General features: G+C 41.2%; 3 protein-coding genes across 4 annotated transcripts; all 3 read left to right on the top strand.

Annotated features, from left to right (window-relative positions):
• The first annotated feature begins 29,771 nt into the window (after positions 1–29,771).
• On the top strand, positions 29,772–56,770 carry pclob (piccolo presynaptic cytomatrix protein b). Its single transcript, XM_029522429.1, has 31 exons — positions 29,772–29,870; positions 30,330–32,170; positions 32,302–32,406; positions 32,464–32,549; positions 35,752–37,062; positions 37,527–38,336; positions 38,454–39,094; positions 39,254–39,519; positions 39,886–40,714; positions 40,990–42,040; positions 43,557–43,625; positions 45,517–45,605; positions 45,800–45,875; positions 45,960–46,085; positions 47,206–47,314; positions 47,505–47,572; positions 47,675–47,752; positions 47,807–47,913; positions 48,598–48,645; positions 48,731–48,861; positions 49,825–49,851; positions 50,252–50,345; positions 51,192–51,263; positions 51,557–51,701; positions 51,738–51,875; positions 52,188–52,382; positions 54,471–54,612; positions 54,760–54,818; positions 55,548–55,685; positions 55,789–55,934; positions 56,627–56,770. The coding sequence occupies exons 1-31, from the start codon at positions 29,772–29,774 to the stop codon at positions 56,768–56,770; spliced, it is 9,240 nt and encodes a 3,079-aa protein (XP_029378289.1).
• A 6,299-nt stretch (positions 56,771–63,069) lies between these two features.
• Positions 63,070–116,927, top strand: LOC115057055 (voltage-dependent calcium channel subunit alpha-2/delta-1). 2 transcript variants are annotated; one of them, XM_029523945.1, is made up of 38 exons: positions 63,070–63,278; positions 71,098–71,179; positions 71,786–71,902; positions 83,715–83,774; positions 84,363–84,398; positions 85,255–85,384; positions 90,340–90,471; positions 91,348–91,417; positions 91,681–91,731; positions 91,928–92,027; positions 95,363–95,521; positions 96,297–96,401; positions 96,930–97,008; positions 97,199–97,248; positions 97,345–97,434; positions 97,540–97,614; positions 97,719–97,799; positions 98,100–98,174; positions 101,201–101,272; positions 101,553–101,624; positions 102,239–102,300; positions 102,742–102,818; positions 105,657–105,717; positions 105,796–105,887; positions 106,704–106,785; positions 107,282–107,344; positions 107,924–108,027; positions 108,553–108,639; positions 108,719–108,786; positions 108,891–108,929; positions 109,122–109,193; positions 110,240–110,392; positions 110,716–110,768; positions 111,142–111,197; positions 111,301–111,430; positions 112,161–112,273; positions 113,036–113,118; positions 115,014–116,927. In XM_029523945.1, the coding sequence occupies exons 1-38, from the start codon at positions 63,190–63,192 to the stop codon at positions 115,119–115,121; spliced, it is 3,228 nt and encodes a 1,075-aa protein (XP_029379805.1). In that variant the 5' UTR covers positions 63,070–63,189; the 3' UTR covers positions 115,122–116,927. The 2 variants fall into 2 exon arrangements, with proteins under 2 accessions (XP_029379805.1, XP_029379806.1); XM_029523946.1 differs by having other exon boundaries at positions 108,550–108,639.
• A 9,344-nt stretch (positions 116,928–126,271) lies between these two features.
• hgfb (hepatocyte growth factor b) lies at positions 126,272–142,748 on the top strand. The gene is made up of 18 exons (XM_029522969.1): positions 126,272–126,409; positions 127,378–127,534; positions 127,819–127,931; positions 128,678–128,792; positions 130,401–130,549; positions 131,961–132,081; positions 133,061–133,179; positions 135,154–135,319; positions 135,426–135,559; positions 136,342–136,435; positions 137,608–137,738; positions 138,393–138,422; positions 138,903–139,008; positions 139,464–139,538; positions 139,790–139,939; positions 140,038–140,144; positions 141,054–141,196; positions 141,703–142,748. The coding sequence occupies exons 1-18, from the start codon at positions 126,361–126,363 to the stop codon at positions 141,880–141,882; spliced, it is 2,139 nt and encodes a 712-aa protein (XP_029378829.1). The 5' UTR covers positions 126,272–126,360; the 3' UTR covers positions 141,883–142,748.
• Positions 142,749–144,179: the final 1,431 nt, after the last annotated feature.

Here is a 144,179-nt window from a genome sequence, read left to right as displayed (position 1 = left end):
CAGCTCTATCCAGGTTCATGTGTATGGCAGTTAGGCTTCAAGTTGAGCTGTATTAAACTGAAAAATTGTCCTCAAAATGAACCCCTGCAACATTTTACGAGGCACTTCTTTTTTTAGTGAATGCATAAGGCACCGATAACGCAGTGATGTGTGTGCATTATAGCAGCAGGCAGCTGGGAGCCTCTGGTTGCTGGTGAATATTTGATGAGCGAATGGATCCCTATCCCTAGGCAGGCCGAGTACAGTGTGCACACTCAATCGCACACGCGAGCATACACATATGTGCACACAGTGCAGGTGGTGCAGTTTCTCTGCTGTTCCAGTCTTACGCCAAGCAGGTGCCAGTGAAGGTGATATCAGAGTATGCTGCGCAGCTCCCTGATGAAAGGCACACCACAAAATGATGCTTCGCATTCTCCATCTTTAAAACGTTTGGGACATGCACACATGCAAGGTCGTGTCCTCTTCATACAGTAGGTTCCAAGTGGCAGGAAAGGAATACAAAGAAAGTAATGAACAATTACAGATACCATAGAACATACATCTGCAGTTGTCAATATACGCAGCATGTCATGCTTAGATTATGTATTTTTGAGTGTTTTATCACATTTACAGCAAACCCTTTAAGAGATGATTGATTGACTAATTTATTGCTGTGAAGCACTAAAGTGGAGAGTTAATGTGACTTAATTAATGTGAACTCCATTAGCATAATAATTTAGCATGGGTAACATCTCATACATACAAAACAGTCACAACGTTAATATTAGCTTGAAGCAAGTTCAAAGTCTCCGTCTTTCATTGCTGAACTGAACGGAAATCCCCCCAGAGGTGGGAAACACAGTCAAACACAGTTAAACAGTTTGCAGTAAAAATATTTGAGGCTTCAGAGGTGTTGACCATTTCAGATATTATGCAAAGCTTAAATTAACTGATTCATGAATCACACATTTTTACTGAAACTGAGCGAAATTATAGCGTTTGAATAGGCAATAGCATTATTCATTTAAAATATGTATGTGTGGTTTGTCAGTGAGATGAATATTGTTCACCTCTCACACTGTACACCGGCAAAGCTGAAGTCCCGAGGTAGTCTAAAACCCCATCTTCTTTTTCACCTCTTCAATTATATACCACCGGCAGTCTAGACCTTCTCACTGCACCTCTGCAAACACGTTGCTGTCCATCGACCTGCTGATCAGCAATTTCAACAAGCACCAATATAGCTCCCTGTGGTGGGGTGAACACATTGTGTCTGTCCCATCGTCTTTAGTTTGAGGCACACTGCACTACAGTACACCGTCCAAAGACATCACACCACAAAAAGGTTAATGGCAACACAATACAGAATCTGTAATTTACCACTGACAATGAAAGACAAAACTACATTTGCATCAAATGTAGTTTTGATGCAGCTCTACTCCCATAATCTTGCATTTCCTGATGATAATGGGACTGCATTGTTGTCCTCACATCTGCTTTCAACTTACTCCTCTTATCTTTACAACTCTCATCAACTGAGCGTCATCATTTCCATTATCAGAGCAGATATGTTTTTTATCCTATCCCCTAATTTTTATTCTCCCCCAGTCCTCTCTCCTTTGCCACTCTGATTCCGATCAGCGGTGATTTCCTGCTCGTCGATTTGTAGGATTTGGGGGCGTGAACTGTGTTACCCTTCGAATCCTCCCGTAACATGGCAGCTGAGGGAGGGGTTGGTGGGAAAAGTAAGATAAGAATTAGGGAAGTAGCGATAAGGGTGCCTCGTGGCCACTATTTCTTTAAGAGTATTTTTAGTATGGCAGATGGCAGTGGTCACTCGTCATGAAAAAAGATGGGGTGGCTTAAGAGACATGTGCAGTGGCCTAGCACAAGGCTGAGAGAGACAGAGAGGGAGAAGGCAAAGCACAAACCATTCCCCCTAGTGACATACAGGAGACTGCCAAGGCCTGGTAACTCTACCTTCCTATCAGGCTCATTCTAATACAATCGAGTTACCACTCAATTACATCGTGGGGACGTTTATAATGTGTGAGCAACTACAAGCTTGACTCAGTCCATGAATAACCAAGTCTTTTAGAGGAAAGAGGATCCACAGTGAACACTAACTTCAGTTTTTTCGGACCAATTTTTATTTCAGAGCCAATCACTCAGACTATGAGTCAATACATCCTCACACTTCATATGACGCATACAATACAACGTAAATGCCACACTCCACATAAACTGGTAACTTAAATTTACTACTTGTTGTTTTAGTGAATTCCAGCTCTCTTTTGGGTTTCATGTCGGGACTTGTGCTTATGTAAATTTAATGATACTGGCAAAGTGTGTGTGATCAGGTTACTGTATAGATTACATGGTGACCCTGCCAAACACACAGGCACAGAGACCTAGAGACCTAGTGAGGACGGCAATACACCTAAATGCAGGCCGCTGCTCATCACTGCTCCGGCTCCAGTCCAGAGAAAACCATGCCGGGGAAAAACTGTTTTGCCTTTCTCAAGGGTCAGCGTCAGAGGTGTGTGTTTTTGCTCAATAATTCCTTAAACTAAATATTTTTGGAAAATGGCATTTGTAAGTGAATGTTTGGCCGTTGTTGTTGTAAGAGCTGCACTCTCATCTACGAGCATTACAGCTGTGGGAGTTAGGGAGTGCTAGGCCACATTATGCTCCAGTGTGCCAGCTTAATTAAAATGACAGCAAGATAAGTACTGCTTCTGAGCTCTGTTTGTTTGAGTTTGTTTGTGTATGAGCGAGCCTGCGAGGGAAAGAGAGAGAAAGGAAGAGGGAGGGATGGGTGTGTGGATTGTTGGGGATCAGGAATGAGTGTTCAGGGAAGAATGCAAATGATGATGTCTGTCTAATTGTGGGTGCCTGAGTGAGAAGAAAGCAAATGTGGCAGAAAAGAGAAGCACAGTAGACATCTGGCCAGCCGTGAGACAAGATGTCTGCTCTTGTCTATATTTTTGTTTGGAAAATGATATCAGGGTTAAGCACATTATCAGGTAACATTAATGGTGGATAGATACTTCACACTGCTGCCTCCTGGCCGGTGTTGTCTTGTCTCAGTTTCAGGTACACTGAAAACTCAACTACCAAAGGGCCTATATGGTATTTGTCTGAATGTGCACTGTTGAAAGCTTGTGACATATCTTGGATGGATTGAAGCTCTCCCCCTTGGGCCCCGAAACCACCCTAAGCATACGTTCTTCCTGTGGAGGTCAGCTTTCAATGTAAAGGATGACTTTGCTCAGCTGTGTGATTCATTTAGATGTAAACTGGAAGCACTAACATTTCTGCACACATCTCAAGCCGTGTTATTCAATAGATACATTTCCCTATTTCCCTGTATCAAATAATAGCCCAGACTTTTCCAAAGGAATATATGCCAACTGAAAGGAGAATTTAACATGAGAAGGCGACAGAAATATTTCAACATGCCTCTGGTAATCTAATATCCCGACCCGAACTGTTAAAATGAGAAGAGAAAGAAGCATTGGGGATTGTGTAATTTTTCTTCAGGAATCTGACTTTGAAAGGGGACTTTCAAAGAAATGCCAGGTCTGTGTTGTTAAATACACAGTAAAGGAGACAAAGAGGCTCACATGTGAAATATGTTTCCAACAACTCAAATTCTTTCCATTCCGAAACACACACAAGAGCAAAAAACCTTTTGGGGTCTGAATTTATCAAATCAAAATCAAATCAAATCAGATTTATTTGTATAGCGCCAAATCATAACAAAGTTACATCAAGGCACTTAAAATATAGAGCAGGTCTAGACCAAACTCTTTATAAATTTATGGGTACGTATGAAGCAGTTCAAGTCAATGATGCTTTAGTTAGGTTAGATACGTTTAGTTCTGTTCCGGTGATAGTGGTGTGAGTGTGTGGGAGAGAAAAGGGCTGCTGACAGAGGATATTGTTGTCATTGCATTTAAACTGACAAGCACGGAGAGATAAAAAGAAAAGAACGTGATGGAGCCGCATGTAGTGACTGCCTGCTGTCTTACACGCTTACGTAACAGTGTTGACTGACAAATGTTTATGGAGTGGGATGAAAACTGTTTAACATGCCAAAAAGGTTGATGTCAAAGTCAAATTTTTTGGACAGATGTTGGCTCACCAATGCGCTTCAAAATAAGAAAACCTGTAGTTAAGGCATTTCTCCCAAAATATTAAAATAGGCAGCGGTCCTTGGGATTGACATTAAAACATGGTCACATCTCTATAAGAAAAGGTGAGGACATTAGCCTACGGTGAGTGAAGTTCTATTGAGACACTCACTAAAAGAGGAAGGAGATCGTCACAAAGATTTCCTTGTACCAGATTGTGAGGATGAGGTAGCTGTAAGCAGTCAAAAAGTTCTTAAAGGATTTCCTGCCCATGTACGAGCCCACAGAAGAACTACTGTCCACAGATGGAGATCGTGCTAATGAAAGTTTCCTGTGTGTCTGCAGGCCAAATCTGGCGTTTTCCAATCCGAGACCATAGCTATTCTCTTGAATCATGCATGACACAGCTCTTCCACACACCCACACACCACTTGCTCTCCATTCTTCCCACAGAGCTCACTCACACTCACCACCTACTGAACGGTTAGGTTTCCGCTGTATGTCGTGTATAAACCTGACTGTGACTGTGTGTGTGAGCGGCGATCTGTCAAGATGAGAACCTCTTCCTAGTTTTTGTCGTGCACTCTGCTGTTGCTCTTTAGTTGTGTTGAGTGTAGAGAAGAAAGTCTTTTTTTTTTTTTCTTATTGGTTTCAGAAAGGTAGAAATTCCTCTCAAGAATTGTGGTCTGTGAGTGATTACACAGAAGTCTCTTTATAGTTTTGTCATCTGACCTGAGCTGGAAGGAGAAAAGAAAAAAATTTTTATTTTTTTTTCCCCCCATCGCTCTGACAGTGACAGGTCTCTTCAAATCACATCTACTATGCTGGGGGGGGAAAAAAAAAAAAAAAACTCTTGTGGGCAAAAGCAGTCCAGAGCGGGAAGAAGAGACTGGTTAAAGAGAATGAAGCCGGCCTACTACACAATGTTTTATAAGCCTAAATGCAACCAACAGCAATAACCCTTCGATGAGGCCCAATCAGACACATCCGCACACATCCAGGCACCAAAGAATGGGTTAACTAGTGTGTAGTATTTTCAGACAGTGTATACCAACATATAATTTCTTACATGTATTAACTATAAACAGCCATTATAATGATAATTCTGGGATGTATTGATTTCTGCTACAATGCATTGTCTCCATGTGTGCTTGCACTGAAAGACAAGCAGGGCGGAAAGACAGATGTTGTTTAGGGTGCCTGAAATAAAGACTGACGATCTGTCATTGGACTTCTGAAAATATGTTTTTGTTGCATCATTACACACAGACAAATAGCTTCCTAAAGCCAGAGGACACATGATCAGCTCAGTCTGAGTTATGAGCTGACCTGCAACTGCACTGAACTACATGTGAAGAAGGGGATTGATGTCTGGGATATCTACTGTGGCTAATATAAAAATATTAACCTGGTGTGTCTACAAGCAAATCACAAATGAAACACTATAGGCCTTGCTGGTCCTCTCTGTAACCAGTGTGGGTCGTAAAACAGGAGGAAAAGTGTATTCAGTGTATTCAGACCACATTTGCATATAAAATACAAATAGACTGAAAATGGAATTTAAAGATGTCGCAATATACTGTCTGGCATCTTTTTTATATGGCTCAACACCCTCAGAGCCAAAATCATTATCTCGCCACAGCATGATCATCACTGTGACATTTCAAATGTGTCAACAGTCGCTGGGAAAATGTGCAACACATGTCAGTGCTGGTGAAACCGTTCGTCCTGATCACACGTGACTACGGGGAAATAAATCGCCTAGTCCCCTTTAATTGCAATTTCCGTGCGTGATATATATTGTGATCACCTGTCAGGGGCGGCGCATGCGCACTGGCGCGGGAGGCGGAGTGGATGCTGATCGCCGTGGATCCGCTACCCTGCGCCCTCCATCCCTCTGCGTTCAGACAGACACGGTCTGTGGTGGGGGGACAGCCGCGGAGGATTTGGGGCGAGGATGGGGAAGCAGACTTGCCGCCGGTGAAGGTACGATTCCCCGTCGGTTTCACCGGAACACCAAGCTTCGGTGTTTGACATTGTGACCGTGGAGGGTGAAGGATGCTCGGCTGCGGGATGGGAGGAGATGAGCGGGGGAACACGGAGCGGATAACAGATGGTATTTGGGAAGATGCCTCCTATGACAGGGCTTTTGCTGGGTTTCCTTTCTGGATGTAGGCGGGTAGGATTGTATCCTTAAACAGGAGTCTCAACAGGCTCCTGGTCAAGGGCACACAAACGGATGATAACGTGTTCTTTTAAATCTCCTCTCACCCTTGCTCTCGGAGCTGTCACCACCTCATCCCCTCTACAGACTAATGTGCACAGGTTTAGAGTGGTGGGGTGAAATGAATGCTGCTTTTTGATTTATTTATTTATTTTCATTGCGATAAAACGTTTTTGGATGGATCAGTTCCACTACTTCTGAGATGGCTGAACGGGTTGCTGCTGTGCTTGTGGGTTGACCGTAGTAAATGTTAATCCAGCTGTTATTTATAGAACGACATTTGCTCATCAGAGCCATGTACTGCCCTTCATGCTGCTTTGATGGGCTGAAGTATTAACTTCCTATGTATTACCCGACTGGCCCTTACCCGGATGTGCCTGCGATTTCTCCAGTGAGAGCGCAAGATTTCCTGTGTTTACTCGTCTGCTTGCTGCTGTAAAACATGTCTTGCATGAGATTTCTCTCTGGCCGACCCTCAGTGCCATTTGCTTGACGCGAGACGCGTGGGAGACGTACCGATCAGATGTAGTGTAATTACGTCGATCCCACAAGTCCACCTTAAATGTCCAAAGGAGACGGTTTGACGGAGCCTGTGGTTTTAAGGCTGAGATCTGACTCTGTCCATGGTCCTGGAAACCTTCCGAGTCGATCAGAGTCAGGCACAATCTTGAATAGATTTCTACGACTGCCATACAAATAATAATCCCTTCAGTCCGCGACGGAAGACAGTTTTATTTATCAGACACCATGTTGTGTCACAGACGCAGATTCTTTACAGTGACAGTGTATTCAAATGGAAATTCCACTATTTGTAAAATATGCAATTTTGGGAGTTAGATAAAAGATGCACCCTTCAAATTGTAAAAGTAGACCACATGATATTATGTAACACACGGATGCCATCCTAAGTTAATCACGTCTCCATCTTCATGTGGATGAGGAAAATCAAAAACTTACCTCAGACAGTGATTCAGTAAATATATGTTTTTGACTTCAGCATTTATACTCTTTATGCTGTCTGTAACATCCTCGTTTGATTTTGTTTCCCAGACAGTATTGTAAATGTTGTGCACAGACTCCCTCCTGTCTGGTGCCTCGTCACCTCAGACTTATTTTCTTCTCTTTCTCTGTTTATCATGAATTCAGGAAGTCTGATGTTGGTGCTGAACCCAAGGGAAGTCCAGGGAGCAGCAGCAGCAGCAGCAGCACCACAGGGGCTGTAGATGCCCTCTCCACAGCTCCAGCCCCACCTCCCCCTCCAGCCTATGTTGGAGAGCCAGGACAGAGAGGAGATAGCTCCTGCTCTGACTCCGACAGTCCTGTAGAGTCCAGTTCCTGTGAGGAGGAGGAGGAGGAGGACGAGGAGGAGGACGAGGAGGAGGAGGAGGAGGAGGAGGACGAGGAGGACGAGGAGGACGAGGGTGAAGAACAAGAGGAAGAGGAAGACCCTACTATGTTCTCTTCAAAATTCCTCAGTGGGGCTAACCCCCTCAATGCTGTGTCTTCTGCTGTGAATAAGTTTGGTTTATTTGGAGATGAGGGGGAGGGGAACAAAAACCAGAAAGCTCCTTCCCAGCAGGGGGTGAAGCCACCTGGGGAACAGCAGCCAGGAGCAGGCCCTGGCAAAGGCCCTCAACAGCAGCAGGGACCCCAAAAACCAGGCAATGCCCCCTCTATGCAAAAGAGCATACCACCCACTAAACAAGGATCACCACAGCTGCATGGGAATGGACAGGCTGGACCCCCAAGCAAGCCTGGTGGGCAACAAGGTACTCCAAAGGCAGGGACAAAGCCTGAAGGACAGCTTAAAGGAGAGCCACAAAAACCTCAAGGGGCCCTCCAGCAAGGTTCACCTAAGCCTGGAGTTCAGCAACAGATTCTGTCCAAGAGTGGTGCACAGCCAGAAACTCCAAAGACATCAACTCAACAACAGGCTCCGCCGAAGACAGGGATGCAACAGCAAGGGCCTGCTGCAAAGCTTGGGCCACAAAAAACTGGTTCACAGCAAGGGTCACCTCAAGCAGGACAGCGACAGCAGGGGTCACCCAAAGTTGGACAGCAACAACAAGGTTCGCCTAAACTTGCACAGCAACAACAGGGCTCATTGAAGGTGGAGCAGCAGCATCAAGGTGTTAGGACTACAGTCCAGCAGCAATCCTCTGACAAGCCTGGGCCTCAGCAACAAGGCCCAAAGGGACCTGTTACACCAAGCCTGTCGCAGTCAGGGTCTTCCTCACCTGGAGTAACCAAAGCTGCATCTCAGTCAAAAGCTAGTTCCCTTTGTCCAGTGTGCAAAACAACAGAACTTAATATGCATACCAAGGACCTCCCTAATCATAAAACCTGCACACAGTGTAAGGTTGAGGTGTGCAGCTTGTGTGGCTTCAGCCCTCCAGACTCTGATGTAAGTAACAGTTTACAGTAGCATTTTGCTTTGATTGTTCTCACCATTCAATGAATTCCTTATCCAACACAAAGGTGCTCATACTGGGTGATTTTACTATTCTGCAAAGCAATATAACGAAATATAATCTTAATTCTTATACTAAATCCTCAACACCCTTCTTAGGCTATCAAAAAATAAAGCTAAATGAGCAGTTGTTATTTTATAGAGATTTTTTTATGTCACTTAACTTTCTTCATGAAATAATTAGAACCCTCACTTGAAAATGTTTACATCAATAAATGTGCAAATCTATTTTTTGTATAGGGCCGGGATTGGCTCTGTCTCACCTGCCAAATACAGAGAGCTCAAGGAACTTCTGTACCGCTGGGATCACCCATGAAAAACCCCACATCCAACAAAATGTCTTCTTCTCAGATCCAGACACCTGTCAAAAAAGAGATGTCAGCACCAGGTTCACCCCAGAAAATCCCTCCTGCTTCGGCCAAAGTGCCAGCAAAGAGTGAAGCTATTCAAGGAACAGAACATCAAAAACAGAGCAGCTCTGCTTCTGCTCAGAAAATGACACCTGACACACACAGATCATCGGGATCTCCAAAACCAGACCAGGCTAATCAAACTGGGGGCAAGCAAAGCAGTGCCACCGCAGCTCCTAAGCAGGAATCAGGCAGTTTGTTTGGCTCTGGTGGTGCTAAAACTGAAGCTGCAAAGCCACAAGAGTCAGTGACTGGGAAGATGTTTGGTTTTGGTTCCTCCATTTTCAGTTCTGCATCTACTCTGATTGCCTCAGCAGTTCAAGATGAGCCTAAAACCACACCGCCAGTTTCTCCCAAAATGCAAAATACGAAGGACACCAAATCCCCCTCCGCACAAAAGTCAGAACAAGTCAAGAAGCAAGAGCAACCCAAGCAGGCAAACTTAAATCCAGCAGGACAGGCCAAAGTGGATAAGGCTTCCTCTGAGACTCCAAAAACAGTGGCTGTTCCGAAAGCAGGCCAGTCCACGTGTCCACTCTGTAAGGTTGTGCTTAACATCGGCACAAAGGATCTTCCCAACTATAACACTTGCACTGAATGCAAAAGTACTGTCTGCAACCAATGTGGATTTAATCCCATGCCAAACGTTAAAGAGGTAAGATGTTGTATTTTTTTAAGTAACTCATGAATAATGAAAGACGGAGAAAGGGAGGAATTTGTAGTTTGTTTTCTAAAATGTTATTCATCACAATATAACTGAAGAATTTTGGTGGCTAATTTCTTTTGTTTTCTTGATGGTCTCTTAAGAATTTTTCAGATGATGCATTTGGGGTTGTTTCACTATATTCTTGGTTAAAGTGTTGGTGTGAATTAATCTCGCAGAATGTAATTGTAATTGGAGAACTTTTACTGAAGTAGGAGAATGCGCCTATATGAATTAATGGAATGGCAATGATCACTTCTGAACTAAAGCATTAAATTCCATCTTGTGTCAGAGGAATCATTTTTAAAGAGCATAATGGAAAGGCATGATAAGCTACACCACGCAATACAAACTACAACCTAATCTAAATTGAAAAGGTGCTTGGCTTTTACTTTTTCTTTTTAGAAATGATAAAAGTTTCATACCTTGTTGTGAGGCCATTTGAATTCCACAACCTACTCTCAGTGCCTCTTCTCTCAGAGTGTCAGACCGATTCACCAGACAAGAGCTACACTCATATATAAAACACTTTTGTGTGTCACAATCTTTCCCTGAAGCCCTTCAGCTATTAAAACAAAAAGAAAAACGGGCGAGACTTAAGAGATCATTCTTTTATTGTGTTAACAATATTAATGCTATTTATAGATTCATCTGCTTTGAAAATAGTTTATTTACTTATTTGTTCACTGATCACATTGTGTCAAACACTGTTGCTGGGGTTGACTTTACAAGCACACACACACACACACACAAACCATATACAGGGTACACGTGCACACACAGCACATGGAGATTAGCCAGTAGGGAACACCACATACAGGGTGAATGGACATGGCGTCTGCCAGGCTATGAGAGCCACAGCAGACTTGTCATTTGACTCTGTAATTCAATTCACAGTTCGTAGGCTACTTCAGCAAGGTCAGTGCAAGGCTACCTGATCTTGTGATAGTGCTCAGACTAATGGCTAAAACAGTGGTGAGCCAACACCAGGATGGAGATATCCTTCTGTGCATTTTGCAAGCACTGTGAAAGTGGAAGTTGTGCAGTCCAAACTACTCAAACGCTGTCATTACCGTCACTCTGCTTTATAATTTGTAAGTTAAACAAGCAACAGTCGGAGGGTGTTGAGTTTTTAATGACACTGTGTTTGCACTTTTGTGATTATATAATTAGTTTATTGGATTAAATTTGAGATGCACGCAGATGGTATGCAAAATGTGTAAAAATGGATGCTACCAAAAGCACAAGCAAGGACTAAGCTGGGTTCTGTCATTCTCTGATCATACATCTGATCAAGATTACATATGCCTCACCAGTCCCCATATTTAGAATAACTCAACCCTGCCTTCCTCCAAGTTTCTGTGCTCTACAATCTGCTCCCTGTCCTCCATATATGTGAAGCACTATTGCAAACTGATTAGTTTTCCTTTTGTAAATGGAGTTCTTCGCTTTGAATAAAAATGATCGGTGTGCATAATTACTTTATTTGTTCTGTTTTTGTTTGCTTTTCAGGGAAAGGAATGGCTTTGTCTAAACTGCCAAGTGAAACGAGCTACTGGAGCAATTGAACCTCAGAAGGATACATCTCGGGTCAACTCTTCAGTAAAGAAGACATTTCCAGCACAGCCGACAGGCTCTCCTCAAAGGAAAGGCTCAACATCAGCAGAAACAGCATCAGTGGCTGAAGCTGCTGAAGGAGGAGAGAGACCAAAACAGGCCAGTCCAGCTCATGGTCAGAAATCACCTCATGTGAACCAGAAAACTAGTCCTCAGAAACAACCGGACCAGACAAGACAAGCTTCACAAAAGCAGGGAAATGCGGCTACAGCTACACAACAAGATTCAGGGGGCTTCTTTGGCTTTGGTAGTCCTAAAAGTCAGACAGATACTACAAAGCCTACCGAGTCAGTGACTGGGAAGATGTTTGGTTTTGGTTCCTCTATCTTCAGTTCAGCATCCACTTTAATTTCATCTGCTGGTCAAGATGAACCTAAAACTACACCGCCAGTGTCTCCCAAAATGCCTGCCATGAAGGACTCAAAATCTCCTGTTGCCAAGAAACCAGATGAGGAAAAGAAACCACAACAAAGCCTACAAACCAAGCTCCCTACAGCCATCCAGCCGAAAGCAGAGAAAGCTCCATCAGAGCCACCAAAGCAAGCATCAGCTTGCCCAGTCATTTCCAAAGGAGGCCCGTCCACCTGTCCTCTCTGTAAACTAGAAATCAATGTGGGCTCTAAAGATCCACCAAATTATCACACCTGCACAGAATGCAAAAACACTGTCTGTAACCAGTGTGGATTCAATCCCATGCCAAATGTTAAGGAGGTAAGATGATAAGATGATTGTAAAATATAGAAACATTTCATGAACTCTGATCGTTGCATGTTTTTTTTTTTTTTTTTTTTTTCATTAATGATGTTATAATATACATTTTACTCCTTAATCTTTGCTCTGATGTAGGTGAAAGAGTGGTTATGTCTCAACTGCCAGATGCAGAGAGCATTAGGAGTGTCTGAGCCGCCAGGAACTCCCCAGATGAAACCGCAGTCCTCACCAAACAAAGTGACTACACCTGCTAATACACTAAAGAAGGAAACTCCCCCAACTGATAAAGCTCAAAAGAAAGAAACTCCAACACCTACTAAAATAAAGGAGGCCTCTGCACCAGGCTCTCCTCAGAGGAAAGCACAACAGCAAACAATGGGTGAAGTTATGAAAGGACCAGAAATTCAAAAACAGGTTAGTCCAGCTTTTGGTCAGAAAACTCCACGGGTGGACCAGAAGACAGGTCCTCAGAAGCCATCAGAAGAGACGGGTCAAGCTGGACGCAAGCAGAGTCACAGTGTCCCAAGTGCACAAGAGGAATCTGGGGGTTTTTTTGGATTTGGTGGTACAAAACATCAACCTGATGCTGCAAAGCCTGCTGAATCACTGGGTGGAAAAATGTTTGGCTTTGGCTCTTCCATCTTCAGTTCTGCTTCCACTCTAATAAACTCAGCTGTCCAAGATGAACCTAAACCACCAGTTTCTTCAAAGATACCCACTGCAAAGGAAGCCAGATCGCCTGTTTCTCAAAGAGGAGAGCAGGAGAAAAAACAAGAGAAAATTCAACAGCCCAAGGAGTCTCCTTTGTTACAAACCAAAGCAGAAAAAACTACTTCAGCGCCTCCAAAGGATGCAGCTGCATCACTTGTTGGTCCGAAGGCAGGGCTGCTTACATGTCCCCTATGCAAGGTGGAACTCAACTTTGGCTCTATGGACACTCCCAACTTCAACAACTGCACTGAATGCAAGAAAACTGTCTGTAACCAATGTGGTTTTAATCCAATGCCAAATGTTTCAGAGGTAACAAAAGCAAACATTTCCTAATTCACTTCTAACTTATCAGAAATGACTAAACTAGGAATTAGGGTAAACGTCAAATGTGCCAAATGATAATTGAGCAGCAATAATCTAGGATCTGCGTATTTTGATGTAGGCACACAGTTGTGTGCATGTGTTTTAAATGCTAAATATTAAAACTTGTCATATTTTGTTATTGCAGGTGAAAGAGTGGTTATGCCTGAATTGCCAGATGCAGAGAGCTCTTAGTTCATCTGAACTCACAGCTCCCACAATGAAAAGTCACAGTGCGGCTACGAAAATTTCTCCCCCTGCTCCAAATCAGAAAACAACAGCACCAAATCAAGTGGAAATTATTAAGAAGGAAATGGTGAAATCTGATACACATCAGAAGACAGTGACTCCATTAGCTGATAAAGATCAAAAGACAGACACCACAGCAGTAACACAGGTAGCTAAGGCTGCAGAAGGGACAAAAACTGACATACAGACGAGTAAAACTGCACATCAGAAAACTCCCCAGGATAACTCAGGAGCAACTGGTTCTCCGAAACCAGCTGATCAAGCAAGTCAGCCTGTGCAGAAACAAAGTAAAGTGACCCCGGACACACAGCAGAAGTCAGGAAGCCTATTTGGTTTGAGTAGTTCTAAACCAGGACCCGACAGTTCAAAAACAACAGAGTCCATGACAGGGAAGATGTTTGGCTTTGGTTCCTCTATATTCAGCTCAGCATCCACTTTGATATCATCTGCTGTTCAGGAAGAATCACGGACTACACCGCCAGGCTCTCGCAAGATGTCTGCACCAGCACAAGTCTCTCCCAAGCTGTCTGCTGTTCCCAAGAGTTCCCCAAAAACGACACCAAGCGTTTCTCCCAATATGTCGCCAGCAAGAGAGCCCAAAACTGTTGCACAGAAGCCAGAGCAGGAAAAGAAACCAGAAGAAATCCATCTGACTAAAGAGGATAAAACACCATCACAGCCACCAAAGACAGCAACAGTGTCCCAAAAGCTCCCTAATTCAGGCCAGTCCACCTGTCCGCTCTGTAAAGATGAGCTTAACATCGACCCCAAGGACCCTCCGAACTATAACACCTGCACTGAGTGCAAGACTACTGTATGTAACCAATGTGGCTTTACCCCCATGCCTATAGGAGAGGTAAGTGGAGGACATCAATGTCTTCAGGGACAAATGTTCTTTCCTTAAATACTGCACGCATTGAGACTATATTTAGTATTAACACATTTAAAATTGTATTTGTCTGTTGTATGATCTGTGATTGTTATACAATATGTTTATTCATATAATTACTTGGCTTCAAGTCCACACATAACTAGGTGTCTACTGTATTTTAGGTGAAGGAATGGCTATGTCTTACCTGTCAGATGAAAAGAGCTGCCAGTGCATCAGAGCCCTCACAACATCCCACAGTGAAATCTCAAGCCTCGCCAGGAAAGGTCGCCTCCCCTGCTCCAGCCCACTTGAAGGATTCCTCCAAACAGGCTGCACCTCAAAAGAATGAGAGTCCTGGTCCTGCTATACAAAAGAAGGACGCCCCAGAACCTGCCTCACCACAAAAAAAACAGCCTGCATCTGCAACTGCACCATTGAAAAAGGGCACAGGTCCAGAGAAGCCATCAAATCAGGCAAGTCAAGCTGGACGTAGGCAGAGCAATGCTGCAATAACACAGCAAGAGTCAGCAGGCTTTTTTGGCTTTGGTGCCCCTAAATCTCAACCTGATGCTGCAAAGCCTGCAGAGTCAGTGGGCGGGAAGATGTTTGGCTTCGGTTCTTCCCTCTTTAGTTCTGCTTCAACTATGATAAGCTCGGCTGTTCAGGACCAGCCCAAGACCACTCCACCGATTTCTCCCAAGATGTCTCCTGCAAAAGAGATCAAGCCCACTGCTGTGCAGAAGAAAGAAGACCAGAAGAAGCCAGAACACCCCCAGCAGGCCAAGACACCTCCATCAATACAAGCCAAAGTGGACAAAGCTCCATCAGAGCCTCCAAAAGCTGCACCAGCTCCCCAAGAATCTGTGAAACCAGGCCAATCTACCTGTCTACTCTGTAAGGCTGAACTAAATATTGGATCTAAGGATAAACCCAACTACAATACCTGTACTGAATGCAAGAATACCGTCTGCAACCAGTGTGGATTTAACCCGATGCCAAACGAAACAGGGGTAAGATAACAAATATACCAGATTTCCTCTTTTTTTTCCTCTCATTTGTTCTTCATTGGTGTCAATTAATTTAAAGTCTTTGTTCATTGTGTTCATTCATTTATTGGTCTCTGAAACATCAAAGTCCCAGTTTAGTGTATTATAGTCTATCCAGTTTGTAATAGCATGTGTAATAAACACTGGGTAACTTACACCTTACAAGGTATTACATAATGGAACTATTTTTTTATTTCATTTATTAAGGTGAAGCAGTGGTTGTGTCTCACCTGCCAAATGCAGAGGGCTCTGGGAGCAACGCAGCCTTCAGGAATTGCTTCTGTCAACTCTCAAATACTTCCAAAACCAGATCAGAAGGATATCATTAGCCCAACTGAACAAGAAAAGAAAGCGTCAACAGACTCACATGCACCTCAGAGGAAACCATCTGTAACAGAACCACCAGCAAAAGCTGAAGCCACAAAAACAATACAGGGTCAGAAACAGGCCAGCCCCATTCCTTCTCCAAAAACGCTACAGGAGCCCCAGAAAACATCCAGTCTCACCAAATCAGTAGAGCTCAAAAGCCAAAATGAACGTAAGCACAGTAATGCCGCTGCAGCACCACAGCAAGAGTCAGCAGGCTTATTTAACTTTGGTGGTCCCAAAACTCAACCTGATGCTGCAAAGCCTGCAGAGTCAGTGGGTGGGAAGATGTTTGGCTTCGGTTCTTCGCTCTTTAGTTCTGCTTCTACTATGATAAGCTCGGCTGTTCAGGACCAGCCCAAGACCACTCCGCCGATTTCTCCCAAGATGTCGCCTGCAAAAGAGATCAAGCCCACTACTGTGCAGAAGAAAGAAGACCAGAAGAAGCCAGAACACCCCCAGCAGGCCAAGACACCTCCATCAATACAAGCCAAAGTGGACAAAGCTCCATCAGAGCCTCCAAAAGCTGCACCAGCTCCCCAAGAATCTGTGAAACCAGGCCAATCTACCTGTCTACTCTGTAAGGCTGAACTAAATATTGGATCTAAGGATAAACCCAACTACAATACCTGTACTGAATGCAAGAATACCGTCTGCAACCAGTGTGGATTTAACCCGATGCCAAACGAAACAGGGGTAAGTGAGAGTCACTCACTTGTATATTCCATAGTTTGCATTGTTTTACCTTTACAATCAAATTTCTGCCTTTTGTTGGAGTGTAATGTAATTTTACAGTTACTAAAAATAATCTTGTTTCCCCGCAGATGAAGGAATGGCTATGTCTGACTTGCCAGATGCAAAGAGCTCTCGCAGCAGCTGACACAGTGCAGCCTCCATTGATGAAACCTCAGGCATTGCCTAACAAAGTGTCACCGAATGCCGCAACCCAAAAAGTCACTCCCACAGAAAAAGGAGAAGTGCCAGATAAGAAACAAAAAGACAGTCCAACACCAGGCGCGGCACTAAGGAAAGAAGAAAATAAAACCAAAATGGATATTACCCAAATATCAACCCCTGTTCCATCATCAGAAAAACAGATGCCAGGTATTGCAAAAGAGGACGAAATTGGTTCACCAATCACCACGGAGGTAACAACCTTAACTTCACCTCCCATAAAAGCGGCATCTGCCGGCACAGACACTGACACTTCTGTCCAGAAGAAGGATGTCACTCCACCAAGTTCTGTTGTTGTTAAAGAACAATTAGAAAAGAAAGAGGAGACAGCTAAAATAGTTCAGAAATCAGAAGCAGTCAAGTCCAGTGATGGCATAATGGCCAAACAAGCGCTAAACAAAGAACCAAACCTTGCTGAGACACCTCTTCCTAAATCTGCTCCTATAGCAGCACAGCAAGCAAATGAAGAATCAGGACAGAAAACACCTCATGTGAACCAGAAAACTGGTCCTCAGAAACAGCCTGACCAGACAAGTCAAACTGCACGCAAGCCGGGAAATGCCGCTACAGCTACAAAACAAGATTCAGGGGGCTTCTTTGGCTTCAGTAGTCCTAAATCTCAACGTGCTGCCTCACAAACTACTGAGGCAGTGACTGGGAAGATGTTGGGTTTTGGGTCGTCCCTTTTTAGCTCAGCATCTACTTTGATAACGTCTGCTGTTAAGGAGGAGTCCCACACAACACCCCCAAGTTCCCGAAAAATGTCTGCGCCAGCAGAGGTCTCCAGCCCCCCAGTGTCCCCAAGGATGGCTTCAGCAAAGGAAGCTAAACCTCCTGTTCAGAAACTACAGATGGAAGCAGCAACAGAGACGGCAGAGCAGGCCAAAGCTCCACCAGCAGAACAGACTGAAATGGACAAAGGTCTATCACAGCCAGAAAAACCAGAAGCCACCAAAACTTCTATTAAAGGGGTCCAGTCTTGCCCACTCTGTAAAGCAGAGCTTAACGTGGGCTCCAAGGATCTACCCAACTACAACACCTGCACTGAATGCAAAACCAAAGTCTGCAACAAATGTGGATTTAGTCCTATGCCAAATGTAACAGAGGTGTGTAAATGACCAAGTATTTCATTTTCTGTAGAATTGCTTGCCTCATGTAACTTTTTCTATTCCTTACTTTGGCTATTGAATCAGAGCTTTTATTTGTGGCTGTGATTTTGATGGAAATGATTGCATTCAGGTTAGCGTTAGGATGGTGCCATTTTGGATCATTATTATTCCCACCATAATAATTGTAATCTTGTCTAAATGCTGTTTTAAAGATGTGTTAACAAATTCAGTTTGTTTTTCAGGTAAAGGAATGGCTTTGCCTCAACTGCCAGATGCAGAGAGCACTTGGAGCTTCGGAACCACCAGGCCTTCCCATGATCAAACCCCATGTTTCACCAAGTAAAGATGCCGCTGTCACCACAGAGAAGAAAAAACCCCCAATTTCAGCCTCTCAGGAGGATATCCCTAAACCTACCACACCCAGTGATCTTACTAGAGAAGTTATAGTCAAGGAGGTCGAATCCCCAGCCACTGATATGCCAACAAAGAAAATGATCCCTACAGCTGCTGCATTGCCTGACACTGTGACAAAGGCTGAGGTTTCAACACCTTCACAAAAGCCTCCTGGAGAGACACCCAAAGGAGAACTTAGTATGCCCCAGCAGCAGCTTGCAAAATCTGTGATTTCTACTGATAAGTCTGTCCCTTCACCAGATTCAAAGGTGGGGAAGCCATCCACACAACAGCCTCCAAAAGCTGGAACTGCTCCAGCCAAAACTGCACCACCACCAGCTCAGCCTGCAAAACAGGAGTCCGGTGGTTTCTTTGGCTTTGGTGGGCCAAAGACACAGCCTGCAGCAGCAAAGCCTGCAGAGTCAGTGACAGGAAAGATGTTTGGATTTGGCTCATCTTTCTTAAGCTCTGCATCCACTCTGATAACCTCAGCTGTCCAGGATGAGCCTAAACCCACACCACCAACTACACGTAAGATGTCCACAGCCCATGTCTCTCCTAAAACTACACCACCGGCCTCTCCTAAAAAGTTACCGGCAAAGGACACTAAACCACCTTCTGTCCAGAAGGTTGAGGAAAAGAAACCAGAGAAACCTGAGCAGGCCAAGACTCCTGCCACAGTGGAAGCCAAAGTGGAAAAAGATCTATCAGTGGCCGCCAAGGCACCAGAAGATACTCAAGGTGCTCAAAAAGCTGACCAGTCCTTCTGCCCTCTCTGCAAGATTGTACTCAACGTGGGCTCGAAAGATCCTCCCAACTACAACTCCTGTACAGAATGCAAGACGGAAGTATGCAACCAGTGTGGATTTAATCCAATGACAAATGTGCTGGAGGTAAATCAGCATTCCACACATAATTTCCTGTATTTCAATTTGACTAACACTTGTTTTAAAAACTTGTTTTAAACAAAAAAAAAAAAATCATTATTTTATTACATTTTTTTGTAGAATGTTAGTCTATAATGGCTTTCTGGACTGAAGTAGCAATTTATGATTTATCGGAAAGAGATAAACAGCTAACATCTTGATGTTGGTCATTTTAAATGCATTAGCGCAACATTCCAAAAACTTACAATATTTTATCTTTTCAGTTTATATGATTATATACGTGGGACAGCAGGTTAAACTCTGCAGGAACTGCTGTTAATTCTGTTGGAGGCATGTCAAAAAACTTTACACTGTAATCAAAATCAGATGGATTTTAGAAGAAGAAGCGAAGAAAAATATGAATAATTGTATTTACAGCATGCTCAATATAGTATCTAAAATATACTAAACACTACTACAACAAACGACACAACAATTAATATATATATAGTGTGTGTGTGTGTGTGTATACCCACAAATGCACACATATGTATGTATGTATTTATGTATTTAGTGGAAATATTTAAAATATTTATATTTTTAGATACTTTTTTTGTTAGGTACAAATTCCCCTCGTACTAATGAACTCATTATGACTCATTTATTTTTAGCAATCAACCCAATGATATGAGCTTTTCAAAGGCTGGTGTTAATGAAGTAGCACCAACATTTGAAAATATTAGTACACTTAAATTGTCAACTTTTGATCAAGCTGTTGGGAAAATATTTGTTAGGACTTTTATTCCATAAAAAAACGATGACAACCTTCGCTCAGAATAAATGTTTGTTTATTCAGAGTCATCAAGTGTATCAAGAGTATTTAAATGTTGGTCTCTAAGTGTAGTAAAATAATTTGTTTGAATGAAATATTAATCACAGCTAAATCATGAGCTGCTTGTATTGTCAATGAACATATTCTTATTAATTGTTTTGTCTTGCTTTTGCTGTTTTTTTGGGGGGGGTGTTTTTCAGGTAAAGGAATGGCTCTGTCTGAACTGCCAGATGCAGAGGGCTCTTGGACAAGCTGGGTCCATTGGCCCTCCTGTAGCTAAACCTAAACCTTCCCCAAGTAAATCTGAACATAAAGATATGCCAACATTAGCCCAGAAGGAGAAATCTATAGAATCTATAGCAATAAAGAAAGAGGCCACTGAAACTACTCCTCCCAAAAAAGAAACCTCCAAAGTTGAGGCCCCACCGCCAACTGACATATCACGACAAGGGCAAGCTCAGGGTGTAGCTGGGCAAAAGCAGCCTGCTGGGAAACCCCTACAAGTACAACTTCCACAAACTAAAAAGCCAGAACTCAAGCCCAGTCCTGCAAAACAAGAAGCTGTGAAACCACCACCACAGCCCAACAAACCTGCCACTTCTCCAGCCAAAGCTGCACCACCACCAGCTCAGCCTGCAAAACAGGAGTCCGGTGGTTTCTTTGGCTTTGGTGGGCCAAAGACACAGCCTGCAGCGGCAAAGCCTGCAGAGTCAGTGACAGGAAAGATGTTTGGATTTGGCTCATCTTTCTTAAGCTCTGCATCCACTCTGATAACCTCAGCTGTCCAGGATGAGCCTAAACCCACACCACCAATTACACGTAAGATGTCCACAGCCCATGTCTCTCCTAAAACTACACCACCGGCCTCTCCTAAAAAGTTACCGGCAAAGGACACTAAACCACCTTCTGTCCAGAAGGTTGAGGAAAAGAAACCAGAGAAACCTGAGCAGGTCAAGACTCCTGCCACAGCTGCTGTCCATATCTCTCCTAAACCTACACCTCCAGGTTCTCCTAAGCCTCCCCCTGCAAAAGAGGCGAAACCACCCACTGCAGCCAAGCCTGCTCCACCACCACAGGCCAAAGCAGTTCCACCTGAATCTGCAAAATCAGCAGAAGTGGCTAAGGTAGCTCCAAAAGCAGATCTGCCTACATGTCCACTCTGTAAGGCTGAACTCAACATGGGCTCTAAAGACCCTCCCAACTACAGCACCTGCACCGAATGCAAGAAGACCGTGTGCAACCTTTGTGGATTCAACCCCATGCCTCATACAGGAGCGGTAAGTGCTATAAATACTTACGTGTCATTGTCACATGGCTTATATTGTGCACATTTTCATTTAATTCTTTGTGTAGGTTTTGCACCAATACAATACAGAATAAATCACATGTGGAAAGAATATTGGCACTGTAATCAAATCGATCAAACATGGTACAGCATACTGAGACAATTTACTGAAGACTGGGGTGACGGATCAATTCATTGCTGAATATTTAAGTTAAATTGTTTCATAGTGTGTGGCGTCTTCCAAGCTCCTCTGCTTTTACTTCATTCTACAAAGTTAATCTGCATTTGGATGAAATTGACCCTATTTAATGTCATATTTCTGATTATTAACAACAGCTACAATCCATTCTGTTATATGGAATATAAAACATCATATAAAACATCATCAACATCATATGGGCATCCTTGCATATGCTTGGCATTTGCAACACTACAGTATTGAATTTATTTCCTTTAGGTATTTGAACATTACATATATACTTGTTAGGCTTCTTTGTGTTTATTTTTAATCAGCCAAGCAGGCCACCTTTCAGTTGGTGTGTGTTTGCTTTTAGCTGTCTTGTCCTTTGACTCCGCGGCATTTTTCAAAAATACAGCTCACAATAGACAGATTTTTTTTTTTTCATAGTTGATTTGATTTTCCTTCCAACGTATATGATGTACAACTGAGATGGAATAATAAATGAAGGTGGCACGGAAGGAAAAAACACTGAGGGCTTGTTTAAATGCATTTTTTTTAATCATGCTCGGTGTGCATCAACTAACATCATCTATTCCAAATGACTTATTTTAACCATTGTCAATGAACTCAAACACCATATAGTAAAATATTGGCTGTGTGGTTGATGACTGTTGTGGCTATCTCTCCACTCAAGTGGCCCAAGTTATTACATAACAGCTCACGAGAAGAGTGATCTTGCCGACCAGCAGCAGTGAAAATGTATTAAAGTGAGTGAGGGTTGTGCAACAGTATTAGTGGGCTAGGATCCGCTGCCACAGCAGAGCAGGGACCAGGGGATCTCCAGTCCCCATGAGGGATCTGAGACGGCAAAGCCCTGTGATATGCCAATAAGCAGAGGTGAAACGGATTAAGTCCAACACAGCACAGCACAGTACATTACAGAAGCAGACATTTCCTCTCAGGCCATCTGCTATCTCACAGATCAGTGGCTCCATGCAATTCACCAATTTCCCTTTCATTTTACGTGGGCGGTAATAATACATCTCCATCCTTTTGTGACATACACACACTTGCAGGTCCCTGATGAATGAAAAGCTATGTACCTTGATCATAAATATCCCACAACACACCAAACCCATCTATGGTTTGGTGAAAATATTGCAGGTTTCAGTTACTTTAAAGGCGTTCAAACGGTGCAGTGTCTAAAATGTAGTAACAGCTTTGTTCATCAAGATAATGTCACCCTTTATTCAACTTATGGTAATAGTAAAGTCTCCCTCTCCAGGAAAGACAGTATTTGTGGCTGACACTTGTTTGTATGAGAATAGGGACCAGCTTTTCCATCCTGTTAACTGGCAACAAAAGGTATCTCAAATGATTGTGTGAGTATGAGAAATATTCTTGTCATTTTTGTCCATTTTTGCTGTATTGGTGTGGCTTGGAGACCCACCAGAGAGGGGGCAGGGCCTGAGTGAGGTTGGTGGGGGAAGGGACAAGTATGGATGACTACCGTTGTGTGTACAATTTATGCAAAGAACAGAAATAGCTTAGCCTTAAACCCAACTGGAAAAAATCTGCCTCCATACATGACGGTGCCTGTCTATCGTGAATGTGCATGTGTTTTTATTAGAAGGGAAGAAATAATCCCTTTTAAAATAGGAAAAGGACTTGTAAGGTTTGGAAGAAAGGGAGGCCACTTTAGGAAAGTGAGTAGCTGGAGGCAACTATGCATTTTTCCCTTTGCTTGTTCTGCTTCAGCTGATTTTATCAAAAGCCTGTGAGTAACTGTTGTCTGAGAAGTAGGACACACGTGTTCTTTGCTTTGCCAGCTGAAGCTATGTGTGTGTGTGTGACAACTGAAAATGTATTAATTATATCTTCTCAGTAATGTTTTCTTTAGTTCTTCTGGTAGGGAGCAGTTTTGTATTTTTGTTTTTTGTATTCAAGTATGAGTTTATTTCAGGCTGGAGGACGAATTGATTATAAAACAACTGATCAGATGTATTGTCACATAGAGCACAAGCCCATTTTAGAGTATCATAATAAGGATCACTACACCAGCATGAGCAGTAACAGCTGTTTACCAAGGCCAGCAGTTGTGGCAAGAGCCTCAGATATTACTGCGTGTACAGAGGAGGGGATATAGCATGTTGTGTGAGTAGTACTTCTTTTCCAAGCAAGGAAACGAAGGAAGAACATTTTATGCTGAGCTGGCAATGTTTCTCCTTTACACGCGCGATGTAACACTTCTGAAGCCTAATGTGATCTTGTTCACAGCCTTAAATTTTTCATCTTCTTTACAAACACCACATTAGGAGGAGACACCCCTGGTGTACTCGGGGGCAGTGTGAAAAATGCTAGATTTAAACCCCGTTGAAGTACTAAAATTGTAGCAAACAAAAGAGTTATTTCTCCCCAGCATTTGCCCATGGCCTCAAAATGGAAGTTTCCTGATGCCATTTGTCAGATTGGAAAAAGCTCAGGGAGTGTTTCTTTGTCTTTGTAATGAGGCACTTTTCTTATTAGAGATTAGTAGGTCAACATTTTCTATTATCAGAGGACTGGATTTATAAGGATTTTTGCTCTGTAGGTGCTCCTGAAAGCCAAGTATATAAGCCAGCCACAGTGTGTGCCAAAGGCTTCTGCCAGAAAATCAATAAGAAACTCACCAGCTCCAGTATCAACAGCAGGAAAGCACTGAAGAGAGGCTGAAAAATAGCAGTGTAGTCCACAGCTTCAAGGCCATCCCTTCACCCCCTTGACATGAAATGTAAAATAGAGGACCACTTCCGTACTCAGCTACTGCCGTCTGATAAGAAGATGTAAGTGCACAAAGAATAGAAACTCAAATTACCGGACTGACTTATTTTGGGTGGAAATGAGAGAGTGATGAGCCTTTACTAATAATTTAATATTTGACTTACAATGACTTTGCCGAGTCACACACCTGTCATACCTAATGCTGATAGTGAGGAAGATTTATTCCCCTTGTCAGTTACCTATAATGCATGGTGTAATGTACTACGTGTGTGTGTGAGGGGATGAATACCAATATACACGTTTGTGTAACGTGAATGAAAGCAACCTCGATGTGGGTTATATTACGAAGATGTTCCATAAATGAAGAGTGAATGAAGTGAACAGGGCAGTTTGTAAAGCTTAGCAGATCCAGCCTAATGCAGCACGCCTGTGTGTCAAGAGCATAATTTTGTGACTACTGTCATTGTGAAGGCCTGGTAATCCAGCTCAAAGCCTAATCGGAGGGAGCAGCCTCCCCTACATCTCTCTGCTTGGGGCTCCTGCTCTTTACTCATAAAACAGATTTAATTAGACAAAAGGGTGATGGCGACTTTCCAAACCCTGGGGCTCTGATGCATGGCTCTGAGACTGCATGGCTTTGAATGCGGCTGGAAGGGTGTGTGTGATGGGATTGGCTATATTTTGATGAGATGCTTTTTCTCTTAGCTGTTTGTCTTTTTTTAAGACAAGTCTGTACTCATTTAATGACATTAATTTGGCCTACAGTACACAGTGGGAATGAGTAAGTGCAACAGAAATGCAAACATGCAAACACGAAAGTGTAATGTGCAGACTTTTAAAGATCGCTCTGCCTATGTGTTCTTCACTTGGGTTAAGGAAGGTCAGTTATCATGCTGAGGGTTTGACGTGTGCATTACCAGCTCCTGGAGAGGTGTGAGGGGCAAGGCCATATTTAGATTCAAGAGACAGATAATACAGGAGACATGCAGAAAGATCAGGAATTCACTGCCATGGCTCTGCCATCTGCGAACGCTGCTGTTTCATCCTTCACAGTCCATCTTCACTGATAGGCCCTTTTAAGTTTGCCCTGTCAAGGGGAGCTGAATTATAATGAGAAAACGGCTTTGATATAAAAATTTTAATGAATTATGTGAACATGCTTGTGTTGATATCTGTTAATTTCATTTTGCAAATGTACAGTTTGTACAGTGGCTGAAAATAAACATAAGTTGTCCAGGATTTCTCTGCAGCACAAGATGACTGGTGGATTGTTATTAATAGGCATGTTAGGAATGTGAAAATGTACTATAATTAGATGTATTCAGTCTCTTTTCAGGAAAATTTATCTTATTATGGATACAAGTTAATTTCTAAGTGAATCTTGTGATTTCTTTTTCTTTTTTGGATTTTCTTATTGTCCCTAAATATGCTAGCACAAGATTTCAGTGAGATATTTCTGAATATCTTTTATATTTTACATTTGTGAGACGTTCTAAAGATATCATCAGTGCATATGAGCTGTGTCTCATGAGGCAATCGCATTGAGTCTATAAAATCATCAAACTAAGTAGAAAGAGTTGAAGTATGTGTTACTATTTCATAGCTTGAATGGTGTCAGTGCTTAAATGATGTTGCTGACAAGAATAAGAATGTAACAGGAGCATGTTTCTTGTTAGCTGTGATATCGCCAAGTGTGACCGAGAAGGAGAAAGACAACTGTGTGAGAATTTAGCTTTGACAGATGTTTAATGCAGAAAACTGAGACTTCATAATAAATGTCTTCTATCAGCTCTATTAGGGAAGCAATGATTTAAGCTATGTCCTGTATGAGTGCCCAAGCTAAGTTAGCTGCTATAAACAGAAGTATTCATTCATTCATCTTCTACCGCTTATCCATATCCGGGGTCGCAGGAGGTGCTGGAGCCAATCCCAGCGCACATCGGGGTCACCCTTGTCAGAGACAATCAACCACTCACATTCACACTCAGATCTACAGACAATATAGAGCCACCAATTGAACCAAACATGATGGCAGGCACAAGGAGAACATGCAGACTCCACACAGAAAGGCCCAGGCCGGGAACCGAACCCACGACTGTCTTGTTGCGGCCATCATGCTGCCAAAACTGAAGTATATTGTTTTTAATTAAAAATAGATGAGAGCTCATGAAACTTGGTAACTTGAATGGTAAAAGTCAGTGAGGCTGAGCTTGCACCAGGAAATTGAGGTTTAATTGATTTATTGGTTTACACGATTATCAGCATCAGACACTATGCTAATGAAGCTTTGTTCATTTCTGTAAGTAACAAATAGGATTATCATCTTCCTGACTGAACAAAAGCTGGAAATACCAGTATCAAGTGATGATTTATATTCATTATGGCTGGAAGACTGTATGTTATACAGCCTTTTACAGCTAATTGTGCTTTTCTTGTGTTGTTTCTGCTGCCCACAGTCTCCATAGAAATATGAGCTATTTTTTGCAGATTTAAGGTAGCTTTAGGTAGTTGTGACACAGAAATTTCCATTCTGTGTAAAGCAAACTGGAAACTTTGTGGTTGGGAAAATGAATTACATGAACCCATTTAAATGTTCACCTTAGTGTAGTCTTTGTGTTTAGTAGTATGATCACAACAGGTCTTAGCAGTGTGATGCTTCAGGCTTGTTTATGGGGACAAAGGTGAAGCACAGCTGGCTTGTAAGAGTAGAGTTTAAGACAAAGCAGGAATGAAGGCAGATTACATCACTTGCCAAAACTCAACCCAGTACATGAACCCATGAACAATAATAATTGTTTACCTCATTACGTCTTAAACTGCTGCTAATCCCCCAGACAAATGTGTTTGGATGATTCTCTTGTTTACAAAGTGCATCAACATGTAGACATAGTCACATGTGGCCATAGTTGCATTGAATGAGTATGGGTTCTCATAAAAAAATTTGAGACTGAAGTAACTTAATAATGTTTCACAAAAGGATATGTGTGCAGCGTAATCTCCTCCTTTGCCCTGTGTATCCAAACTGCTCTCCCTGGCTCTGCAGAGGTAGGCGCATTGCTGTGATTTGGTCTGCTCGGCTGCTACAGACACACTGCTTTATCTGTTGAAAGCTTACGCCTTTCCTTTCCTCCTTATGTTCATTAATGGTGCTCAGATGTGATAAGAAATGTGTCTTCATGGGATTGAAATTTTGAAGTAATAGTATTGATTGTAAAATGTGATTTGTTCTTTTGGCAAGGTAAGCCTTTTTATTGCTATCTTAAAACTGTCGTAAGTTCTAGTGTAACAGCAGCGAGCATGATAAAATCAAAGACTCATAAGCTTCTATTGAAAATGTTATTACGTTTAACATTCCTATATTAATGCTTGGTTGTTTTAGATATCCAGTAATGTTAGTGTGTGGTTGAGACTGGATTATTTTAATTTAAGTGCCATGGTATTACTTAAGATAACAGATTGTTGTGTTGTACTATATTGTTATCCAACGCAACGTGCAGCAGTACCTCATAACAATGACATATATATTGCATCATGTATTTAGTGTGCTCTTTTTTATAACTCTCAATACTTAGTCTGGGATTCCAACATGGCCCCACATAAATGGAACTTGCTCTCACTCAAAAATTCAGAAACAGGCATTTTAACACTAAGTATAGACACTAAGCAACTACAGTGTACATATGTTTGCATTATTGAAGACATATGTAACAAGTTAAGAAGTTGAGGCAGTCGGAAAGGCTTGTTTTCAGAGAGTCTTCCACATAACAGCTGTAGAAAACCAGAGCAACTGCTAATTGCAGTGAGGCTACATTTGTGTAGACTCTTCAGTTCATTTGAATGTTGAGATAATTAATATTATTACTGTAAATAAATAAATAAAAATGTATCACACTATTTTTGCAGTCTTGTACTGGAAAAAATTAAGTGCATTGGTTTTATGTAATTCACTTAAGAAATAATGTAGAGTCACGCAGAAGAGCCGCATGTTGGGATGTCACTGGAAAAAACACACACACATCTGCTTGCTTTGGTTCTCAGGCGGAGTGTACATTAAAGCTCTTGGAAATGCTTCTATTATTGGATTCAGCAAAAAATAAAAAAATAAAAAAATCTGTTTTCTTCACAGAATTTCAGTCAAAGCAAAGATTCTGTTAGGATGTCAAATTCTGCCTAAACAAAAACATATCAGCCCCAGTCAAAACCAAATCTAGCTGTAGTGGTGTGCTGTTGGGTAGAGGGAGCTGAGCATATGAGATTAGTAATAGTAAAAAGAAGCAGTTAATAAAAGCCATGGCCTCTCAACTGTACAGTTATATTTTTACATATTAATTAATAGCCAAGCATCTGATGAATGAGTCACTGATGATAAAGCATGAATGAAGGAAGTAGCCAAATCCAAATCAGCTAATGTGCACATATCTTTGGTGCTCTGTAACGGCAATGCAAGTTATTTTGTGCACAATAAATTGCTCAAAGATATATTGCAATTTGTCTAATCACATTTGCTATAAAATATATTTATGGAATTACCTAATCCTGCATCACTTTGGTAAATCAGGGCTACTCAAACAGGGATTTCAAAATAAGACATGCTCTTCCGCTTCCTTTAGGCTTTGCTCTAGGCAAGACTTGATGTAGCTCAAACTGAATATATAACTGAAAGTAATAAGTTGTATTTATAATATCACAAAGCCATTATAAGTCAGAAATAATATAATGGAGGCTGTGAAATGCTTCAATGTGTACTTTTTTGAACGTTTTGTTTTTTTTATTGCATTAAATGGTTTATTTGTTTGATTACAGAAGGAATGGCTGTGTCTGAACTGCCAGACTCAAAGGGCTTTGTTGGGACAGCTGGGAGACTCAGGAAAAAAGCCCCAACCTTCACCTGTATCTGCCAGGCCAGAGACCCAGGCTACGCCTGCTTCCCCAAAAGCTCAGCCCACATCTGCAGCAATAAACACAAGCCCAAAGATGGAACCTTCAACCGTTCAGCCAGAAACCGCGCCTACAGAGGCTTACCCAGAAATCAAGCTCGATGTCACACCCACAACTGAAAAGATTTCACCTACTACAGAAGAAAAAGAGCCTCAAGCAGAATCTGAAGCAGAATCCACTAAGTCCTCTCAGCAAAGGATGGAGGAACCAGCGAAGGTTGAATTGAGAATCACAGATGTCCTTGAGACAGAAACTAAAGATGAGGCTGTGAAAAAGAAGCAGAGTGTGACGGAAGTTACCAGAGCTGATGAGTCTCAGCCTGACCTTGCTAAGGTCATAGCTGAAGCAGATACAGCTGCAGCTTCTGGTGTCCCATTGACAGAGGGAACAGTTGAACCTACCCCCACTATTGCTGCAGAGGAAGCTCCCACAGGAGTTCTTCCAGAAACTGAACTCGAACTGTTTGCTACAGAAAGGATTTTAAAGGAAGTGCAGCCTCATGATCATATCGAAGTGACAGCAACAACAGTTTTAGAGAAAGAAGAGGGGCAACCAAAGACACAAGAAGCACAGCTGTTATTGGAGACAGAGCAAGTGATGGAAGCAGACAGCACAGATGTGGCTGATAAGTTGGTTAAAAAGATCGACATCACCTCCCCGCCAGAGGAGTTATCGACAAAGAGCAGCGTCATAAAGGTAAGAACAGCTCTGATTTAAGAAACTAATATTGTCCCCAAATTTGATGAAATCTAAATTTTATGCACTTAAGTTGTATATTTATTATTTGTTATATTTGTTATATAAAAGCAAAGAAAGCAGAAAAAAGAAGGAATTCTATCCTTCATCAAATGCAATCATTAAGTTCTTTAATAACTAATAATTAATGTAACTTAGTCATTGCTATCAAAGATTTTTGGTCATGTTACTTTAATTATCAGGACACTCGTGTTATCTAATTTTCACCTTGTGATAACATAAGTAGGTAACACCTGAAACAATGCAACATTTTGATTAGTTGTTACACTAAATTTATGCTGCTTCACTTGTTTGTGTTTCATCTGATAATTACATGCTGGTGAGGCTTGGCTAAATGATACATTTCCCCACTGCATTATGTTTTGCATTTTGTTTATTTGTCTTGTTTTCGCATTTTAGGATGAGGATGAGAACAAAAGTGAGCCAAGGAGAGAAAGAAAGGTTTCCCTTCCTACTGAGCAGATTTTCCCTGTGACAGCTACTGAGCCTGAATCCAAAGTAGAGGCGTATGATGAAGATCAGCCCCACATCTTACCTATATCAAAAGAATTTGATGAGCAGGTAGCCAGAGATACAAGGCAAAATGATATAAAGACAGAATCACCCATGCCAGTAATGGAGGAAGTTAAGCCTGAGAGAAGACGCCTTAGTTTCCGAGCCATGAATGAAAGCAGTGAAAGTGAGCTGACTCCCACACCCTCCCCTAAAGTTCACAGACGGAGGCTGGAGGTGACAAATATTTCATCCAGCAGTGAGGACATCAAAACTGAAAGTGCTGGCTCCTCTGCTGAAGATGAAGAGTTCATCCGCAAACAGATAATGGGTATGGGGGATGAGGAAGAAATGTCTCTTTCAGAAGATGAGAAAGAAAAGAATTTGGCTCATGAAGAAGCAATCAAGACTGAGATTGAACTTGATAATGATTCAGTGGCCGCTAAATCGCTGTATGAACTAGGCAGCATAGATAATGAAAAAAGCCAAGTTGGGGAAAAAGACCTCCCAAAAACTGTCCCTGTAACTTCTCAAGATGTCCCTGAAACGATGCTCAGCACTCCGACCAAGAAAGCCATGCCAGTCATGAGAAATAGACAAAGCACTGATGAAGAAATAGAGAGCATCACAGAATCTCTCTCTAAGGGATCATCTAGTGTTCAGGCATCTAGCTTTACTCCAGGATCTTCCCCTACATCAGTGTCCTCTCTGGAGGAGGACAGTGATAGCAGTCCCAGTCACAGGAAGGTCAGTGGGGACAGACAGCATCGTAAAGGTAAGCACAGGCAGCCGACCCAGCCGCTCCCAACTATTGAAGACTCTTCGGAGGATGAAAAGACAACGGGAAGAGAGAAGTCTGGGAAAGACAAAGATGAACTCCGGGGCCATGGCCAGCCATTGTCTCCAACTGGAGACACTTCTTCTACAGAGGATCTCAAGCAGGTCACCGTAATGGACGAGCCCAGTAGAACATCAGGCTCTGAGTACTCTGGCAGTATAGAATCAGAATCAGAGGCTAGGCGAGATGTACGTATAGGAGACAAACCTTCACCTACAGTTATACCATACACTCCGTCTGATCTATTTAAAGAGCCAGATCCAATGACTAAATCACTGAAGAGTGCTGAAGAAGCGTATGAGGAAATTATTCAGAAGACAAAGGCTATTCCAGGGGAGAGTCCTGATATTGAGCCGCTTTACGGAGGAATGGCAATCGAGGACTATCTTTATGAATCCTTAGTTGAGGAGCCTGAAATTAAGGTGAGTGAGGTTCAAGAGCAACAACCCAAACAGGATGCTGTGAAGAAACTTCGGTCACCAGAGGAGGTGTATGAAGAAATGATGCAGAAAAAGAGAGAACTGATGATGATCGAGCAGGAGTTTCAGCAGGCTCGCGCGATGGAATCTGCCTTACCAGGCCCTTCGGGCTCTGAGCCTCCACCGGTTCCTGAGACCTGTGTGGTAAGCATACCCCCAGGAGGAGAAAATAATGTGACTACCACAGATACAGAGACATCCACTGAAGTGCCAGTGAAGAAAAAGAAGCGGCCTGCTCCACCACGCCCATCTGAACCCCCTAAGCGAACTGAGTTGCCTGCTATTCCAACTACTCCCAGTGGAGCTGTAAGTTTTGTTAGACCTATGGTTCCTCAAGATCCTGCACTCAGGAAAGCATTGTTCCCAATACCAGACCTCAAAATTACACAATGTTCATCCGGGGAGGAGGAGGATGACAGCCTTGCAGACGAGTATGGTATTGGTATTTCCTCTGACATTACTCCCAGTGATGACTCTGAGACAAAGGAAGATCGGACTATAAGCCCAACTTTGTCTGAAACCATTGATATTGAGCCTATATCTGTGGTCTGTGAAATTCCAGAGCCCAAACCTATTCCGACTCCAATATCAGCCCCAGAGCTCACTACCACACCCTCCTCCATTTCACCTGTGTCACCTCCAACTTCACCAGCCACTCCAGATTCAAGTTTGGCTTCTAACGCTACATCATTCTCATTTCAAGCTCGAACACCTCTGTCATCAGATTCAACTCCACTGTCTACACCAACACCTCCAACTACATTTGTAACCCAATTGTCTCCAGAGGTCTTGCCATCATCAGCTGCCACAGTAGGAGCATTAGCATCTAGTGATGGCTCAGTCTCTCATCCTACCACAACCACGGTTATCGTTACAATACCAGATGTGGTTTCTGACCCATCAAAGGTTCAAACAACTGCAGTGGCTCAGGTTAAGCCTTGTAGAGCTGAATCCTCAATTGGAGCTGTGGAGGAGATGCCTGCTCTACCTGTTGTGGTCCAAATGCCAGACTTGGTTTCATCTCCATCTCAGGTCCCCATTGAAGCTCCAGCTATTATACAGGTTTCAGCACCAGCTGCAGCACCAGCTATTGTCTCAGCTCAGCATACTCCCCTGGTTGCAGCAACACCCAGTACAGTCTCCCTTCCAGCTTCAACTGATGTTGTTTCCACTTCTGTCACTCTGGCCTCATGCCCTGGACCAGTCATAGTCCAGATGCCTGACCTAGTCTCAACTACGTCTCCAATCTCTGCACAAACGTCACTATTGGTTTCAGCACTTGTAACAACCCCAGCTCAAGCTCAAGCCAAAGTGGTACACTCAGTCCCTGTACAGCGAGCCCACACACAAATGACCCCAGTGGTAGTTTCAGTTCCCCCTCAAACAGCTGAGGTGCCTGCACCGACTCTGGCCTCAACTACCATAATCAAAAAGAAGGTCCCACCCCCCCCACCCCCCCGGTCTACTTCAGTGTCTTTACCTGAGCCAAACACAGAACTGCCAATTGAAAGGACTGTTCAGGAGGTCACCTCTACTATCGCTACTACAATAGCAACGGTAACTGGGCAACCAATGCAGTCTGTTGTTGTGGATATACAACCAAATATGGAAGACATACAGCCAGATAGTGTGGCTGTACCTCATATAGTGACTCCAACCAGACAAGGACATGTAGTCATTATAGTGCAGAGTGGAGACAACCTGATTGGTACTGAAATGGCCACACATCATGCTTCAGATATACACAGCCCAGATACAGCTTCACTATCCACAACGGTGTCAACAGTGCCAGTAGCTTCAGTGCCACCTCCACAACCTCCTTCAATAGCAGAGACAAATGCAGTCACCACAATAGAGATACCTCAAGCAGATACACCTCCACAACTTAACACAGCATTATCCAAGCCACCAGATGACACTCCATTAACAACTGATTCAGCAGCAGTGACACAAGTTTCTGTCACAACAACAGGTCCTATTCTAGCCACCAAGCCACCTCCACCCATACCACCTAAGCCTATATCAATTCCAGCAGGCCTGGTTTTCAACCACAAGCCAGGAGAAACTGTAAAACCACCTCCTCCTCCTGTGGCGCCGAAAGCTGCTACACTACCCAGAACTAAAGAACCTCCAAATGCTCTATCTCTTAGTCTGACACGTCCTGTCGAGTCTAAATTTGGTACCACATCTCCAAAGTCACCTTTGTCTCCAAGACATGCCAAATGTTTGCAAACATATGTGGTGATAACCCTTCCCTCTGAGCCCGGCTCACCAACAGAGGGAATAACAGTCCAGGCACCTGTAAGACGAGGGTCTGTCCCATCTGCAAAAGTGTCAGGGGTACGGACCACACCTTCAGAGCAGAAAACACCTAATGAGGCATTCTCAGCACACGCTAAAGTAAGGCCAGCCTTGGTCCCCACTGTGAGGCACCCACCTCCAACTGTTGTAGGAGAGCAAGTCACACCTTCTGGGGTAGTGGTTCTTAAAGTACAAACCAGGCAAGACTCTATACCATCTGTAGTTCAACCGATACCATCGGTGGCTGATACATCAGTGTCATCAGACAAGCCCATCCAGGTGCAAATTGTACCTCCTCCGATTAAGATACCATATGTCCCACCACAATCAATTTCCCAGCCACTGCCAACAACTAAAACAGTATCTGAGGTCATCACAATGCCCCCAGAGCCAGAGGTTCTTATTCAACCACTAACAATGCAAGCCACAGCAAGGGCAAAGTCTATTCCATCTGTTGTCCAGCATCCAAACATAGTACCTGAGGTCATAAAAGCTCTACCAGAAGTTTTAACTGAAGCAACAGCTCCTCATTCCCCAATACCAACTGTACATGTGAAACCACAGCAGCTTACAGAGATTGTTGTTGTACCACTGCAACCTGTGGTGCCTTTAGATGCCTCCGTTTTCCAAGATATACCAGCTTCAGTCCCTTTAAGCAGTCTTTATCCACAAGCTTCAACTCCAAAAGAATTGCAGCAAAAAGATTTGTCTGCTGACGTCATTGTCACTGAAGCAATTACAACCTCATTGATACCTGGAATGAGTCAGCAAATTCCTCTTCAAGAACACCTCGTAGAAGCTGAAGGAGTCACTCACTATACAGAGAAAGAATTGTCAACAGGTACTCCCACCATTGTTGGACTTCCGCCAGGACAACAAGCGGTTCAGCCTCTTGAAGTTCTGCCTGTAATGCAGCAACTTATTTACCCACCAAGTTCTCTACCTGAAGTGGTTACCCTACCTACAAAGTTTGAATTACCTACTGAGGTTATTACACCTGATGCTGCTATTAAAATACCTGCAACAATATCTACAGTGCCATATTCTCCACCTCTGGTAGCTGAAGTTGCTCCGACACCTGAAGTAACTAACTTAATGCCTCTATCTACAGTTGATATGGGGACAGTTTTTCAGTTACCACACACAACTCTTGTGATGGAAGTCCAACAAATGGCAGCACAGCCAGAGGTCCCTCCTGTTTCTTATGTACCACAGATCGACAGAGCAGACACATCTTCAATAATTTCATATTCAACACCACCTCTGGAGGTCAAGGTACAGCAGCTTGGACATGAAACACCTACGGAGATCATAACAAAGACTGCCGATGTAAGGGGACCTTCAATAACATCATCTGTAATGCAGCCTCAGGGAGTGGCTAGAATGCCAGTTGGAGTGATTACTACTGAGGAAACCACAAGTAGGAGAAGGACATCTATATCGTCCATAGTACAGCCAGGACACACAACAAATGAGATGTTCACATATCCCACAGATTATGAAATGCCCACACAGGTGGTTACAACAGAGGCCTTTTCTGCCACCAGGAGAGAATCAATAACATTGCATCAAGCAGCACCCCTAGCCCATGTTGTACACATGGCAGCTGAAAAAGATATCCCTGTTGATGGTTATGATGTTCAGGTCCCCTACAGGAGAGGATCAATTTCTTTAACTGAACAACAACCACAGGTCTTAACTTGTTCTTCAGACTATGATCAGCCTCTGGAGATAATAACCACTGAAGCATACACCTCCATTCCCACTGCACCGGACATACCTCAGGGTGTGTCTGGGGCTCCAGTCACCATTACTAAAATTCAACAAGAGTCTATTGAGAGCCAAGAGATTCGGGGACCAGAAAAGGTGGTCTCCAGTATGAGCCACATGTATTCTTCTTCCATCTCCACATCAGGCCATCCCCCTGAAAGTCTGCCTAGCCTGGTCACTCAGGTGTTCACCACTGAGGTCCAGAGGACCACTGTTTCTGTTGTCCATGAAAGGCTTCCACAAGTCCCTCCACCCAGTGTAGCAATTACTATACAACCAGATGTAGCTAAAGTACAACCTTTGCCAAAACAGAATGGGAAGATAATATATCCTGGTGATGTTATTGATTTACGTACTATGAAAGTTGGTTTAAGGATGACAGAAAAGGGCATGGACCTTACACCACCTGAGTCATGTCGACAGTCTTTTTCAAGTGATTCTAGCAGGCGTCAAATCACAGCAGTGCAGCCGGAGATAGTGAATCTCAGTGCAGAGATCACCCCTGCAACCACACTGTCTGTTGTCACTGACAGCATCACGATCGTCACATGCGCGGCCACGATTGCCTCATATAACAACACTCCAGCAGAGAAACCCCTCGATCTACAGGGCCCTGTTACATCATTACCCCTGCCTCTCACCACATGCAAACCATTTGAACCACTAGCACAGATTGTTTACAGACCTGTGAACTCTCAACCTATGGTCAGTGCTGTGGGATCCACAGCTCAGGACATACCTATAAATCTCTCCTTTGGAGCGCTTGTTTCACCGGTCACACAGCCATCAACAGCCATCAGCAATGGATGTCCTGTCCTCTCTCTAGAAGCCACAGGTGCCATGGATCTGTCAAACTACAGACCAGTGAGAGCTATGGTAGCTCTATCTGGCACAAGCCCAGGGGTGGTGACAACTGTTGTAGAGGACGATGGGACTCCAGTTGACCTCACAGCTGGTAGGAGGAGCGTATGCTGTGATATAATTTACAAGCTCCCATTTACAGGAAGCTGCAGAACACAGCCCCCTGTTACAAGCCAGCCTCAAAACCGTTTTGGCTACAGAGATGACCACTACCAATATGATAATGCTGGGATTTATGGTATCAAAGGCATGAATGGAATAAAAGCATCAATGTCTGAGACCAACCTGACAGAGGCGGGACTTTTCCCCTACGATCCCAAGAATGACTACGACTATTTCAGTGGCTCCTCAGATGGTGCTATAGACCTCACTGCTTCCAAATTTTCTGCTGGTGAGTATAGGATTATTTTTGTCTGTTTTTGTACTGCGTCTTTACCTTTGAGACTTGTATTTATAAAGTACCTTATTATTTTCTCATTCAAATTCAGTATTTTGCCTGCTTAAGTTAAATGTCACTGTTAGTTTTTTCCCTTCATTTTTTCCTTTCAAGTTTCTTTTTGTTGACTAAAGTTTGTTTTAATGCTCAATTTGCATGTTTTTATTATTCATTAATACTCTTTTGCTCTCTTTTTTTTTTGTCTTGATACAGATGCATGTGTATGCCTGCGTGTGCTTCCTCAATATTTTGGTTTTGCATCCTGCTAGCGAAAATGACTACAGATATGCATGCGCAACTGGGGTCTTATTTATATTGCAAGCTGCATGACCTTCAACTAATAGCCAATGTATGATGTTTATTTCTGAAACTATAATATAATTCATCAAGTAAAATCTGTATCTCTGGACTTATGGCAGGTAAAGCTCTAGACTACACAAGCAAAGCTACTGGAGTCTACCCTGGGATGACAACTGCTCCATACTCCCAGGTCCCTGCAGCTGGGTTTGGTGTAAATAGTGCTCTAAGAACCTCTGATGGAATAGTTTACTCGTCTGTAGCTGCCCCAGTTCCATCTACATATGCAATTACAACTCAGCCAGGCTCTATCTTTAGTACTACCTTTACACCTACATCAACAGTCCAGAATCAGTCATTGCCACATCCATATGGCTTCATTCCCACAACAGAGTCAGGACAAATAATTCCTTACGACACAGGTTTACCTAAAGAGCTTCTACCCACAGCTTTGGCTGACATCATAACAGGCTATCCAGACATGTACTCAGACACCACCCTGGAAGCAATTGCTGCCTCTTTGGATGCCTTGGCTTCTTCTCCAATATTCCCTGGCTTAGACAACACAAAGATGGCCCAATATCAGATGGAGAGAGAGTTTCTAGAGCTAGAGAAACTTAAGCAACTGTGTCTTGCTGAAGAGCTGGAGTGGGAAAGGCAAGAGATCCAGCGTTACCGTGAACAGGAGCAGCTTATGGTCCAAAGGGAGCTTGAGGAGCTTCAGGCTTTGAAACAGCAGCTTCTCTTACAGCAAGAAGAAGAGCACCACGCCCACATGGTGGCCCAGCAGGAGACTTATGCCCAACAGAAAGAGCAGCTGCAGCAAATTCAACAGCTCCAACTGCAACTCCAACGGCAGCTAGATGAGCATTATGGGGGCACTGGTACCACAGGAAACCTCTTAGATGCTAAATATGCAGGCGTAGGGGACAGTGGCCAGTATTGGCCTGTTAAAGATGAGTCTACTACTCCATCTACTGGGACACAATTAGAGGAAGGTCATGAACAGCTTAGTTTGGTAAAGAAGATTCAACCTGATCAGGACAAAGGGAAAAAAATTATTGACAGTGGAGTGCAGACAGATGATGAAGATTCAGCAGAGAAGCAACATGTGGGAAGGAGAAAGAAGACCAAGAGAAATGTGGATACCTCAGCTCAGACTGACGACGAGGACCAAGATGAATGGGACGCGCCCACGAAAGCTCGACGTCGCTCTCGAAAACACAGCAGTGAAGGAAAACACGGCTCGAAGGTCTCTAGCATTGCTATCCAGACAGTGGCAGAGATATCTGTTCAGACTGACCACTCTGGAACAATCAAACGACCCAATATCCAGATGGACACTAAGGTGGAAATCATCAAGCACATCTCCGCTCCAGAAAACTCTCACAGAGGTGGCAGTCTTAGCTGTCAGACAGACTCAGACAGAAGGCATCCACCTATTGAGGTTGGCTACAGCACACACCTAACAGCAGATGTCCCTGCTAAGTCTAAGGGCTTCTATACTGCAGTTTCGCCCTTGTCTCCAGAGAAGTCACTTGGGGGACAGAGAATGTTGACCGCTGACCCAAGCAGGTTTTCTTCTGGCCCTCGGATATTTAAGGCTGGCCAGAAATCTCTGTCTGATACGAAATCCCTTAGTCCTACCACAGAAGACAGGATGGTTGGATACAACACTGACAGTTATTCTGTGAGTATTAGAAATGTAAGCATGATGAAAAAGCTTTCTGTACAAGAAAAGACAATTAAATGTGAAATTGCAGTAATAGGGAGTTCCAATTTAAGTAAATCATTAATAGCTTTAATTATTCAATGACGGACAGATTTACCATTTCTTTTTATTTCCTAGGGCCGAGGCTCTCCCTCTGGCACAGGTAAGAAGGTAAAACGGACACTACCAGACCCCCCTCCTGAAGACGACTCTCTGATGGGACGATCTGGCTACAGCACCAATTCCGCTCGCCGCCGACTTGCCCGCAGTACAACAATGGCTCGGGCAAAGATCCTCCAGGACATTGACAAGGAGCTTGACCTGGTGGAGAGAGAATCCTCTAAACTTCGCAAGAAACAGGCTGAGCTAGATGAAGAGGAAAAAGAGATTGATGCCAAGCTACGGTGAGATGCTTCAGATTTAACATCAACACACTTTAAGACATAATCCTCCACTGTTCAGACCCTGTGACATTAGTTCATGTATAAATAATATTGCATATCATTGCATTTGTCCCCTTCCGTATTGAATTTCATTTGTCCCTTTTGGGAAATCATTATTCCTAATTCATTTGCATGATTCACCTCTTACCTTAATAGCTTATGGGCTAAAAGGCTGCCTTGACACCACTCAGTGAGACCTCTTCACACTCACACATAGTAAAAGGTACCAATGTGTGAGAACCTGGAATATTATTTGCCTCTTTGTTTGAAATGTTAATGTAATCATTAGTGCTTAAAAGAATGTACATATTTTTCCTATCCCTCTAGGTACCTGGAGATGGGTATCAACCGGCGTAAGGAGGCATTACTAAAGGAGAGAGAGAAAAGAGAGAGGGCCTATCTGCAGGGAGTAGCCGAGGAAAGAGATTACATGTCAGACAGTGAGGTTAGCAACATCAGAGAGGCCAGGGGTGATGGCCTGGAGAGACCACGGACGGCTCCCCAATCAGAGTTTGACCAGTTCATTCCCCCACAGACAGAAGCTGATTCCCAGTACAACACACTAACCAGTCCCTACTCTCACTATGCCCAATATGTCCCCCAGACACAAACCACCAGCCACTATACCCAGCAGAACCTATATCAGCAGCAGTCCCTTTACCACCAACAGGTGTCTCCTTACCCAACCCTCTCCCTCCCCCATGCTCAGGCTCAGCCTAACAGCTATCAACATGCTCTCCTTTTACAGCAGGGAAAGCAGCGACAAACTACCCTGTCTGATTTAGAGCCTAAGATCACCACCAACTATGAAGTGATACGCAACCAGCCACTGCTCATTGTACCAACCTCCACAGAAAGTGGCTATGGAGTGGCCCATCTGGGCGGTAAGTATGGAAACTTGGACCTGAGGCTCGGACTAGAGGAGAGGAGCATGGCCTCTAGCCCCATGTCGAGCATTTCTGCTGACTCTTTTTATGCCGATATTGACCACCACAATGCAAGGAACTATGTGCTGATAGAAGACATAGGAGAGCTCACCAAGGCATCAACAGGGCTGAGCAACACCAGCATAGGCTCTGGATTCAACCTCCCTGATAAAGAATTGTCCAAGGCAGACAGACTACTGAGGGCAGCAGAAGTCAGACGCACAGCAGAGGTAAACACTTCTGTAAACTTAGGTTGCATACTTCATGTTCACTTTTCGGGCATTTTTTCACTGAAAATTTTGTTATTTTATCACCAGTTCAGTATTAAGTTAGGGGATTGAAATGAAGCTTTTCATCTGCTAAGCTGATACGACAATTAAAAATGAAGACACAATTGAACTCTGGTCACTGACATATGTTACATATAAAAGACACTTATTATTGTGTCATTTTAATACACATTATGTTCAAGAAATACTAAATGTGTGTCATTTTTTTCCTTCAGGTGGCAGATTTCTTAGGTTCATCTCGGCTTCAAAGTTATGGTAAAGGAGAAGATGACACTATGGAGGAGCCCTATGAGCTGAAACTATTGAAGCAGCAGATCAAGCAGGAGTTCAGGCGAGGAACTGAAGGACTAGAACACCTGACAGGTCTGGGCCTACCCCAGTACCTCCCCACTGACGGCAGCTTTCGCCACTTTCCTAAAGGGGAGAAATACAGCATTGGCAGGCTCACTCTTGAAAAACAGGCTGCTAAGCAACTTCCAGCAGCAGTGCTGTATCAGAAACAGATGAAGAACAAAAAAGCCCTAATAGACCCTAAGGCCATCACAAAATTTTCTCCAATTCAGGAAAGTAAGGACCTGGAGCCAGACTTTGGCAGCTTCATGGGATCTGGGGCCTCCTCTGTGACCAATCTGGCTGCTAGGGCTAGGCTGCTTCAAGATGAGATTACGTTTGGGCTAAGAAAGAACTTGTCTGAGCAGCAAAAATATTTGGGCTCCTCCCTTGGGGCCAATTTAGCTGGTTCTCTCAATCTCGGACAGTCCCTTGGACTGGGCTCCACTATAAGGGGCACTGCCCAGGATGATGGAACCTACCCAAGTGGCACTCGTTCTCGACCTTCCTCACGACCCTCTTCCCGTCCTTCCTCAGTCTATGGCTTGGATCTATCTATCAAACGGGATCTTTCCAGCTCTTCGCTCAGACTTAAAACGGAGGGAGAGGTCCTAGATGCAGCATTTGCCCCCGGGGTGGCCAGAGCAAAGCCCACTAGTTTACCTATCAGCCAAAGCCGGGGCCGTATCCCCATTGTGGCTCAGAACTCTGAGGAAGAGAGCCCTCTGAGCCCAGTGGGGCAGCCTATGGGCATGGCTAGAGCCTCAGCCGGACCTCTTCCTCCCATCTCTGCTGACTCCAGGGACCAGTTTGGGTCCAGCCATTCCCTGCCAGAAGTACAGCAGCATATGAGGGAGGAATCTCGGACACGTGGCTATGATCGAGACATTGCATTCATCATGGATGACTTGCAAGGTGCCATGTCTGACAGCGAAGGTAAATGGAGCCTCAGACTATTTCACCAACTCGACTGTGTGGACCTGCTTGTCATGCATGCGAATGCAGATTGGTCTTACTGACTTTGTGCATTATCCAGATTCTCAATCATCGCCAGTGCTCTATGTACTTTTCTTCATTACTATGTTTTTTCTGTCACACTAAATGTCACATTCAATGCTTGCACGCTATTTCATTTCTTTTAATGTCACCGATACATAATACCCTTGGCCTGAGTGTTTGTATGGCATTAATCAGTTTCATTCATGTTTGTCCTGTAATTTCATCAGCATGCTTTATCTCTTTATTTTGCTCCTTCGCATTTTAAATGATGGGTTGGGGTTAGATGAATTGTTAAATTGTTAAAAAACTGAAAAGCAAAAAATTTAATATTCAAAATACGTAAAGTGCTCCATAAATATAAAAAATAATAAAATTGCTATGTTACAGGAATTTAAAATGCCAAACAAGCTGTATAGACCATCTTTAGGCTGCTGTATGTTAGGTGCAAAAACCAAACCTGTGGTAGGAGACATAAAGAAATAACAAGGAGAGTGGGGATTTTTTTACAGGGCTCCTCCTCAACTCTGAAATGCAAAATAGTGGCTTTGTGAGAACTAGGTCATTGCCTCAGAAAAACATATATATTTACTTTTCCAAGGCACCCTTTGAGCTATTTTGGAGAACAGCTTACAAAGGAAAGTTAATGGAAAGACAGCACTGCCGAATAACGGTCTGTGGATTTACTTCAGTGTGTTGCAGGTACAGTCAAGGTGTTTTCTTTGTTTAGGATTTCTCTAATTCTTGTAAAGACAGTCACACATCTACCAATTTAATCCAATATCAATCTTGACTGCGGTACAATGAAATTCTCTCATTGACTGGCATGCAGTCCTGTGCGGTGTTTAAATTTACATTCAGCGTCATTTTTGTAATGTTCCATTTGTGTTGTGTTGACCATATTTCTTTCTTTCTATATGTCTTTGATTTTCTATGTCGCTTGGTTTTGCATCCCTGCATGTTGTGCAACACATTTTCCATTCCTATCCTAATAAAGTGAATGTTTTCTGCTTGTTGGTTGTTGCTGTGGATGTCTCATTGTTATGTGAGATTTCCATATCCCCTTGCAATTGATAGAAATTGACATGCATTATCTACATCTTCGTAAGAGTGGGATTGGCAGTTTTCCATTAGATTAGATAAATCAATTTCTGCAGATAACAATATTCCATTAAAAAAAAAAATGTAATTATTCATCAAATTTATTTGGACGTATCTTATGTCTTTTTAATTTACCACAAACAAGTCAATGTAGACTCAAACATTACAATGCTTAAGGTGAATGAACCATGCAAAACATGTAAGACAGTTTAATGTCATCCACATTAATTATCAGATGAGAATCTTAATGTATCATATTAACAGATATGTGTCACAATTTTAGCTTCATTTCTGGACCAATTACATGATATTTGCCCTGATCCCACATAAAAGTTTCCATCTGCCTTGATTACAGCACTAAGTGAGTCCATGCTGGCTCTGAACACAGATGATGCCAGAATCTTTCATGAAAGTATCAGACACGGTAGAGTATCTTACAGTACTAGTTAATCTATCACAGCTATCACTTTGGCTCACTCTTCCATTAATTAATAGATGACTTTTTTGCCCCAAAATGTATTTTGTATGTTTTTCATAACGCTTCTGCTTAAATTTGTTAACCATCCGACAGGCATCTAATGTCAGACTTGCAGTAATTTCAAGCATGCTTACATTGACTGCTTTCAGTGCATGTGCTGTAGTATACTCACAATACATCTAGTCTAAGAACAACTCATGTACAGTAGTTTGTTAGATAAATGCACATATGTTGACCCATTTCTAAAAACAATTATATAACTTTGTACCCCAGCTGGAGGCCCAAACTGGAATATAGAAGGTGAGACGGCATTCGACTCCCATGTAGTTACCCAGCGACTGTATGCCTCCATGCTGCACATCATGGTTCTGAATGGTCCACTTCTCTGGTTGATTTTGTACATACAACATACTGTACCAGACTCATTCTGGAATGACCCACATCTCGATATTATACAAAACATATCATGTAGCGGTTTTCTATAGCTGACATGTCAGATCCATTCTCGAATGAATCCCATCTTAATGGCACTTGACAATTTTTATGTGTCACATATCGTAACGATTTGAGTGTTGCATCATTTGGAATGACTGTGCATCAGTGGTTTTGCAGGAACATCAGACCCATTTCCAGTATTCATGTTCATGCACCTCTGCAAAAAAAAAAAAAAAAAAATCATATATTTTGTGCGATCATGTATACAGAAATGTGTTTAAATTGCTTTCAATGCCAAAACAGCATATTAAAACGTATTATCCAAAGATTGTGAAGGTCAATGCTGCCGCTGTTCACTGATACTATATCAAAACTCCAAGACTGACAAGAACCCATGAGTGCTTTGTAATCCAAGATGTGGGTGGTGGGCAACATTTACCTTCAGCCTCAATGGTCATCAGGCCATTTCTCTTCATCATTATTGGTGCATCTTCTTGGTGAAATTAGATCAAGGATAATACCAAGAGACATTTGGCAGACATGCACACAGTCTACCCTTCGTGACAATCAATTGGATTTGACACCAAAATGACGACTCATATTTCTAATGTAGAAAATTCACCGGCAACCTGATTTGTCATGAAGGCTTCATGTCACATAGTGCCGTATTATCGCAGTATTAGCATACATGTCAATGACTGTTCACTGCACTACAGTAATTCATTACCATAGTACAGCAACATTTCATAGTTGGTTATTATGGGTTTTTATTTTTTTACAATATACTGTATAAAATACATTGGAGTGTAAATTTTCTGTCATTGGATTATTTTAGCAAGAAAACAATACAAAAAATTGTGAAGTGGCTGTATAAATTGGGTTATTATCACTATTGTTATTAATATTATTATTATTATCAACATTGGAGAAAAACATAGAATGAAAACTACTCCAATCAGAGTGTGAGTTACTTTCCAGGGGCTTCTTTCAATAGCAGTCTTTCATATACGGCAGCTACGGAAATGTGGAAAAAACAAAAAGAGCCCTCACACTCAGACGAGGAGCGCTGCATGGTATCAAAAGCATGCCAACCTTCAAATGTTCTCCAAACGTATTCATCCTTCATTCAGTGCTTGCAGTGATCATTTGATCTCACAGACTGAACGGATACGGTGGAACTGAGTTTATACACCTATCCAGTCTGGGCGGATCAGAGATATTCTTGCATTTGAGCAAGTGAGGATGGTGTGCGAAAAAATTTGTGATACTCACAACTCCAAAAGATTGGTCTCTGCCCAATTTATCATTGCCATGTTTTAAGCTGAGGTTTGTCACTGTCAGAGGCAAAGAGGATTTTTGGTTGTGTGTATGCAGCTTTTAACCATTGCCTCTCCCTCCCTAGCCTACCACCTGAGGAGAGAGGACACAGATTGGTTTGATAAGCCAAGAGAAGGGCATCCGCAGAGTGGGAACATGTCAGACCGAAGACAGGTGAGATCCAAAGCACGCAACATTCAAATTCACACTGCTTCTTTGCTGAACTTTTCTGTTTGTGAACCTTCTTTATTTATTTATCTATCTATCTATCTATTTATTTATTTATTTATATTTATATTTATTTTTATTTATTTATTTATTTTTAAAGAAAGCAGACCAATTTGTAAATTCTCTTGAATCTCTCCCAGATGAAACTGGTCCCTTATGCCTTCCCTCACACTCGCATCAAGCTTAAGCGAGACCTGAAGGACACCAGTGTGTCAGGTACAGAGCAAACACAGAGCACACTCACAGGTTCTCTGTCATTATTTCACTAATCAGGATATGGCATGCTCATTTTTCCTTCAGGGAATGGACTTGGGATCCGAGTAGTTGGCGGGAAGGACATTCCTGGGAGCAGGGGAGATATTGGAGCGTACATTGCCAAGGTTATCCCTGGCGGTGTGGCAGAACAGACAGGAAAAGTTGCAGAAGGTAAGAGGAAATACGAAAAGACCATTATGTCAGCCTGCCTGTAAGTCATCGGTGAATGGAAATTTTCAGACTATTATTAGTGAACTATTGTGATTCAGTAAAAATCCCTGCCTGAATCACTGAACTGCAGATAGAAATGTGAGAGGCTGCTGTAGCCTTCTGTGCTGTGGTCTGTCATGTCTCATTCTCTGAGACATCACAGCAGAAAAAGCCTGTCGACTCAGCCTCTCCAGCACTGGGCTGTGTTAGTCATTAGGCTATATTTAGCACCGTTATAGACACACAAATACACAAATGCAGGCATACCCAAACACACATACACAATAATTAGCTTTACAGCTCTCAGAATGTATTGATTGGATTTAGAGTAATTTAAGATGACCGATTTCTGAATGATTATTGATTGAACAGAGAGGCCACTGATGGCGGATATTTTTAGGGCATAATTTGTGTTATTTTATCTATTCAATTGCAACTGTACCAAAGGAACTACAATGACTTCCCTTTTATTCATAAAGTTAGAAAAGTTCCCTTCATGGTATTCATAGCTGTAAAAGGGTAAAGTGACAATAGTTGCCAACAACGTTTTCTTTGAAGCATATGCTTAATTGTAACTAAACAAATGTGACGGTGATGTTTCACTTGAAGAGAATAGCAGCATAGCATGGCTTCAGGTGCTAAGAGGAACTATGTGGGGGAGGCTATGGTGGGTTATACACACAGAGCTGAGGGAATCATCTAAATGTGCTCTGACTCATTCAGAAGGCAGTAGAGATATTCATTCAAACCTTTATTGTCACGGCAGCTGGTGAGTTGCTATGCAAGCAGAAGTCAAATCTGAAGAGCAGATTTCATTTGTGTAAGTGAGGCCTCATGCAGCTCTGGCTTTGCAGTGGGTTTTTGAGTCTGCTGTGCACTGACTTTTGTCTGTAATATATCATCAATGTGCTGCTTGCTGTGCTGTGTGTGTAGCTATATAATGCCAAATTCAAGAAATTATAGTCATGCACTGCCCAAATAAAGTGTTAGGTAGAAATGGGGTGAAATGCATTTGCCTGGTTGATTTAGAGATGCACACCCCCATCTCTGAATCAACCTGCTTGCCTTCATCCCACAACAGGAATGCAGGTTTTGGAGTGGAATGGAGTCCCACTGACAGGAAAAACTTATGAAGAAGTGCAGTGCATCATGGGCCAACCATGTGCGGAGGCGGAGCTTTGCGTGAGGCTGTGAGTTACATCTGTCATCATTTATTCCCCTGTCCCAAAGCAACTCCTACATGTTTAGTCGCAATATGGTGACTCTGCACACCCTCTCTCCATTCCACACCCGCTCATCTGTTAAATGTCACACGACTGATTACCGCTAAACTGCACTGGTTGATATTCCATTCTAAATTTCCTGTATGGATCCAAACAGTGACCTTAATATGCTGTCTGACCCTGAACACCCACAAGCCTTGGAGCACCATGTCCAGCTCAAGGCTGGTATGTACGAGGATTTGTTGTTATGCCTGCATGCATGCATGCTTCTGTGTATCTATTTCCCACGAACACAGTGTGCGTTACTGTGCACAATTGTCCCAATAGGTGGCCAGCGTTCCCCTGGTGTGGACCCTAAACAGCTGGCTGCAGAGCTGCAGAAGGTGTCCCAGCAGCAGGGACCTGGTGTGGCTGGGGCAGGGGTTGGGCCTGGGGGTTTGGGGGTCCTCTCTGCACTAGAACGTTCCGCCCTTCTCCATTCAGGGACTGGATCGGCAGCTTCCAGTGGTGTGCCAAGCCCTGGCCAGCCTGCATCCCCCGCTATAAACAAAAAGCAGCGGCACAAGGTAGTGGATCCAACTTCTTAGCATACTTTCTGCTCAGACACACTCTTCAGTTATGAAGATTTCAGTTTACAATATGACTACAAATAGAAAAATAAATAGTCTACAACTGGCACACATGTCAGAGGTTGGTGTTTTGTGTAAAACTTTGGCCTAATGTGGATAAACAATGGGATGGATCAGTGTAATTGTGCCATCTGTCATGCACCTTGACTGCTCTACGATTGCTCTATGAGTACTATCAACGACACCACAAAGGGGAGGTCGCATGGGAAGGTCAAATGGTGTGACGGTGTTCATCAGAGAGTGACAAACCAATTACAATGGATCAATATAACAGTGTGGTAGAGGGCCTGACCCTGACTGCAGCTGTACTCTGCTCAGGAAATGAGCAGTCTGTGCATTTTAAGCAAATATTTCAATGACACTGTATTTTTTTTTTTTTTTTTTATGAAGTAGCACCGATATTTGACTTTTCAACAACAGGGATTGTGAAATTTGTCCCAGAATCATAAAAAATGTTCATACTGTAGCTTCACTGCAAAGATAACCCTTTTGAAAGTCGTCTGATGGTACATTATACTGTGAATGTAAAGCAAGCATTATTTACTGCAACCAAATAACTGGAGTCTGTTCTGATTTATCACCTTTGCATTCTACTCCCTCTTTAATTTTTTCCTGCTTTAGCCAACAGACTTGATAAAGATGCCTCATCCCATCACTGGAGACATTCAGGTAAAAGAAAACCTTTTAATAAGCACTAAAGCAAATAAAGACACAGTCCAATAGCTTGTTTTCTACTTTGCTCTTTGCCCCTCAGCTCCAGATCAACTATGACAGAAACCTAGGAAACCTGATAGTCCACGTCCTTCAGGCTAGAAACCTAGCCCAAAGGGACAACGATGGCTACTCCGACCCTTTTGTCAAGGTCTACCTCTTACCAGGGAGAGGGTGAGTGCTGAGGGGGTTTCAGTGCTCAGTGATGTCCAGTCTGTGTCTGTCTTTCTGCTTCTGTGTCTGTCTTATTTTCTCTTCCCCTGTTTCTTTCTGACTTTGTACTGACTGTGCTGTACGGATCTGACTAACTACTTGAGTTTGTTGGAGAGAACGAGGAAGGAGATAATGATATGAGGCAGTCATTTGTAGTCTAATTTGATTCAGTCTATACAAATCAATGAGTGGGTGTTTTCGACACTGCCAAAGCAGTGAGAGGAGCTCCTTTGCCAGCCTGCTAAATTATAAAGTGTCAGGTTATCTGGCCATAGACAGCCTATATGCACACATACACACATATACAGTGAATCCACAAGCCTTTCTTCCCCATCCCAACGATGGGAGTACTTTAGTATTGTCCATTAGTATCACGTCTCAGGTTTGCTCCTCTTATCCCTGTTACTTCACCGTCAACCCAACAGCTGGTGAATAGCGTGAGAAGGAATCGATACAGCCTTTATCTGCTCTGTAAAACTATCTGCTCTTCGATAATGACCCCATCAGACCTGTATGAGATTATAAGCCCCTGTCTATGCTCTGTAGGTTAAAATGAAAGCTCTGAAGCAGAGCACATTCGTGCTTTTGCAAATCATTTAAAGAAGAATTTTCAAATGTATTTGTCTGAAATTGGCAGTAAGGTACATAGACACCGTATCTGGCACACATTTGAAAATAGTGAATTGTTAATTCAGGTATGAGCTACATTCAATCATTAGAGTCAGTTTTTGATTGGTCCTGCATCACACACATTGCTCCAAAACAATAACACTAATGCATCCTGCAAAGAATATTGATTGCCTCAACTCTCTATCCTCAACTGGCTTTTCTTTGAGCTCTCTGGGCTTCTCTGACTCTTTTTTGTGTTTTTGCTTTTCTTGTTTGTGATATATGCCCTCCTCCTCCTCTTCTGGACTCCCTCAGCCAAGTCATGGTTGTCCAGAATGCAAGGTAGTGTGGTGCTGATCTTTGCTTTTTAGTTGGTGTTATGTTTTTTCTTTCTGTAATTTATGTCTCCCAAGTGGTTTTCCATCCTTTTGTTGTGGCCTTTGTCGTTTGTCTAATTATCTGCTGTATTTCATGGTATTTAGGAGCACTTCTATCATTGCTTTTTCTCTCTGTGCCTCTCACTTATAACGTTCCTCAGCTTCTATTTCTGGAGTAATTCCTGAAAAATGTGAATTTGTTTGTGATGTCTCCACACAAGGATTCCGGCCATTTTTTTAAAAACATCGATTTATCTTATATTTATTGAGCATATCACAGTTTGGTGAATTTTGGTTGCCTTTGGATCAATTTTTGATTTATTACTGATCATTCAGTAATCATTCTGAATATCGTGACTTATCAGTGCTGATAACAAGAGAAGGACCAAGTATGCCCAGAAGACCATGAACCCAGAATGGAACCAGACTGTAATCTACAAGAACATTCATTTGGAGCAGGTATCGTGCATAAAAGCATCCCACACTGACACACATTCGCTCAAATACACACACACCACTTCACACTGCATATGCCTTACGCCAATTTACGGCAAAGTCATTTTCTTATATTCTAATTGTTATCATTATTATGACGATGATTATTGCGACTATTATGATTCTGTTCGAAGGTTCAGATGAACAGCCATCGTTCATACTCACACACTCTCAACACAGAAAACATTCCCGTGTGTATTAATCTCTCACGTTGCAACTTATACTGTGCATTTGGATGTGTGTGTCTATTCTCCGATCTCTGCGTTTGCTGGGAGCTGGGTTGTTTGTGGCAGAGGCACTATCCAGGCAGTAATAATAACTGTGAATGCTGATTGCAGATGCAGTAGTCTTAGTGGTCAGAGAAAAGAGGCCTTGTGTGATGGAAATGGATTCCTCAGCTCCTCTGGGGCTGCTCTTGGTTAATCATGTCTCAATCCCAGCTTTAAAAAGGCTGCTGCATTGCTCATTCATCCGCTTCCAAACCCTCAGAAAGGGTTCCCATCTTTTTCCAAACATGCCTATACACATTCACAGGTATAAGCACGCTGGCATGGAAACAGTATATATAAGAACAGTCCAGATGAAACGTGACTGCTTTTCTCCTCGCTCATGACAGTAACCCTCCTTCGTCAGGATTCATTCATGCACTGCACTGCGTGCTCTGAACTGTTTTCTTTCACACGTCTCCCAATCCACATACACACACAGACAGACACCGTTATACACACTGGTCTCTCACACACACGTTCACACAAAATCTGTCATCTTTGTCTGTGTCCCTCTCTCCTCTCCTACATTTGTTCTATCCAGTTGAAGAAAAAGACGCTCGAGGTGACAGTGTGGGACTATGACAGATCCTCTGCCAATGACTTCCTTGGAGAAGTGAGTGCTTTTGCTATTTGAGTTTCTGAAAAGGTCATATGTATTTTATATTTAACTCAAACAAAAACCTTATGTAAAAATGTAGACTAAGCTAATAATATTAGCCTGGTGCGTTCTGTTTCACAAATTTCAGCTTTGCTTCATGCTAGTAAATTCATGTCCTAAACAGTTTCATTCATCTTGTACTGAATCCATTACAACAATATCAGTAAGGACATTTTTACCTGTACTACCCGAGTGCTGGGCTTGGTCTCAGCCTCATCCCTCACTTGTGTGTTTGTTTTTTTTCACAGGTGTTGATTGACCTGTCAAACACCGCCCAGCTGGACAACACTCCTCGCTGGCTGCCTCTGAAGGAGCAGAGTGAGAGTATTGAGCACAGTAGAACCCACCTTGCTGTTCAAGGCCCACCAGGGTCTGGATCAGGTCAGGGTCATGGTCAGGGACACAGCCAAGGCCACGGCCATATGTCAGGGCCTGGGATGGGGCCTGGGCATGGTATGGGACTGGGACAGGGTCAAGCACCAGGACAGGGAGATGGGAGTCATGATTCACCTAAAAACTCTGTAATCAAGAGCAGAAGTCATGGAATCTTTCCTGATCCAGCCAAAGGTAACAGAGTCCAGCATCTGCATCTGTTTTCAGCTTCAGCTTCACACTCCTTTTCAATACTCTTAAGTTATTCTGAATCATGACACAAATTTGATTACTTTTAGCTGATTCCATTGGTGACTTGATTATATAGAAGTCAATGACTTATATTTTGGACATAGAAACCAAAATGGTAATTATTTCTAGAGAGCTGAAAATATAAACTATTCAGATGTCAACGACAGCATTAAGAGATCAGCTTATGAATTAATTTCTTCAACAGTTTTCCCTTTTCTCCCGAGCATGCTCTAAACCTATTCCTTCTTCCTCCAGATCTGCAGATGATTCCCTTGGAAAAGTCACACAGCAGCCCAGGCAGCTCCAAGTCTTCCTCTGACGGCCAACTTCGCTCCCACGGCCCGTCCCGAAGCCAAAGCAAGAGCAGTGTCACTCAGGCTCACCTTGAGGATGCTGGAATAGCCATTGCCGCTGCTGAGGCTGCTGTGCAACAGTCCCGCCTTCAACCAAGTAAATGCTGCCCCTACCCGTGACACAATTCCTCTGACATGCTTTTTTTTTTCCTACGCATGCCAATTCTGTTGAGATTGTTTGATGAAAACCTGAACTGCCGTGTGATCACCTCCTTAATATTTTACCTCTGCCCTCTGCTCTCCTCATTGTTTAAAGATATTTTGACAATGATTTGAATTGAGATGATCAATAATCTTAGTTTAATTTAGCCCCCTCCAAGATGGATCAATTTCAAAAGTAAAGTCACTGCATAAAATCTAAGGCAAATGAATAATGCAATTAACTGAGTTGCTGTATCTGAAAACTTAACTTACAATAAAAATCACAGTAAAATTTTGTTTCTTCAAAATCTAAAATTAGATTTTCATAAATCAGACACATCCAGCACGATAAATGTGGCATTTGACATTTTCCATCTTTCCATCATTTTTCTACCTATTTGTGTATCTTAAGTAGGATATAAAGTGGCTGCATCACTGTGTGTTACTACCACAGCACAGTTTAATAATAAATAACAAAACTCAAGGATAAATTTAATTAAATTCAATTAGCTGAAAAAATACTGACACTGGCCCCTCTGTTTCTACGTGTTCTGCATGTGCCATCCTGAGCATATGGTTTCTACAGACCCCCAGTGTGGAGACTTTCAAGCCCAATATAGAAATCAAGCTTGGATGGCAATCCCTCATATGTCTTGCACCTTAAACAATTTTGACCAAATCCATTCATGTTTAAACACAATCTTTAGTGTGATGTCCTCAAAATGAAGGATTCCAGTAAGTTATCCTCCCATTGTGAGATAAGATGGCCCAGTGTGAAAGCTATTTCAGCATGCAGTTGCAGTTTCCCTGGCTATTGCTTCCTGGCCACCAAAGACTTTGTAATGCTCCAGTCTGTCTGTGTGTGTGCATGTGTGTATCTCATGAATGACCCCTCAAAAAAGGCGCAAAATATACACGCACAGACACACACAGGTATGGCGCTCCCCTACCCTACCCAGTCCTCTCCCATTCCTACCACTTAAAACAAAGGGGACTCAAATGTGAGACTGAACCAGTCAAACCAGGAGACACAGAAACACCAAGGGGTTCAAAAGTCAACAGGAGGCTCACTCACCGGCCAATGAGAGTAAAGCGATCAGCTCATGAGAGGAAAAGAAGTGTCAAGGGAAGGTGAGACAACATAGGAAAAAATGTCGTAAAGATTACTAACCCCACATTATTAACCTTAATGCATAAATACAAATACTAAAACATAGATAAAGGAAAAAAAGGGCAATCAAACAAATGTGTACATAACTTAAGCATCACATTTTCCCATCTAATGATTTCCATGTATGTCTGTGAATGTTTCTGTGCCTACACAAGTGTGTGTTTTGTTTTTTTGAGGTTTTTTGGATACAAGTATCATTTTGCTTTAGTGGTTATAAAAACAGAGTTCCCACCTGTTGCCTTTCCATTACAGATTGTCTTTCAACGTAACCACTATTCGTCATTGTTTTATTGTACAGGGGGTATGGGCATTGGATGCTGTGATCACGAAAGCAAAGAATATTTCTAGCCTTAGTCTAGACAGAAAAAAGTCACATATTCCCTGAACTAATCTCGCTCTTTCATACTGTACAGAACGAGCTTACCTTAATAGCAGCCGAGAGCAAAGAACAAATAATCATAAGTCGATGAAAGAACATCAGTATTGTCTCACTTTAAATTAATTTATGAGTGTAAATTAAACTTGGTGCCCTTCATCTATTGCCAGTAAAGGGATTTGATATGGGTTAAATAAGGTCACGTAGACGCAAGCGCACACATTTCTGCATTCAAGGACAAACTGTCATCCACGCTGCTCTGTTCTCCCTTGATATGCTCCTATGTAATACTCAGTCAAAGTTATGGGTGACAGACAGCGTCACTAGCATTGAGTGATAGCTGGGGGTATCTGTTTTACACAGCTGTATGTGTGCGGCGAATGCTCTGTCACTGGAGGCACTGTAAATGACTTTTTTTTCCTGTAATAGATAGATTAATAGAGAGAGTAAGGGATTGACTCATTACTCATTGGCATGCTGACTCTCGTTACCTTCAGGACCAGGACACAGACTGGGTGATGTCTCAGGTTCAGTGGTGCTGTCTGCCCCAAGTCTTGTAGGAGACGCCTACAGCGGCCTGGATGGGGAAGAGGGGGTGGGCACTGGGGTGGACAGTGCCATTTTTCAAGTGCCCCACATGTAAGATTATTCATGGTTGATTTCTAGCACAGATGTGGGTGTCGTATGAAAGAAAGTGAGCTCACTTTGTTGTTGTTGTTTTTTTTTTTCTTTGTTTGTTTTTTTGGGGTTTTTTGTCTTTCTTTTTGTTTTTCTTTTTCTTCATAGTGGTAAAACCATTGCTAACGGCACCGACAAAAACCAACTTGGGACCCCAGAAAATGAAGGCAAGTTCCAGAAATATCTTGTGTTTACTGTGAGAAGACTGAGGCTATGAGAAAAAATTCAATTACTGATATTTTTTTACTTGATTGTAGTGCTCCCCCTGCTGGGCATTTTGTGTGATAACACAATTTTGATTCCATATTTAACCACATCTGCACAGCATGTCATGGTGAAGGCAAATACAGAGTCAAGTTGTCAATATTGGTTAACAGTATTCAGCTGATATAGTAAATTGATTGTTGGCCTGGAATAATGGGTGAGAAGCGGAGGTCACACTATCCTACTCACTGTCATAACTATATCTACATTTCATGGAGCTCAGGTGTCGTGATGCCTTACTTCCGGCTCTAGTTTCAACATTCAACAAAGAGCTAAGGACATTTAGGCTGTGGCCTGGGAGCTGTTAAACAGATCAGGGTTTGGAGGTCATTTCCATGGTACCCGATGAGTCATTTAAAACACTTTGTCTTAGTTAAACCCTTAAAGCCAATTAAGGCACACAACATTCAATAAGACCCATATGAAGCTGCAAAGAATCTCACTGACGATGAAGTGTGTCGCATTCTGCTTTGAGTTAAGTGGAGTTAAGTTATGCATCATTGCTAAATAATTCAAGCAGGCTTGAGTAACATAAGGAGTAGATGTTTTTCTGTGCAACTGAAGGAATATGCCAACAGGTACTTAGTACACCAACACACTCACCCGGGTCTCGCTTTCATTTCATTGTTTAGCTGGTAAAACACAAGTAATGGGGGAGATTAAAGTGGCTTTGAAGAAGGAGGTGAAGACAGAAGGGGACCAACTGGTCCTGGAGATCCTTCAATGCAGAAACATCACTTACAAGTTCAAGAGCCCAGACCACCTACCAGGTCTGGAAGTAGTTTGTGCATGTCATATTTTTTTACTGTGTTAAATAGTGTGCATTTTCACCAACCTATTTTGGTATTTATTCGTAATATAATTTGTCTTCAGATCTGTATGTGAAGTTGTATGTGGTAAATGTGGCCACTCAGAAGAGGATCATAAAGAAGAAAACCCGAATTTGTAGACATGACAGGGAGCCCTCTTTCAATGAGACCTTCAGATTCCCTCTCAACCCAACTGGACACGCCCTACAGGTACAACAAACACCACGTGTCAGTATCAGTATCACACGTCGCCTGATGTAGCATATGTAAGGTCACATGTTGACACATTTTGTGTGATATTGCTCAAAATCCATCACGTTTAGTTCATTTTGTGTTAAATATACTTAAAAACCTAATAAACATATAAAAAAGATTGTTCTTGCTTAGAGCTGACAGATAGAACCTTAAATGTCTTCAGCAGGTCATTACAGTTAGTTAAAGCTGGACACATGCAACGTATGCCAAAACCTCACTGAGGGGAGATCGATAAACTGGTCTGCTGCCTCATGCAGCAGCTGGGGGACTGAATTAGCACCTGTAAAATATAAACATCTAAATGTGGCTGGAAGCGTCTATAAAACGGATGGTTCTACACGGACATCATCTAATAAATATTTAGAATACTAGAATTTTCTGCTCATTGACTCCTTTTTCAGTTAATGTGAAGTAGAAATTTATTGGAGCTGTGTTATAAGTATATTTTGTTCAATATGGAATATATTTTGATCAGCAACGACTGATATATATCAAATAACAGGCTGGATCTGTCATTTGACGCAGACATGGTTGCATTATTAATGCTAGATAATGTGATTTTAATGGTGCACATGACCGGTGCATGAGCAAACAAATCAGAAAGCAGCAGAATGAACAATGTGTGTTTCTCTTCACTCTGTTTCCAGCTTTTCTTGGTGTCTAATGGAGGAAAGTTCGTGAAGAAGACCCTCATAGGGGAAGCTTACATCTGGCTGGACAAGGTGGACATGAGGAAGAGAGTTGTCAGTTGGCACAAGCTGTTCGTCAGCTCGACCCAGACCAATCCTTGAACACAGAAGCAGGAGCAGTGAAAGGTGAAGCCAGACTAACATGGGAGTACGTGTTCAAGAAGGGGAAATACAAAGATCAAATTAATTTTTCTCTTCAGTTTATGTTACAGAGTAGGAGGGAATTATGTGCTAATACCATCACAAATCAGTCCAACACTGCCAGCACACATCCACCTCTTCCCTTGTCAAGTCTCTGTTGGCTGTGGACTTTGCTTGTGGGAAGTAAACACACAGACAAGTGCAGGGATGTCTGTTCTACCATAGTTTAACTTCAGTGACCCATGTGAGACATGTTGTTTTTGCCTGCAACCGAGGTAACATATCTATCATAGGGAGAGATGGGGAAAAAAGGTGAATCTCATATTGATCACAGAAACATCACGTTGTGTTTTGTTGTGTGACAGTAATTGTTGTAATGCTTGAATGATGGTTGTGATGCGTGTGGACATCAAATGTCCTAAAAAATATTTACTGATAATGGACGGCATAGTATTTGTATGATAGTCTATAAAGAAAAAAAAACATTATTATAAAGCCTTTATGTAGAGCTGAGTCAGACAGAGGATTTTTTGCCATGGGATTAAGATGAAATGTACAGATGTAGATATTACACATGCAGAATACAGAACATATCAGAAAATCACATTGTACAGTGTGATGTTTATGTAGTATACAAAAATATCAGATTCAGATTATATCTAAATTCAATATCCAGAGTTAATCTCTTGTCACTAGATTATATATGATAGATTATATACATATAATCTCTGTTAGACTGAGGCTGTGGGTGGTGCACTGACAATCCAGTAGGCTACTTTAGTCTAAGGTGTAGACAGTCTTACTAACTGTTTATGTGAATATGGACCTATGTGAGCTCAAGGATCTTGTTGAAGAAAATAGCTCCTTTGGTTGTTTGATCACACTGACACGCCATTAGATATTCAACAGGGCTGTGACAGAATCAAAACAAAGGTCAAAGGTCATCATCCAGTGACATACTAGTGACGCACTGGCATACTAGGGTTACAATAAAACAAACTGTATCTTGTGCTCTGAGGTCCAAAGCACGTTGTCTTGAAAGTTACATACCAACTGTAGAGGGTGACAATAGTTTACCGCATCTGCGTCACGTGTTCAGAATTTCAGTTTCAAGATGTTGTAACTTGTCGGAGTACGTTCGTTTTTTTTTTTTCTTTTTCTTTCTGCAAGTTGTGTCAAAATCATACGTAGATCTGCAACTGTCATCATTTCAGTATGACAGCACTGCTTTCTGTGTATTAGTTAAGCCCCCTGACCTAAAATGAAGAAAAAAAAAAAAGTTCTTTGTCCAGTCACATGTCAAAGTTCCTCCATGTGTCTGGCTGTGCTGTATAACTCCCCTTATCATTTTGTGTCAGTGATCCCCTCTGCATCACAGTGAACCAGCCTCTTTCACTGCCCGTGACCAAAACACACACTCAGGCCCGCTGGGTTTCAGTCATATCAGAGGGGCCAAGTCTCAGAACTAATATTGGAGCAGGTGACCCATCTATCCATATGTTTTGCCACCACGTCTACAGTATGACATAAAAAGAAAAGAAAAAAAAAAAAACAAAAACTGTCAAGTGACCCTTTCTCAGTGTATTTAGGCATATCAGAGGGCTGATGCACTTTTTCTTTTTCTTTTTTAGAAACAACAATACATATAGAATAAGATGTCACTTGAATCAAATTTTAAAAAAGGAGGAAGTAAGGAAGGGAACATGGCTGATTTTCATGTAATTATTTTGCTGTGCCAACCCTGATTGATTTTTGTTTTGTTTTTTTCCAGACCCATTGGTTCTTTTGAAGTACTTCTATGCAACATGTGTTTGAAAGCATTTGATTTTTGGAAATAAATAGTGTGTCTGTGAACATATGATCTTCTAGAAAATAACTTTCATTTGTACATCACTGAGAGGAAATATTAAATACTAATTAAATATGATTTTTTTTTACAGATTTGAATATATATTGATGTTAACAGGTGTTAACATATACATGGAGCTTTTGCACTTTATTATTACATTATTTTCTTGTCTCGTTTGAACTCTCATGACATGCAAGTCTATGTGTTTTATGTTTCTGCACTGAAATGAACTAACTCATGGTGTATGTGGTCACAGAAAAATACTGCAGTGTAGATTTTGTATCCATGTGGCAAATGAAAAACATGCAGACATGTTGGAGATCCTAAACACAATGCACAATCTGAAGAGAGATCACGATTACAACATGCTTGTAATCTACTGAAAAGTTGGTGTAACAAAAAAAAACCCACAAAAACAAAAAAAAAAAAAAAAACTTTTTCCCTCAATACCCAGTCTTGACTGTTTAGTCCCTCGTGTTTCATTAGACTTCCCTCAAGCTAAGTACTGTTTGTTCAGATCAGCTGTTGCCTGTAATTGTGAAACCATCCATTTGTTGTTGTTCTGAGGGGTGTGAATGTGACTTAAGTCCTTTGACATGTGTACATAAAGTGTTTATTTTCTACAAAGATTGAATGTTTATATTGTCCGAAGTTTGAGCATGTGAGTGTCAAAAAAATAAATAAATCACAAAAGACTTATAACTGTACAGCAATGCGTGTCTATAGTTGTATAAGGGGAGTTGACTGTGTAATTAAAACATGTGTTGTCGACCAATGACTATATGTGCAACCATGTCTCGTAAACGGCTGAAACAACACAAAGGGGGAAAAAAATAACAATAACAACAACAACAACAACAACAAAAAAAAAAAAAAAAAAAACTATTCAACTCAATAGTTGTCTGAGACTTTATGTTTTGGATGTTGCATGTTTTGTTGATGGTTTGTCAGTATATTTTGCCTACAGATTATGTTTAAAAAGAGACAGAATATGTATAGATTTATCTATATGCTAACTGTAAAGAAATATGCTTGAAATTTGTCTTGTTTTTCACTCAGTGTAAAAACAAAGAATCTAATGTTATGGTTTTGTGGTTGTACACAGGATGTGTTGAGATATTATGCAAATTGTGCTGTAAAGAATCAGCTGTTTCCCCTGAGTCTAAAGAATAAATATCAAGAAGAGCTATATTACACATGCAGAGTTGATCTTGCTTTTGTTTGTTATTATAATAGCTTGGGGTCAGAACTGACATTTGGGTTTGTCATCGTAACAAAGGTTTCTTGACACTTCCACCAGATGGTGCCAAAGAGATGCCCATGGTGGCTTTAATGATTAAACAGCATATTCACAGTATGAAAAATAATCTCAAAATAATATTGCAATTATTTATTTTAGTAGGCAACACTAAACATTTGTAATTGTCTTTTCTTTGCAGCTGCCTTGCACTGCGAACACCCACTAACTTGTACACAAGTTAAACCAAAAACTACTCCAATACATTCTGAAATTTCAAGATATGTATGTATTAATCTGTGCTCTGTGTACTCTGTCTTCCTTTTGAGTTCAGAGTTAGGGTATTTGCTTCAGATTATCAAAACTCATAGTAAATCACAGATTTTATCAAAATCACAAGAGAATTGTCCTATTTGTTTTTTTAACTAAAGTTTAGATGCAATGGCCACTGCGAGGCAGCACTGGCTCAGCATCAGGAACTGAGTATCTTGGCTGAAGAAGAAAAGACTTGCTCGTCTTACATGGAGCTGTGTGGGACTCTTCCATCTAAGGCTCATGTTGATTCTATCAATCATTTACAATTTTGTGTAATCAGACTGCGAGAATATCATTAAACTAGAATAAGTGCTGCAATGATACGTCAAGTCTTAGAAATGACCTTTGTTAGAATTTATTGACTTTCTTTATGTGGTCCTGATTTAAAAAAATGTAAAATGTAAAAAAAAAAAAAAGCCAAATGTAAGCATGGATCAAACATGAGTTTTTATAGAGAGAGTTTTGAGCAACATGGTGGGCGGCGGCTAGCGCTGTTGACCCAAACAGCTCAACAGCTTGCATGGGTTCCCTCTTACTGCTCTGATGTAACGTTTTTTAATAGAGGGATTTTTAAATGATATGGTTGAATTTAATTCCTGCACATGGAAGTGTCTCTTCTGCTGTTGTTTTTTTTTTCTTTCTTTCTTTCTTTCTTCCTGAGGCCACACAGAGGTGAGAGTACTTGGCTGAATCTATAATTTAATTTAGATTCTTCTCATTTTGGATGAATTATGCTGATGGCAAGAATGAATGGTTCCTACTCTTTATATTTGAGATATATTTAAAAGTGTTTCATTATTATATGCTTTATGTTGAGTGGTAAACACTTCATAATGTATAAATAATGAATGCAGAGGAATAAACAAACAGCTGTTTGGTGGTTCACCACTCGAAAGAATATTTTTTCTAGGTTTTAGTTTTGACTTCTTTCGTTTACAGTGACACAGCCTCAGCAGTTAAGAGTAATAATGGATCATAGCAACATCCATGTTTGGTTGAGACTAATTTGAGGGGATTGTTACTGTCCTGTGTGGTGTACTATACACAACAAAAAGAACAGCCCAAACGTTGCGATGTTTAAAATAGCGAAGGTAAAAATACAAATCTAGTGTATCAGTACAAGTACCTTGTTTTGTTTTTTTTTTTTTGTTTTTTTACAATACTAATTCTTGGAATTCTAATATTTTTCCTCCAGATGGCAGTGTCCTCTATCAAATGCCTCCAGCTTTAACTGCATCGTAAGTGATCTTAAACTTTTACATGTTGTTTCATTAACATAATTACAGGTGGTTTTCTTTTCCAAAGTTGGGATTGATTTCAGGCAAAATTAAGTTGCCTGCAACTGATTCTTATTCTGGTGTTAAAATGAAATAGATATTTCATATTCTTAGCCTTTTGGTGTTTGTAAGGATGTGAGGAGATATGCCGCAATACAGTTGTTCATCTGACACCTTTCCATCTTTAGGGTGCAGAGTGAGATGTTTGCAATTAATTTGAAAAACGATTGAATGCGTATGTCTGCCGAGGAGGCCGACTCTGCATCTGGAGAAGGCCTCACACTGGTCTTTGCGATTATATTCCTCCAGTCAACACCACCTCTCACCATTCACTTACTTTTCCCCATCCCATCGGCAGGTGCATCTGCTCCTCTGCTGGAGAAAATGAGTGAGAAAGCTGTAGTAAGAAATCGTGCGAGCAGGGCGAGGTGCCTGGGACTGAAGTGATGGGAGCGGAGCAGAGAACTGTGGGGGGAAGAGTACGGAGGGGGGAGAGAGGGAGGGAAGGAGGATGAGATGACACTCGAGATGGTGTGTGGTTGCCAAGCAACGATTGATAACCAAATCCCCAAGCATCTAGCTTGTACTGCCCTGCCCTCCCTCCAGGCCTGAATTACACACATCACACACACAAACACACACACAGTAGGTTTTATGTTCTCACCTTGTTATTCAGTTATTCAGTCAAAGTATTGATGCTCCTTTGTTTAAGGATGATAACACTGATTTTGTATCCTGCAGTCGTGCAGGAGTTCTTAGATATTTAATATATTCTATAATTTATACATTCAAGTTAGGATGTGTAACATAGCCACAAATTCAATTTTATAAAACAGGTATGATTGATGAAACAGTGATTTATGGGCTTTTACTCAACTTTGCTGCACATGAGTGATATCAATACGTGTCAGTCCAGCAGCGAACACCATGTGGGCCCGTTTCTCTGTTTACTGCCACTCGTGCTACCAGGATGACCAGCGAACACTGTGCTATCAAAAGCAGTAAATTATCCTATTCCTCCATGTTGGAGGGATCGCAAGGTTGTAGGGCATTTTAAAGAGCAGAACCTGCATCTGTATTCATTGTGTGCACATCTGAGTGTGTGTGTGTGTGGTTAGTGTAGTCACACAATCCTTTTAGCAATTGTTTCTTTATAGGCAGGTTAAAAAAACAATGTTGTTGCTCCCGATATGAAATGCTGCACATTTGGAGGGAAGCAGATATCTAACTAATTAAATAGCACAGAAAACATTAGATACTAATAAAATAGTTTAAATAGTTTAACATAAAGTAAACAAGACGACAAGATATTGGGAGTATAGGTCTATGTGTCGGTTTTTTGTTTTTTTTTACTACATTGAACAGGAGGGGAAACAAGGTGGGGGGAGAGAGAGAGAATGAAAGAGAGAGAGTGTGTATGAGGAAGAGGGGGGAGGAGAGAGAGAGGGAGTGGGGGGGGGGAGGATCCAGCTCCAGTACCTGTTTGAGCGCCGGATTGTCGGATGATCAGATTAGAGGTGTCAGGGTTCGTTAATCTGTGAGTGAGCGACAGACGCCGCCGTCACGCCGCTGCCTCGGCTCGCCGCTCCCCTCCATCGACGACCAGAAGCTGGGACAATTGGTGGTGACGCGCGTCGGGGAATTTCCCCACCTATTTTTTTTATTTATTTTATTTATTTATTTCATTATTTTTTTTTTAACAATGGATACCTGCAGGGTCGGAGCCTGGGTGTTTCTGCTCCTGTTATGGCAGGACGGCTCTTTGGCATCGCAGTTTCCGACACAGCTCATGTAAGTAGAGTCTAATCTAATCCTGTCATTAGTGGTCAGATGCTGCCATCTCTGCAGACTCCCGGCTTTTGAAGTGTCCGTCATTTTTTTGGAGATCAGACCTGACGGGCCGGTGTCGGTGTGAAGGCATGCAGCCCGGTAGGTGCGCGCCTGGAGGTGTGAGAGTGGGATGGGCAGGCCGGCTCATTCATCCAGCGGGGGGAGGGACGCGGGCCCCCTGAGGAGAAGATGGACCATGTTCCGTCTTCTCTCCGGGCTGCTCGCCTCCAGCCGGCGATTAATGTTGTTCCGTCACCATCAGCAGTGTGTCACCGCCGGATCATCTCGGCCACCGGGCGCAATGACAGCTCTGTGAAGTTGGTGAAGGAGTTACAGTGGCCTCGTCTGGTCCTGTTGCTTCGTCCAAAATGCAGAAAAGTTGCAATTTTTCATCTGAACGCTTTAAAATTTCTGACGACATTCATTCATGAGTTTGAGTAACACCTACATGTTGTGTTTAAAAGGATTTTCAAGCAGCCTCCATGGCATCAGAAAATAAACTGTTGTTTACTGACCAATCCATCTGCATGGGAATAATAACAGGTACTATGTCATGTGTTTTCAATTGTGATGGGGCTGAAGCTTTATTTATATTTGGGTAAGTGATTCATGCATTTAACACAATAGATATGTTTTATTATGATTGTATATTTCTTTAGCCAAGATAGCTTTTAAACCACAACCTATCTTCCAAACCATCTGACCAGAATGGCAGATTGTAATGAAAAGTACCATATTTACACAATGTGTGCACTATATTGCATTTCAAGACCACTCAGCTTTCCCATAAGTTATTTTATTTGATTTATACTTTTCAGTAACCCAAATATTTTGCCTTAAATGTCCGGAGCTGCAAAACAGTGAAGTCACTGAAACAGTCTTATTATTCAAATAAAAAAATTAAATGTCTGAATCCAAAATCTCATAATATCTTCTCTGTAGAGTGTAATACAAAGTCCTAACATTTTATTTTGGATTTTGGTGTAAAAGAAAAGGCCCGACTGACCATTACAATTGCAAATTATACATGAAGGTGCCTTTGTGTGATTTGGGTTTCCTATGGTGACCTTTCAACAGCACCCATTTTATATTCCCATGTCCTTTCGTTTTAACAGTTTTGAATATCTATAAGAAGTGTAGGAGGTTCAGTTCTCAGCAGGGGAAATTCTATTGCCTGGATTATCTAGCATAATACTGTATGTAGTCTTTCCTCATTACTGCTGCAGTCAAGAAAAAAACAACATAATCCTTCCTGCCTAACAGATATTCATTGGAACTAATAACCGCTAAGTAAACATCATTGTGTGTAAATTAATCTTTTAAGTCAATGACCCCGTGGGTCTGCCTGTGTGACTGAGTACTAAGAGGAATATATCTAATCGTGGCGCTGACATGTCTCAAAGGGGAAAGGGGCTTTTGCTTGTAGTGTGCATTCATGTCTTAACATAGATAAAGTGACTGAAAATAAAATGCAAAAGTTCATCAAGTGCATTCCCTGAATTACACAGATAGAGAGAAAAATACAAATTGTGTAACAGTAATGTGGCACACTAACCTGTTTTTGTGTCTTGCCATGACCTTAACTATCCAGTCCCAGAAACTACTCATGAGACTTGCAATTTCTACAGCAACATTTCAGTGTGAATTAAGAATGACATGAAAACCAATTTGAAAGTAAGACGTCATATCATGAGGGATTTTTTGAGTTTATTTCTTATCTGTGCTAGAAATATCAGCCCAATGAGTCCAATCAACAACAAGCTGAACTTCACAGCAAAACAAAAGATACTAGGCTGTGCAGAACTTGGCCCCAAAGCCCTAAACGTCATTTTAAATTTGTAGTATGTTAGCTAGGCTAAAGCAGGACTGAATTGCCCACTTGGGTAGTAGTATACAGGCCACAGAGATGGAGCAGAGCACTGTGGTTTTCTTTGGTGCATTACTGTTGGTGTTTCTATGCCTCATTTTGCTTTGCTTTCTGAACTAGAACACTTCTGTCTTTGCTTCAGTAATTGTGTGTAATTAGACTGTAGTTTAACACTGCCTCCCACAGAGATACACACTATGGGCCAGCTCATTACTTTCTTGAGTTTCAAAGTGATGGTGCCACAACATCTGTCTCTCTTTCTTGCGTTGTCTCTCCGCCTCTCTTTCTATTTTGCACTCATTTGCTCTTCCTGAGTTTGAAAAAAACAAAACAAAACAATGTAGGGCAGTGTCTGACCCACTTGCCATTTGTATGTGCATTTCTGTGTGTGTGTATGTGTGAGTGAGTGTGTGTTTAATTGCCCAGCATTCAGCACAGCAGAGGCTGCAGTAATCAAAGCCCGGCAGCCAGAGCAGAAAAAAAATTGCCACTTCAGCTCAACGATGACTATATGACTATATAAGCATCTCAGAATAATTGTGTTATTATACCCATTTAGAAGAGATTACAATTACAGTATATTTTTGATAACAGAGAGATTGCTTTTCAACCAGGTTGGGACCTCAACAGATGGTTGAAAATTCAAAATTTAAGGATTATTAATTAATGTGCATAGATTTTCAATGTCTGTGGATTATACATCCCATCATTTAACACCTCTTTAACAGAAAAATGTGACTGCTAATATTCATAGCAACAGACTTGCAGCACTGGGGAAAATCATAACTTTCTATTTTATGGTACAGCTCTATGAACGCTGTAGAGCTAAAATTCTTCATCTCAACACTGCTGTGCAAAAAAAAAAAAAATTACAGGCACACACACACACACACACACACACATACAACATTCACATACATAATAACCTGCAGAATATGCTGCGCTATTTTGATGAGGAAATATTTGTCTCAAGTGCATTTGACAAAATGACTTTTTATAAAAAAAAAATTATAACATTCCTGATATCTATATGGTACATGCAGCAGAAAGCATACACAGAAATGCACCACAGCCTCGGTTGCCTCAATCATTTGTCAGCACCTGAGATTTTCTGTTATATAGATTTACACTGTTAGCAGTAGATTTTGCAGCAGCTAAACTCTGGAGAGATGGTCCTCTGCTTCTCTGAATGTCAAGTCCCTGAAAGCGTGGGCACACACACACACACACACACACACACACACACACATAGTCTAACTCACAAACGGCCTGTCAAGGCTTTGGGCTTTGAGAGTTTGGGGGTTCAAGGGCCCACTAAAATTTACAGTCAGTATGTTGTTCGTAGAGTTGGAGGTCAGGACAGAGAGCAGGAGAGGGTCAAGAGTAGATAATGAGAAGAAGGTGAATAAGAGGGCAGTTTCTCTGCATTTAATGATTTCTTATCGATTTTGTTTGACAAAGATAATTCTTACACAGGTTTGCCGCACAGCCAGCTCTGACCTTGACAATGTAAACACAATCATATAAACCATAACTGCAGCTTTATGGCAATTAGGTTAAAGTTGAGTCATTAAACATGTCCATATTGCTCAGGATGCCCAGCTCATCAATGCTTTGAATTCAATATTCAATCAAAGGTTAATATTGGTCTCTCTTCCATCATGGTTTTAAATGAACCAAGACTGGGAAGGTACATTGTCATTGTTTGTTTTAGACTGATGTGCGTCCATAGAATAGATTTAAAAATGGATGTAAAGTCAGAGATGAAAAGAGAAGGCAATGTTGAGGAGGCAATGTTGCTTTCTATCTGATGATCAGGGGTGACTCCACTGTTTGCACAAACAGGCTTATGAGAAAATGGCCCTATCACGCTGCCATTTTGAGGAAAAAAAATGACCATAAAGCCTGCGATGCTTCATGGCTTAAATCGAGATTGACACACTGGACTAAAAATGGCGACCTGACAACCTGGCTACGAGCCACCTGTAACACTGCCTCAGCGCCACCATTTCTTGCAAACATGGTTTGAAAAATAATAAAAACAATTAATAAATATGAAAATAAGAGATGGCCTCGGCTTAATTACGAATTTATAAGTTTGAATTTAGAATAAAGTTCATGAAGCAATTTTGACGTCACAACAGTCGCAACCTGTGCATGCGTCCTATATTTTCTAATTTTGCCACGCTGCCACTACTGTTATTGCTGATGATGATTAATGAGCGGAAGGACAGGTTTTCTAAGTCTCTAAGTCTGGCTGTGTCTGAAATCACCCCCTAATCAGTATATAGTGCGCAATATAGTGATTAGGGGGAGGTGTTGTGGTATCCGAATGTTTTGTGACAAAATGTAGTGCACTCAAAGTATCCCACAATGCACTGTGAAAGATAGTGAATAGCCGATGGTCAATAGCCCAAGCACGATATCCCATGATGCATTGCGCTCGTGGCAAAAGTGGCGTTTCCAGCAGAACAGAATAGTTTATTTTATTGCACATTTCAAAAACAAGGCAATTAAAAACGCACTGATTTCTAAGAATGTAAATAGCATTAACACAGTATAGGTACACAGTATAATCAGACATTCAAATAACATTCAAATAACATTAGATTACAATTAGAAACTGTTACCTAAGAGCCGAGAGAATAGAAAATAAAAAGTATAAAAGAAGACCAAATTCGAGAATAAAAATTACAGTGCAGTGGAAGTTTATAAAAAGCCTTTAACAAAATGCAGTGATAAACGTGATAAAGTTTATTTTCTGACTTTAGCCGCGAGTTAGGTACGTTTTAACTGTGTGACAGTGATGATGCAATCAACGGTGCCAAAAGTAGTGTCCGAAAGCAGTTGTTCATTTTGTGAAAGGATGAATGAATGAAAAAGAACAGGTAACAGTTTCAGCTAGTCTTTCGAGAAGACTGGCATTGAGAAAGGCCTCAGCTTTGAGGGGCTGCTTCTGTTCCTTCTCTCCGTAATTATTTGCCCTGTTGTTTAGACGATTTGCTCAGAGGGGACGGATGTGGCCACAATACATAGTCTCCATGTGATGGCATGCCTCACAAGCCGTGGGTAGACTGAAGCCTTGGTCACCCATTCGGCCTTCGACCAATGAAACTGAAATGCATCAAAATGTTGCTTCTTTTCCTGCCGCTCATTTTCAGGTCCCACCTGTTTACAGCATCTCTGTGTGGGTGTGCTGTGTGTAGCCCCTCCCCCTCCTGCTCAGTGCTCATGTAGCTGACCAATCATGTGCGGTTTGAACAGGATCCGGTCACCGTCGTTGATTTTAAAGAGCCAGCCACATCGTTCGCGACTGACATCACTAGTAGGGAGTGAGGGGGTGGTTTCAGGCACAGCCTCTGTTTATGAGCACAGTTTAGTCCATTTACGTCCATTATCACTTTCAGCAGGCTAGAAGCCAAAAAAACGGCCCGCTAAATTAGTTCGGCTAGCACTCCGGGCTAGCAGCGCTACGTTAGCTAATTGCTATGTGCCAACATCATCCTTGTACAGTAGCAGACAACACGCAGGGTTGTGTTCCCGTTATTAGCATTTATGGCACCTTTTCTCTTTTTGTGACCAAAATGATATTTTTGCTTCATCCTGACATTACTGTTAAATAAATATTGATGGAAATATTTACTCTCCGTCCTCATCTTGCGCTATTTGCGAATCCTTTCGCAATTTGCATGGGAGGCACAGGGAAAATGCACTATATAAAGCAAAATATAAAAAGTATCATAGAAACAAATGCGTGTGTAAGTGTACAGTAGTAATTAGATTTGTGAAGACAAGTGGAACACAATTTTAATTAGTGAAAAAAAAAAAAAATATATATATATATATTTTCATCAGGAGATCAGGAGTAGCCTCCGCGTCTAAAAGAACACATCTCTGATTTATTATTACTTATCTTATAAAGTGGCTTATTTGAAAGGCACAGAATGGTCAGAATTGAAGCAAGAGACATGAAGATAGCTTTGTTACTTTTAGCTCATATTTAACTTTAAAATGTCAGAATAATTTATGTATAATTTTCTCATGACTCTTTCAATCAATCTGAATCTTTAAATCAAATTTTAGGCATTCAAATCCAAATACTAACCCTAACTAACCCTAACGCATAAATCAACAATCACTAACAGACTGGGAGTACACAGTTATGTCAGGCAACATTTGTCAAATGTTTGAGGACTGGGTAAGCAGAATGGGAAAAACATGTCAAGTTCCCTGACCGCCAAACACCTGTTTGCCAGCTCCGGGGTCATCCAGCGCTGCTGATCAGTCACTAGACTAGTGGCTTTACAGCTTACAGTAGCGGGATGCCTGTTAATTTTCCTACACGCTACCATTAGGATCTGCCAAGTCTAACTCTGCAGAGTTGTTCCCAACCCCAAACCCATCTGGCTTTGGGAATTATGGGATAGCTGCTGAATTATGCCTGATGCTGCGGTAATATCGCAATCCCAATTTTTCCTCAGCAGAAATCATATCATTCTATCCCCAATGGTAGTCTCTTTCTTTCAAAGTGTCTCATCTTACTGCACAAGTGTTCTTGCTCTGAAGTCTCCTAATCTATTGTGGGTTTTGTGTCCCTGATACATTTTTCCCATCTCTTTGCTGACTTCTTCATTGTCATCTGTACCTCTCCCTTTTCCCTTACATCTTGCCACCTCCTTCAGATGGAAAGATATTTTGCAAGATGACTTTCATTGCACTTCTGCAAAAACAAATGAAAAAAAAATATATATATTTTGGATTCTGGATGTTCATACATCTTTCTTGTGTTTATTCCTATGTGTGAGTGTAATATACAGCTTTGTCTTGGGGCGGGGGGCATCTGTGAGCTTGTGTTATGTGTGAATACACGACAATGTCCATGTCCCATACCAGCCTGTTGTTATTCTCATGCAATATTAATGTCTGTATCTGGAAGCATATATGGTGAATTAATGCCTGACAACTACAACTATTTTGCTACTGCGTACTGCTCATGCCAGGATTACTCTGTGTCACTGTGTCCCTTACTGCACAGGGGTTTACATCTTTTGTTATTCTGCTGTATCTTTCCAATGCCACTGTGTTCAAAGACAGATATACTAGTCCTGGGCAATGGCTTAAAAATAAAATCCCTGATTTTTTTTTTCAACAACAAACTCAATTTACGATTTTAATAATATTTTTTCCTTCTTAAAAACAAACTAAAATTGAAAAAAAAAAAAAAAAATTCAAAATGAGATTGCTTTTATTTTGATTTTCCTTTATGTGAGCGAAACTAAATTTCCCCTTTGGGTTAAAATGGCAAAGTGTAAAAATGTCAGTTTTTTTTCTCATGAATTGCAATTGAGTCTGGTGCTATTCAAGTTAGCACCAGACTCCAAAATGCAAAGTCGGCTGCGCATGCAACTGCCACTGCAGGAGTTCTTTGTCTCTAAGCTTACTGCACTCTTGACAAGATGATTGGAGGAAGATGAAGCAACGGTATAATTCAATGTGTGGCACTAGCCGGCTGGATCTGATGTCCCTGGAAGTCTTTGATATAAAGAGAAGCCCATCAGTCCTGGCCACCGTTTACCTCTCACATCACTATCATTATCAGTCACAACACAGGCTGATACTTATCTGATTGGTTGACTTCCTCTTTGAACTCTGTGAGAGTAATCGTATTGGGTGCCCTTCAGTGACAGGCGTTGGATCCGAGAACATTGTATTTGTGTGATTGGTTGACACTTTGGTTGACCTATCAGAGTGACTAGTCTCCTTGGCGTTGTTTGTTTTGACGCCATGTAACTTGACAGATGTAAAATAACCTGATGAACAGTTTAATTACATGGTGAAATGTCTGTGATGTGCCATCTCAACTGTTTGTATTAGAGTTAAAAGATTTACTGTGCGCATTGTTTTGTCCTTTAGGATTAAAGAATGGGTTGAGCAGATGCAGAAAGAGCTGGTTAACCTGGCAGACACGGCCACAGCTGGGAAGAGCCTCACTCAGGTATAAATTCCTAACCACTACTCACAAAGGTGTATAATGAAGGCGCATAAACCAAATTTAAGAGTCATTATCGGTGCACAAATTAAATTGCATAGGTTCAGATTTTTATGTCAGTATAAAGTTTCTCTGAAATTGTACATTCTTTGATTCATTCATCTTCCACCACTTATCCATTTTTGGGTAATGGGGGTGCTGGAGCCAGTTCCCACTCACAATTGGCGAGGTACACTCTGGACAGGTCATCAGTCCATCACAGGGCCAACATACAGACACTGACAAACACAAAAAACCACTCACACTCAGACCTATGGGCGAGTCAGCAATCAATCGGAACATGCATGTCTTTGGATGGTGGGAGGAAACCATTGCAGGCATGGGCAGGACATGCAAACTCCACACAGAAAGGCCACAGGCCGGGCATCGAACCTGCGACTTTCTTGTTGTGGGGCAACAGTGCTAACCACTATGACACCGTGCTGTCCCTTCTTTGATTCAAACAAAATTTATCGACTTAACTGAAAGAACAACAAAATTGACACTTCAAGATTTAATTACTTAAAATGCATGTATGATTATATACCCTGTGTTTTCACTGTGTGTACCTAGATTTTTCTGAAAAACCAGCACCTATACACTGTGGAGCAAAACGATGCAGAGGAGCTGGTGGCCAGAGCAGCCAGGAACATTGAACAGCTGCTGCGGAAGAGGTCTGCTGCCTTGAAGGTAAGACTCATCCCACTCAGAGGAACCAACTGTCAGGTTGTTCGTTTCAAATCTAAGCAGGATGCAAGATTTATTAACAACAGCAATGTTTTCCATCAGTTGATCATAGGCTGTTGTTAGGTGAACAATTCCATCCAAAGGCTCTGGGAGAAATGGGATAGGGTTCACCAAGATAACTACCTTTAAATTTTTGGGTTGAACAACAACAAGTCTGAGAGTTTCAGCTGCAACATCTTTAATGGTGTTGATTTAATGGAAGAAATGTTGTAATTCTACAATCTAGTAGGTTTAAAGACTCAGAACTAAGTATAAACATTTAAAATATATCTTCAGTTTATTTGACATTGCAATGAAAACCACGACCAACCCATTTGGACTTATTGCTATAGTCCAGTATATTAACTGAATCTGAGGTTTATCTGCCTGATATCAAATGATTTATGAAGAACCTCCCTTAACTAAAACACAATATAATACATTATTTGAGCAAAGCATAAAGAATTATACAACACCAGAATATTACTTTTTATCTATTTGAATTTCTATGAATATCTCTGAGGTGTCACACTATTTTCCAAGGTGTGAGTTTGGTTGGCATGATCCTTTCAATGGGGAATTTCACATTCAAAACATGTTTAAGATCTTTTAATAAGAGGTTCTGTGATGTACCTCCATAACTAAAAGTTTATGTTTGTAGGTGACTCATGCACATCGAAAAGTGCAGAGCATGGACTGAGGTGTTTTTTGCAGGATTCAATGTGATAATGAGAGCTTTGACCCTGGGGAGGTTCGTTCTCCCCTCCCCATTCTTCTTTAGCCAGAAGTGGGTCAGAGATGCTCATTTATATTAGACAGCGAACACTTTTTATACATTCAGAGGCAAAGGCAGCATCCCCTACTCTGCCTTTATAAGGCCTCATCATTGTTGTCTTACTAGGAGTGGAGAGCCAGTATTTATGAATGTTCATAAACATATCTCCTGCCAAGTGTCTGTCTTGTGTATGTTAAGTAAACACCCTGATATTCTTATCATTTTTCCGAGTACTGGTGCCACGAGGTGTGTAAGCAGCATTAAGAAAATTGGCTTCACTTTTATTTAAGAAATAGTTGTAGGGCTGTGGCGTGGGCATATGTCAAGGGTCGCTGTGTGAGGGGGGCCAGCCAGCCTGACACTGAAAATCCATCCAACCTCTGGACATACATCACTTCTTACTCTCTGCTGCACTGTGTGCTTCATCCTCTACTATGAATTACCTCAAGGCAGCCTGATATTTGATTCTGTCCTGGATGCAGCAATGAATGGATGAAAGAAGTGTAAAATGCGTGAGCATTTTGGATGACTGGATTGATGGACACATGAACAGAAGGTGATGGATGCACCAGATGGTAAAACGGAAAAAAAGGCTTTCAGGTCAAAATCTAATATGTGTCCATTTTTGAGTGTCACTCCATGTCCCTGCAGGGTTTGGAGGATTAACCACTGTGAATTTGAACCAAGCTAAAAACGCCAACAAAGTCAAATCAGAACTTGACATACATACACTGTCCCAGCAGACATAGTAGTTTGATTTGACTTTAAAGTTTATCAGACAGAATACAGGAGGAGAACTCTCACTTTAGTTTGGGCTTCCTTGTTCAATGCCTTTGATATAGGGTTGGGAGTGACTCTCAATGTCAATGTAATTGGCGAGACCCCAAGGCAGTTGAGCCACTTCTCACTCAGTCGTCACCTGCTTTCAAACTTTTATCCTCCTTTTTCCTTTCTATCACTCCCTCTCATCATCCTCTTTGTATCTTCATCTCTCATCTCTAACTAATGATGGATAACCTTTGAAAGGCCACAGTTTACTTAAACACAGGTGTGGGACATAACCGTGTGTCTACTTGTGCTTCCATAAATAGGTGTGTGGCAGAGTGTAACATGCATTATTAATGAGTGCTTGGCTGCATGCTGTTTGGGAAAGATCACTTTATCAAAGGTTTTACAACTTATGCTGCGGCTTGATCTCAACAGCGAACACTCGTACGCTTAAACACATACACAAACATACACACTTCCTGGGAGATATGAATATATAGCAGCTAGAGGGGATCAAGTTACTTATCCTTTTACCCCACATAAGTACCTAAAGGTTGTTTGCATGCTAGCCAGGGTGAGCTAGCTTTTTCCAAAAAAGACTTGAGTCTTTTAGCCGGTTAATGCTTAATGAGTTCAGATAGAGTCAACGCTATTTAGTTGAATTTATATATCCACTTGTTTTTATTGTAGGCCACATATATTATCATCTAATTTACTTTTCTGTAATAAAACCTGAGTGTCGTCTCATCCTCTGCTCTGACTCACATTTATGCCTGCCTTCTCAGCACAATTAAACTACATTTTCACAGGCCCCAAGCCCCCTAGTTTTTATTGGACTGAATTAAGTTGCCAATGTTTTTAATTTGAATGGATAGGCAATGGCAGAAGACAGTGCAGCATTGATCCCTCTATCCATATACAACATTCAACATGTTTACTTGTCCTAAAAAGCAGCATTCATAGGCGTGAGGAGTCAATATTTACCAGAGAGGGAGAGACAAAAAGGTTTATCTGAAGTACCTGATAACAATGTAAAAATGTTTGAAGCTATATCCAATTATTTCAACACATCTCTTGCCCACCAGTCTCCTAGTCTCCTAGTCTTCTCTCTCTTTGCTCGCTATCTTTATAAAACTGTAATTAAAAACTTAATAATTGATGCTGTACATTGGTAAAGCAAAAGGCGATCTGATAAGTCACAGAAGACACACATACATTAACTCATCAAAGAACTGTGCAGCTGTTTGCTTTTTGTTGGTTTACTCTGCACGACATGACTGTGCGTGTGTGTGTGCATGCTTGGTTTTTCCTCCAGAGATGAGGAGCTGCTCTATCTAGTGACTAATGAGCTGGTCTACAACATTACGGAGAGTAATACCACAGCCAGCACCACTAAAACTCTCCAGGACACAGCTGGCTCACTGTTGTTTATGTGAAGTGGTATCCATATGTGAAGGTCTTCGGTGTGGTCTGTTTTGCATTTTTTTGTGCTGGCATAGTGATTTCTAGAAAGCAAGTTACAGTAATTACTGAAATTTATTGAAATTTGTGTTTTCATGAGGTTGTCATTTATGTGTGTGGAACTGTTTAATAGATGCAATCATCTAAGTATTACAAATGGACTACTAAGAGTAGTGAATTTAGAAAAATATTAGCCATCTATTTCAATTTAGCAGTACATATCAAAGCACATTCACAGGAAGGTCCTGTCAAGTTTAGTTGATCTTTAAATCTATATATACTATATATTATACACACTCTATACACATACACACACATACACGTGTAAGCATATTTTCAGGGAGCCTCTATTGTATTGGTATATTGTGTGGACTATTCTGCGATAGATTTTACAGCAACAGAGAACATTTATAAGAAATGTTTTACTGTAGAGGGTGAGGTCATTATCCCCCTAAAGATAATATACATATCTGGCAGAAACAATTATTATCAGCTGTTTCTGCAACGATATATTGTTTTGTTAAATTTCTTACTATGGAAACATTTTGCGTTAAAAGCTCCAACTGTCATTGTTGCCACAATACTGTTCAACAATGAAGGTTACAAACCATGTATCTTAGATGCACACAAACCATTCATGTCTGCAGGATTACATCAGATTTTTTTTTTGTTTGTTTGTTTTTTTTACACACTTTAATCGAATTTCCATTCATGGTGCCACCTAAAATTTTAGGTTCGAGAGTCAAACCAAACCATATGACAGCAATTCCAGCAGATTTGGAAGAATTCTATGGATTTCCCAAGATAACTGTACTTGTCAGACAATTTTCAGAGCACTCTCCTATTATAAACACGATACACAGAGCACAATGGCACTGTCACTTCACAGCAAGAATGTTCTGGTTGTATGGAAATAGTACAGTAGTTGTTTTTCTATAAGTTGTAAACATGTCAATAATTGCATCCTTTAGTAGTTGTATTTACAAGTTTGTCATCATCAAGGCTACAAATCTAATTTTAATCTGACTCCACCCCATATTTAGAGGTCTGTGTTCAGTGTTTAGTCTGTTATTGGTCTGTGTGTTAATAGAGTCACCGTAGCCCAGGTGCTGGGCCATATTTATTCTGTTGTAATGTCACAAGATGTGACTTTATGATGTTGTTATGTGTGTGCGCCAACGAAACAGCAATGAGCAGAGGCTATGATATGGTCAGAGATATTCTAGTCTCTAGAGCAGCTGTTACTCAACCTCTCATCTCCGCTCTGCGCTGATCATACTAAGCAGACAAGAACTGTCTGTGTATGTCTCTGTCTGTGTGCTTGTATTTGCTTTTATGTGTGTGTGTGTCTGATAGACAGAAGGAGAGAGAGTGGGAGGGAGCAGTGCAGATGGGGAATTCTAACTAGACTTATGGTAGGCCAGGGGCAAGTGTCCAGCACATTCATGGAGAAGAAATCCAAAATGTGTTGGTAGATGAGGAAATGGTCATGGAGGCAGCTGCTTTCGATACAGTTACAACCTTTTGCTATCAAAAGATGCAGCTGCTTTTGTTATTTTTTTTTTTTTCATATATATGATAGTAATCCACACAAATTAAATGTGACATGGAGCATTTTTGAAAATCAATATTGTCATGTGTCATGAGTGCAACAACATCATTTGTAGTTTCTGTCGTACATCAGTTTCAGATAATATTTCTAAACCATAATTCATATCAGCTTTGTGGATTTTTGTCATTTCCCCTCCAGGAGATCTGGGGAAGTTGAAGAGAAGTGACTTCTAAGTGGTTTTTCTCTGCCTGTGCATATAATTTTAACACAACTATTCACTTAAAATTACACATAATTTACATTACATGCACCATTATCTGTTTTGAACATCATACTTTTCATACGTTTTTGGGATTGGCAGGATGTTGGGGGGTATCAGGTATTGCGAACATGTCAACGGTGTCAATCAAGATGCCAGTCCTCTGAGTTTCAAAACCACTGATGTCACGAAAGCTATGTCATCCAGTGTATGTGATGAACCTACAGATCATCATATGAACCTGCAGCTCCTCTCAAGCTTTACAGAACTTTAGTTTGAGTACAGGCAGCCTGATTTTAGACAAGGAAAAGCTCTGTAATCCTACTGGACACTTCCTAAACAGGGAGCAGCTGTAGATTTACTGTTCCCATCAGAGGACTTGGCCTCTGAGAGAAACCATGTGGAGCAGCACAGATATCCCCTGGGCCCTTACAGCTGCAGATACCTCTGCTCCTTTACTCTGTTTGAGGCTCTCTCTTTTCGCTCATCTCACTTCAGTCTCTGCACCCCTGTTGTCTCTGTCACACTTCTTCTCCAGTTTCCTGTAACTCTCCTGTGTCCAGTTCTCGGCCCTTTGTAACAGTTTCTGTCAAACTGGAATTTAAAATCAACCCTTTTCGTCTCTCATGACTTTTGTCTGTCTCTTATCATTCTGCCTCATTTCTCATCCTGAATATATCTTCCCTCTTTATACTCTTCTTACTTCTCTCTATCTTTGTATGACTCCTCTTTTATGCCTCATTACCTGTTTCCCTTCTGTTTGGCTCAAGCCATCACCCTATTGGACACCTCTTGTCTCAACCAGGTTTCTTCTTAATATCATGGTTTTTCAATCTTAATTGTTATTCATGGTGACATGAATACAGTAATACGGCATGCGTATCAAACATGTGCATGGGCACATTTGTTTTGTCCTTCCCAAAAGCAAACAGTTGCTTTGTTGGATGAAGTCTCCATCATTTTCATTAAAAACCCACGCTTGATTATACAGTATTATCTATACTCTTTCCTAGCTGTTGAGACTCCCACGGTTAATTTATTTCAGCTACGTTTTAATGAGAACCATGAACACTGTGGTCATACTAAGGACAGGTATTGTTTTTTCTATCTTTGGTTCGTCCTTTCTGTTCCATATGCTTATAATTTATGCCTTTCCCTGTTCAGACTCCTCTATCTTCTGCTTCTTGTGCTGACCCTTCAAACTGCTCCCATTTTTACTTTTTTGCCATCCCTTTGTGTCTGGACTCATTATAGCACATAGATAACCAGCTTTCATGAATGTGGACAGGCTGTCAAAAAATAAAGGAAGGATCAGACGGGATGTGGGTGTAAATGATCTTTTAGGCTGTAACAACTCCTGTGTGCATTGCTTTGTTTTCTAGGGGAGAAGACAGTGTGCTTTGAATGGCCCATTGATTTCAGGTGTGTGTAGCCCTGAGATGCAAACACATGCACGCACGCACACACACACACACACACACACACACACACACACACACACACACACACACACACACACAGGCAGTCTGCAATACTCTTTGAGGTTAAGCAGAAACTGTCTTATCTTCCCTGTCTATCCTTCAGACTGTGCTCTGCTGTCTCACTAAATGCATTATGTGCTGCCCTAGCAGAATGAACTAAGGCCAGTGTGAGAAGGGCGGAGTTAGCAGGTAGGACTGTGGCTTCCAAGATGCAGTGCAGTTCCCAATGCCTGTGTGCTCTCGGTAGCTGTCATGATGTCATACATTAGGTTACCTGGAGAGAAGGTGTCTGAAATGAAAAATACTATATTATGCAAACAGTTTGGCTTTTGGAATATTGATAGGCACAGCAGTTCCTGCTGTCAACATTTCACCTTTTTTATGTCCAACTGGGATTAAGACATAACCAACCAACTTGTATCAGCAATGCTGCCTGTGGGTAGTATTGAAGGGTTTGGCCTGTCTAGTATTAGATTTCATGATCCTTAATGCATTTTTTCTCCTCTTTGCTCCTTTTTCTCACTCAAGCACCTCATTCTTTTTGCCGCTCCACCTCCCTATCTTAACTGAGCCAACCCCCATGTCCATGAATCTATGAACACTTCTTTCCACATTGAGGCTGCAGGGGAGCAATGGCCCCTTCTTGGGTCTCCAGAGGCCATCCAGTGACAGAGTGAGCTTATTACTGGTGTAGAGCTGGAGTATCCATACTATAGTAAGTAAGAGGAAGACTAATGAGCAGTTAGCTCAAGCATGCTACAGGGAGTGTGTCATGTCACCCATTAAATAAACTGTTGTAGAGCAACATTTTTGTGTTTTACTAAGGAAAGGCAACACTGCCTTCTATTCAACTGGCAAAGACAGTTGCTGTAGCTGTGTAATGAACTGGTGAACTGTCACTCAGGAAGCAGCCTCATCAAATCGCAACTCTGCATTGGAGAGGATTTGATTGTGGAAGTTGGTTTCTTTGGGTAGCATGATAATTTTTCTGTGTATGTATTTGACAAAGAGAGAGACACGGAGGTATATACTGAGAAAAAGGAAAAGGGTAATTGGGTATCTTTCCTCGCACACTCCTCCTCAACCACCCCCATATCTCCCAGAGGGTAGAGAGGCCTCGTCAAAGCCCTGTCATGAATTTTTAACAACGCTGTCGGTCTGCGGTGTGTCTCTGTGTATTTGTGCAGATGCTCATACTGTATACAGTAAGTATGAGGACGAAGGTTACTTTGACACAAAATGGTACAGCCCTTTACATCAATTTCTTCGACAATTGAACAGTTGCATACTTTAATCCTTGTACCAAGTCTACAAAACCTGCCACTGTTAAAACAGCAACATGGGGCCAAAATGGAATACATTTGTAGATTATAGGTCAGGGTCCAGCCAGGACAGCATGTGGGTCTGGCACCAGATGGCAGTCTACCTATAAATGTCTTTGGCCAACAGTTATGTTTCACTATATACCAAAAATAAATTTGCCTTATCACACTGTAGCCGTAGTTCCCAGTGTTTGCACAGCTCGACTTCCTGTATAGACTACCGTCTTAGAGCAAGGAAAGGAAATTTCTCTAAAACTGCAGTTTTGTCTTGGTTTGAAAATATATATTAGTACATGGTACTTTTTAGAATTTCACTCTATTATTACCACACAAATTAAAGCATAGAGTATCTGTCTGATATGTCTATTGAACGGCTTTTGATGATGATACAACATGTTTGTATCATAATGAATGTGCCTAGAGAGAAGTCTGCAATCTATAACCATATGTTCATATACTGTACATCTGTGAGTGCTAACCCAAGTTGAATATATCGCAGGAAGTGGCATTGATTTTTGCCAAATTATTAACATTCAATGTGTGACATAAACATAATGTGATGGTACATTGACATTAGCTGACATTTGACATTGGCTTAATGACAAGACCTCTCACAATTGGCCTTTTCAGTCTGGATATGAACTGCTGCCCTTGCTCTCCCTCAGGTAGCTCATTATTTCAGTCATAAATCTTATTTTCTCTTTTCTCGTAAAACCATTATGGAATGGAGGTAAAAAAAAAAAATGGGAAGAACTGTGGTTTTGTTCAGAAGGTCCCCACCCTTAGGTGTTTCTGCTGCTGAGGTGACAGCAGATTGTAGTTATTAACCAGAAAAGATATGATGAACATTTGGTATAGCAATATTATACTGACACTTCTTTGGGTGAGATTACATCTTGTTGGAGCAAAGCTGTGAAGATAACTGATTACAAAACTATTTTATTTAATACATGGCAGCGTCCAGTGTTTGATGGACACCATTTGTAAATTGAAAATTTACTTTTGTGCATGGTAAACATGGTGTGTAATAATTTCATGATAACTATTTTGTGTTGGGAGACATCTGTGTGGAAGTGTGTGTTTGGTTGGAATAGGATGTATTTTTAGTTGCTGACAGCCAGTGCAGATGAGGTGAAGACAGGTCTGGAACAGAGCCCAGGACTGGAGGCCAAGGAGATGGGACTAATGATCAAGAATGGAGCCATTGCCGACAGCAGACACATGGTCACAGATTCACACATAGACATTCATACCCACACTCAGTAAAATCACAGAATCACATGTACTGTAAGCATCTCATCCAAGGTTTGCTCATGGCCGGATGTGGACTGCATGATGTTATTCTTTCTGACTTTCACAGTTCAACAGAAGGCTACCAGAATGACCTTCAACTGTTTATGCAATTTGACTTTACTATGTCTAATTGCCTTGATTAAATGGTAATACATCCCTAAGTGGATTTTTTTGACGCTATCATAACCTTACTGTGATGGACAGAGTTAGTGTGTCAGATAGGTTGATTTAAAGCCACGCCCATCAGAGGGGAAAACAATAGGCGGCACAATTTAAAACACACTGTCCAGTACTTATTTCAACATGTCAGATCATTTTAACACATTAGCTGTACCACAGAAAAAACGGTACAATGAAAAACACATATGTGGGTCTTCTGTTTGCCTTCATTTTCATGGAGAATTGATCCCACTGAACAGCCGGAGGTGACATACATCGATATTTACAACTACCTGATCGAGTCCCCCGGTAAGGTAATCGTTTAAACTAACAGCAATAAAAAGTTAGCTACATCATCATTTTAAAATAGGTTTGCACAACTCCAACGTTTCAAATCTCCCCCACTTTATGAGGTTATAGGGCAAAAACTTGATTAATCACAGAAGTGGTGTGAGTGTGATGAGACAGGGCTGCATGCAGCCCACATTACGTTTGTCATTCCTGCTGTTTCTTTTTTTCGGCTCGCTCTTTTTACCTTGGTGTAATACAAATTAAGCTGTAAATAAAAATATGTTGAGGCTTACAATAAATATAGCAACTTCTTACCAACCCATATCAATTTCAGGCTTATAAATACAATTTTTGTATAAACCACGCCCAGTTCTTGCTTAAGTCCCGAGATGATGGTTGAACAGATACAGATATTGTGTACTTGTTCATCCTTAATAAGCGGTAACTTAAATTATTTCTCACATTAACAATTTCTTTGCAATTTTGCAGAGGCAACTTTCTGATTCACACATGGATAAATTCTGTACAGGTCAGGTAATCTTGCTTGTATTGTTTAATGGGGTGTGCCAAAAAATGTGATTCTCATTTACTTCGATTCAGAATCAATTTAAAATGTCCCAAAATCAATTTAAAGACAAAAATAAAACAAATCCGCAGGCTGTCTGCCTCCATTTTGTATGTGAAACATCCTGACGTCACCAAAGAGCCGGTTATGGAACATATACATGCGCGGTAAGCACCCAAACGAAGAAACTACAATAATGGAGGAAAGATTCAATGAGCCCTGTCCTCGTTGAAGGCAAAGATTTGGCCTTATTGATTCCCATATTTGTTTTTTGTTTTGTATTTTTCCAGTTTTTCAAAGTCTCTAGTCTCTGGAGGGGGAGTCCGGTCTCTGGATTTACATCAATTAATCTGAACATGTTCAGGTGCCCCCACTGGGAATCGGAGTGCACCCACTATGCTCAACTCACCACAGTCATACATTCATGGGTAGGGGGGTGTGCATTATCTGTGTTTATAATGAATTCCGTTTTTTTGTTTGTTTGTTTTTTTTTTATCATGGATTTTATAGGGCCCTATTTACTTAATGCCCCAGAAGACCAAGTTTGACGAGAGCTTCACAGTATGCAAGGTTTGCAAAATGAGGAACGCATGTTTAACTGCACTATTTTTTTTTTTTTTTTTTATAAAGAGACACTTTTATTTTTGTTTCTTAAACAATATGTGATATTGCTTTTATGCAAGAATTCATCTAAGCATGGATAAATGTTTAAAACTTAACAAATGTGGAAAAGACATTTTAATGTCTCCATTTGTCATTCTGTCTTGTAAAGCTGACTGGAGTAGAACATGAGGATCCTTTGCACACCAATAGATTGAAGCAGAAATCATTATGAATCAAATTGTTTTGAATCGAATCATAGGCCCAAAAATCGGAATCGAATCGAATTGTGAGATAGTAAAAGATTCCCACCCCTACTGTGAAATATGTATTGTAGAGGGATAAATGAATAATTCTGCCATTACTCTTTTTTTTCCTCTATCATTTTCCATTATGGATGGATTTGTGCTTGGTAAAGTCATGTAGAGCAAAGGTGAGGTCATTAGATCGATATCCCTTTATTATTTGGTGGTATCCAGTTTGATTGACAGCCTCTCTGATCAGTGATCTGCCATTTCTTACACAGCTGACTCCCCTTTTTCTCTTCACTCCTCTTCCTTTCACCCTGTCTGTCCCTCACGCACATACAGGCTACACTCCCAGACTACATCCTTTCGATTCTGACATCATGGCAATTACACAAGGGCCAAAACTATGGCAACACATTTGTGCCAAAAATCACTTGCGATAAAACATGCATATGCATATTATATACGCCCAAATGCATATAATATATATTATATATTAAATTACAGCCACATTAGCCACACAAACAAGACACATTTTGCACACAACTGAAAACATCCACAGATGCCTGATTGGTGTGTCATCAGGGAAGCTGAAATTATGGTTCTTGCAGATAGCCTATTGTTTGGCATGACAGCTGTTGCGCTGCATTATGGGATTTGTAGTACAAGTGTGATGGGTGCCTAATACAGCCAGGCCATTAAAAATTTGACAATTGAAATGATCTTGCAGGCCGGATATGATTGTGTCTCAGGCTGGATGTGGCCTGCGGGCCTCAAGTTTGACACGTGCCTTAAGTGAGCATTGCTGTGAGACCATGATAGCCCTGTGGTTTGAGCTTTGCAAGTGCGATCATCATCATTTCCCCGTCTCTGGGATGGTCTCTATCATTCCTTTCAACTTACTCGCTTTTGCTCAGGTTTTCTATAATTAGAGCAATGCAGTGAAGGAGGCATTCCTCATGCAGCTTCAAATCTAAATCCCTGTCATACTTCATTACCCAGAAACTGGCCGAAGCTGCAGAGCAATTCCAGATGGAACATCAGTGGAAAGACGAGTTTGAGGTAACAGAGGGACACAAAAATACAGACTCACACGCATGTAGGAATACCTGCATGAGGAGGTCAAACTGCAACAACACACAGACATTACTGAGCCACATAGTGTGGACTTACTAGCAATAAATTCATTTGATTGCCTGAGTACATTTAATATGTTTGCCTTTGACACAATGTGCTTCTCATTTGAGATGTCAGATATGTCAGAAGACGAACGTAACACAGGTGGTGAGGAAAAATACTTGTCAGTGAGAAAATAATGTATGTGTTTAAGATGCCAATTACTATATTGCTTCTCGTTGGCGGGGCAAGGGTTCCCTGGAGCATTGCAAATGGCTCTCGGCACACAGACAGTTATAAACAGAGGAGCACCAAGATTAACTCATACAGTATTCATTGAAGTTAACATAAAACTGAAGAATAAACTAAAAGAATAATCTCCTGATAAAATAAAGAACCATTTAGAAATTGGCTTAGCATTTAATGATTACATAATGTGTTTCTTTGTGCAAGACCTTGTAGCATCCACAAAGTTTGTGCATACAGTTTTATATATTTATATTACATGTGCGCTTGTGTGTGGCTTGTTCACAGGATGATGAAATTGCCTACTACAACGCAAAGGACAATGTGAGTGCTTTTTTTTTTTTTTTTTTTTCTTCCTTCTGCCTATTTACTCTCCTTCCATTTAAGCCCTTGTAAGCACACAGGTAACATTTGGACATGGGCCAGGGTTATGGTTTTGCAACAAAGCATCCTGTCCTCCCCTTCACGTCATCCTCCTTCCTCTCCTCTCCTCCACTTTTATTTTCATCGCATTCATGTGTTATTTTTCTCACTCTCAGTTGCTATCATGGCCTCAGCTTTTTACTGTAATCCCTCCCTCTTTTGCCTCTTCTCTACGTTTCCCATGCAGCTTCCTCTCTGTCATTCCCCCTCCCTCCCCCTCTCAGGTGAAGAAGTTCTGCCATGTTCCTCTCTAATTGACAGATGAGATGTATGAGCTTGCTACACTGCTGCTTTATTAGGAAGTAACTGCTCACACTCCTCCCCCCCCCCCCCCCTCTTGTGCTTTACACTCTCTCTCTGTCTTGGTACCTCACTCCCTTTCCACTGTGCATTCTCTCCTCCATATGTCATCATGCTTTTCTTCGTCCATCTCCTGCATCTATCTGCCTTGCTCTCATTGATGTAAATTGGTAAATGCACAACAGGAGTTATAAATCTCCACAAAGTGCTCAGACAATTTGGCAATCTCTGGCTTATTTTTTCCTGGTGAAGATGTTAAAAGGAAAAAAAAAAAAAAAAACTCCATACCATTTTGAGGCTATATAAGTGAAAGTGTGGAAAGTGCAGCAGTGACATCACCACATCACACTATCACCAAGGTTCTCTGCATTTTCTCTGCATAGAAGAAAGAGGCTTTGAATTATATCTTAAATATGTGCTCAGCATTACTGTCTGTATCTTGATATTTTTTTCTCAGCTGGATGGAAATGAGACAGAGGGAAGAAAATACAGGATTCGACCAGACTTTAAGGAAGACTCATCATTTCGGCGTTTGACCGATTACAATCACACTGCTGTCCATATCCCCACTGACATCTATGATGGCTGTGAGTACACACACACACTCACTCACACCAAGACACAACCCCAGAGGTAACCATGGATACTGTTGACACACCAACCAATTATGAAATGTTGTTTACAGAATCCACCTCTAGCAAATTTGCCCAGAGCTAAATGATGGTTAAAAAAAGTGATACATCATAATCTGATCTTCTTTTGTGCTCTTCAGTCTCATGAACAGGATGTGTGTCCATGAAACGTATATTATCACCACTTCATTTTCCTCTAATGCAATAGATGCAATAGCATCCAGCCTATCCCTCAGCAAACACCCGAACATTAATATGGCAATTTCATTATAAAGTATGATAATAAGTTTTTTAATTTAGCCTGTTCATTTGTTCTGAGGTTTGTTATTCATAACTTTTAAGCATAATGATGATGTCATCAATAATAAAGTTTTTAGAAATCAACTGTAGCCAGTAATCACACATCATATTTTCTGTATACTATATGCTATACATGTTTTCTACATGTATAGCATACAGCACAGTACGAGAGCAAAAGCTTTATGAAGACATGCGTCCTGTCTTCACAGTATAAGAAATAAACTATTTTATGTCCTTAGTTATAGGAGGCATTTAAACTTCATATATCCAGTAGGATTACACATTAACATTAAGCATTTTTACAACCAATTAAGTTTAATTTCACTGTACAGTTACAAAGCAGAATGTGGGGCATTGTATTTGATCTGTGTGTGGGTTAAAATGGTGTCGGATTGTATGAAACATTAGGTTAATTAGTGCATCCGTCAAAGATGCATTTGCCCATTTTCAATCAAAGTAAATTGCTGATACTTTCATCATCATGTGCTGACATTTATTTTGAGTGGTTCAGAATAATTTGATACTCCAGAGTCCCACTGACATTACCTCAGCTCAGGTTGAGTGTAAATGACTTAAGGATGGTCTGTTGAATATCTTAACTCTGTACTGAATTATGTATTAAATTTGAATGGTTCCCTTTTCTTCTATTTTTACATTTGAAACACTTGGCTGATGCATTTGAACAGCACAGTAGTGCAGTGGTTAGGACTGTCACCTCACAGCAAGAGATGTCTGGGTTAGAACGCCGGGCCTGGGGCCTTTTCATCTGCCTTACTCCCAAGGTCCAAAGACATGCACCCGAAAGTTAAATGATGACTCTAAATTGTCCGCAGACGTAACTATGACCATGAATGGTGATTTATTTCTGTCGGCCCCTATATGTTGACCATACAATGGACTGGTGAGCTGTCCAGGTTGTAACTCGCACCCACCCAATGTCAGCTGGGATTGCCTCCAGCCCCCTAACCCTGAACACATACTGAATGGTGTAGTGCATTTACCACAGTGTGATGGGAGTGAAAAACAATGTGTAATCACCACGACACACAGATGATGATGAGTTTGAACAGGAGACCAATTACAGGTTAATTTCTCTGACCACTCAGCTTTGCCTTTTGTTTGTATTATATGTGTCTTTGTGAAATATGATATCTTTGTATTTGTGTGAGAGTTTAGATATTCAGTAATTAGCATACAGTGGGATGTGGTGCGTCAGCAGTGGCATAAATGAAAGCTGAATAGTGAAATGTCCTCCACATGGCCATCGGCCTGCTGGAGAATCGTCTGGCCCCAAGGTTACAAACCTCACCTCTCCACTTATCCCAGACACAGTGCTGGAGATAGACACACATCGTTGTCAGGGTCTGTTATCCATAAACATGCAAGACTGCTCCATTAGCATGCTTTTGAACTTGTTGTTTTTCACTGAGATACCTCTCAGTATACCATATTCTGGGCAGAGAGCCTGAACTCCTAACACTCCCAATCTCTCAAGGATGCTGTTTATTGGTAGCCTGCAATGATTACACATAGATACACTGAGCAGCTGGGTCCCTATTCCAGGTTCAAGTCTGATATCAGCAAGTTGAAAGAAACTGTGCTTGTGTGTTTATGTGTGCCCATGGTAGGGACTAAAAAAATGTTTTTTAAGTGTCGAAAAGGTTTAGGAATTATATCAGAATTAGCACAAGTATCCTACCTGGCTAATAGAATGAAAGTGATTTACAGTTACTCGTTTCTTGCATTACTTTGTTACATTATTCACATATCATGTTAAACACAAATACTGACCTCCAAGGAAAACCAGCTGCATGAGCTAAAATCCAAAATGTCCTTTCAATTCAGTTACTGTGCCATATTTACCTAAAAACAAGAACTTAAATTACTATCTAAATTATTCAAAATTATAACATAACTTTTACTCTGACTGTTTTATTTTGCAAATAAAAATCCACCAATCTGTTTAAGATGGAAAAAGCTCTGAGCTTTTATTCAGTATTAAAGTAATCCAGCGATCCTTTTCAGCGTAACCAAAGATACATAGCAAGAATGAGCTTATAATATTTTATTCATGATGTTAATTTTTCAAAATTGGAAAAAACCGTTGGATCAAAATATATTTGTTGTGTAGGTCAAAGCATGACCAACTGGCTGGTGGGATCTCTGTGTGTTTGACGAGACTGCGTTTGGAACAGATTTACTGAATGAAGTTTTGTTATTTAAAGTTTATGCCATTCATCTGTGGTTTTTACTTTGAATATTATATAAATTTTAGGGCAATCTATTCTAAGACTGCGCTCAAGCTTCTGGTGTATCACAGGTCACATACTGGAGTAAGGTTAGGAATGGGCATACAGTGCTGATGAAAAATGAATGTGCTCTGCTTGTGTGCTTTGTGTGTGCATGTTCTCATATATTGGATGGATATAGACACATGCAGGAGCGTACAAAATGTATTTTGTATGCATTTACATAGAAGACGATTCATATGTTATTGAGATTTCAACTCTTCATTTTGATCTCCACCTTATAAATGTTCCAGGAATAGCCTTTGCTCAGCTAGAGAAAATTGGATTTTCTGAGTAAAGTGGAAGGCAAGTTTATGAAATAATCTTCCATAGGCAGTAGCATATCACGTGTGTAAGATGAGCATAGGATAGGAGGCATTCACATGACAGAGAGATCAACACAAAAGCCACATCTTTGGTCCAGTGGAGGAAAGGGTGTTCAAGGCAGAGAGGGAAATGGGGGATAGTCTATGTGACAGACAGATAGAGTCTGAAATCAGTGGTGTGGCTTTCAGTTACAGAAGTCAAAAATGGATGCATAGAATATACAGTAAACACACCCCAGGTAAGCATGTAATACTACACTGGAAACTATTCAAATGAAACTATTTAATATTGATGAAAATCGATGGTGTCCCACATGATGAAGTCATCACTGGGTGTAGATTCAGTGTGGCATCAAAGCCGTGCTGAGTGCAGCCGGGGAATTCATGAGTTTCAGTGGCGACATGAGCAACTGGAGGTTACTGTATCTCTTATGAAGCAGCAATTGTGTTTAACTTTTTCATTCATCTTCAACCGCTTATCCGTTTCCAGGTCGTGCTGGAGTCAATCCCAGCTCACACTGGGCGAGGGCGTGGTCACACTGGACATCACAGGGCCAACACTCAGAGACAGACAGAGACAAACAACCACTCACACTCAGACCTACGGACAATTTAGAGTCACGAATAAACCCGAACATGATGTCTTTGGACAGTGGGAGGGCACCAGACTACCCTGAGGAATCCCACTCAGACACGGGGAGAGCATGTAAAATCTGCAAAGGCCCCAGGCCCGGGAACTGAGCCTGCGACCTTCTTATTGTGGGACAACAGCACTAACACGGTGCCACTTATTAAGTATAATGACAAACTAAGGAACACTGAAAACTACTGGAAATATATATTAAACTAAATAGCGCTAGGTTAGTTGGTGGCATACTTCTTTAGCGCTGGATTTTGTACATGTGTCAGTGTAACTGAACTATTTAACAATTAACAATTGGCCTGTGAGTAGCTGCCTACCTGTCTGTCTTCCTCAGTCTTTACTTTAAAAAAAAAAAAAAAAAAAAAAAAATCACAAATACAGTTTGTCATTTTCACATTACTTAACAAGGCTTGTGGCGTTATCCCCCCCATTCCCTTTAAAAGTCTATACTTTTAAAGTCTATACTTTTAAAGGGAATAGTCTATAAGGAAAACACATTTAGTGTGCTCACATGCTGTATGTTCTCTCTCTCTCTTGCTCTCCAGCTTTTTATAAAAAAATAAAAATAAAAAAACATGCACTCCTGGCAACTGAGGCTTCATTAACACTTGTCTCTAGAGACATGCATGCAAATGAACAGTGTTTGCTTTGCACATCAATGAGCCACATTACAGTCGACACAAGATACCGATCTATCTCACTCATATACACGCTTAACTCATGCCCACACAGTCGCATAAATGCAAAGGCCTTCACAACACACTTAAGAAACAGAAGAGATAGAAGAGGACAGAAAAAGAAGAGCGGTATGGAAACAGAGTAAAGATTGAGTTGGGGCAGCATGTGTTGTGTCTCCATCCATCATAGTGAGTGTTATGTGGCTCTGAGCTGTCTGGGTGTTGTGTCATTACATCCATAATGCCTGTTGCCTCTCACAACATACACTATCAATCACACATGCACACATGCAAACACACACACAGGTTGTCAGGGGTGATGTGAACCATGCTGATGCGTACATGGTACTTTCTAGAGCATGATTCCTTTGTAATTTTTACTAAATATCAGCGCTGGTTGCTTTCACTGGCCTAATATTTGCTTGTGTTAGGCGCTGCCGGGGGGGTGAGCCGACGCTGAGTGGTCCTGTGTGTGAATCTTAATGACTGGTAATCTAGGCAGTGCACATGTCTCTGACAGGCTGCAAGGCCACGCTTAACTGAACTGCTTTGTCCTTTAATCATTAATGGAGAATACATGGACACACACCAGTGTGTCCAACATAAGACAGTCTCTCTAGCATATTGTCTTTTTACAGCTATATTTGTGTATTATTGTGTCCGTGTGAATTTTCAGCCACCATTGTGCTGAATGAGCTGAACTGGACAGAGGCACTGGAGGAGGTGTTTAGGAAAAACAGAGAGGATGACCCGACACTTCTGTGGCAGGTGTTTGGTAGCGCTACAGGCCTGGCTCGCTACTACCCAGGTAAAATAAAAATAAAATAGTAATTCATGCGTGGCTTCCTAAACTTTATCTCGAGCTATTCAAATTAAAATGCAGCTTCACTTATGAGTTGATTATTATTGTGTTGACCTAAGATCCTGAATGTAGCGTTAAATCATAGAATATATTCACAATTTGCTTTGTTCACATTTATATGTGGTGTCCAAGTGTCATATTATCTTTATTATCTTTTTTGCATTAGTCTAGTGCTGCTCTTTGTCATGATTGTTTTTTCTGCCAAGCAATTTCTATTCATGAGATTCCAGTTATCACTGAGTGGATGGCTTTATGGGAGAGGTTTATGTCTAATATTCAGGAATTTTGATTTGCCCTGATTTTATTCTTCTGGTCCCCGTTTTTGTTTTGTTTTTGGGTTTTTTTTTTTTTGTTTTTTTCTTACCTTTTAGCATTCATGATAGACAGTCATACTTTCACACTGGTTTTGTTTTCATGGTGCCCCTCACTAACAGCATACAGAGAGAAAGCAACTGATCACTGTCAAAACAAGTGAATCCAATGCTCTGTGCTTTGCATCTGAGATTAATATTTTATCTTCTTTTTCTGCTACTTATTGCTTCATGAATAATTTTAGTCAGCATAAAATGTGTTATATATAGTTCAAGAAATGTAGGATTCAGCCAAGCCAAGTCACTTTGACAGATGTGGTTTTTTTTTAACATATATCCTCCTGAAATGTAGGTTTGCTTATCTGCGTAATGATCGGCAGCAACTCCACACTGCTGAATTGGCTATAAAATTGCATATAGATATTTGCAGATAAATGCCCGAAATGACATTAAATAGGAATTGTTGATTCCCTTTAAACTGTAATCTAACAAATTCACCCTCTTTCTGAAGCTTCTCCCTGGATGGATGCCCGTAAAACTCCCAGTAAAATTGACCTGTATGATGTCCGCAGGAGGCCATGGTAAGAAAAAATACTTACACAAGAAGTAAAAAACTGAGTGAGCTTTGCTTTGCATACTTACTCACTGTTATTTTAAACTCTGAGATATTGACTAGCCCTATTTGTACTTAACAATCTAATAAAGTGACAAAGTACATAAATAATGTTGTGTTATTGTAATAATTAAATCTTTAACCTTCATTATATTATTCATTGTTGTTGTTGTTACTGTGGGGTATGTGTCTCAATACCATTTGCCTTTTTATTCACTAACATCGATTTAGGTACATCCAAGGAGCTGCCTCACCCAAAGATATGCTAATTCTTGTAGACGCGTGAGTTACATTATAAACCACACTGATTTATAACCCTCTCACGTCACTCATGATTTCCCTTGATTATAGTGAATGCCATTTGCCACACAATGTAAATTATTTCCCAAAGCAGGAGCATTTCTAATTACATTGAGTCAAATCTCAACTGAGGTAACAGATGACAATGAGAAGCTGTTAGCTCTATTTTTTCTTGCAGGAGTGGGAGTGTGTCTGGCTTGACTCTCAAACTGATCAGGACCTCCGTCAGTGAGATGCTCGAAACTCTGTCTGATGACGACTACGTCAACGTAGTTTATGTGAGTATTGTGAAACTGTCTACTTGCTGAGCAGTAGGAGGTCCATTTGTGTGGGGCATTGGGGAATGTGATGTTTGCAATGTGCTAAAGGGACAGAGTGACAGCATGTGCGTGTGAATGGTGTAGTGCATTTTCACGCCCATTCACGTACTTTCAGATACATTTAAATAAGGGTATACATGAGTAATTGCACGCATACCCAACACACACACATACATACATACAAGAGAGACAGAGAGATGGATGACAAGTAATGAAATATGGATTTCTCTCCGGTCTGGCCACCCTGAAACAGACCTTTAATGAAATACCCACTGCTCTATTTGGTGTGCAGGATTAAAACACTACATGCCCCCACCTCACCTCTGAATCCATGTGTGTGTGTTCCACTGCTCCTAAATGAATTAAAGGTGCACCTCTGACTGGAATGACTCATCCATCACCCTCTTGATCTCGCCATCACTTTTTCCTTTCATTGCTGAGCCATACAATTCCTCTCAGCCTTTCACCATATACCTCCATTCATCTCTTTGTGTCAATGAATGATCCCCCTGTACACTATATGCTTCTCCACGTCTATAACCAGCTCTGCAACTTTCCTCCTTTCCCTGTGCCCACTTTCTTTCCCTTCATTTTTACTTTTCTCACTCACCAATCACTTCCATTGGTCTTCTCCCTCCACCTTTTCATTCCCCAACCATGTATTTCAGGACTTCGTGGTTGTGATTACACTTGGAAAGAGCCAGTCATGAGACTGTGTGATGCATAGATGACTGTGTGTGAATGTGTTTATTGAGATGGTTCCTATAGAGATTGGAGGTGTCTTCATTCTCCTTGTACAAAGACAGCCATTCACACACTGATCCCCCACCCCCATGGGACTCTTTGTCTTGGACAAAAAGTATTCTGTTTCATGTTGGACTTGTCATTCAGCAAAGGCCTAGAATGATCAGAATCTGTCTTTGAGCTCAGTGTGTGTATGTGTGAGTGTATAAGGTGAGACAAAATGAGATGAGTTCAAAGATTGGCATATGACTTGTCTAAAACTAAACCACAGTGGCTGTGTTGCTTTAGTCTTGTGAATTTGGACCTAAGACTTGGCGCTTTTTCCAGTTTCTTTAACACATACCCAGGCAAGATTTAATCAAGCTAACTATTTGCCCAAGATATCCAAAACACAGGAACTGAGCTCACAATGAATGAAATTTACTTTTTGCATCTGTTGTCCATAATTATGGCAAGCACAGAGCGTAAAAATTGATCAGAAAGCTCTGTAAATTGCACGTTTTTAATCGACGATCTGGGTCATAATTTCAATGTTTATTCTCTTCTTTGGTTAAGATGTAACCTGCACATGTTCAGATGCTCATTTGTTGGTTTTTGGAATTATTTATTTATTTTTTTTGCCCCTTCTTGACTCTTTTATTCTGATGACCGAGGTGTGATCCTCTTCTTCCTGCCACTCAATATACCACTCAGCAAACTGGTAATCAGTGGTGGTCTATTTGCTCCTGTTCGACCAAAGCTCATTATCTTTTGGCACTCTCTCCCTCTCCTTCTGCCATTGACTCACTTCTCACACATACGCACACAGCACCCTATGCCTGGCCCTGAGGGTGTTGTAACTCAACATTAAATCATTCATCTCTGATATTACCCATACATCCTTCCTCATTAACAGTGGCCCAGGGACTAATTTGGCATTTGGTCATGGAAGATGCTCACAAACTCCTTTAACAGCAGCTGTACTGCAGGTCAGGAGAATGTGATAGTGGTTCCTCTCTGACCTCATCCTCTTTTTTTCTCACTTATGCTCTTGTTTCTCCTCAACGTCCCACATCATCAATCTGCTGTCACTTTGATCCAGCTTGTTCAACCATGTTAACTAGTGTCAGTTCTCTAGCTAGTGTCAGTCCAGTTGGCAAGCCAGCATACCAAACCAGAGTAGCAGAAAGTCCAGTGGGATTAGGGCTTTAAGATTAGCATTCCCTCTTGTGTCTTCACTAATCCATTTCCGAGGCCTGGACCATCACAGACACAGATACAAGAGCTGTTGTAATAGGATCACATGGGAGCGGTGGAATTTGTAGTAGATTGTGTTAGCATTTTTGTGGAAGGCCAATAAGATTATCTTATAAAGAAATAATGTAATTTTTCAGTGTTGTTTTTTTTTTTCTTTCTTTTTTTGTGTGAAGAGATCTCTCTAAAAACATAATACCTTCCTAATCAGCATAATAATTGATTTGTCACATACAGCACGTGAACTTATTATTTGCTACATGATATACACCTTCTCACTCACATCCCTCACTCCACCCTTCACCTTTTTCTGCCATCTTCCTCTGGCTCTCTGTTCCTCACCGCCAACATTTCTGTCTCACCCTCCTCATTGCTCATTTAATAGATAATGTGATAAAAGATCCTGGGTGTCATCTCCATGGCCAATTATGTGAACCTCCACTACATTTTAGCTGTGTTTATGAGCTGTCACCTTGATTCAGTCTGCTTGTGAAATTGCTGATATTGTGACATTGTTTTTCAGGGCAGAAAATATGTGTATGTCTGTTGCTGTGAAGCAGAAAAGAACTTCAAGGCTGTCAGGCTCATTGAAAGAGCTCACACAAATGCTCAGATATCACACCGACATGCATAAATACGGTCAGGGCTCTTTTTTGTCTCTCTGCTTGTCTGAGCAGATCAGTGTTTTCAGCCTCCATATGCTGGCCATCTCACAGAGACACATTGATTAGTTGAGATCAATGAGGTGCAGTATTGTTTTTGAAGAGTACTGCAACACAATAGATGTGTTGGTTTACTACTCTGCTGTCCCACATCCTTCATATGCTCCTCTTATATATAATCTTTTCTGTCACATAATTCAATTCTCATTCATATTTTTTGTGATTGTGAGCTCTTTGAAAATGTTTTTTTATGATCTTTCCAGGACAAATGAAAAATTTCAGCCCAGATATTCAACCAGGGGTTATATGTACCATCAATTTAACTGTGTGTGTGTGGGGAGGGGGGGTGGTGGGTGAGAATGAGGAGGTCTCACCTTTAAAAAAAGATGCTGTTGCTGCTAACCTTGTTCTTACATAGCAGAATCTTGTTTCCATGGGTACCAAATCGTTGAGCTCCAAGGATGTGAAGCAATTAGTCGGGTTTGATGAATGTGTCTGTTTACCACTGCCTGATAACAGCCAAGGCCAGGTGGGAGTGTTTCTGGGTGTTTGTGTGGCTGTGTGAGTCGCATTTATACTATTTGTAGCATTTGTATACATGCTGCAGTTATGTGGATAATTTGCAAGTTATAATTCTTCGTCCCGATTTCCCAGTTTAACACCAGAGTGAAGAAAACAGCGTGTTTCGATCATTTGGTTCAAGCCAATGTGAGGAACAAGAAGGTGCTGAAGGACGCTGTACAGAACATCACAGCTAAAGGGATTACAAACTACACAAAAGGCTTTGAGTTTGCTTTTGAGCAGCTCTCTGCGGTGAGATTTTATAGTTTCCTATTCTTCAAAATAAAATAAGTCATTTCGTCTAACTTTGAACACCAGATACTTAAAGCAAATTGACTGAGTGCCACTAGTAATGCCTTTGCATTTTCCACAGCAGAGTCTTGTCTTTTACTGCCATCTGCTGGTTGAATTCTTTACATCGACTTCAACTGGCAAATTGGAAAATTGGCAAAAAATAAATAAATTCGATTGAGTTATATTATAGTACAGCTTTAATGAATGTGTGATCCACTCTAAACCTGGTTTGAACTGAATTTTAGTGATACAGTGGGTTAGATATTTCAAATGTTCAATTCTGTAAGACCCATCAAAATATAAAACCAAACACAGTCACTATTTATAACGGTTTGTTGGTGTTGGACTGGTACCAGACAAAAGGCAGGACCTATCTTTTGGGAGTGATGAATGTGTTAAAGATGCTTCACATTAAAATATGAACAATGGTTTTATTTTAAGATGGTGATGGAATTAAAGGAAAGTTGGGCAGGTCACCAAAATGACTACAATTTGTCTGGTGGAGATTACGCACATTTTTAATACATTTTTAAAATAAAATGGCAGGGAATTTTGACTTGAACCACTGATTTTTGAGAGATCATTATAGTTGATGTTTTGACATGCAGTGTTGAATTGAAACAAGTAAGTAAGGCAGATAAAGACACATTTAAAAATTCTTTCATGGTGAAAAAGCATGACTGACTGAAAGCAAGAAATTCATCATTAAATCCTATACCTTGCCTTTGACTAGACAAATGTTAGCAGAGCTAACTGCAACAAGATCATTATGCTGTTTACTGATGGAGGAGAGGAAAGAGCTCAGGCCATACTGGAGAAATACAATGCTGACAAAAAGGTATCTAAATTGCATGCACGTGCGCACACACACACACACGCACACACACACACAGGCATATGATGCATGAATGTGCTCATGTTTTAGTTTTTATTAGACTCAGCTTTTTAGAGCTCCCTCTGGGCCAAAACTTCCGTGTGCCCTCATATTCTCCATACCCCAAAGTTTATACAGGAGGCAGATGAGGCTTTTATGCATATTTTGTGAAATAAAGACCTACTCACACACATTCACACTCACTCCTGCATGGCGTAGAAAATATGAGCACCCCCCCATTTAAAATCTGGCATAAATTTTATTTTGAATGATTTCATGTTGAATGTAGTTAATCTGAAGTGTACAATGATGTTTTTTTTTTTAAATCTAATAAATTGAAATATCTGCACAAAGACCTCAGTGTGTCTAATGACATTATCTTGAGACAATAATAAATTTACTGACATTAATATAAATAAAGAGATCTTGTACCTTTTTTATTATTATTATTTTTACACTATTTATATTGTTGAATTTAATTTTCTGCTCCAGGTTAGGATCTTCACCTTCTCAGTTGGACAACACAACTATGATAAAGGACCCATTCAGTGGATGGCCTGCTCTAACAAAGGTACAGCGTCGGTCAAAATGCACATCATTTATGAGTGTCATTGTCAGTTTCTAACCTAATTTAAGAATTAGGTAAAATGAATTAAGATGGATCTCAGGAATGATTTCCTTTACATACATGTCTTAACAATTCACTATAGAAATGATTAAAGACAGATTACAAAACATTTTGTGTTTGTTTATTTTTCCAGGTTACTTTTATGAGATTCCGTCCATTGGAGCCATCAGAATAAACACACAGGTAAATTTAGGATAATTGGGTGATTTATTGATTTCCACATTCCTCAGGCATTTAAAGTCAGCTTTCTGCCTACACTGAAACATTTTTTTAAATAAGGAGTACCTGGATGTCCTGGGGAGACCCATGGTTTTGGCGGACAAAAAGGCTAAGCAAGTCCAATGGACCAATGTGTACCTTGATGCTCTGGTATGACATCATTTATTGTCATCTAATACACAGTTACATGATGTAGAAGTGTTCTTCTTCCTGTAATGTGATCATATTTTTGTTTTTTGCTTGTACCAATATCAGGAACTGGGTCTTGTCATTACTGGGACACTCCCTGTCTTCAATAAAACCAAGACTAAAGATGATCGGAATGGCGAGGTATAGTTATAGTATACTATACTATAAATGAATAAATAAATAAATGTGGGTGGAGTGAGCAGCATGACTTCATAATTATATCCATCTTAATCTTCCTCCCTCAGCACCAGAATCAGTTGATTCTTGGCGTTATGGGGATTGATGTGTCTCTGGATGACATCAAGAAACTTACACCACGCTTCACAGTGAGTGCAACACCCAGATGTGATTATTTTCACAGACAAGAATTAACAAACTAAGGTCTTTTGACCTCACTTAACACGTTTCCAGGGCAATAAGTGAGTGATGTTTCTAAATTAGATGTGCTGCTCTTTTTCCAGTGACTCTTCTCCCTCAAATCAAACTGCCCTTGTCATTAATTAATTTTTTTTTAAACAAGTGAGGTTTTTCTTTTACAATTTTTTAAAAGACATTCTTCATAGCCATCATACCACACAGTACAATTACAATCAAATCCCGTCTCCTTTGTTCTTCTCTTGTATCAGATTGGTCCAAATGGATACTACTTTGCTATTGATCCAAATGGATATGTCCTGCTACACCCCAATCTACAGCCAAAGGTATGCCAGCTGGTCCTATGCATCACTTTGGGTGGCTCAGCAGGTACATGTCTTGAAACATTATACTATTTGCTGACTATTCCACATTGTTACACAGTAACTGATTGCCGTTTGTGAATAATATGCAGGCTAGCAGATGGTGTTGGCTCTTTTCAAACTTTCTGTGTCATCACCACATCAGTCTTCATAAAGAGGATTGATTGTGCCGTTAGAATAATACTTGAGGTTGTCAGTCCCAATATGTCAGATGGAAGGTCACTTATTACCACATATACGTTAAAATATGTCTGTAGACTAGGTAGTGACCCAACATATATATATGTTACAGTAAATGATAAAGCGGAAGCAATGTTGCATATAGTTGAGGTCATGGGTTTTAAATTGAAACTAGTTGACCTCAGAAAATAAATGAATTCACCAGGTCCACCATGAAAATATCTCATGCTACAGTTGTTTGCACTTTGTTGCTTAGAACCAAAATAAATACTGCGCTTAAAGCTGACTTTTAACATCTGAAAAAAATATATAACAATATTAAATGATGAATAATTAATATCCATCAGTTTCTCCAAATGTGCGTGTGGCCAGAGTGATCAACCCGAAGAAACATACAAAGGCCCCGGGACTGGTAGCCAGTTGCAGGCTTTTTAGATACAACCCATTAGAAATTAGCCATGCCCCCAAATGTGGAGCCAACAGACTGAATCACCCCACAGCTCACTACCTTCAGCTCAAGGCAATGCAGCTTCTGACAGGCCGCTGAGACGCCATGTGCTGCCAGGACTGGGTTCTGTTTGGGGTCATGATATTGAAAGCAGCACCTCCCTGGATCCCTCGAAACATACTCACATCTCATCTTGTCAAATCCATTGAGACAAATACTTTTGGAACCAATTATTTAATCCTCAGTTTGATAATTCACCTGAAATCACAACCTGTATAGTCAAGTTATAAAGAAATTTGTGTTGTGCAAAGTCTAGAGGACTTTTATTATTGGCACTATGGTAGACTAACAATTTCCAACTCCCACAATGTGCCATTTTTCAGACTTTCATATGCATCTTTGTGAATCTGTCTATAATTTTCCTAGAAAAGGATTCGTAACAGGAAGCTCAGGCTCAGTTATAAATACGCTGTCACTTTTCACGAGGTGAGACTAAGTAGAAGCACATTACCGTAGATGGAAACAGCAGTTCCTAAAGGGAGCCAAGTAGATTTTCCTGTATTGCAGTCCCATAGATACAATTCTTAGTAGATGTAGTAGCAGTCACTAGAGGTAAACATCACTTTTCTAGGCTTGCAGCTACAGATTAGGAAATCTGCAGCCCTGACACTGAAATACCTCACTCTGAAGAGATACTGCGTTATCTCTGACTGTTTCGTGACAGCGTTGATACTGATTCTTCAACACAGTTGGTAAAATAGAAACATACTAAAGATAAAATCGATAAAAGCTTAAGTGCTATGGCACACACTGTATCACACACACACAGACTCAAACAGCGGATTCAAACAAGAGATGATTGTTATTAATATTAATAGCCTTCCACTAGCCCTCAGTACTGTGTGCATGGGGATGTGTGTGTGTGTGTGGCTTGGTGTCGCTGCCTGTCGATCATTCATTGTCTCATTGAATCAGTCAAATGGGATATGTGTGAGTACTGATGGTGACCTTGGGCTCTTTGAATAGTCCACCCCTCTCTCTCCGTCAGTTCAATTCAAATTGGCATTTCGTTTATTGCCATGAGTAAAAATATGTTGTTTCTATTTATACAAATCATCTACACGTGTGTCACATACTGAAGTTACTGAACTGCTGCAGTCCATTGTTTGCTTTCTGTACTATATAGTCATTTAATATTGTACAAATCCTGTAGTCTGGGGAACTTGCGAGTCTCTCCAATACATATTCAGCCGCCATAGGAGCTGCTGGCCCTTCACCCAGGAGAACCGCAACTTTCTCCTCCTCCTATTCTCTCATAGCTGAAGAGTGATTCTCTCTGTATTTGATTACATTTATACATGACCCCCCCCCCCCCACCATATCCCATTTGATCTTTCTCACATTTTTCATACTCCTTTCTCCTTTCTTGTATACGCTTGATGTTTCATTCTGTATGGCCCATGTTTTATCTCTTGATCTCTTAGCCTTCTTTTCCCCTTTTGCATGTTGAGATGCATCATCTTCATCATCTACCTTTGCCGCTCCATTTCATTTCACTTTTCATCAAATGTAAGGAACTCAATTTACACAATCTATTTGACTGATTGTATTTTACTTCATTGGTTTTTCACTCATTTATTTTTTGATCCACTGTCTTCAAAGACAAGAAACACCACCACTACACAGTACCAGTTTGTGCTCACCACATAACCATGCATTGTGAGAATTCTGAGGAGGACAGCGATGGTATCAGATTCCACGTACTGCTGTTTTATAAAGAAGCACTAGATTACTGCTACCATTTTATACCGCCATAAAGCCACTCAGACATATAGGGTTTTTAAGAGAGGACATTAATAGGGTCCAGTGTCACTTTGTATCAAATCTGACTCAGCTCTGTCTGGTGTCAATGGTATGTTGGCGAAACGCTGCCATATGGTACCCTCTATTTTTCTTAATGTGCATTTGATTAGATTCACGTGTTAAGGAAGATGGTTGGCATTGCGTTTAACTGAATACAAAAGAACACTGTTAACCAAATATGTGAAGTCCTTTATTTTATGTAATGGAAATACTGAGATGCAGAGGGATAGTCCTCTCTCTCGCTGATTGCTGCGATAAGAGCTATTCAAAGATGGGATGTCTGAATAACAACTGTAAAATGATTCATTGCTTTCTACAATATTTTACTGGATCTACTCAACAGGCTTTATATTTGGAAGTGATTTGAATGCGGATTATTACATAATAAACTTTGATTCCTTACTCATTTAGGATAAGCGTAAATCACAGGGTTCTCCTCAATTCTGTTCACCTCAATTCTCTCATGTCTAATTTGATTTGTTTGATTTGATTTCCACAGAATCCTAAATTCCAGGAACCAGTTACCCTCGACTTCCTTGATGCTGAGCTGGAGAATGACATCAAAGTGGAGGTAGAGGATGCAAGCACATAGACAAACGCAAAAATATAAGCACAGTATCACATATAGGCATGTTTGACGATTAGTCCTTGCTTCCTTCCTTCCAATGATTTAAATAGTGAACCAAACTAGTTGCATGAGAATGAGGTGATGATAGATGATAATTAAAAATCAGCTATACTGCGTGATACTACGTGAATCAGATCAAGTTTGATTGGAACTATATGTGCACCTTCTGATTATTTTTTTGCTTTGTTTTGCTTTGATCTTTTCTTCCCATCTCTCCCTCTAGATCAGGAAAACGATGATCGATGGTGAGACAGGGGAACGCACCATTCACACTCTTGTGAAAACTCAGGATGAGGTAAGATAAAAAACTGTAGTGTAACATAATACATAAGAGTGTCTGGGGGAACTGTAAAAGCTTTTTTTTTATCTTTTTGTACAGGTATGATGTCATGCTCTCATTCTCCAATGCAGTAAAATGAACAAACTGAGACTGAAATGTATACATCAGAAATGTTCTTTGGAACATTATATTCATTGTATGACAAAAAGATGGACACTTTTGTGACAGTAATTCAATTGAAGCTTATCATGCTCCCTGCCAGAAGACATGGCTTACCGCTGTTCATAGTAACTGAGCTCCTCTGGCAGTGAGAATAGCATAGAATATCCATTAATTCAGTGGGGAAGGGGAAGAGAGAGTAAACAAAAATGATCTTCAGATTATTTTCAAGACTTCATAGAAGAATACATTTTAAACTACTGTTTGGCCTAAAATTTTATTTAAGTGTAAATAAATTTTTTAATTCAAGTATATACATTTTTAGAAATTGTCATGTATTTTTGCCCCTTTCTTCTAATTTTTTCCTGAAACACTGATTAGTATGAAGCTTGCACAAAACAAAACTACCTATTCTGACTGTAGAAAGCAGTGCTGAATAGCAGTTCTTGAATTTGAATTATCTCTGGCAGAGGTACATCGATAGAGGAGTAAGGACCTACACATGGGCACCAGTCAATGAAACAGATTACAGGTGAGCTGTCAAGTTTTCATAATATTCAGTATTGTAATTTTTGGAGGGGCTCATTAAGTTACATTGTCACTAAAGACTGCTCACTGCTACCAACTACTGAAAAGTGCTCCACCTGATGGAGGGCACTACATAATTCAATAGGAGTCACTCTCCTGTTTCTAACCTCAGGCTCTGCTTCCTTACTGTGAGAGATTGCATTTTGCATTTCAATCATTAACAGTGGTGCATCATGAAAGAAAATCCCTTTAATCACATGCAGCTCAAGCTTTTAAAAAGCACTTCACACAGTTTTTTTTTTTTTCTTTAAATCGCTTAATGTTTTGAATGATCTTTGGAAGCTTAGTTTGAGTTTTCCAAAACAAGTTATTGACTAAAATGACTTCCAGCCACTAATTTCCTTCATGGTCATTATCACTCTGACTATGATTTTCTTTTATGCAGCCTGGCTCTTGTTCTGCCAAAATACAGCGAACACTTCATTCAAGCTAAACTGGGGGATGACATGAAACAAGCTATGTGTGAGTAAAGCATACAATCCCGTTCTAATATGCATAATATGCAGTGCACAAAAAAGTCAGTCAGATTTAAATTTCTCTCACAACTCTCATGCATTCTTTCTGTGGGTCATCATTTTGAGTATCTCCTTTTTGCTTGTGTTGATCCTCACTGGAGCCACAACCACTCCTTTGTATTTGCTGCTCAGATCATCAGATCCCCATGGTGCTTTTCTTTTGTAGTGTAACCCACTGGTCAGTCGCCCCGCACTCCCACACACACTCATCCACATGCTTTGCCTCTCCCACACCCAGTACTAAGCACTGACTCTTTTGATCTTGTCTACATTTTGCTTTTTTCTCCTTCTTCACTCCCTTTGTCTGGCCCTAGTCATGGTGAAGGAGAGCGCCAAAACTCCCTTACCTCCTCTCCCTGCTCATTATCGCCTCTCTTACAGTACCAAACTTTTTCTTCTTCGTTCTTTTCAGTATATTTCCATGGAAAATTAAATCTCTATACATTTTTCCACCATCTGTTTTTTCCGAACGTCTTAAACTGAGTGCAGTGTTTCGCACTGTCGCCTCATAGGAAGAGAGTTCTGGGTTTGAACTGGGGGACCTTCTTGTGTGGAGTCTGCATGTGGTACTGGACCTTCAGTGTCACTCCACAGTCCAAAGACACATTAGGTTAATTGGGTCGTAGGCCTGAGTGAGAATGGACGTTTGTCTCTATATGTCAGCCCTGTGATGGACTGGTGACTCCACCCCCACCCCCCAGTTCCCCTACAGCCCTGTGTGGATCAACAGTACAAATAATACAACGATGTAACAGGTTCAATCATGGCAGACTTCTCTTTGTTTTTTATCTTATCTTTATCTATCTTGTTTTTTATTTTATCTAATCTGTATCTGCTCTCACCTCGTCCTCTGTATTCCTTTCAAAATCTCTCTTCCCTCCCGTTCTTTTTCACTAGCTCACATCTTTGCTCTCTTTGTGTTCTCAAGGCTGTTTTGCTTTATTATACACTGGCTCCTCACACCTCAGCATGTAACAAATATTTACTTATAAATACAGTTTGTATGTTTCTTGGCTTTTTCTGATGTATCTCATTCTCTCCTGCTGTCCTTACACACTGGAATCTTACAGCTTCCACTTGGGGCAAGTACTCACTCTTGTGTTTCCCTTGTCTGACTTTCTTTCACGTCATACACACTTGTTTTTTACATGTTTGCATGGTTTTATCTCTCACAATATTTAGTCTAAGGGGTGGATTGATGGATTATTTTGGAGTATGAATGCTAAGAATCATTTTACAGAAATGTGGGTAAATGGAAGCTTGAATCAAGGAATGTAATTAAAAAGCACAGGGTTCAGCATATTACCATCTGGTTTTAGAGGATTTTTCATAGCTTTGATGTAGCGCCACAAAACATAAACTCCTAATGGCACAGTTATTCCAGCAGATGAGATTTTGACTGAGTGTTTCAGCCTCTGTATCACTCCCTCTCTGCCATAACGAGTCTGTCACTGTGCCATAAATGCTGTCAGAACGTTTACAGGCCTGTTAAAGAAAGTAACACACCGTGCTTTGCTGCCACAGACTCCTCCGATAGGGAGTCTGGGACTCTAAAGTTCTCTGTGCAGCCATATAGAGTTTCATACTGGAGCCAGACCACCAATACCTCGATCCATCTTACCACTTTCTTGCAGTAGGTGGTTCCTGCAGCCACCTGTTCTCCTAATACATCGGGGACATTCCACAGCCAAGGGTGTGATAGATGATCCCCCCCACCCCAATCCATATAGTAGGAATACTGTATTTGTTGAATAAATGACCCAATACTTGGACCAAGGAGTTGATGACAGAGAAACAAAGATCAAGAAGGAAGAGAAGGAGTGTATGGTGTAGAAAGCGATTGGACAAAGAGACACCCTGCCTAGTCTATAGTGACAGAAAGACAATGAATCTGCCTGTTATGTTTTATGTGAAGGACATTGTTTCATCCTGCACCAGATTTCCATGACCCTGAGGAAACTCAGTGCACAGTAATTGTTTTAGCAGACTGCACCACACGACTCAATATATTTTAAAGGCAGTGTCCAAAATGTCTTCATTTTAAGAGACTGGTGAATGATGACCATCGATGCCTGTCAAGTCATTTATGAGATAAGAATTACCAGACAGCGTTTGAAATGAAATCCAGAGTCAGGGCACGCACCACATCGAGTGGAAGGAATTTTCTTGACTCCTACTGCATGTTTACATGTTGTTTCCTTGCATGGCCATGCTGTAGAACTTATTCTGTTCTTTTTCACATCCTGTGATACTGAAAAGTGCACTGCAACTTTATGTGCCGTATTTATGTGTGCGTGGTTGTACATTGGGTAGCAGAACCTTATTACATGCTGTGGGAAAAAGTCAAAGACTTTCCAATGCATGACATCTTTTTTAGATGATGAATGAATTTTTATCACCCTTTGTCTTCCCTACTTCCTTCTACCCTCATTTCTTTCTCCCTGGGGACACAACAGGGCAAGAAGGCAAGTATTTCTCAGTCAGTTTTTCTCTCATGTCCCCCCCAGTGCATCTACAGTCTCTACCTTAATCCATCACCTCATATCTGTCCAACCTTTGTGTGTGCACAATACATGCACTGTGTGTACACTACTAATGTATCATCCACTAGACTAAAACCATCCACTGCTGAAATACAAGTTTATTTTCATAATTTCATCAATAGTAATCACAGTTCATAACACTTAGTTTACCTCTTACGATAATAAATGTGACATAATAGGATGGAATACATCAGTATTGTCAATTATGATCCTGAACTGGCAGTTTTTTGTGTTTTCAAAAGCTATGGAGACGATACAACTGGAAAGGTTTGATGAGTTTGGCTATACCTACATCGCTCCAAGGTGAGAGATCCCCAACTTTCATGGCAGCACAAACTAACAAGGGGCCCCGATTGAAACTGATCTAAAATATTTCTACAGGGACTATTGCAAAGAACTGAAGTTGTCACTCAACAACACACAGTTTCTCCTCGACTTCAACCAGTACATTGATAGGAACACTCCGGATGCATGTGAGTCCTGCATCTCTTTCACTTGATGCACTTGAACAGGCTGTGGTGTTTTCTGCGCTCTTATCGGTATTGCAATAATGCTGACTCGCACAGTTTCACCAAAATCAATGTTCAGTATGTTGCTTTCTGATGTGGGCAAAAATAAAAGTAGAGGTAGTCAGTATGCATACATGCATGGTGTGTTTTATTGTTACTTATGGTGAAATTTTAAACTCCAGTCGCCTCAAGAAGTTAAACATCTGAAGGTCACAGCATGAGTTTGGGCATTTGATTAGTGTGATCTAAGCACGGTGACATCAGTCAGACCATCTTGCTCTCCTAAAAAAGCGATGCTGTCATGCTACACTGTGACTCATAATGTTAACTTTGTCATCGTCTAATGGATTTCACCCCTGCTATGGTTTACTGTCATCATCCGGCTAATGGATCAAGGAATCCATGATCCAGTTTACCCCAAGGTCAAATTATCTACTAAGGCTCTACTTCCTTCCATTTGTGCTTTATGTTGCATCTTCATCAAAAGTGACGATCATATGATTCCAAGTAACACTCAGGAGAGACTGTGCTGAGACTACGCACATACTTCGAACAAAATGTACTCCCGTGATTCCATTGTGGGAAAAGGCTCTTCTTGACTAGAAATGCTGGGCTATGGGCTCTGCTCTGGGCACTAAGTCTTGTCTAAGCCAAAATTAAAGCTTATTAATTTAGCTTTGCTCAGAGTTTTAAACAACAGGCTGTCATTATCATTAAAACAAGCACTGTTATATTGGTGCTGAAATGTTCAAAATGTGTAAAATTGATCTTGTCCTTAAGGTAATGTGTCCCTTGTGAGTCGACTTATCCTGGATGCAGGTCTGACAGCTGAGCTGGCTAAACTTTGGAATGAGCAGTCAGTGTGAGTACCAAACCTTTCTGCTTCTCTCTGCCTTCTGCAATGCAAAAATATTGCAAACTTCTGCACTATTTAATGGAACTTGTACTACCAAGGAGACACTTATTTCATGTCAATGATTCAGCCAGCAAATTCTTTCTTTTCAAGTCTGGTTGACTAGTGAAGCACGATGAAAGCAAAGTATAAAAGGCATATAAGAGCACCCCATACTGACCTCTGCCAACACATGCTGTTTTATGAAGAAAATTTAATAATTACATCAGGGTTTTTCCTTTCATGCTATGCCCACTTGTCTGAAATAATGTGAGCACAAGCTTGCACACACTGCAGGATATCTGTTTAGCATTAAGACATACTATATAGAGACAAATGATTCTGAACATAAAACAATTTGTGTCATGTCTGCATATCAGTTTCACAGTTCACTAGCACTTCTTATTATAATCATCAGTGTGATTTACTTTAATGTTTGATTGGCGGTTTATTTGAATGTTTTCAGGGATGGGATAGTGGCCAGGTTTGTAGCCACAGATGGAGGAATTACTAGAGTCTATCCGAGAAGGTACCCTCCCTTTTTTTTCTTCTTAGTTTTCACAGCTAATATTAGTTCTTGGATTGTGAAATAGCACAGCAAGCTTTGCCCAAATACATGGTGGTGTAAATCTGTGAGATGGAAATGGATCCAAACTGTGATACCTTTGGCTGCTTTACTCACCTGCTCCACTGGGTTATTTTCCAGAATATGGAAGATTAGACACTTAAAGCTGAACTCCCAGAGCTTGCCAGGCCAGTACAGGACATGGGTCAAAACCACAGACCCAGCAGCCAAGTGCAGCTCATTTTCCTCAATTTCCTACTGCTACTTTTGTCTGACTTCACTTGAAGTTCCTAACTTTGTCAGAATATAACCTTACAACTATAGTTGAATGTGTATTCCTCCAGACTATAAAACATGAAATACACTCAGTTATTGCTCTTGCTTGTCATATATCAACGCCACTGGGTGGGACCCTCATATTGATGACTAATATTTGGCTACAGATTAAAATATAAATTCTTCAAATAGATCAAACACACTCTGTTTCATGCATATAATTGTCCATATATAACCTTACATGACTGACTTCATTAATGTTTTCAGTGCTGGGGAGGAGTGGACAGAGAATCCTGAGACATATGAGTCCAGCTTCTACAAGAGGACCCTGGACAATGAAATTTATATTTTCACAGCTCCGTCTTTCAGCAGTAAGTTTTTTGAAAGGGTCAAATGTGTACATGTGTGCACACTTTTTTAAGCATGAGGATTTTCAGTGTGGTCTGGCATCAGGTCTATCCCGCTCTGCCTTTGGAAATCATCCCAACACTACTAGCAAAGATCCCACTCTCAGGCGTCTGATAGCATTCCCTTCATCCTTCTTCTCTTCCTGCAGTGTCTTTCAGCGCTCCTCCACACCCTCCCTCCCTTCTGCCCTATGCACTTCCTGTTATCGCCACTGATCTCTCTAACACACCGGGACAGGCAAATGTCAGTGTAATGTAGCTGTCCTTTTAGCGTCACTTGACTGGATTAACACATGTACCGGCTTTGCAGGCTCCATTCCAATGGCATAAATTAGAAGCAACAAAAATGAAAGTGGAATTCCCCGCAATGGATTGTGATTATTCCCATTTAAACTACCTTTCTCCCCATGTACTTTTCAACTTGATTTCAGCAAAATTGTCATGATTACTCTTTTTCTTCCCATGTGTATCCCCTCTCAATTGCAGCAGAGGGCAAGGAGCCTGTTTCTGAGTCAGGTATTCTTGTGAGTAAAGCAGTGGACCTCACCATTGACAAAGTCACACTCAAACCAGCAGGTCAGTCTTTCCTAATAACAGATTCATGCCTCATAAATGAGAAACTTTAACTCTCTCTGTTTTGTGATTCATTCTGTAGTGGTGGGAGTGAAACTCAATATCTCATACTGGATGAACATTTTCATGAATGCCACTCTAAAATTAAATGTAAGTTGTGTTAATAGCTAAGCCTTGATTTGTATCATTTACATTATCTCTATTGTTTTAGCAGGTGCTGACTAGTATTAATTCCTATTTTGGCTTACTTTCAGTGCAAAGATGAGATCTGCGGCTGTCTGAGGAATGACAAGGTAATGGCCTTGATTAGGACTCATATATTACCTCACAGGAGAAAACAGTTATTATAAGACCATAGCCCACAAAGTAATTATGTATTTAAATGAGATTATTATCTTTTACCATATTGGAAGGAGAAATTCAGCTCCCACATTATCACCACTTGGTTTATTGGATATTTTTTATATAATATTTTTACCCTGCAGCATGTTGACTGCGTGATCCTCGATGATGGAGGATTTCTTCTCATGTCCAATCAGGAAGAATATATCACCCAGGTGAGCCACCAATAACCATTTCCTTCACCTCATCATAGTGTCATATGCATAAATTATCTGGTATCAATTTCCAAACAATAAGTCTAAATCAACCCACAACAACAACAAAAAAAAGGCATATAGGCATATAGTCAGAAAAAATAAAGATTTTGATATTCAGCAACCCTATTTCATACATTTTTCTACCTCTAGCTTGTCACAGAAATTGTTCAACCTTGCAAAGGGGTCAAATAATGATCCCGTGACTCAGTGAAGTTATTCCCTCGTAGGACAGCAGTACATCCATTTCTCTGATAAATTAAAGCACTAACTGCTGGAGGAGGATCAAAGGGAAGGTTCTGATGGGTTTTAGACAGTCGTGGAAACTGGAGTGAAGTGACTCCCCTGTGTATCAATGACGTCAGCTCAGCTCTCTCAGGCTTCTTTGGGCCCCTGTGTGTTAGTGCTGGGATATACTGCAAGTTTTGCAACATTTCATGTTAGTTGAGACAGAACATCTGCTTTCTTTGAACAATTTGAACTATCACACTGTCTGACATACATGCAATTTATACCCTTCAAGCTTTTGAATGAGCAGTCTGTTTTATTTTCACAAATTGTGATATATTTGACAGTCGTGGGAATTTAGCAGAACTTTTGGCTGATTCTGTGCTATTGTGGAACAATACCTACCGTATGTAGTGCAGTTATCATGGACACATTTTCTTAAGTTTATGCTCAACCAGTTAGACCATGCTAATCTACACATAAAAACATTGCAGATTGTTCATCCCTCTAATCTTCCACTGTTTGTGAAACTATATAGTGATCTGCTCCATGTGACACTCCGGGTGAAAGGTCATGGCAGGGGCATGCTTCATGACTTAAGCATGGCAGGTTTTTGAAAACAACTGAAGGGGCTCATCGGGATTGGCTTGTAGATACAAATGTTGTGATTGGTATTGTGACTGTAAGACACTTAAATAACTTACTTAGACACAGCTATAGATTTTTACATTGTCTTTACAGACTGGTTTTGCTATTTGTGCACATTTGAACTTATGCAGATAGGTCAGTTCTTTGGCGAGGTGGATCCGGTGCTGATGATCAACCTGGTCAACACCTCCCTGTACTCCTTTAACAAGACCTATGACTACCAGTCTGTCTGCGACCCAGAGAAAGACAGCAAGGCAGCAGCAGGACCCCGCTCCGTCTATGTGGTCAGAGACCTACTTGCACAAGCTGTTAGACAGCAGTCACGCTCACATAATTACTGTTAACACATTTCTGTTTTTACAATAAACCCTCTTTAACTGCTCTTAAAGCAAAAAAGCTACGCGTAGAAAACTATATACATTTTCAGATTCTTCCATTCTATAACATTCAGATACTACAGGACACTTATCGTCGATTTCAGGAATTATGAAAGCAACAATCTTTAATTTAAAATAAAGAGATTTTTCTCTCCATACCTACGGGCTTAATATTTGGATTTATATTATTCTACATTATTCTATATTATTCTTTTTCTGCCACTCTCCAGCCCACCATTGCAGACTTGCTCACCATTGGCTGGTGGGCCTCCAGTGCTGCCTGGTGAGTATTCAGGTTGTACTTGTTTTGCTTTGTGTTTGTGTGTGTTATAGGGTGGGAGTTTGTTTGCACTTAAGGGCAGGAATTTGTACAGAAGTGGACTTGTATGTTGCTGAGGTTTGAAGCGGCTGGATCAGTGGAGGACAAGGGCAGTTATGCAACATTGTACTGCATCAACAGCTATATGACTGTCCAACCTCAATATAAACGGCTTTGAGAGTAAAATGACTGATACTTCCCTTGACGTTTAGACCACGAGTGAATTATATATAAATAAGTTAAAGATGGTGAACTGACTTGTACTTAATTCATTTTGGATTTTTGTTCATTTGCTTTTTCTTTTTCTTTCTTCCCCCCCCCATTTTTTATTCTCTAGGTCGATACTCCAACAGCTCTTCATTGGTCTCATGTTCCCCAATCTTCTAGAGGCAGGTGAGCAATAAAAACTGTCAAGCACCCACATTGAGATAAGGGTGCTGGACAGTCTATCTGTCTGTCTGCATTTTTCTTTATTCAACCTTTATCATATTTTCAGTGGAGTCAACAGATGAAGACATACCAGATGCCATGTTTAAAGAGAGCTGTATCACAGAGCAGACTCAGTACTTCTTTGACAATGATGAAAGGTCCTATTCAGGTGTCCTGGACTGTGGAAACTGTTCAAGGTATGTACACGTTTCTGCATACAAGCATGTCTATGAATATGTGTAGTTTCTGCTTCTTTTTCTTGCCCATTCATATGATAAAGTGGTTGTGTTATTAAAAACTTTCCCCCTCTTATGGTGTCTTCGTCCTGGAGATCTCTCTGTTTAATGGTCTGCAGAATAATGTTAGTTTCCTGGCCCCTTCTGTTTTCCAGCCTGAAATTGGGCAGCTGTTTTCTGATGAGTCCTGATCAGACACAGATTACCTTGATCTGTCAGTGACCGGAATTAGAGAGGGAAGCACAAAAGCCCTTTTATCTGTTTTTCTTCCTTTTTGTTCTGGCTGTACTTCAAACTCACAAATACACACATTCACGAAGCACTGCACATTTACTTTGCTCTAACCTCCTCTTGTGTCAATTTGGGCTGTCTGAGGGGGTTAAATATGGCTGTAATTACTGGGTATTATGAGTCCCACGTGTCTGGTGTTTTACTCCCCAATGTTAACGACTGCAGACACCAAAACTTTCATGACCACTATAAAAAGCCAATCCCAAAAGGAGGGAAGCAGTATGGAGGTGTACATAAGCGCCAATGCAGGCATACCTGCATGTGTATGCAGTGTGTACCTTGTGCTGTATATGTAAATTCAGTCTACTGTGTGGGATTTATCATTGCATGTGAGCTCGTGCTGGATGACAAATTTGAAGCATAATGATGAATCAGACTGTATATGTATTTGGCTCACTAGGATGTATCGTGCAGAGAAGCTGCCAAACACCAACCTGGTTTTCCTGATCACTGATGCCAAGGCAACATGTTTGTCGTGTGACCCCAGACCACTACGACAGGCTGAACAACCCTGTATCCTTTCACTTAACTTGTAAAAATCGAACACAGAGTTACACTTCCTTTTTATTCTCCAGCCCTCCATCCATCACCCATATGACAGCAGAGCTTTAAACGCTCAATACAAGGACACACACCTAAGGAGTTTGCCGTGGGTCCCTCCTGAATGTTCACGGGTGAACAGTAAACCAGATGCAGAGTATATGAAAGCCAGTCTCAAGTTACCCCCAGATTACTTTGTTTGAATTAATCTTGGCTGCACGCTGCCATCAAGATGAATTAAGGTTAAGGGCAGGGGTGTATTTGTGTGTATGTACAATGTGTGTATACATGTGTATATATAGATAGATATTCAGGATATCTGTTTGACAGATGTGCTTTGAATGTATCGTCCTGCTGGTGCAACCGTAAAGGTGTCATCATCAGAGGTCACCATGGTGTCACATCAGGGGCCCGTAGCTGCTAATAATGACACCATTCACTGTGCTGGAGTACACTAAATATTTATAACATCATGTGATATAGTCTAAATATATAGAGTGCCTCACCACATGAAGTAGTGCATATGATGCCTGATAGTATCTTCTATTTAGTCTCTTATGTGTCGATGGAGTAAATAAATGAAGGAGGGTAAATCTAGCCAAGGCTGATGTTGTGCAACTGCATAAGACTCTGGCAGGGACATTAACACACAGAAAATCATTTAACTGCTATTGTTAAAAGTGTTAAATCTGCACTGCTGATTGTACTCACATTTTCCTAAGAGTTTGTGTTCAGCTGAAGGTCCAGATCCTTGTGAGCTGGCTCAGAACCCTAGATACCGCAAAGGGCCGGATGTGTGTTTTGACTACAATGAAAATGTAAGAAACAACCACACGTGCTTTCATGCAGAGAGCATTGCTGGAAACAACTCTATTGTGAGGTTTTGCAGTGGGCCTCTGTCAATTTCTGTCTGGTTTTGATCAGCGTTGGTTTTTCTGCAGAGATTCAAAACAATGCTGACTGCCTGCTCTTCCACTCTGATTTATTAACTTAATTTAATCCCTAAAATAGTTTTTTTCCCGTCCCCACTCCATCACTAGTTTCTTTTTATTTCTCGTTTTATATGAGTTTTTTTGATCATCACTTGTCATTCCTGTTTTATCATTCTGCATCCCCTTGGCTGCTGCTCTTGTCTGGTAGGATGAGGTCTTGTGCCCAATCAGCAGAGGTGCTGCACTGAGCTCCACAGTGCCCTTCTTGTTTCTGCTCCTGATTCAGGGTTGGTGTCTCCTGCTTCATTATTCACTGCCCTGACCCTTTGACCTTAGCTCTCCCTCAGATATTACACTGTGCTAGCAAGACCAAGTCAGGCAAGTTAAACCCAACCCTTCATAGGCTGATACACTTGAATAACATTTGCACATCACTGAGATATATTTATCAATGTCATTTACTTGCCATTTTAGCCAAGTTTACTTTTTAAATATTTTTTGATATTCATTGAAATAGTTGGAGAAGGAGATGGCACACTATAATAAGTAAACTAATATTTGTTTCATTGTTGCATGTTTGTAACCCTAACAGAATGCTCCATCTTTTATTCCATTTGCATTTTGTTTTTTTTTCTTCTTTATTTCTATTTTTATTTTTTACCCAGACAGATGGTCAGCAAATTGAACCCTTGGCAGTTAAACGTGTTAAATCATTTCAATATTTTTTCACCACCACTCGATAATTGCAGCACAAAACCATGTGTAAAAATATCTATAGCCATCACCTTATCATTTGTGTTATGAATGCTGTGTCAAACAAACTTATTTCAGGACTGCAAAATCATGTTTTACCTCAACCTGTGGAAGTAGCTTAGAGCCCCAGAGAATCCAGACACGAAACAGTAGCAAATGCACCAATGTAAATTCCCATGAAACATGAAAAACTGTCTAAATAGAACAAAATTGGTAAAAAAAAAAAATAAATAAAAATTAAAATAAAAGAAAAGTGGAGAAAGGTAGGCCAATCATGCGGGAGATCATTACATCACCACCCAACTCTGAACAGTTTATAAGACATCCAAATATTTAGAAAAAATATTTCCCATATCTTTGTGAACTGAGCATTTCATTGTGTTGTGAAGGCGTAGATCACACACATAACTGACCACTAATTCATGTCTCTGAGTGTTTATATTGAGGGGAAGCGAGGGAAAGGGTAGGAATAGCTCAGGAAGTAGATGAACAGAATAAAAGTGGGCCGCGTCCCTTTTTCTGTCTCCATCTGTCCCATTACTTTTGGCTCAGCTGCTCATAGGAAGACAGCTTGTGTTCAGGCCAGTCCATTTTGTTACTGCAGTAAACAGAGGAAGCTTCACATGGCTTTCTTGCCCTTTGAACACAGAAGACTCCCGCCTCTTTCTCCTAAGCCTTTCGCATGCACACATATCATGAATACCAAACAGTCTCACACTGTTATGGCCAGGTGTGTGTGCATACATGCAGATGCATGAAATGTAAAATTCAGAAATGAAGTCTAAAAAAAATATGCTTGTTTTCTCTTTGTGCTAAGTTCAGCTTCCCTGATTCCAGGTGTATTCCCACAAAATGTTAAACTATGCCTTATGTGTCAGTAACCCAGTATTGTAGAATATAATATGCCACGATAGGTTAAGACATTAAATGACTTTATCTGCTTTGTAGCAGAAGTAGTGATGATGGCGGTCATTACAGTAGAGCTCCTGGATCTTATCTAATCAATTGACAAGAGATTTTTCCAACAGGAGGATGATTCAGATTGTGGGGGAGGGACCTGCCTAAGCCCAAGTCGTTGGCCAATGCTCGGGATCCAACTGCTGCTGTGGCTCATCATATCTTTACAACAGTCATGACCTCTACACACACACACACACGGACACACACATATATATATATACATACCACACACCCATTCATAAATGAAAACTGACAGATCATCATCTCATGAGATGCCAGAAGACATTCCAATATGCCATCCAGGATGTATGCAGAATATTTTCAAAAATACTTTTCAACGTTTCCATTTTCCAATGCCAAAGGGTGCTCATTCATTTCCTGCTCATCACTTTCAAAAATAGAGACACATTTACTGTGCTCAGCTGCACTCATTTCCATGATACACTCCTATATACTCTCCAATGGTGCAAGAGTAAGAGCTAACCAAACCCTTTAATTCTGCCTCATTTCGTTTCCCTGACTTGTTTAGCGGAGGATGGAGAATTGTCCCACTATGCCAACTAAATACCATTCAAAGACTGTACGTTCACTGACAGCGTTGATATGTGTAGTTGTCAGTATTGTTTGTTGCTTATTCTATTTATTGCGTATGAATCATTATGCTGTAATGATTGTTTATTTCAGCAACCTGTGCAACTACAGTATGAAGAGTATCCCTTTTGTTTGAGTGTTTTTGAAATGTACTGTACCTATCTATTTATCTATTTCTTTTTTTCTACTCAACAAATCAACAAGCATTTTGTGACTAGCTAGGTGTTGTATTGTAGCAGCTTGTGCTCAGTACAGAGCTAAAGACAACACCGATACTTTGACACCAAAGCTCCATGCAGTACCAAGGACCATAGATACACACAAACCTACTACAGAGAATCTGCAGGCTAGTTTATTTTAAAAGATCATCAGACTTGGGCATGCATCAGTATTCAAGTTACAATGTTAGCTAGAGAGATACCTCACTGAGAAATAAGTGAGGTCGGGAACACACATGTGAAGGGAAATCAAGTAGAATATTACAGTTTCACATGTTAGTTCTTGGTCTTACAGCTTTGGTTGTCTTCAGTTTGATGCATAAAATCCCCAGTGCCTAAATAGTAGCTCACACAGTCTGTTATTTGAATGAAGCAATGCGTCACAGTAGTATTTTTACCATGTATGCTTCTATGCTAATGCTTGCTCTAATATAGCACAGAGGGTAGCCCTTGAAGTGATGTGATGTGAAATGGGCTGAATCTTCTGCAGTTATTCTCCTCTATGTGGTCCAGACAACAGTAGAAACAACCAGTGATTCTGATAATGGACGAGGAAGATCACTTTCCTCCCTGCTCAAAAGAAACCAGACTTGAGCTTGCGTTCCAACACCTCTCATTATTAGTCCTGTTTCTGTTCCCTTTCTGGATCACCAGACTCAGGAGCCAAGATGACTTGTGAATGAGATCAGCATATCAAAATGACTGTTTCTTTGTTTTCTCCTCCTTGCTGTTCTCCTCCTTATGCTTGTTTCCTCTTTGTGTTGCTCTGTAAGTGCTGTGTAGCAGACGCTGAAGGCTCAGTGTCGAAACGCTGCAACGTTATGGGATGAGCTTGTTCTGTGTATGAACGCTGTCCATACCCACAGTCTGCATCAGGGTGGGCTGAAGAGAACTGAGAGAATAAACTCCTACTAATAGCAATTTTGTATAGCCTTTACAATGGCCATGAGTCATACAGATCACACATAAGTGTTCAGGTTAGCGTCCCCTTAGTTATTTCCCTTTTTTAACAAATTAAAGCTGATTTCTCTCCACCTCGCCTTCAAGATGACCTGTGGGTATTGAATGGTCAGGTTATGGCTGTCTATCAAAATTGCGTGTTGACTTGTGTTTTACACAGGGGGGTCCCGTGTCCATGTGCAGGCATGTGTGTGTCCCTCCGATATCTGATTGTGCTTTAATACTGTACACGATTTACTCTTTTGTGGAACTTGACTAGCCTGAATAAATTTTGTATTCATTTGTACACTAATGCTATTTACTGTATAAAAGAGAAAATGGAAGAAAAGAAAAATGTTTATAATATGGTGTTGATTATTGTGCAAATATAATATATTCACAATAAAAGTGTTGTATTGTTATGACCTGAGGGGAGTCCTTGTTGTGCTGTCACAGCTGGCCAGTGGTTTTGCTCCACTGGGAGCAGAGGAAACGTGTTGTCTTTCCTACAGAGAGAGACAGCTGTTATCAAATGGACAAACATATCTGTGTTTCACTGTGTCTGTGATTAAATGTTTGTGTGTCAGATAGCTTGCTACCGTTTAAAAACAGGAGAGCAGGATATAACCTCATATCAGATTGCCTTCTCCCTCTACTCTCAAGTTCCAGATCCTTGCCCAATCTGCCAACAACCAACATCGCTCATAGGTGGTGAGGATTGTTCAGAAATGTGCAGCATTGATTCTAACCAGCACGGCAGCATAGTGATTAGTGCTGCTGCCCCACAACAAGAAGGTCGCGGGTTGGGTTCCCAGTTCCCTAACCCTGGGCCTTTCTGTGGGGAGTTTACTCTAACTTGCTGGTAGGTCTGAGTGTGTGAGTGTGAGTGGTTGTTGGTCTCTGTCTGTCTCTGTGTGTTGGCCCTGTGATGGACTGGTGACCTGCCCAGGATGACCCCGCCCTCACCCAGTGTGAGCTGGGATTGGAAACAGATAAGCGATACAAGATGAATGGGCTTCACAGCGTGCTGACAACTACTACTACTTAGAGATCATCATTAAGGTGAGAAGTTAAACCAATGAATGGAGAGTTTGTTAAGATTCCCCTTAAAGTTAAGTATTCATAAATGTTATTTGCTGGTGGCTCAGGAAATGAGTGGATGCAAATGTGGAACCACAGAGGTTGTATCATGTTGATCTAAAGCATGTCAGTGATTATAATACAGACACATTCATAAACAGTACTAATGGCCTCCAACGAGGCTAATGAACTCAGAAGGTTTTAGGTCCTTCTATAGGTCATTCCAACTTGAGGGAGCAGAAAACTTAAATGCTTTTTTCCCCAAACTCAGTCCTGACTTTTGGAAACTGCATCTGAATAATGTCCTGTGAGCGTAGGCCGCAATGGCTGCGGGTTGTGCGCATGCATAGGCACAAACATGGAGGAAGGAACTCAAGCAAAGATTTGTATATAATGGTCAGCCAGTGGGAGGACCTACAAACAGATAAAGAGCAAAAAACTATGACGAACACGGTTATCACATCTGGTTATGAAATGTGGGGCACGATGATAAACTGTATCCAGTTTCTTTAAAGCCTGGTCAGGCAAGTCTCCATAGTCCAGTAATGGCAGAAGTCTTTAAATCAATCGTTTCCTGACCTGGAATGAAAGACAATATTATTTCTGAAGTAGAAACCTAATTTAAGTTCGCAACTAAATTATCAATACGCGGCTTAAAAGTCAGGTTGTTATCATTCAGCATGCCTAAGTATTTATATGAGGCAACCAATTCAATTTCAGCTCCATGAACAGTTGACAACCTGGGAACGTTTGATGGGAGCTCCTTGCCATTTGAAAATAGCATGACCTTTGACTTATCAGCATTTTTTTTTTTTTTTTTTAAACGGAACAGTTATTTCCTGCAGAGCTCCGACTGCCTTCCTGCAGCACACACTGGTTCACACACCATTTTCGGATTGAGGACAACCAATTAACTGCATATATGATGACACCAGTGTGTCATTTAGTTCTGCCTGAGGATTTATCCCCATGTTTCCAATTTAGTGATGCCTCTGGTATCATTATTGACAAAGACAGCTCTGCCATCTCCTGCCCAGAGGAACAGCAGGAAGCCAGATGGTAACACCAGAGTTTCAGGGTTGTTGTAGGCTCCATAACATGCACTTCACTTGATGGTGTTTGTGTTTATCTGATGGTAATCTAAGAATCAATATGGCCGCAGTTTGGTTGGGGAAGAGTATAAAGACCTTTGTTTTTCTTGGGAATGTGTCAGACTGGGAGGTCTTCATACATGTGCTATATAGCAATGATCTAGAAGGGAGGTTGTAACAGGATACTCTTGTAAATGGGAACGAGGTCGTACCCTTTAACATGCCTGGCTTAAGAAGTTACAGACGCGCTTGCTTTTCTGCAGCTCTTTTCAATTTGTTTCTTGGAACACTTCTTGCACCACCAACCACAATAAGTGATTAAACGCCACTTAAAATAAAAGTTGAATTGTAAAAATGGAAATGTGGGGCTTCTTTTTACAACTTATGCTTCATTTTGTAGTTTTGGGAACAAACCATCTGCATTATGACAATGTATTGAATAAATTTATTACTTATTGGTTTTTAGTGGCTCAAATGGGTCAATTACTGTAATCATTATTCCTTCATTACATAGTTGAGAATCAAAGGACAGCAAGAGTTGAACACATGCAATAGCAGGTTCAAGCCAAAAGAAAAAGAAAAAAGTGTGATCATCGTGTCCTAGACTTCTGACGGAGCAGAAAAGTGACTGGTGGAACAGATGCCTTTTCATTTGAGTGACATGTAGTTATTTCAAAACATTATCAACTCAGTGGGCCAACTGTTTGATACGAATGCCCGTGCGTACCAAGCGTACCAAAAAGGAGCACGGTAAAGCAAAGCGGAACCAATCACCACTCCTTGTTTCCTCCGGATGATGGAACACTATCAGAAGCCCCATATGTTGTTGTTGTTTAGCCATGCTACAGTACCAGCCTCATTTCACATGTAGCACAGACCAGCCTCACTGAGCTTGAGCTACCCAAGAAAACTTGATTTAATTAATCTAACTAATGACTCAACATTGGTAAGGTTATTAATAATAAAATAAGTTATTCCTTATGTTTATTTCCCTACCTAGACCCAGATATGCTTTATTTAAAGAGAACAATACTTTGATCAGGGATTTGTTTTATGCTTAATGTTTTCACTGTTTTATGTTTTCAATTTCACAAGAAATAAAAAATAAGGTCCCATTTGGTTTTGGATTTTTTTTTTGTTTTTTTTTTTTTTTAGTTTTTTTGGTTTTGATTTGTTTTTGTTATTTCAAAATGTACCGAACGAAAACCGAGGTACCAAACCATGACTTTGGCGTACCGTTACGCCCCTATTATCAACAGATAGTTTTACCCTTTTCTGATGTTCTTCTCCCCCCACAAGTTACCTCTTATGTTACAAAAGTGTTGTGTTCCCCAAAGAAGAGCATTTCACCTAGTCTAAACGACAACTAAGCTACAACTGGATGACTCATTGCTGGTAAAGCTAAAGTCTGAAAGTGTTTTTTTGGGTTTGTTCCACTCATTGCAGGAAGTGACACATGAGGCTGATGCTGCATCAACAACATGACCCGTGACTGGACCTGCAGGGATCAGCATTAGTAAACCCTTCTAAAGTTCATTAACATGAGTTTGATAGTACTATAAGACCCTTCTGCGTAGAACTTTAACAGCAAGCACTATTTTTAGAACAACAATGTAACTCCATGACACTGTGATTTTCAGACTGGCTCTAAAATCCGTCCCGACACTCTCAGCAGCCTCTGGGTCATGGCACTCAGGGGGCAATCAACTCAAGTCTGGATAAACTTCCCTGAATCTGGTGAGTATAATGTGGTTTACATCAGCTGCAACAGTTTTAATTGGCTACATTTGTTCTGTTTGGTTTCATGCTTTTTTTTTTTGTTTGTTTGTTTTGTTTTGTTTTGTTTTGTTTTTTTTAAATAAAAAGTGGTCCTGGATTTTTTGACAGAGAGGTCAACATTTTCCACCACCATAAACCACAGTAGGGCTGGGGGATCAGGGTCATCGAAGATCTGACATCCCATTAAATAATGAAACCAATCCCTAACTGCGCACTGAGGTCCTGCAGCACTGTCAGTAACTGCTGCAGGACTGAGTGCTGAGGCACATCTACTGTGTTTTTCTCCCCACGCTTTCAGATCAAACACTGTTTATAGATAAATCTTAATGTTTTTACTAACCATTATGGAACACTGAATAGATTTTGATTGGCACAAAAGGAAAATCCAGATAGTGTCAAATAAGCTGTTAATCACAGAAAAGGATTGTAAATAAACTTGAAATATTTTCCTGTAATTGTTCAGACTTTTTGGCACCTGTTCTTATAAACCCCCACCTACTCTGGCAACAATGTAAGCCAAAATAAAACCTTTAAATATCTTTGTGAAACAGTGAGAGAAGAAGGTGGTGGTAGACAAAAGAAACAGCAAACAGCCATTTGGCATGAGTTATCAGGAAATGCTGCGGGCTTCTCCAAACCTATAAACATGACCACACACTTGTCTGTTCTCACTATCTTGGTTTTTCTCTCTCCTCTCCACCTTTCCTCAACTCGCATGCTTCTGAGTATGTGAACACTTAGTTTGACTGACAGGCACGACACTGGAAAACTCTGTCCAGTGAGCAGTCTCAATTGGACACATACTGCTACAACTCTTACAGGGGCTTCATTTGTATATTTTTTCTGCCTTGAGGACTAACAGTATAAAATGACAAGATGAGCTGGTTATGTTTTTGGGTAATATGTGTGTTCACAAAGGTTGAGGCATACATGTCATTGCCAGCATTGATCAGGTTTGTTTAGTCACACTATACACTAGCCTACGTTTTTGTGAATGACATCAAAGCTATAAAATGTTTGAAAGAGACCCTGCGGAGGTGTTGACTACTAACAGTGCTCTGCAGCAGTATTTTTATGAGTCAATCCCCATTGTGTTTGCACCAAGCACACACACAAAGATGTTTCTGCCGTTAGTTTCATGTTATTCCACTGGCCAAAAGTCAGCAGTAATAAAAATCATGGATGCACCAACAGCAGCAGAGAAGAAGAAGACTTCAGGCTTCTAAAGAGGTAAACATACACAGAAGATGAAAGCGGGAGATACGCCTCAAATATTAGGTGTTTCATTTAGGGTTCATTGTGAACCAATTAGTTGACATTTGAAAAGCTGTTTAAAAATACCTGACAGCTCAGTAATGATCAGCTGTATGTGTGTGTTGTATTAGACGTGTTTCGAGTTAGATCAACAGAGAGAGAGGGAGAAACAAAGCTGACGGACGTTTTGCTGAGTGTTGTCTCACTGACAACTTTGCTGTGCAGGCTTGCTGTTATGGGGAGCAAAGCAATAAAACTTAACTGCTCGTCTCCAAAAGACCTCACGGATCAGGCTTTTTTTGTGATTTTGTACGTGTGTGTGTGTGTGTGTGTGTGTGACCATACACATTTTTGTGTCTGTTCATGTTTCAATTACCCGTGTTCGTGTCTAGCAAATCACTCACGTGGGCTCAGATGACCCAGGCTGCCTGGAGTCCGGCCTGCCCAACGCCATGTTCACCATCAACACGTAAATTACATGCATGAGGTCCGACACAGACACATGTAGGATGAAATGTACCTGCCACCCCAGAGCAGCTTTTCTCCCCCCTTTAATTTTATTGCTCCCAACCCCACCCCACCCCCATCCCCTGTGTGTCTCCAGTTCTACATGAGTCATGTGGAGGTAAATTAGCAGTGAGCAGCAGACAGCACAAGTTGACTGTTAGCATGTGTGTAAGAAATGAGGAAACACAGATTTAGGCATTCCCATCGCTTTCCCCTCATCTTCAGGCTGTGTGCTTTCCTATCTTGGCTGTTTGTTGTTGCTTTGTGGTAGATGTGCTTTTCTATTATGTTTGGTATGTTACCAAGTGTTTCAGTTAAGACCTAATTCCAGGTTTTTGATTACTGAATATTTTAAAAAGTCTCCTCTATCAGATATATTCAGTTATTATAGCTGACATTCATGCATAGTTCAACTCATTGTATTCGGTTTGATTTCAAGCTCTAATTAAAAGATCCTGAATTGCATTAGAACTATGATAGACTGCAAACAGTGTTGAGGAGCATTGTTTCAGAAATAAACAATTCAGATCATTTCAAATCAAGGCAAAAGTACAAAATAGTCTTTCCTTTACAATATAGGTTATGTGTGTAAACATGAGCCATTTGTGTGTATTTTGCAGTCTGTGTCAGTGTTGTGCATTTTTGAGTGACTGACATCAACCGTCAAAGGAGCGGCACAATAGAGTGCATGGTGGATGTTGATGTGTTTGTGCGACACGCTTCATGCTTAGCATGCTAAAGGATGTGTCATTTAAACAGTTATGGTTTGTGTGCATATACAAACTCACCAGGCCATTTTGTCCACGAATTGTTCCAAGGTTGTGTCTCGAATGTTCACATCAACACCCATAAACACAGGAGGAGGGACAGACAAAAGGCTGAATGAAAACTCTGCACTGAACTGGGCGTGCTCTGTTGAATTGAAGTGGTTTGGGAGTCTTAAGGCTCAATACATCTCATTATAAAGTTTGTGAATTTCAGTTTCAAGTTGCTGTCTGAGAAGGAAATGACTGCAGCATAAAACTATTGAAGTTTTACTCACATAAGTAACATAAATTTTTCAGACGGATCTGCAGACATGACAGCTTTGTTAAATTTATAAATGATTCAGCATTTCAGTGATGAGTCATCAGTCTCTGCCTTCTCCGATCAATAGAGCAAGTTTCAATATGTCAGAGCCAATGACATAAGCGGTTGTTGGCTATTAGGGAGTGAATTATCTGAGAGGGAAATCAATGGCATATTGAGTGCTTTATATCTGTTTGGGTCCTCTCATCCTCTTCAAAGCTAATTTGGGGGATGTGTTGGTGACTCAGCCTGCTAATGTGCATGATAATGAACTGATGTGTTGAAATGCCACTTTTGCATTTCCGTCTGCTGCCATTCTCCATCTTTCTGTCACTGTTTCAATACGAAAAGTCAAATGACTTGAAGACAGACTGCAGGGATGCCATGAAAAGGTTTTATCTGTCAAGCCATATTTTTAAATTGTCCGTATGTGAAGTTTATTTGTGTTAACAGTAACTGTCAGCAGATCTCAATTACGAGCAGTGACTGCAATCGCCTGCTCTGCCAACAGACAACAGGAAGTGTGTGTTTGTTTACAGCAGGGTCTCTTGACACAGTATCTGTGTTTACAACGTCTCTCCACACCACTGTCATCACTAACCCCATCTCACACAGAGCCACTAGTTCCAAATGTCTCTCCTTTCTCATTTCTGTGGAGTACCTGAGCCGCCTCTTCTCTGCTCCCATGCTTCCTCAGTCCGAGTCCACTTCTCTTATCTCACCCTGACTCACTCAGACTATCACATCATCTGTCCGCTTTTCCCATCATCCCTCCCCGCTATTTTCAACTTCACTCCATCTCGAGTACTTAAGGTCACACGGATGGACTCTGGAAGAGAGGCTGGAATAATGAGAGGTCACTTTGAGGTCCAGTTCATCGGCTGTAGCTGAAAACCTGCTCGCCTGCATGTGTACATAAACACATATGCAAAGATAAATAATAGAATGCAAAACATGACGCACACAATGCACACATTGCCACTTCCAAACAAATCTGCAGGAAGTCTATTAATACTCCACACACACACCACAAATATGCGCTGGGACAGAGCAGCCTTGTCTACACTGCTCTGTATTGTAATCTCCCGGTACAGTAAATCCATTTTTCTCACTTTGCTCTTCATCTACTTCTGTGTGTATCAACTTATTCATTCCCCATATCATCTTCATCTCCCAGTGTCTCCATTACCAGCTGCATGGAGATATGAAGTTTTTGGCATTAACCGAGCACAGATGTGAGAAGTCTTGGATAGTGACGGCACTCATACTGTATGAGCGAGGCAGTGGGCTACTGGGTTTCTCCAGTTTCAATCTTCTAGCAGAAGCTGTGGATCACAGACGCAGTGAAAACACCCACTGGATTCTTGCTGGGAGAGTCAGTAATGAGATTGTGGTGATGAAGGTTTTTTGTTGCAAGCTCAAACTGGTGGTGAAGGTTATCCACTCATCTGCTGCTCATTATGTGTGAGCATGTGTGTTTGAACGAGTGTGTATCATGAGCGTTTGTGGGAAAAGACACGAGTGCAAATGCATGTTTCGCTGTGAGGGACAGCATATGTGGGTTTGTTATGTGTATGAAAATTAGGAAAGGTAAAGATGGAGAAAGACAAGGAGATTCTGAGACAGCTTCAGTGAAAGTATCTGACTCATAGTCGATTGTCTAATTGCCAGTGACTCTGTGGTCTTCTCAGGAAGCTGCACGAGCATTACTCACCAAATCAGAGGAAAGATAGAGATGGTCTCCGTCTCCACCTACGCATTCGTACAACTGTCACTCTGTTTTGTTTTGCGTACATGGTGTGAGTTTAAAGAAAATACTGGGAATTCCCATGATGTACTAACTCTCAATGTGCACAGTGATAACTACTGTGATTTCTATTTACTGTACACCCACTCAGACTGTCACTGGAGGACACAACGGCTGCTGTGTGACTCCTGCATCAGGGAAAAAGCTGAGGCCAGCTATGTGTCATGTCTCTATCTCCTGCTTTCACCGCTGGAAATAGAGATGACACTCAAGAGACGGGTAGGGGTGTCTTGTCCCTATTCTCCACCTTCCCCACCAGTAACTCCACTCCTTATCTAACACAAGGGGGGTGGGGGGGATAAGAACATAAACAAGCCCACACACCCCTCCCTCAGCTTGTACATCCACACTGAGTCGTCCATTCTTAACAAGTGGCTGCTGACGGCTGTTTTATTCTGCTGCTCGTCAGCCTTCCAAATTAAATAATGAGCAAATATAAGATGAATGAGTGGGATGATGCTGTGTGACAGACAAGGACGGATGTAGACTGTAGTCAGTCTAATCCTACACAGGGGAATGTGCTGTAGGATTCAGAAAAACACAATCAGAAGTAAATAAATGACGTCTCCAACGCATTTGGTGAGATTTATCTTTATTTGTTATCATCCCCAACAAGCTGTACATGAAAAATGTCGACAGGGCTTGGTGACTTGGTATGCGTTCTAAGATTGTATTTTGTAAGGTTTGTAGAAAATTACAAAATATAATAATGAGACAAATACAAAGGAAGGAAGAAAGAAAGAACCACAAGTTGCACATAAATGCTCCTGTAATGAGCAGTCGTGGTTACTCCGGGTTGGATAACACACACTGAAGTATAAAAATGAGTAAAATCACTGACATTGATATATGGGAGATGATGTGTTTACAACCTCCACGGCAGAGGAAAAGGGGAGATGCGGACAGAGAGAGATAAAGTCGTACACACGCACAGAAAGAACGAAGGGGAGGGAGCGGGAGGAGCGGGGGGAGGCGAGGAAGTACTTAGAGAGGAGACGCATCATCTGTGCAGAGGTGGAAGCTACATCTCTGACTGCGCTTTCTCTCCGTGTCCCCAAAGTTGGTGTGGTGAGACGCCACGATGTGGATTTACAGGCTGGCTGTCGGACTCTTCATCATCTCCTGTTCCGGTAAGTTTTAGGGGGAAAACTACTTCTATCGCTGCTTCCCGTCGACTGCTGCTGAAGGCTGCATGAATACAGTACAACTCATCCTCTGTAACTCAGATCTACAGCTCTGCAGTGTTTCTTTCTCCTGTTTATTTCCTTTTTCAATGTGTGGCCTGATGTTTAATTGGAGCTGCGATGTATCCACCCACGTGCTTTGTTATTTTTCTCATCTATGCAGATTCAGCATTTCTTCCTTGGCAGAGTCATGTGAACAGATGTTGGAATGTCCTTTTCTAGATGACACACTATAAACCAGATTGCGGTCAGGGATGAAAACGGAAAACGATGCTGTCGCCTTATGATAAAAAATAAATAAATAAATAAATAAATCCCGCTGTGAGCGCGCAGGACGCTGGTTATCAAACCGGCAGATAAATCGACTCCGTGATAAAGCGTGTAGATAAAACCTTCAGTCCCACAAAATGACCCGTATTAAAATCCCATTAGGGGGTCAGTCATCCACGAGTCCTGACAGAGTGCGATTTCGCGGCTCATTGCTCCCCGGCACTCAGGCAGAGACAGCGCCGAGCCGGAGATCGGACACGCAGGATGTCCCGAGTCCGCTTCGATCAGGTGGCCTCCAACATCTGCAGCTTCAGGAGGCGACCTCCAAACAGAAACGTGTTTCTGCACTCGGTTGAAGGACTAATTCCCACAGAGGAACGCTGCAGCCTGGGCTCATTAGGAGATCATCCACTGCGCCCAACAGACCACAGCTAACATGCATGTTTGCAAGTTTAATAATGACCACTAATCTGAAAATGAAACCAACCATGCTGCTGTAATGATGAGGCTTTTCCAAGCTGTGGTCATCAGAGCCCGCTAGAGGCAGATGTTGCGGCCTGTTGTGTAGATGAGTGTCAGCTTAGATGTACATATTTGTGTATTTCTACCACTGCTGAATAACGTTGTCTGTCATTGTTTATCAGAGGGCAGAAGAAATGCCCTGCAGGACTACCAGAAGGCAGACAGTGTCCGGCTGGTTGTGTCTCCGGGTTTCTCCCACCTGACCAAAACCAGGAGGCTGAGCCTGGCCAGGTGTGCCAAGTCCTGCAGCCGCAACAAGAGGCTCCCCTTCACCTGCCGGTAGGTCTGCGCCCATGAAATTACGCTCAGACATTCATAGTAAAGTCACTCTGTTACAATGCCAATAGCTGGAAGGGGCAAAGTGCCCGTTCATCATGTTTTTCAGAGGTGCAATTCATTGTTGTGCATCTGGTCTGGCCAGCCTCTCCAGTGTTTTGCACACTTATGTAACAGTCATCTGAATTGCCTTGCGTTGCTTTATTTACTCCAAGAATTTAAGGAGAACTGACTGTTTCACTCTTCCCCTTTTGACTGCCTCATTTCCTTTCCTCTTTATTCCCCAGAGCGTTTCTCTATGATCATAAAAACAGGAAATGCCAGTGGCTGTCATTCGACAGGAACTCAGCAGGAGTTCAGAGCCAACAGGACTTCAACTACCAACTCTATCAAAAGAAAGGTGACCTCCACTCATCCCTCTCGTCTCTCTACCAGCTGATACCAAAGTGGTGTCTCCTCCTGTTTCCACATCTTTCCATCTGAGAAAGCTCTAACAAGGGTCACTGCTTCAGTATACACAGAATATTCCTTCTTATTACAAATTATTGTGATCACCTTTTTTGTTTATATTTTATGAAAGAAAAGAAAAACAGGTTTATATTACATGTATAGCACAGACTCATACGCACACAACACAAAGAGAAGTTTAATTTGCTAGTGTGAAGTTTGTCAGAACATTAAATAACTATAAATATAAATTTTCCCTGAGTGTTTTAGCTCTGTAATGATGGGAGTCCTCAGCAGGAAGCCAAGGAAGGGCAAGGACTATTGTCATGTTTATGGTGTCGCAGCACATTATGGTTCATTTTCCTTCATTAAGCAGGGTTTGTGTAAACGGTGGAAAACCCCGCCCCACTTGACTCTGGACTGACCACAATACTGAGCACACAAGCTATCTAGCCCGTTTTACTTCATCCTAATGTTTTGCAGAAGATTATGAAAACAGATTTGCCTTTTGGCACCGTCGTGTCCTTGTTAAGCTCCATATTATAGCTGAACATCCCCTGTCTGTTTTCTTCATCAGCCACACTGGCTCTGTGTACAAAACAAATGTTCTCAGGTTGTTGGCTCATCACACACACACACTCACACTCTGATACTGTCATTTTTTCTCTCCTCATCTCCATTTTTCCTCCTGTCTTTCAGACTACATTAGAGAGTGCATTGTGGGTACAGGTCAGAGCTACAGGGGGCGGAGGTCGGTGACAGTGAGTGGGATCCTGTGCCAGGCCTGGGCCTCCCCCATACCGCATGAGCACAAGTAAGAATCCCCACAAGTCACACACAACAGTGTTAGAGTGGCTTCTTAGTGTTAGTGTTGGCCTGTTAGTGATGCAATTAGCCAGGACCTACAGGGCTGTTCTCTATGTGTTTGAGTGTATATGAGGTTGATGTATTAAGGGTTGATTAGGCTCGTGGGAGCAGTAATTCATCAAAACTGACATCATTCTATGTCTTCACACAGTCCCAGATCATTTCCTGCTGTGGCTGTACTGCTTATCACTATGTGTGAGTGTGTGCGAGCACATGTATGTGTTTTACTTAGATGGGTAAATTCTACATACACCAGTGAGCTAAATCCAGAGATAAAACAAACTTTTCAATACACGCGTACACGCTCTCTGCTCTCTGATGCAGCACCACTCCAACTAGGAAAAAAAAAAAAAAAACAACAACAACAAATGAGTGAAGGTTTAAAACATAAAATGCAATTAACACAATGCCTTCGGTCAGTTTACGATGTGAAGTGGTATCCGCAATACAACAAAAGCCACTCTTTTTGTAAAAAGAAATTAGTCTTAATTAAAATCATTCAAGCATTTTTCTTTTCCCTGTTTATTTGTTTATTGTGGCTGCTTTTGCAGAGTAACACTGTCCTTTTTTAACTGCTATTTTCTCCGCAGTGTTGGTTTTCAATCATTACCCTCCTTTGAGGCAAAGTATATCTTGTACCAGATATTTATGGCTATTAGAGAACGTTATACACAATACACATACACCCTATCTTAGACCCTTACTATCTTTGAATCTCTTATTTCCCTTCATCTGCACTCCCATCTACTCCGAGGTATTAAATGGCTCTGAAAGGCTTTGAAGTGAGTTGTCACTGCAGCAGATGAATCAAAGAGGGCAGCGAACATTTGTACCTCCAGTGAACCTGCTTTATCAGACCACTGTTAATGACTGTGGACCAGGTAATTAAATCCAGGCACTTTGTTTGTTTTATCAGTCGACTTACAGGCATGGCAGATTCACATACTGACACACACGCGAAAAAAATAATATTGCATTTTTATCAGTAAATGGTCTCCCCTCTCTTCGGATCTTCCCACCCCTGCAAAAGCCGTCTCATTTTTGTCCCTGTAATTACCCCCTCAGATGAAAAACAATTTCAGAACCTCATCTTTTCAACATCATGTGGAAAAACACAACTTGAATAAAAGATTACACCATGTCCGTCATCATAACTGGTAACTCCAGCCATGTGCTCGCCTGATGTAGAGGACGTGAGTCATTTGTCAGTGTGTTTACACTACATTCAAAAAGTGCCTCATGGAAAACTAACGTTGTGTCTGCATATATAATGTGTTTTCTTCCATTAATAACATCATGTCAGGGACGTTGATCCTGTAGCACTGACATTGATTACTCTCATCCGTGTTCATTTCCACTGGTCGTTTACAGGCAGGTTTCAGCCATCACAGTTAAGCACCAGGACTTGTCTTTGTGTCAGAGATAAAAAGGGCAGCACAAACTGTGGCCTTGGGTGTTTTTCAAAAGCAAGTCGGTCTGCATGCTAGCTGAAGTATTTGGCAACGGGTCTTGGTACATGTGTCTGTTTGTATAACTGAGGCTCTGCTTCTGACAGATTCATGTCTAAGAGGTTCAGGAAGAAGGACCTCAGAGAAAACTACTGCCGTAACCCAGACAACTCCACCGTTGGCCCGTGGTGCTTCACCACTGACCCCCGGCCACTCTTCAGACACCAGGAGTGTGGCATACCACAGTGTTCACAGGGTAGGCGCACGCACACACACACGACATCTGCATATATTTGTCTTAAGATAATGCCCATTCCACATTGCAAATTGCCTCACCAATTCAGTCTTGATAGTCTGAAATGAGCTGCAGCAAATTAGGCAATCACATAGTACCTTGGACTAAGCATCGCTGGCTCTAATTGTGCTCCACTCTGCAGCTGTGTGTATATATATAAAATACACACACACATACATATGGGTGCACAGGTTTTCTTTATTTACTGAGGCCAGCTGCAGCTGTTTCCAGGTGTGTGGTTCAGTTTATGCTGTCCTCTCTCATTCCATCAGGTTTGGCCTTTGTAAATGGTTTAGACCTAAGGAGCCTGGTGTTGGAATGTAATAGGATATTAATCCCTCTGTCGTCTCCTCTCCTATACATAAATTGTTAGCCATTTCATGTCCCCGTGGTGCACATAAAAGGAAGCCACTGAGTTCGAGTTAGGAGTCAGTATAAACAAAACTTTGATATTTATCGGGTTGTGATGAGCGAAAAGCACTTTCCCACCTGTGTTTCAGCCTCCACGTTACATCACACAATATTACTGTCAGAAACAAATGTTTCCCTATAGAAAGGGATGATAATGACCTGTGTTATCTAATCCCCGGGGATTCATGCTGTCAGAGGGTCCGTCTCCCCCGCCTGTATGACACTGGATCATGTTAATGAGGAAGCAGGCTTCGGTTCGATAAGACAGGACGGGAATCCTTCGTGCTCTCCAGCTCACATATGGCATCCCACTGGGCTATCACAAGTTGTACAGCAGAGATAATGACTTTTTATTGTGATAAAAAGCCTGCGTCCACTCAGAAGAAAATGACTGGAAGGGTTCCTCCAGAAATTAGTCTGGGCCTAATAGGAAACATGCGCAGAGACACGCAAACATGGCTTACGCAAGCGCACATACACATGCAGCCAGTGGTATTAAATGTGCTCCGTCATGATAACAGTGGACTCATAAACATCTGTTTCTAATCTCCATGCTTTCTGTTGTTTACACTAGACAGTGTGTTATACTCACCCTGCAACGAAAAGTATCTTCTCTACATCAAAGAGAGCTTTGCCTTCATTATAATACTTGCTTGCTTACTTAAAGTGCATGTATATATAATGTCTGAACTTGAGACAAATCTGTTCATTATTTATAAAAGATTAAATTACAAAACTATTCAGGGACAGAAAATCATGGCATGATGTTCCTTGAAATGGAGGATGAGACCCTAACCCACAGCTGTACCAGCAACCATGATTTATTTTCATCGTATGTTCTAAGTGTCTCATTGTAAAAGCCGAACTCTTCCTGCTTATAGTTTGACTCGTGGTTTTCCTAAATGGCTTGCCCCGTGTGTGTTTGTGGGTGTGTGCGTCGGTGTGTGTCATTGCTCCACAGTGGAGTGCATGAACTGCAATGGGGAAGATTACAGAGGACCAATGGACCACACAGAAAGTGGAATGGAATGTCAGCGCTGGGACCTGGATGAGCCACATAAACACCTGTACCACCCCAACAGGTAACTGCCACACACACACACACACACACACACCCAGGCATGCACACATGTATTTGCATCAGACTAAATTGTGTATGCTCAATCACACTTAAGCTCCCAGGTATAATATAATAGCAATGAGAGGTGGTTGTGTTGAACTGACTTTAGAGATGAAGTGATCTGCAGTCAGCCAGTGGGCCTTTCCCTGAAGGAATGCCATCAGAATCCAGTGTGTAATTTTGTGTTTTTTAGCACAGCTATGCTGGGAAAACTCTTCATTCTGACTTAATTGGCCCAAATTCCTTTAAGCTCTCTGTAGATTATAAAGCAGACTCCAACCATGAGAAAAGCTTACCGGTACACCACTTTTAGAGAGGCCATATATTTTAGTCTGCATAAATACTTCTTACATGCTCTTTGTTTAGGCACATGCATGTGTACAGTATGTGTGTGTGTGCATGGCTGCCTTGTGCATCTGTGTCAAGAGTTCTCCAGCTGGTGTAAAGGCAGGTGGTCTGGATTAGTGGGGACTCGTTAACACATCCTTAATCATCCCAGTGTTTGCATAAAGCAGGCCCCAGACTGTTCATAGCACTAATGTAATGAGCGGGTCCCACAGCCCGATGCTGCACGCCTCGAGGCTGCAGGCCTGGAGGGGATTTGGGACTTGGGGATGACTTACTGTGAAACACCTGCAGCGGTGCAGCCTATTATCTCCCTCACTTCCCTGAACTCTGAGCAGATTCACATATGGAGTCCTTGTACCATTCCAGCTAATAATCCTTCAGTTGCATGCGATCTGGTGAATTATCTCCCTGCCGACATTTTCCTCTCATCAAGACACAGTCAGAAAGTGGAAATATGATTCTTGCTTCAGGTACCTCTGGCCTTGTGATAATTTATGTGGGTTGTGTGCTACTATTAATTGATTTCAAGTGACGAAGCTGTGCTGTAGGCCAATATTCTTTTGTGCTTTTCACTCCTGCATGTTTTGTATTAGGTACCCTGACAAGGGTCTGGATGACAACTACTGTAGGAACCCAGATGGACGCCACAGACCGTGGTGCTTTACCACAGACCCAAACACACCCTGGGAATACTGCGACATCAAAGTTTGTGGTGAGCATGCATGTATGTTTGTTTGTTGCGTGGATGAATGGATTGGCATTTGTCATGCACGTTAAGTGGGGGTCCATACACATCTGTGCATAGGTTTGTTTGTGTTCTGAAGTGACCCAAGCATAATTTACAACTTCCTGTACATTTCATTTCACCACGTCTCCTAAATCCTGCTAGTATTAAATGTATACAAACAGACACACACTTACACACAGCGTAGTTCCCCTCATAGGTTTTGCTGTCTGTTATGCCTTCTCTAATAGCCAGAATGTTTATTTTCTCCCTGCACTGCTGGCCTGCTGTTTATTTTTCTATGCCAGCTCAGATGTGTAGCGTCCAAACTGCGCTGGGCTGTTGCTGCTCCACATTAACTTCCTGTTACACCCACAGGCACTACATAAGGGTCAAACACACCTCAACCAAATCAACTTATACACTTATTGCAAGTGGTATGTGTGTAAGATGGAGGTGTATGTGTCATGGCTTTGTGGTTTGTGCACTCAAACTCTTGTATTAAAGCAGCAGATACTGTATGCTCTTGGTTGAGATTGCAATCAGTGATGAGTCACTGAGACAGCCTCTGTGCTCCTCGAGAACATAAAGCAGACAGAGCAGCCGTGTTATTGTTGGACTCAGGAGTTGCTTTCTCCTGAGTCTGTGACTGTTTGCCTGTTTGCCTGCTAGAATCATCAGCAGTCCTGGCACCATATTTACTAGATGGCACTTCTCCATGTGGACCCAGTGATTCACTGCTCCCCCTTGCTTTTTCCCCCTCTGAAGTCTTTCTCCCACCCTTTCACTCACTCTCTCTCTCTCTCTCTCTCTGATATGGGAGTTCGTTGGGAACAAACCAAGTTTACGACCCAGTTAGCCTTAATCAAAACAAGGCTGAGAGAAGAGAGCAAGAGACGGGGAGACAAAGTGAGCTTTTGTCAAGGCCTGCTCTTTTGTTTGCTAAATGCACAAATGGTACATTTCTAATTTTAGGTATATTGTTTAGGCTGAAAGTGTTTGTTTTTGTCTTGAAAATCTTCAGTTTTACACATTATTCGATGCAGTAATCCACAATGTTCAGGCTAGTGAACTTTAGTGACTTGTGTGTAAAAAAAAATTGTTGGATTTGATAAGATTTCCTTTGATTTCCCCTGTTTTTCCAATTATGGCCACATTAACCTCATGATACTGTAGATCCTCTAAACCTGGAAACCATTCATCATGTCAGGGCCACTGTCACACTGACTGTTTCCTGAGAGCTAAATCATTTATGATCCATTGTTCTTTACATGTACTACAACAACCTAATTATAACCAGATCAGCGAAATTATTCCCTGTTATAACACTGTAAGGCCTGGAGGCATGGACCTGGATTATTGCAGCTAACAGATTTGATCGTCACTCCTGATCGGTGTAAATGGTCTGTAACCGTCTTAACAATTTTGAACTGACAGTTGGGAGATAAATCCTGCACTGGGCGATTGTTGCATCTGGAATTGGAATTTCTGCATTGTGCGTAAGTGGGAGAAACATAATTGACAATTACACACAAATGAGGAGGAAATGGAAAACTTTGGGGTCTGCCATAAGTGTTATTTTCTACTTTTACAATCTAGTCCATCAAGGTTTCAGTACAGTTCATCTGAGGTTTGGTTCACTATTATAAAATTCACCAACCTCAAACTTTCTCTGCAGTTCACTCTTTTTTTTTTTTTTCAGTCTTCCCCTCTTCCATCACATCGCCAACATTAGAATTTTAACCAGTTCTTTGCCTTTTTTTGCACATGCTGCAGGATAAAATAGCAATTCAAGCTACTTTGATTGTTTTTAACTGTAACTGCTATGACTTCTATACACTATACTTACTGTATTATTTCTCTCAACCACAGGTTATTGAAAAAGGCTGCAAAACAATGTGTCAGATCTTATATGCTACCTTGACGAACCTGACCCAACCTGAAATATTCTTTATTTCACAGAAACACCGCCCAGTAGCAATGTGGTGGAGGAAACTGAGTGTTATCACCGGAGAGGAGAGGATTATAGGGGGGTGGTAGATGTGACGCCTACTGGAATTACTTGCCAACGCTGGGACTCCCAGTATCCCCATAACCACACGTTCTTTCCTCAAGCCTACCACTGCAAGTGAGTCACACACTCACATAAGACCATCAGCTCACTCACCCACCTAACTGCCTGCCTGCACATATACACAAGTAGACAATCGGAGGACTTTCTCTCTGTTTCAAAGGGGCCTGAGAGAAAACTACTGTCGAAATCCAGATGGCCAAGAATTTCCCTGGTGCTTCACTACAGACCCAAGAGTCCGCACGATGTTCTGCACCAACATCCCTCAGTGTGGCACCCAAAACAAGCCTGTGACTGGTGAGAAACTCAACAGCTTTAGCTAACACTCAATACAGAAGGAGAAAAGCTGACTTTCTCCACATCGGAAGCACTGAGATTTCTGGCATTTTCATATTTCGTTCACACGAGCCCTTGTAACCACACGTATCAATCTGTAACCACGTTTATTCCATCCCTGTGGACAAGCATAGCCCTATAGTACTGTGGGAAGGACTGACCACCACGCCTCACATAAATGAACTCTGACAGCAGCTCAGAATTGCCAGGTCTCACTGGACAGTGAAAGATGGAGTGGAAGGATTTGCGCTGGATGGGATTCTTTTTGGGGTAGCAAGTGATTTGGACGTAAAAGATATAGACGTATGGCTGAGTACACAAATCACGATTTCCCGAGGGATCATAGGGATATTTCTTTGAGATCGTGTTGGCTTTGCAATGGGTTTATGAACCCTCTCTGAGGTTGTGTTTTGGTCTGCCCTCGAGGGTTGAACATGTTCCCATATAGAAACGGTATTCAGGGTGACAGACAACTTAAAAACCTTATTTATAAGCCATGTTTTTCTAAGATATCATTCTGGATGGCTTCTTTGTGTTCCCAGCTCTAGATCCAATGACAACCATAACAGCTAAGAAACTAAGGGTTGTTTTTATTCTGCTGAGAGTTATGTTGAAACAAGTATATAGAAGCTTTATAACCTAGTCCTTTATTCAAAGCTGATGTTTGTTTGACCAGACGTACAGTACTGCATGTGTCTAGAATTCCTTACCAATTTTATTTCTTCTTCATTGTCCAAATCCAGACTGCTACCAAGGCTTTGGAGAACGTTACCAAGGAGAACAGTCAAGGACGAGGTCAAATCTGCCCTGTGCTCCCTGGAGGGACCACAGCAACAGGTCAGCTTTGGATCAGAGCTACTTTTTTTTCTTCAACTACAAACTCATAAAGCAGAAGTGCATCACCAACAAAGATGAGAGGAAAGAATAGGAGATGTCACATAGTTCATGTACATGAAACTGACCGCAGTCTATCAGAGAGGAGTTTTTTTTTTAAGAGCTCTCTGGGATATGAAGGAAAGCACCCATAATGAGCAGAAAACGTGCACATTTTATGGGTTTCAATGGAGGAGTGTTCTCTGTCTGGACAGTCTAGTCTATGACGGTGTGCAGGAGAATGCATTTGTGTTATTCAGATCCGTGTGCATGAACCTGATACATGCCGGTTAGTGCGAAGACGTGCCCTAATATTGACCCCTGGTTAAGTCTTATTGTTGTTAGCGGATCATGTCGGGCCTCTTGATTCTCAGAGGAGAGAACAGTTCCTGCGGGTGCTGTGACTAGCCTCTTCAACATCTCCCAATGGCCAGAGAAGTGTTCCCCTGCAGATGACCTAATTCAGCAGGAATGACTCCCAGTGATAACTTGGCTGGGGGATATACACTTCCCTCCTCACCTTTGACCCCAAACTACTCCTTTGTAAGAATAGCTGAAAGCCAATCAGCTCCACCGCTTGGCTGCTGCCCAGAAAGTCAAAAGTCAGGGTTGGGGAGTCAGAGCGAGAGCTGGCTGTTAGGCTAACCTAGAAATACAATGCATATAAACATTGTTTTGAGACTGGAATTATTTGATTTTCTACCCGGCACCTTCACCTCCTGTGTCTTTCTTTTCCTTTTCAATTTTCCACTTTATTGGTCAAGGAATTCAACCAAGAAGTTTGTCTGTGGTTTTAAAACTCACATGAAAATACCATCAAGTGTGGGATATGTCTACATGAGTATGCATTAGATATGTGTTATTGTTATGTTAGTGTAGGTGGGCGCATACTGTCTCAGTGAGTAATTCCTTATCTTGTCTGTGGGGAGAGAGCCTACACAGCTGTGTAGTCTGACTTTCCAGATCCTATCTGGCTAAATCTGTTCAGCTTTTACTAATAGTTACAAATCACGGGCAAATCCTTTTTACACCAACAGCTGAATTATCTGCTCAACTAGGCTTATTTTGAAAATTGTCTTCATGGCTGACTGAATGTTTATGGAAGATTAGTTATTGGATCTTTTGTGTTTGTCCAGTGGTGAAAGGGGCATGCTGATGGCTGGCTTGGAGCGAAACTACTGCAGAAACCCTGACAAAGACAAACACGGTCCCTGGTGTTACACCAATAACTCTGCCATACCCTGGGACTACTGCACTGTAAAACCATGTGAGTGCATGGATGTGTGCACACAAACACCCACAATCACACAGACAGACACACTATTAGGGGAAACAGTCTTGTGCTTCTGGATCTAAGACTCAGAGTGGTGTGGCTTTGTTTGCACTTTGTCTGGTTGTCCATCTCAGTTACATACACACTATTTGCAGCATGTAGATCTGTCTACACTCACAGGGCAGTTTGTGTCAGAGGAGATTCACAACTCATCAGGATGACAGAGAAGGGCTCATTTTAACGATTCCCACATGGACCCAAAATGCACCATGACTGTTTCTTTGTTTAATATACCGACTATACATCACAACTCATTTGTTGGCTTGGAACCAGGGGAAAAGTACACTGAAAAAAGAATCACAAACGTTTTATCTTGTGCTGGAAAATGGTCAGTATACATGCTAAAATATATAAATGCTATAATGCTATAAAGTATAAATGCTACACCGTGAAGCCGTATGAGGTATGGTGCAGTTAAAGAAAGCACAGGAGATTGAAGGAAGAAACGGATTGTGCGGGGAGAGACAAATAGGAGGGCCCTGGTGGCTGTGGCTTTACTGTCACAGTGAAATTTACACCCCTATGAGAGGTTGCCTCTTATCTTGTATCAGTTAATACTCACTTGTTTGTCTCGTCTCCTCTGTGCAGGTGATGCTTCACAGAACACCATTCCACTGGGTGAGTGTGTATGTCAGCTCGTCCGTCTCTCTGTTGTCTGTATGCCTGTCTGTGTTTGGGATTGGTCTGTGTTTTTATGTGTAGCTTTTACATTATGCAGGACATTATGCTGTCTATTAGGTGTGTGTTTTTGTGAACGTGTTTAAGTTAGGTGTGTGTGTCTGTGTGTAATCCATCTTCGCATAATAATTGAAGAAGCAATTAGGAACCTCAGCCTCCTGACATAAAGACTTTAAATTACACTCGTGTTATGTGAACACATTCAATAATTACATTTACTAATGGCCTCATCAGCATAGCTCTTCATGTTCCATATGTAATGATGGCTATGGCGGATCATTAGGCAGCTCCACAGCCTCTCTTACTGGGACTGTGTAAACAACATTTTACCATTAATGACAGTATGTCTGTGTATGATATTCATTTATATCCTAGACTAAATTAGTGTTAAATTAAGTGCGTGTGTCTCTCTACTTCCAGGCGAACTGTCCTCCGTGGGGTGTTTTGTCCATAAAAGAATTAGGATCGTGGGTGGAGGACCAGTGAACATATCAGACGGCAGCTGGATGGTCAGCATACAGAAAGGGTACAGCGGTGCATTTAATATTCTACACATGTTCTTCTAACATTGAAGAAGAGCAGGAGGCCATCCTGCTCAGATGGCCGGTGAATTCATAAAAGTTTAAGTGGAACTGTTCTTTTTGTTTATTGGATCTTTCTGATGTTGTTTCAGAGCCCTGTCTCATAACAGGTCCTGCAAAGTCAACATTGACAGTAACAAATGTAGCGAGTTTAGACAGAAACATAAGAAACGCCCTTCTTCTTCTCCATACAATAAAATGAAACAGCCTTTTAAGTCACATTCTAAAGACCGTGGCTCTCTATACCGTTAATGCCATACATCACCACAGACACCGTCAGCTGTGCATAATTACCCTTTTAAAACTTGAGTTCCCATTAGCCATAGGGTCATGTACAGCTGCCAGTGTGTTAAATCAGTCCTTTATGTGCCATTTATGTGCTGTTTGTGTGCTTCCACAGGTCGCTGCACTGGTGTGGGGGTTCATTAATACGAGAGGAGTGGGTACTGACTGACAGACAGTGCTTCTCCTCATGGTAATCCTTGGTGGCTATTAAAGTGAATTCCCTTTTAGTTGAACCCAGAACTGTCTGTGCATTTCTGTTTTATACCCTCTGTGTATTCAAGATTTATTTATTCAGTTCATATGTGTCTCTTCATGTTCAAACATAACTGACTCCTTTCATTTGCTACTGTGAGTCCTGATGATTCTGAGCGAGTTAGACCACGGAGAGTAATAAATGTGGAATATTTTATAAAGTATTAACTCTGTCTTCTGCCTCTCTAGTGTTCCAGACCTCAGTGAGTATCGGGTGTGGCTTGGAGTCTCTGATATGCGAGAGGGTGCTCCTGACTGGTCCAAGAGACAGGAAGTTAGCATAGCTCATGTGATATGTGGCCCTGAGGGCTCTAGTTTAGCCCTGATACGGCTGTCCAAGTGAGTGCCTGGAAAAATCATCTCAAAGATATATGGATATATTTTTTTGATGTTAATCATGCTTTGTATTTTCACATTTTCTTTTCAAATGTGTCCAGGTCTGCCCTTCCCGCAGACAACGTCCATACGATTCAGCTGCCTGTGGCTGGGTGCTCCATCCCAGAGGGAACAACATGTAAAATGTACGGATGGGGCGAGACCAAAGGTACTGACAAAGTATATTCTACATTTACTACTGCAGTCAGTGGTCAGTAGTGGGCATGAATGTTGTGTTAATTTTATGCTTTGAATTATTTATTTGAACCGTTCTTCCTCCAGGGTAGAACGACTATACAATTTTTAAAAACAAGAATTAGGTGCACAAATTTGAATTTATTTAGGATTTTAATATTTGGTCAAATGTCCCAAGTTTCACCTCGAACAGACACTTTCTGTGGCCATCAACAAGCTTCTGGCATTACTCAGGCTGCATATTTGACCACTATTCTTGGCAGAATTGGTTTGAAAGTCTCACCTTGACTCATCCAAATGTAGTTCTTGTCATTGTGGACAAATACCTTAATGTTTGTCTCGCCTGACCATAAAACTTTTCTCATTTGGTTTTTCAAGAAGAGCTGGAGCTTCTTATTAAAAGATTTAGGTGAATGTATGTATATAGTTGAGCCTGTATGTATAATTTTGACCCTGTGATGAGTGCATATAAACTTCTGACCACAACTGTACATATTGTCTATGTCTCTCAGGTTTTCACTATATTGTATTAAGATTTTTTCTGCAACAATCCTTATTTTGTATATTGTATTTTATTTTGAAATGATGGTGGGTGGGCAGGAATTGTAACCCCATCTTAAATAATTGGTTACTGTACAGTATGTTTTAGGCCATATGTCATCAAAATCTGAGATCAGCACTGCTTGCACAAAAAAATAAAAATATAAAATATAAATAAAATTAAATATATAAAATATGTATAAATTACCCAGACTTCCCTCAATGAGTTAGAAAAAAATGAAAATGTTGCAAGAATATGCAAATATGATGAATTACTTTGAATTACTTTACAAGATTATATGCACGACCAAACATACAATAAAGAACTAATGTTAACTCCCAGGTACTGGCCATGAAGACATGCTCAAGGCCGTTGACCTTCCCATTGTCACTAATGAGAGATGCAGAGAGATGCACAGAGGCAACTTTCACATCACCAACACCAAGATCTGTGCAGGAGGCAAGAGGAACGAGGGAGTGTGTGAGGTAAAACTGTTACTCGTTCTTATTAATGTCTTTGCGAGGTATTTAAAACAACTTTTCCAATAATTAGAAGAGGAAAAAAGTCTAATAGAACATAGTCAGTCCTTATTGGTAATTTAGAACAAACCTGTAGTCCCTTGGATAAAATAATTGTTGCCGGTCTGAATTTATGAGTATATTAGCGCCTTGGTTCTATATAGGGCTTCGAAAGCTCAGTTTGATTTAAATCTTGAACAAATGTTCTTTGAATCTGGAGGCTTAGTATTCAGTCTGTTGTAAATACACCAGCTGGAGACTGTTGCCCTAAATTTCATCAGTGATTAAAGCTGTGGTTTGGTGGTTTTTAGCTTTAGAAAAAAAGCTGTTTATATTTTAAAGCATCAATGGTAGTGTCTGTCACTGACAGCACAAAAATGCTGCTTTCATTTAACCCTGCCAAAATAAATACGGTGATGACAGACATTTGCTAACCACTGACGCAGAAAAACGGCCAATTTCTTCTCTTGCAGAGGGATTATGGTGGCCCTCTCGTGTGCCAGGATGGTGAGATCAAGGTTATTGTCGGAGTGAGCGTCCATGGCAGAGGCTGTGCTCGAGCCAACCAGCCTGGCATCTTCATCAATGTGCCCTTTTATACACAGTGGATATACAAGGTCTTCAAATACTACCCCAACCCTGAGATTGTTTAGCCCGACATGACAGAGGATAAACCAGAACCAGGGGACAGAATCGTGCCGAGAGCCTCTTCCCCTGTAAATCCAGCGGTGCGCTCAGGACTCATGGCTTCTATGTTGTCCATATTTACAATGCCCACAGATAAATTAGATACAGAACTGCGGACAGATGAACGGATAGTTACACTGTTCAAATCTCAAAGGAAAAAAATTAACTGCTGAAGCAGCAAATAGTAAAATGCATTTGTCTGAGAGAATCAGTTTGAAGCGAATCAAGAAAACAAATATTTGGTTTTCATTCATTTTTCATGGTTTTCTTGCAGTAGCAAACTTACCAGAGCAATCTGTGTGTATGTGAATACTCTTTATTCCTGGCATTACTTGAATGTTTTAAAACACCAAAGAGCAGTGGTTCAGCAGCTCCCTCTTTAGAGTACATCAATGGGCCACTTAGAAAACTATCCAGTGGTAGGGCAATGTTAAGGGCACTCTTACCAAGCTCCATGCATCCCAAGGGGCTACAATAAAGTGGCCCTTACTGTACATAGTATTTTAATGAGTGTGTTTGTGACACTCTAAAAGTGATATGGGTCTTATAGATCTATGACAAGAAAAATGAATGTTATGCTCGGCAGATAAACAATGTATAGTATGTTAATTACATTTCAGCTTTCAGCCATGTTTCCGTCTCATAATAATGTCAGCTGGAAAGTATCACCAAAATAAATTCCATTTTGAGTATTGTAAAGTTATGGCAATGCCAGTGACTATATATGTAAGGATGGTCTTGTCATTGTGTGTAGATAAAGGGAATGTGAGCTTGGTCAGCTTTAAAAGGCTTTGGGAAAAAAAAAAAAAAAGCAGAAAATGTAACCTGCACGTGTACACACATGCTCCTTCTATTCAAAATGTCATATTTCTTTAAACCAGGTGTGTGCGCGTACATCTGTTTTTGTATGTTTTTCGTCAGCAGTGTCTGTATGCAAAAACAGTGGACAGTGTGAAGAGCGTGTGTTTTCATTTGCATGTTTAAGCCAGAGCTGAATGAATTATCCTCTCCCCACACTCAGGCATTGGCAGTGACACTAATGTCCAGAGTGATTGGTGTCCAAGTCTTTCCCTTCAGACTTTGTCATAGAAAATACGGGATGATCTTTGGAACAGCATTGTCTGTCTGAGATGACAGAGTACCTTGAAACAAATAGCACGTCTCTTTTACCAGTGTTAATGATTGAGATTGCTTTGTATTATAACTACATTAGGTTTGTGTGAGAGAGAAAAGGGTATGTATGTTGTGTGTGTGTGTGTGTGTGTGTGTGTGTGTGTATGCGCACTGAAAGATGCTACTAGCTGCTACTCTCCAGGTTGTACAGTAATGTCGTTTGTTCTCTGTATGATATAGAGTCCCATTATGTCATGTCATCTTAATCAATATGCTAAATATTAAACTTAGTTTCAGCAATTATTTGAAATGTTTTATGATGTCTGTCATCATATAAAAAAATTTTTTAAGTCTTGAAGTGTCTCGTATGTGTCACATTCTCTGACACTGTATTTGAGTGTTCTGAAAGCAAATGTCTTCAGTCCAAGTCAGTTTTCTTCTTTCTTGCACACGTAAGTCGGATAGTTGTGCTTCCTGACCAGAAGATGGCACCACAGTAGCACAAAGACTAGAAAGATGTCTTGCTAATCTTCCTAATCTCTATTTCTCTCTCATAGACACACACACATACACACACAAAACCCTACATCTATGGTCACACTCTCTTCCACAAACCTACACACACGCCTCCCATTTAACCCTGTAGCTGTTCTCCATCAAATACTTCAGCAGAATGGCGATATTCTGCTGTCTCTACATTCATATTGTAATAGACTGATAGGTCTGGGACACTCCAGAGTGTGTGTGTGTGTGTGTGTGTGTGTGTGTGCGTGCGTGCGTGTGCGTGTGCGTGTGCTTGGAAGTGAAGGTGAAAGAGCACAGGAAAGTGAGGATTGAGGATTGAGAGCTGGAGATTAAATGTTGAATCCATTGATGCCATATCAGGGAACTTATGGAGCAAGCAGAAAATACACAGGGGTCGACATTTTCTCCTGCTATGCACATTGTGTGTGCTGTGCTGACACAACACACACGTACATAGCATACACCCATGCACAAGCACGCACAAAAACACACAAATGGAGCATTCTTTGATAACAGATACTGTAGAAGCATCAAAGGGAAGCTGAATCTTAATAAGTTTGCTTTCAAATACAGACAGAAGGACAGAAAGTGGAAAGATGGAATGATAACTGCACACACAAACACA

This window comes from Echeneis naucrates, chromosome 16, assembly GCF_900963305.1.
Source record: "Echeneis naucrates chromosome 16, fEcheNa1.1, whole genome shotgun sequence".
Taxonomy (NCBI): domain Eukaryota; kingdom Metazoa; phylum Chordata; class Actinopteri; order Carangiformes; family Echeneidae; genus Echeneis; species Echeneis naucrates.
This window is presented reverse-complemented; position numbering and strand designations above follow the sequence as displayed.

Bases quoted from the DNA above. Each gene is read 5' to 3' on its own strand.
- LOC115057055 (XM_029523946.1), top strand. From the start codon at position 63,190: ATGGATACCTGCAGGGTCGGAGCCTGGGTGTTTCTGCTCCTGTTATGG. The intron at 92,028-95,362 runs GTGAGTATTGTG...CCGATTTCCCAG, and splicing joins ACTACGTCAACGTAGTTTAT to TTTAACACCAGAGTGAAGAA. The intron at 106,786-107,281 runs GTGAGTACCAAA...GAATGTTTTCAG, and splicing joins CTTTGGAATGAGCAGTCAGT to GGATGGGATAGTGGCCAGGT.
- hgfb (XM_029522969.1), top strand. From the start codon at position 126,361: ATGTGGATTTACAGGCTGGCTGTCGGACTCTTCATCATCTCCTGTTCC. The intron at 127,535-127,818 runs GTAGGTCTGCGC...TTTATTCCCCAG, and splicing joins AGGCTCCCCTTCACCTGCCG to AGCGTTTCTCTATGATCATA. The intron at 138,423-138,902 runs GTGAGTGTGTAT...CTCTACTTCCAG, and splicing joins ACAGAACACCATTCCACTGG to GCGAACTGTCCTCCGTGGGG.
- pclob (XM_029522429.1), top strand. From the start codon at position 29,772: ATGGAAGCAGACAGCACAGATGTGGCTGATAAGTTGGTTAAAAAGATC. The intron at 32,550-35,751 runs GTAGGAGCATTA...CTTGTTCTTCAG, and splicing joins TGCCATCATCAGCTGCCACA to ACTATGATCAGCCTCTGGAG. The intron at 37,063-37,526 runs GTGAGTATAGGA...GACTTATGGCAG, and splicing joins TGCTTCCAAATTTTCTGCTG to GTAAAGCTCTAGACTACACA.